The 144179-nt window shown below is 41.0% G+C and overlaps 4 protein-coding genes across 9 annotated transcripts in view; 3 read left to right on the top strand and 1 right to left on the bottom strand.

The window, feature by feature from the left end:
• The window catches only part of IRAG1 (inositol 1,4,5-triphosphate receptor associated 1), a 93822-nt gene extending 49403 nt beyond the window's left edge, over positions 1–44419 (top strand). Inside the window, exons 7-24 of one of the 4 annotated variants that reach the window (XM_044426135.1) lie at positions 1199–1296; positions 4142–4212; positions 6027–6200; positions 8122–8199; positions 10292–10341; positions 12426–13028; positions 17466–17544; positions 19246–19396; positions 20783–20813; positions 23528–23668; positions 24136–24267; positions 26279–26420; positions 26847–26893; positions 28728–28826; positions 29443–29507; positions 35908–36027; positions 42513–42641; positions 43973–44419. In XM_044426135.1, the coding sequence (XP_044282070.1) occupies positions 1199–1296; positions 4142–4212; positions 6027–6200; positions 8122–8199; positions 10292–10341; positions 12426–13028; positions 17466–17544; positions 19246–19396; positions 20783–20813; positions 23528–23668; positions 24136–24267; positions 26279–26420; positions 26847–26893; positions 28728–28826; positions 29443–29507; positions 35908–36027; positions 42513–42641; positions 43973–44222 (2460 nt within the window). In that variant the 3' untranslated portion in view covers positions 44223–44419. Of the gene's footprint in view, positions 1–1198; positions 1297–4141; positions 4213–6026; positions 6201–8121; positions 8200–10291; positions 10342–12425; positions 13029–17465; positions 17545–19245; positions 19397–20782; positions 20814–23527; positions 23669–24135; positions 24268–26278; positions 26421–26843; positions 26894–28727; positions 28827–29442; positions 29508–35907; positions 36028–42512; positions 42642–43972 lie in introns of all 4 variants that reach the window. The other 3 variants (XM_044426134.1, XM_044426137.1, XM_044426136.1) reach the window with 3 other exon arrangements.
• An 8902-nt stretch (positions 44420–53321) lies between these two features.
• On the top strand, positions 53322–78089 carry LYVE1 (lymphatic vessel endothelial hyaluronan receptor 1). The gene is made up of 6 exons (XM_044425984.1): positions 53322–53545; positions 59839–60007; positions 61804–61943; positions 65986–66255; positions 74179–74257; positions 76754–78089. The coding sequence occupies exons 1-6, from the start codon at positions 53461–53463 to the stop codon at positions 76935–76937; spliced, it is 927 nt and encodes a 308-aa protein (XP_044281919.1). The 5' UTR covers positions 53322–53460; the 3' UTR covers positions 76938–78089.
• A 5901-nt stretch (positions 78090–83990) lies between these two features.
• RNF141 (ring finger protein 141) lies at positions 83991–97398 on the top strand. The gene is made up of 6 exons (XM_044425548.1): positions 83991–84099; positions 86893–87094; positions 88036–88144; positions 88484–88665; positions 92209–92316; positions 94171–97398. The coding sequence occupies exons 2-6, from the start codon at positions 86904–86906 to the stop codon at positions 94319–94321; spliced, it is 741 nt and encodes a 246-aa protein (XP_044281483.1). The 5' UTR covers positions 83991–84099; positions 86893–86903; the 3' UTR covers positions 94322–97398.
• Positions 97399–99107: 1709 nt separating this feature from the next.
• On the bottom strand, positions 99108–141414 carry AMPD3 (adenosine monophosphate deaminase 3). Of its 3 annotated transcripts, none has more exons than XM_044425545.1 (15): positions 141220–141414; positions 135895–136120; positions 134092–134287; positions 133534–133699; positions 132571–132790; positions 131791–131920; positions 118378–118572; positions 117713–117844; positions 114804–114967; positions 110918–111044; positions 107152–107315; positions 104648–104768; positions 103337–103510; positions 102307–102417; positions 99108–101647 (listed from the first exon to the last, which is right to left on the bottom strand). In XM_044425545.1, the coding sequence occupies exons 2-15, from the start codon at positions 136113–136115 to the stop codon at positions 101471–101473; spliced, it is 2298 nt and encodes a 765-aa protein (XP_044281480.1). In that variant the 5' UTR covers positions 136116–136120; positions 141220–141414; the 3' UTR covers positions 99108–101470. The 3 variants fall into 3 exon arrangements, with proteins under 3 accessions (XP_044281480.1, XP_044281479.1, XP_044281481.1); XM_044425544.1 differs by lacking the exon at positions 141220–141414 and adding an exon at positions 140547–140851; XM_044425546.1 differs by lacking the exons at positions 110918–111044; positions 114804–114967; positions 141220–141414 and adding an exon at positions 140547–140852.
• Positions 141415–144179: the final 2765 nt, after the last annotated feature.

Genomic DNA, 144179 nt, shown 5'->3' with positions numbered 1-144179 from the left:
GAATTTCCATCCAGCAGGGTAATTGATTGGGAATTCTGGGTGTTGCAGCCCAAATATCTCTGGAAGGCACAAGGTTGGAAAAGGTTGTAGACTGAGCATTCAGTCTGCTTACAGTAGCAATAATGTAGTTCAGTCTGCTTACGGTAAAAATAATGTAGTTCTTGTGAGCTCTCTGTCCCCCACCCCAACCTCTGTCCTTTTCTCTTCCCAGAAGATTACAAAGGCTGATGTCTGTTTTATTGTTTCTTTTATTGTTTCAAACTGGTTTGCCAGTCCTGGCTTCCTGATAAAAAGAGGGTAAAGGTCTTTAATAAGAATCATCAGTTAAGTTAAAGAGCCTTTTAATTGTGGATTGAATTCTGCCTGTACTAGATGTTGATTCCAAACAGGATTCCTCTCTCTTCCCCACCAGAGTTAGCTCCACCCTTGGGGAGGTTCACACATGCTCCTGGGCCAAAATGCAGGAATGCCAAACATTTCTTAATTGATCAGCTCTCTTGGCCTGGTGATAGACAACTGGACTGCTCAGGTTACATTCCTCCTCCTCCTGATATCGCCCAACTCCATCCTATAGCATCTACCTGTGAATCAGAGGTGATCTGGTTCTCACTTAGCTTATCTCAAAACATACCGGCTGTAGCATGTCAGCTAAGCATTCTGACCCCCCACTCTTTTACCAGTTCAGATTCAGAGTCTGAGGGATCCTGCATTTTGGGGGAAGCAGCCCCAGTTCCTACAGGAGAGAGAAAAGCATGTCTGCATAAGTTGGTATTCTTGGTGCTGTGGGAGAGGTCTCTTTGACACTTATTGCCATTCATAAAAAGAATAAGGAATAGTTTTGTATTGCTTGAGATAAATGTATCTTTTCTACTGGATCTAATATTATTAGTAGCAATGCTATTATTCATTTCATTTGCCCAACATGGCACTAAGTTCTAATTGGTTTAAAATCAGATTTGAAGCATCTGAGTTCCTTATAAAATTGTACAAAAATGGTAAGATACCACATCCTGGATAAAGATACTTGCTGCAAGATGTTGGAATCCACAGTTTCAACTGTGCATTGCCTGAAAAGTAAGTAGGTCTAGGTACTTATTTGAAAATAAGGTGATAATCTATTTTTCACTGCAACTATGATTTGGTAAATTTTCACTTTCCACTAACCTTTTAAACTATATTTTTGTTGCAATCTATTCAGGAGTCCCCCACTGAAGCAGCAACATGTAATCTACCCACTATAGTTCTTCCAGAGTGTACAATTGCAGATACAGAAAGAGAGAAAAGTCTAGTTTTCAGGTAATGAATAAACATGTGTATCTTTATTCCTGCTGTGTCATCTGTGGTATATAGTGGTTTTTTAAAAATAGGTCCCACTGAGAGCTAGTGTGGTCTAGTGGTTAAGAACGTGGCTGTAGGACTCGGGCAATTGGGGTTCTAGTCCCCGCTCAGCCATGGAGCCAATTGAGTGACTTTGGGCCATTCACAGACTCTCAGCCCAACCTACCTCACAGGGTTGTTCCAGGATGAATGATGTAAGCTGCTTTGACTCCATTGTAAGGAAAAAGTAGGCTATAAATCTAATGAATTAATAAATGATACCAGAAGGCCCTTAAATTTAGGTGGAAGGCAGAATGAGATAAATACAAGCAAATGTGCTTGCATGTAGGGTTTATTTTAGCCGAGGATAAAGTTATGCTAAAAGCTGCACAAGTTAAGCATGTTCTTTGAACTGGACTTTGACAGAAGTCAAACCTGACTTTGACAGGTTTTTCAGGAGGTTTCCAGGCATAAGGGACAGAAAGGGAAGTGTGGCAGTGGCAAATTGTTGTTGTCTCCCAAGGGACGTATGTGGTGTAGATGGAAATGACTCCATATCTTTCCCCCGTGGGTAACAAATCAGTTGTGGGGGAAGGGTGTTACGGAGCAGACTAGCAAGGGGTCTGCTCCACATGGACACACACACTTGGCCTCTCCATTCCAGCTGGCAGCAATCCTGTGACTACTTTTCATTTAGGAAAATAGTGAGATTCCTTCACACAACTTCTATGCAATGTCTAATTTGGGACTAAAGATAGTAGAATTAGAGGAGTGAATGTCATAGAGTGGCGAATGTTGGAATATTAAAAGTTACAGTTTATGTTCTTTGTGTAAGCTCTAAAAATGTGGAATGGCTTATTAAACAATGTTTATTATATGCCGCTTTGACCTCCTGAGAAACATTGAATGAAAAGTTGCTGTAATGTTTTGATGGAATGTCTTTAATTTTATAGTATTCTACTTCTGTCCTCTAGAAAATTGTACTATAAAGGCTGATAACATATAGGCATTTATGCATACATCCATTTCTTTCTTTTTTGCAGTGAGACTTATATGCATGTAATCGAATGCAGAACTGTGCCCTGAATACTTGTAAATAGCAAAGCATTTTTTTCACAGCCAAAACATGCCAACATATATTAATAACATGAAGACATTTTGCAGGGATAGGTGCATGAAACTAAATAAATATACTGAGTTTTTAATAATTATGCAACTTAAAGCTCCTAGATTTAAAATAGGAATACATGGATTTTTTCAGGAATTTGCATAGAATACTATAATCGTTGATCAAGGGAAGTACACTATCATTTCAAACAAACTTTTTCAGTATCAGAACCAAAGGCATATCTGTCTTATCTGGCTAGTTGCCCACCTACTACTTCCCTGCTTGGCTGAATCTTTGCCCATCACATCTATTCCTCTCTCATACTCCTTTTCCAACAGTCTTATTGGTCATTTCCAACTGTACTGTTTTATGATTCTTGCCCCTTCCTTTTCATAGTCCCTCTTCCCCCCCCCCCCCCCATTTTTGCTGTGTGCTTTGGTCACCTTTGCTTTCTTACCTGGACAAAAACAGAAAATGGTACCAAATCACTACCACTAATGACAAACTTACTCAGTTTTTTTTTAACCACCCAAAATTGGTTTTTAATAATATTGGAAAAATTCAATGAACTTCTGATTTTAGGAAAACAGGCTAAGCTTTTTTGGGGTTCCCTGAGTGCCCAAAGAGTGTTCTGTGCAAGGACAATAACCATGTACATTTTAGATATTCAGAACATTTCCAGATTCAAAATATTAAGTACATGCTCAAATATGAAAGCAAAGGATTAGCGACTTTGAAAAGAAGTACACCTCAAGCACAATTTTCAGTGTGTTGAGGATCTTGCCACAGAGGGGATGATCTGGTAGCCCGCCAAGTTTTGCTAAGAAAGAGCACTTGAGCTCTGTTTTCACTTGAAAGCTTGCCTTTGATAGATATCAAAGTATACTTTTTGGCATACTCTCTGGGCTGATGCCTGTGATGACTTCCTGCTACAACCAGCAACTACTCTGATTTCCAGTCAGGAGCACCATGGGTTGTAGCATGATACGCCTGTGTAAGTTATTCTCAGAGTAGTTTTTTGTGATATGTGGACATTCCCACAGTCTCTGTCAGCCAGGAAGGGGAAATGAGCATAAAGAGAACCATGCTGAATCAGACAGAAGACACAGCTTATTGAACATTCTGTACACACAGTGGCAACTAGCTACCTATAAGAAACTCACAGGTAGAACAAGAGTACAAAAGCAGCCTCCCATTCACGGCCCACCAACTAGTTTACACAGGCATGCTGCTTCTGATACTGGAAATTTCACAGAATAGAGGTTATTCTTCTTGATTAAAATAGGGATTACTTTTTCTAACACAATTTATTCAACATAATTTATTCATGCAAGTATAGCTGAGCTAGATTTAATGAGAAGTGTGCATATTCAAGAGGTGAGGGTGCCGTCCATCATTTTTCATGTATCACTTGACTTTCTTCTACGTCAGTATGAATAGAGCCTTTTGTAGGCACATCTGAGCCTGCATAAATGTTTGGATCAGGGAAACAATGCAATTGTTTAATCAACCAGCAGAGAGTAATTTTGAAATCCACGTCTCTCTTGCTGTTTGGTTTTATGATTGCTATGTGCCCCAAGGGTATTTGCCTGTACTGGACAGACAGTATACAGACCCAATCAATAAATCTCTCTTACGTTAAGTTTGTTTTCATAACTGTATGTTAAAACATGCATTGCTTATTCCTCATTCTTTGATCTCTGTCCCACAACACAGACCGGCCAATCCTCATCTGAGGCATTCTGTCAGAAACAATAGAACATCAGGTAGCTCACTGACTTCTGTGGGTAAGAAACCAATTTCCTAAATGCTGTTTTTAACTTGTTTTTTTTTTAGAAGCATGTGTACAGATTGATTTTTGGGTTTAACGATGCATCAAATACTGCTTGATGAAAATGCATTGGTTTCTGTATGCCTGCCATGGAAAGATGTTAATGAGTGTACTGTTTCTCAAGTTTTTGCCCTATATTTACGATATTCAGAAAAAATGCCAAAGTGAGAACAAAGGAAATGTAAGATAATAAATCATTCCACTGTGTCCTTCAGTCTTTTGCATGACATCCTAGCGAGTACAGGATGCATGCTTTCCTGTAGTTTATCTATACCTGAGGAAGGTTTCAGGGGTTGTCAAGTTTAAGAGGCAAATCTGCACATGTCTTCCTTGTTTGCCAGATGTAGAATTCTAACTTAGCTGCAGCTCATCATATGTGCTACTGTAATAACTAGTTTAGCTCCTTAGGAAACAGGACACACAACATAAGGAAGCATACATACTGTAGGTACATCTATGGTTAATGCAAATATTGTAGGGTATACCTAGAGAGTACACTGCATTCCTTGAATTTTACAACCATTGCAACAATTCTTTTATTCATTCAGCTGTATCATAGGGGTCCATCACTTTAGCATGTAATCAGATAATAATGTTGCATATAAATAATTTAGATTATTTATATGAATTTGCACTGGGTTTAATATATTAAAGATTTATTTGACTATGTATATGTGATGCGGGTGAAAGAGGAGAGTGCAAAAGTTGGCTTGAAACTCAATATTAAGAAAACTAAGATCATGGCATCTGGTCCTCACTTCCAGGCAAATAGATAGGAAAGAAATGGAGGTAGTGACAGATTTTATTTTCCTGGGCTCCAAGATCACCGCAGATGGGGACTGCAGCCAAGAAATTAAAAGACGCTTGGTCCTTGGGAGGAAAGCTATGGCAAATCTAGACAGCATGCTAAAAAGCAGAGACATCACCCTGCCGACAAAAGTGTGTCGGCTATTGTTTTCCCAGTTGCAATGTATGGCTGTGCAAGCTGGACCATAAGGAAGGCTGAGTGCTGAAGAATTGAGGCCTTGGAATTGTGGTGCTGGAGGAGACTCCTGCAAGTCCCTTGGACCGCAAGGTGATCAAACCGGTCAGTCCTAGAGGAGATCAACCCTGACTGCTCTTTTAGAAGGCCAGATAGTGAAGATGAAACTCAAATATTTTGGCCACCTAATGAGAAGGAAGGACTCCCTGGAGAAGAGCCTAATGCTGGGAACAATAGATGGCAAAAGGAGAAGGGGACGGCAGAGGATGAGGTGGCTAGATGGAGTCACTGAAGCAGTTGGTGTGAGCTTGGGTGGACTCTGGGGGATGGTGGAGGACAGGAAGGCCTGGAGGAATGTTGTCTATGAGGTCATGATGGGTCAGGCACGACTTCGCAAATAACATAACATAATGTGATTCTATCCTATTTATGTATTATATTTTAATTGTATGATTTTATTTATGTTATCTTTTGGTAGTTTTATTTTAATGGCTGCCCAGAGATCATGCTACTAACAGGCAGCTTCCAAACAAATTTAATAAATAACATTTTTGGATGGTTTCCTGGCTTTGATGCAGTTCCTCCCTCATTTTAAAATGTCAAAATGCCTCTCCTAAAACTTAGTGGCATAAGAGCCTAGCATCATAGGCTGGTGCTTCTGTCCTTGCCCCTCCGCCTTTGACCCTACTCTTTCAAGAAATTGGCTGTCAGGCTGAAAGTTTCAACACCCCTGCTTTACATGCACGATAATGTTGTACAACTTGTAATTCTGATCCTTTGCTGTTTAGATAATGCAGGTCATGTAATTGACCTAGTAAATGACCAGCTGCCAGATGTTAAAATATCTGAAGAAGATAAAAAGAAAAATCTTGAGTTGTTAGAAGAAGCAAAGAGGGTGAGTGAGAGGTTTCTCACTCGTAGAGGAAGAAAATCAAGAAGCAGCCTCTCTGATTCTCCCACAGGTATGCATTTAAAATACTGTATTTTGAGACATGATGCAAATTGAACTCATTGTTAGCCATTAGACAGTGTACCAATCAAGTTAATGCAAGCGCCCTGTGGCACAAAGACCTGCATGCTGTGGCACAAAGCTGGAGCTATATCGTTAGTATATCCCTGGCAAGCTTCCCTCCAGCTCACATTCTTTCTTCAACCCGCCATGTTTTCCTTCATGTAATGACTCAGGACCCCTCCTCCCTATAGTCTTGTATTCAGGATTGCCAGGCGTTCTGACCCAAAAGTAACTTCTTTCCTTGCCAGTCATTCAACATGTGAAAACATTTTACAGTTTCACGAGGCAGACAGTGACTCCATTTTTATCGATAGGAGACTAAAGCCAAAATAGTGACCTCCGCAACACTGTTAAAGGAATAGGGGATTTGTGTTGGGTCTCTGAGATAATTTTGAATACTAGGTTGAATATCATTGCTGTACTGCAGAAGGAAATCCCCTATTCCCAAGGAGCCTTAGAAGTCATTCATCTTTTACACCCACTTTATATTATTCAGGCCTTACATATGTATATTTTATATACATTTTCTGGGCATAAAATAAAGACCCAGCTTGTATGGACCGAAAACTTTAAAATTCTCAATCATCCCAGCCAAGAAATTGTCATGGGCAGTATCTTACTAGCTAGGGAGGAGCAACAACTTCCTGCTTCCTCCAATTGATTATGTGTCTCCAGTGCTTGACCTGCTGGGCTTCCTACTCCTGTGACATACACCAGGAGTAGGCAACCTGGTGCCCTCTAGATGTTGATAGACTGCCCATGCTGGCTGGGAATGATGGGAATTGTAGGCCAAAATATTAGGATTGAGCCAGATGGTCTATCCCTGATCTACAGACTCCCTGGAACTGCATCATTTCAAAATACAGGTAAGAGGGATGGATGATAGAATGGCTTCCATGTTTAAACACAAACACACACACACACACACACACACACTCACACACACAAAAGCTAGTGTGGTGTAGAGTGAGAGTATTGGACTGAGGAAAGGGAGAGCCTCAGCTGTGTGGCTTTGGACCAGCTGTAATCTCTCAACCTAGCTTCCTGTTTTGTAGATAAATTGGAGGAGGAAGCTCTGTACACTATGTGATATCTCTGGAGAAGTACCACATTCATAAATAAACGCTTTTTTAAAATTGTCTGTGAAAAGCTAGAACAGCAGAGAGAAAAGCTGCTGCCTAATACTCTCCCTCATATACCAAGGAAAAGTACTTCTTTGTTTCATTATGAGGCTCGTCCACCTGCATTCAGACAGTGCTAGAAAGCTGTACCACGTACTTTTTCTGAATGCGCAAATAAGGCCAAGGTGAAGCTCTGCCCTAGGGTGGCCTTGATGCTCCCTTGTTTCCAGGAGTCCTGCTTGGCTTTTTAAAGCCACTTACGGCAGGCTCCTTAAAATGACCACAGTGTGCAAATTCTTGGAGCCCAGTGTTCTTTGTCCTGGGGTAGACTCAGAGTGGATCTCTGGGAAGTTGCCAAATGTATTTGGGGCTTTAATTGTGTGTGGGAAACCCATTCAGTGCCATAATATTGGGAACAGCTATGCCTAATGCACTGGTAGATATGACAGTATTAGAGCACTCTGCATCTGTCAGGATCTTCCTTTGCCATAGCTGAGCTTGACAGGCCCTGGTGTGCTCCCACTGAATTTTTGGGAAAGCTTTTTGTAGGCTGCCAGTCGTATTTCTTTCAGATATAAGGAAATGGTGGTAGTGACCTTTATGGTGAACCTGGCTCTTCCATTGCATTACCCTGAAATCCGACCATGTCACGCTGATATCTAATAGGCTTCATTTAATTCTTCTTGAAAACTCATCACTGGCTTGCAAGAACTAACTACTTGTTACTGTATTTAACTTAATTTGATGCAGCGCCATCACCGGTACTTAGTCCCAGTATTTCACCTGTGCCATCTCGGAATAACTCATTCACTCTTCCAAGCCCAACAGGTAAAATCTATGCTGCATGTTCCAATATGAACTTATATTTAGTTGAACATCTTTGGAAAGTCAATCAGTGTAAGGTCTGGTACATAATATTTTTTGCTGGAAGTGGAAATCTAGACATTTCTGTTGGACAAATACATAGGGAGGATGTGAAAATAAGAGTCCAGCATCCTGTTTCCCATAGTGACCAACCAGATGCCACCAGGAAACCAAAAACCAGGACCTGACTGAAGAGTCAACTTCACCCCTTTCTACTCTACCACTCGTATTCAGAGATATCTTGGTTCTGAACCTGGAAGTTGCATTGCTTGGAGTGGCTAAAAGTCACTTATAGGGCAATGTTCCATGAATGTGTCTGTTCTCTCCTCAAACTGTAATAGTGGTCAATGCCATATTTTCTGGTAATGAGTCCTACAAGTCTGTGGAAATTTTAACATTATTTACAAGTTCTTGTTCGTGAAGGATACTGCAACCCTTTATAAAGCAACCACTCATTATAATGAAACAAGAAGAAAACAGCAACATTTATTTATTTATTTATTTAAATTTATTTAAGGCCACCCATGAGCATCATGCTTGCTGGGTGGCCATTACAGTCATGTGGCAACTCTTACCACAATCCATTTAAATGTTCAGAGGCCACCTGAAGTAGTTTTTTCTTGTCCACATGAAGTAAACAGGGAGGAGGCCACATGGCCTTCCCTTAGAAGAGAGTTTCATTGCATCAGGGCAGAGACAGGACCTAATTTGCTCCTGGCAGAGGCCAATCCAGGTTCATCATCAGATGGAATCGAAAGCAAAGCCTCATCAGATCTCATGTGATGGAGAGGCTTGTAAGAAATTTACTGTGTGAACATGTCTTGGCTTTTTGGTGAAGATCAAGATGAGGTGTAGGCTGAGTTCTCATTTCAGAGCATCCCACTCTGGCAGCAAGTCACACCGTTTGGTTCTCATGTGAACACCCCTGTGTGTGCAACATGGCTTGCCCCTGGCAGCTCCCCTGTGGACAGCAGGTATCCGTCCAGAACATTGTCCTGTCTTGGCTCCTCAGTTCTGCACTCACAGAACTACATGCTTTTGCAGGTTCATAAGCACAGCTAAAATAATAGTTAAATAGTTAAAATCATAAAATTATTTCTTCCCAATGTGGGTGCAAATCTTTTTTTTTTTTTTTTTTAATGGCATAGATTGCCAAGCACTGATAGCCCCTTCAATGTGCCGTTTGGGCTGAAGGGACTGTCACTGACTGCAAATTAGAGGTTGCAAAAACTGGCTTTCAAGCCAAAGATCATGTTCTCTGGAAAAAATGAAAAAGGTGGGGAAAGGCTATGGTGAGCTAAAAGGGCTTGAGATCATAGTGAGGTACAGCCACCAAGTGCCAATTGCCAACAGTGCTGCTTGGGCACTTGCGAGTGGTTGGCACTGGCAGGGACCCAGGAATGCCTGACTAATATGGCAAGGAGTTTTGCTGCTTTTTCCAAGCAGTTCACAGTTCAGTTCTCATTATCCACAACAGGGTTCAGATGATACAACAAGCCATGGTGAGTAAAAAACAAGGGGGCGCATTGCCCAGAAACAAACCACCCTGTAGGAAACAGTTTGGATCTGCACCACTTGATATCCTTTTTATGTCTTGTCATGCAAGCCAGTTATACTGACTTGGCTCATAATCACAATAAGTCACCATAGGTTAAGTCACCTGCTGCAGTGCTCTGAGATGCACACCAGCCAACTTTTTCAATATGCAAGCCATGGCTGGGGGCACACCATGGCTTGTTGTGTTGTGCGACCTTGGGCATGGTATGTTGCTTGAGGGTTAAAGTAACAGACCCACCATAGCTATCATAATTAAAAGAGTGCTCTTGGAGACCTGCAGGTAAATAAACCCACAGTGACTTATCATGACATGTGACCTAGCCCAAATTGTGAAACAGTAGTTATTATAATAGAAATCCTATAAGACAGATATAGGTTGATCTTTTTCAGTTTCTTCTATCATATGTCTGTGGTAGTTATGGGACCACTCTATTTGGCTCTAACCATGATAAATTGAAGTTTGTGGCAGTGTTTATATCACCTTTTTTTCATATCTTAGGTTCTGATACATGTGGATCCAATGTTGTTGGTTCGGTATCTTCACTGCAAGTAAGGCTACCTTAATAGTTTTATGTTATTGAGCATCACATAAAATATGTCCGGGTTCAATGCACATTACCTTGGCAGAGGCCTTTAGTAGGCAACAACTGGCTTAACTGCTTTCATTCTCACTGACTGATTTGTGGAGATCCTGTTACCACCACTCCTGCAGCACTAAAATTGTCCTCACATCTGAGCGTTCCTCCAGTCTCACAGTCTACTTGGGGGAATAAAGTAGGGGAAGCCAAAGGGGATTCATGCAGCCACATTGCAGGACCACAGCCCTGGAACTCCTGAGCTCTAGCAGGAAACCCATGGAGGATGAGCAGTAGGAGCTCCTGTTGTGTGGTTCAGGCAGCTCCACTCATCAGCAGTCTGGCTGCCCTGTTTTGCACTAGCTGGCGTTTCTGAACCATGCTCAAAGACATCTGCACATATAATACATTACAATACTCTAAACAGGAGGCTAGCTTGTTGTGAGGGTTTCTTAGCACATGTAGGGTGGTGATTAGTATATTGATCTTATATTCTAATCACCACCAGCTAAACAAGGTGCTCTGAGCCATAGAGGTGCCTGTGTGTCTAGTTAAAATTACTGGGTTCAGACCACAATAAGCCACACTCAAGGGCTGATTATGGGATGAGTGTGGTTTGTAGTGGAACTTGTGGGTTATTATTGAAACTTGATTCATTATGCTATCTGAGCCCAGCTGTGCTAACAAGCTGCAGCTGATGAAACACAACCTACAAAGAGAATCCATGTCTTCTTGATATGAACTGTGGGGTTTTGCTGTGGTTGTTTATCTCAGCTGGTTTCAGACAACACAATAAGCCACGTTTCAGTAACAATCCATACTCAACTTTTGAGCAAAGGCTATTGTGTTGTCCAAGATGGATGCAAGAGCACTTTCAAGCTGTCCAATAGCATCTTTAGGCAGAGGGCAACCTCTCCAGAACACTACTCAGCTGGTCAGGTTTATTGGCCCTCATCCAATCTGTTACCATGACCAAGCATTGGTTCAGAACCTGTTAGTTCACCAATACTGGATGAAAAGGAGAAGTAAGGCTGGCTGCTATCTGCATGCAAGTGATGCCTTGGGCCACATCTGTCAATAACCTTTCCTAGCAGTTTCGTGTACATATTGAAAAGCCTAAGAAATAAAATATTGTCATATTGCTATGGGGCAGAGCATTAATTCCCCAGCCCCACCTTCTGGAATTGGCCATGCCAGTGGAAGTGAAGGAGGATACTATGTTCAATGGTATCAAAAGCTGCTGAGAGATTAAAGATAACCAACAAGCTCACATTCCATATTCCTTCCCTCAGCATAGGTCATCCCACAGTGTGGCCAAAGCAGCTTCTGTTCTGCAACCAGGCCTGAATCCAGTCTGAAATGGATCCAGAAAATCAGTTCCACCCAAAGGCACTGTTTTGCTTGATACAGAAATGCTTAGATTCTGGATACATGTCCAGAATCAAGGATCAGGATGAGTTCTTATTCAGGCTTCCCAGCAGGATCACTTCTTACCATAGACTCTAGAGAGCAATGTTGAGCAAAATGAACTGAAGCAATGAAGTCCTAAATATCCTTAAAACACTCGAAAATTTGTATGTGACCTGAAGCTTACATTACAGTTATGTGCACACTTACCAGAAAGTGATCCCCAGTGAACCATGAATTGCACTGTTAGACTTTTAAGAAAGCTCTGAGATCTACACTGCTGTTTTGATCAAATTAGGAGCTTCCCAGAATTCTACTAATGTAAAGATAAAAATATTGGAAGAATTATATCATGAATTTTCTGAGTAACAAGAGTTGTAACAAGATTTGTATGTGAAGCATCTGCAAATGTATCCACCTAGCATAACAGTGATCTCTTACACTGATTAAATGCTAAAGTGCTAATAGTTAGCACCACATTTTGCTTCCAGCTGCATCCTCTGAAGGCAGGAGCTGATTTGCTAGACTAAGAATTGCAGAAAAGGTTGCTTTTATCATTAATGCATTGCTGCTGATTTAAAAAAAAAAAACCTGAGCTTTGTAAGACATTATGCCATTTATGTAATCATATGAAGATTTATTTTGTTTCAGAACACCGCAAAAGGATTAACTGATCAAAAAGAGAATGAACAAGGAAACGCTACTCAGGGGGGATTGGGTCCTCACACAGCTGTTTCGGAAAATCCAAAGGAGAAGCTATCTGAACAAAAGGAGAATTGTGATCCACATGCACATATGGATCACCTAACCAGATCCTGCACTTCAGGTACCAGCTCTGGCAGAGTATCTCAAAATAGCAGCACAAACATCTGTGGAAAGGAACTTGGAAAACAGTTCCCTAAAAAAGCAAAAGAAAACGACTCTCCTTTCAAAGGCCACTTGCAAGGCCCAGGGATGGTTACTGCGGACCCAAAATTAAAGGGCTTGGCACCAATACTGCCACTTTCCAAAGTTTCACATAAAACAGAACTTAGTCCATCTGGTGCCTGTCCTCCTCTGCTACGAACTGTTTCGTGGGATCATGCAGAACCTTCTAATGCAGGAAAGGCACTTTTTAAACCACCACCTGAAGATGATCAACAGTTTGCCCTTGGTAATAAATCCAGCAGTGTATCAACTAAATCTTCGGCATTCAAAGACCTCCTGATACAGGTTCAACCAATCAGAATGCAAAAATTGACAAAGCTGAGAGAGGTGAGTTTCTGTAAATTAGCAGAAGGATGTTGCTTTAGACTTTTTTTTCCAGTAGTACAAAATATTTTATTTTATTGTGGAGTGGTAGGCTATCAGAATCAGTTGCAGAAAGTAACTATCTCTACTGTCCCCCCACTACCTTTTCTTTAGCCTTCCCCAGCCAGATATGGGTAGTTCCCATCATTCCCAGCTATGCTGGAACTTGTAGCCCAACATGTGGAAGGCACCAGATTATGGGAAATGGCTCTGGTCTCAGAGCCTTTGACCAACATGACTTTCTTCTCCTGAAACAAGTGAGCTAGACACAGGGCACCAAGGCTAGGCAAAGTTGGGCACTTATTGAGGGGTCCATTGCCAAGAGCCTCCTCTGCCACTGCTCTTCATATTTGCCGTGCTCTCACCCTGACCCAGACCACAGTGATGGGGAGGAGGAGCAGATGCCACTAGCTCTTGAGCAAGCATTTGGGTAGGGGTAGGAGCAAAAGCTGTTGGTGGCAATGGCTATGTGAATGTAGACTTACTGAGGAAAGGCACCAATTACAAAGGTCTTGTCCTAAAGCTTTCAGAATTGTGGAACTGGCACTGGCTAGGCAATCTCTTTATGGGTGGAAGGGTGAACTTGAATCTAAAGAATGCATTACACAGTTCTGGGGTCTTACTTCTTCCAGAAGTACCTTAGCATCCCTGTGTGAACTGATCTATAAGTAAACTGACATCGAGACTGATTGTTCTGGCTTTATCTACTGGGTAAAGAATACCCCTTCCCCATGTAGTAACTTTTTAATTTGTCAATCATTTATATAACTTAATCAGTTAATGTTAGAGCAATTAACTCATCAAACATATGCGGCTTTCCTGTCTTCCAGTAACAGTGGTTAGATTTTAGTTGCAGTTTGAGAAACAGAATGCTGCTGGGGCACTGTAGGTACACCTGTTGCTGGAGTACAGCTGCTATCACATCCTGGTCCTTCTTGCGGGCTTCCTTGTGGCATCCAGTTGACCACTGTTGGAACAGAGGGGCTTTTGGCCATATTCAGCAGTTTTCTTGCGTTCTTAATATTTCATTGGAAGGCTTTCCTCCTCAGTAGCATAAAACTAGACATTCTTAATGTGATGCTTTCTCAGAAAATAACTTATTGCAGTGAATATCTTTAAGTGGGTCACATCCCTCATTAAGCAAGTAGATGTCTTTTTACACAGCAGCGGTTTGCCTCTTCTTCCTCTCCCATGCCTCCCTGGATCTGCTCCAAATTGTCCCCCAGCCCTCTATAGCAGATCTGGGGTCATGTGGGAGCTGCAGGGAATTTGATCTGCCAGTGGTGTTCATTCAGTTGATGAAAGCTACCACTGGATGCAACTCAGTGTAAGGGAAACGTTGGTGGTTTCTCTCTTGTGTATTGTTAAGGTGAACATAAATACGGTCCAAAGGTATTTAATTCGCTAGATAATCTATTCAATATATAAACAGAAAAAGCCGATCAACCACCCTGTCATTTCTCAAAGTAATATTTAGGAATGAAATAGCTTTCTTTGGTCTCTTAGGAGATCCCTTAGCATCCAGAAAAACTTTTCCTTCCTGAGAATATATCAACAATCTTATCTTGAAACATTGCTTGATGTACTTCCTTTCCTTTTGTGCTCTTTTTTGCTGCTGTTAACACTTTTTCCCACACTGTGTTACATTACATTATATTACCTTACCAGCTGGTCGCTAAAGGACTGGTTCTGTGTAACACAAATGGCCTTAATGCCTAAATGCAGAGCAAAATTCAGGATGAATCCAATTCAAGAATGCTGAGGGCCATTTCTGTACCTGTGCTGCAGCAGCAAAGAAGCAATTATTTTCTTGTCCTTGGTACATTGACATCTCAATAATTATACAAATGCAATTGAAATGGAAATGGAAAAGAATAGTGAATTCTGTCCATCACAATAAAAAACTTTTTTTTCTATACCAGGGGTGGAGAACATCTGGCCCCTGAGCATAAATGATCTGCAGGTGCTCTCTATCCAAGCTGCCAGCTTCTTCCTAGGCCCTGCTAGTTTCTCAGCAAGGAAAGACAGATTATCTTTGAGACAGAGGCAATGGGAGTGCAGCCCAGTTGCTTCTCCTGGATCTCTCAGGAGCTTCTGATGCAGTTGACCACGGTATTCTGCTGGACTGGCGCTATGAAATGGGCACTGTTTTCTGGTGATTTGGCTCTTAGCTATTGGTTGGTTCCAGATAATAGGATGGGGAGGCCATGTCTCATCCTTGACTCCCTGCTAGTTGTACTGCTTGATTGTTATGGTTATCATTTTGCCTGCTATTATCTCCATTCCTTATCATTATGTTTTAATGGGATTTTAATATTAAGCAAGATTAATGTATCATGATTAATAAATAATAATTACCATGGATCAGCATTTATCAACAAGAGTATTTTCCCTGCTGGGGAGACAGAATGGGACCTTGGGTGGAAACTGCTGAGTTAGCTAGTCCTGCTAGTTTTTGGAGCTTTTCTTGCTGAGGAGGTATGGAGAGGCTTTCCTTGATTACTTCGAAGTAGATCTGCTACTCATGCTGACTTGTGTGGCTTCCACCGGCTATTCAAAAGTGTTGCTGAATAATTCAGGCCTGCTTGTGAGTAGACATGCAGAAATTTGATCTTCCAAGTAGGAGTAGGTAAAAATCACATTTTGGCCCAACCCACTCTAACTCCGCCTCCCATATACACACACACATTCAATGCAGCCTTCAAGACCTTTGTCAAATTGAAATTTGGCCCTTGGACTTCCTTATTTGTGTTCTAGATTCACTGAATTCTTCTTTTCTTACTGCTCCTGTATTTCTATTCTGTTAGTACAGTCATCCTGAACTTGTCCGCACCATATTTTAAGAACAATGCCATACTTTTTGGGGTGTACATTATATAGATCAGTTCACCTAAAGGTATGTACGTTTTCACACTCATATATACAATACATCTTCATTATACACAAGCAAAGCTTTCTCTTTTTATATAAAATTAACTGTTATAAATAGCTAAGGGTACATTCCTACTGCGATGTCTGTACTCTTCCAAACATGAAAGCTTACAATCCTCCTATGCAGAATCGGCAGAGCAGTGGCGGTGATCTTAGTGGAGTTGGAAGGGGCCAGAGAGCCACTGTATCCAACCTCCTGCTCAGTGCAGGGCACCAGGTTAAACCATCCCTTTCGGATGGCTGTCCAGTTGCATCTTCCACCCTGTGTATTTTAGATGACTAGAGGGGCAGAGAGTTTGCCTTTCTACTATTGCCTGTCTAGGTGGAGCATTCCAGATAGGGAGGAAAGAAAGCTACAGAGGCTTCAGGATCACTTATAGCCTGGCTGCCCCTCCCCACCACCCACTGGAATACCCCATCTTCTCTTTCTGCACAGTTATGTGCCCAGCCTGAGAGATCAGCTAGCATGGCTCTTTCTGTGCTGGGTGGGAAAGGGAAGGTTAGCATTAGAGCTCCTCCCTCAGGTTTTGGCATTCAACATATCCTGTGGCTCTTTATATGGTTGTCTAGGGGCCATAGAACTGCTCCCTAAAACAGTTTGTTTGAAAAACAGATATTTAGAAGTTGTTGTTATGAGGATAAAATGGAATGAATGACTATAACGACTACGTAAACTGTCTTGGGTTCCTTGGAAGAGGAAAAGAAGTGAGATATAAATGCAATACAATAATGTTTCTATTTGAGCAAAATCCAGTGGCATATTGAAACAATATGTCCACAATTCGCACAAGTATTGAAAACACCGGGATAGCCTTGGACAATCATACAGCTGCAATTTTTAGAACTTTTCATAGTGTGTACAAGTTATGAGTTCAACGGTTTTGTTCAACACGAATGTTTGAATTAAAAAGAAATCTTGCTTTTTAACAATAACTGAATTTCTGTTCCCTATGACCATATACAGTATTATATGTGGCTAAGGGTAGAATCCTGTGGCTTCCCAGCATTGTCTGGTGTCCACAGGATTCCTGGAGCCCCAGTGCTGATGTTCTGTGGCTTTGGAGCTGGAATGCTGAACACAGAGCTCCTGCTTTGTCCCCCTTGCACCCTAAGGAACATTTTATTCCATAGCGATGTGGTTGTAGGAAATCTGCTCTCCTGGCTCCTACTTTGAAGTAAATACCCTTTTCGTTTTTCCAGGCTTTAGTTGTTTTCACTGCAATTATTTTTACCCTGTTTCTTTGTTTTGTTTTGCTTATTTAGGTGGTCTTCCTTTTCTGTTTACTATTTTGTGAATCACACCAGTTACCAATTCTTTTAAAAATGCAGACACTATTTTATAGCAGATAATTTCTCACTAAATCCATTCCTCTTATTTATAATGCTGTGGTTGTATTACTTTACTCTGCTACTGACAGCTATTTCTTATTTAAAACTATTCTGCCATAATTCAGATTTTGTTCTCACCAGGAACACATATTGATGCGGAATCAACATTTAGTTGGACTTAAACTCCCAGACCTCAGTGAAGCTGCTGAACAGGAAAGAGGTGAAATAAAATTTCAACATATGGGAAACATATTCATGATTCGAAGGAGGGGGGCTTTGCATCCGTAGTCCCAGTCCTTTGCTAAGTCGAAGGCCTTTTGTGAGAAATTACGGGAAAGGACCACAAGAGGGAGGGTACTATTGCATCCAGATTGTACTTTTGGCTGCCTCATACATCGCTGATTGGCCACTGTGTGAACTGAATGCTGGGCTAGATGGACCCTTGGGCTGATCCCGCAGAGCTCTTTGCGTGGCCTTATGTTCAATTCATGTTAGAAACTGTGGGGGTAAGGGGATTTATTTAGCTTGCCTTTTACTGTCAACACACCTAACTGCACACTTTTAAATCAATATGTGAACTGTGACTGAGCTTTTCTTAAACAAAAAAAAGGTCACACACCTCTGAAATTTACAGTTGGTTTTCCAATCAAAAGGGCATATAAAACATGTCTGTTAAGGAAATCTGTGTACAAATATGCTTATGCTAGTAAAAATCATATTAAAATGCATTGTGTTTGGAAAAATTCTTGCATAAAGTATGTACAAAAATGCATGTATTAGGAGAAATGTACAAAAAACTCTATACAATACTTTGTACAAACTTTTTTTTTTAAAGGGGGAAATGTCAGATTTGAAATAACAAAATATAAGACTGGAAGAGTGAGTTGTGGAGAGCAACTGGATTGACAGAGCCATCCATTCCTGTATGCTCTCTTCCTGCCTGGGCTTGGCATAGAGGGGAGAAACTGGTGGCCCTCCAGTCATTGTTGACCACTTGCCATGCTGGCTTCAGCTAATGGGAATAGGATCAACATCTGGAAATTCATAGATTCTTTACTCAGTGTAGCAGGAAAATAGTACACTTTGTGATGACCATGCAAGTATGTGTAGGAAAAAATAATTTTGAATAATTAGACCAGCTATCAATAAAGATGATGTACTTGGATTTTAGCTGATTGGTAGCTTGATCATAAGACCGTATTATGCATAGGTAGATTCCATTGATTATGGTGGACTTTGCATGCAGGTATTTGGTCACTAAAAATGTCATTTGGTCTGTAGATTAGGATGTGGGGGAAGAAACTAAACTACATATAAGATACCAGGTGTTAGTACTGAGATGGGGAAGATGATTTCACTTATTTATTGGTACTGCCATAACTAACAAGGCAAGACTCACTGGAGAAGACAATCATGCTAGGGCAAGTAGAAGGTGGAAGAAGAAAGGAAGACCAAACAAGGGATGGATTGACTCCATAAAGGAAGTCATAGCCTTGAATTTAGAGGAGCTAAGCAGGGCTGTCATGGATAGGTCTTTCATTCATAGAGTTGCCATAAAGTTGAAGATGATGGCACACAGCAACATCAACAACCACCAATAAATGAATGCTGTGTGGCCATCACCTTGGATAGCTGAACTTTATCTTCAGTCAATAGTACCTGAACTGAACATCCAGATTATCTTGATTAACCAATCAAGATTAACTTGATCCTGAAGTTAATCAAGATTAACTTGATTCCTGAATAGGTTTCTTTGGGCAGAATATTGAACATATCTTGTCTCTACCTCTTCAGAACATTGAAACTATCAGAGTGTTCTGTTCTACAGTGTGATTTGTTTCCTTAGCTGCTGATGTCTCACTAGTGAAACAGAACTCTAGCAGTTTGAATAGCAAAACTTATAAAGTGAAATTTACCACAGGGTCTTCACCAATTCCTTTCTTACTGGAGGAAGAGGAAGAGGAGGAGGACAAGGTGGAGGAGGAGGCAGCAAAGACTAGACGTGATGTCATGCCCAACATTCCTGACACGCTCTTACGAAAGCTCCGAGTGCACACCTCTCTTCCAGGAAGGTAAACCCCTCTGTGGGTGCTGCTTGCATTGACAGCTGAACATGTCTTGTGAAACAGATAATACAGCTTTTTGCGACCAAAATGCAGCTGTATTAATCCAGTTTTTTGCAGCCAGGTATTATCTAAGTGTGTTTGCCTACAATTCCCATCGTCTTCTAGTAGCATATCTGGGAATGAGTGTAGTCCAGGAGATCTGGAGGGTACCACTTGGTTGTGGAGGGTGGATGTAGACATCCTTCTGTTTCCCTCTCCCTTCCTCCCATTGCACTTCTATTCACATGACAATGACAGATGAGAGACAATTTAGTGTATTAGTTAATGTTTAAAGCAATACTAAAGCTAAGTTCTAATCAGAATTTGGATAGTTTGAACCAAGGTTATTTAAGTCTACCTCTATTCTTTGGGCACAAACAAAATAATTATTTAAGCAGAAAATGCAGTCAGACACTTGAATCAAAACATAAATGACCTTACAACTTTACTGTATAATTAATGAGCCTCCCTGGCCAAATTAAGGAAATGGTATTTCCTGCTTGCTTTAGCATTATTTACTGTGCTGTTTGTAAGTGACAGTCCTGCATTACTGTATAGAAGGCTTGTCAGTTTCTCCAGAAATGTATTATTTTTCACACCAATTGAGAAAATGAAAGAACCTTCACTTCTATGGAGGACAGAGGTGAAAAATAAAATAGTATCATAAACATAATTGCACTGGTTCTTGAGAAGGTAGTAGTCTTGCATCGGGCAAGGAACAGACTGCATGCTCCCAGGCATGGTCTGAACAGACACAGCGTTTCTCATTATTTCAGAACCAATCCAGCGTGAGCAGGCTGCAGGGAGCTCAGCTCACCCATCTCAACTCTTCAGGGAAAGTAAAATTGTGGATCTCAACCCTTTGACTCTTTCTTATCTAGGAATCTTCCCTGATGATTACAAACACTGGTGGAAATAATAAACTCTGTAATTTACTAAAAATGTTGAAACTGCCAACTATAACCTGGTAGATATCCTAGATCTGTTCTGTTCAGGTTGATTCACTTTTGGCATGATTTATTACTTGGTGGTGTTTCTCACTTGCATTTGTTGTGGCTTATTTGTGGTACTTTGGTGCTCTGGTTATATGCTTCACTTGCTTTACCATTCTAAAATGTTCCTCTGGGCTCAGGAACAGGAAATGGTGGTATGGATTCCCCTGCTAAAAGCTGCTGAAATTTACAGTATCATGCAGCTTTAAAACTTGCTGGATTTGAATCATATATTTTACCATTCTCTCCTTGTACCACTTATAAATATAGCTGCAGGGGAAATGGACTAATCTTTTAGGTACGCTGAATAAACAACATTTTTGTGTCTCCAACATTTATAACTTTTTCTTTCTGTTTTCAGTTCTCCTCCACTTACTGAAAGAGAAGTCGAGGTAAGATGCTTTATAGCCTAAAATGGTTTAGGGATCTTGACTTTCAAATGTGTGCAACATAATGCTGACCAACTTTTTCTTGCTAAACGCCTTGTTCTCATGGTCTGCTGTACTTCATATTAAAAGATTCTGTGAAAATGTAACTGAAGTATCTTCTTTGACATCACTTATGAATAATAACATACAGAGTGCATTGAAACTCCAGAACAGCTGGAGAAAGAAACAGAAGAAAGCAGCTTGATCTGCAAAACTGATGTATTTTGGAGTAGCAGTCAGTTCAGTTCATCTCACTGGACCATCTTTTTTTAGCAAAAAAAAAAAAAGTCAAGAAGACTTGATAAACTCAAGACACGTATTACTTGGCTAAGAAAAGGTTAAAAGGCCTGGGAAGCATCCAGTGGAGCCACCACAGGCCTGCTTGTTCTGTTGCACCAGTGGGACCCACTGCCACTGCAATGGGGAGTGGGTGCTTCATAAAGGATCCTTGGGAACCAGTGGAAACATTCATGCCCAGATTGGGACAGGTCAGTGGAGAGCCCTTCGGTAATCTCAGCTAACCTGCTCCATTCTGGAAACTAGTCTTATGCTTGCTTTAAGAACAGCCAGCTCCCCCTTGTGCTAAAAGTGGGTCCTGCTGATGCCCAAGCAGCATTGGATTGACCACTTGTCGTAACCACTTAGCTACTTAAAACTTAGTTTAGGATTCGAATGGCAGCAGCTCTCATTCTGAAGTACCCACAGTGCTGAAATTAGTTCCTTTTTTAACAGAAGTGTATGATGATCTCATGAGTATACTTCCTGTCACCAAGAGACTGTCCCCTTTGAGGCAACGTGTTGTCGTGTGCAGTCCAAAGGGGTTTTTACACAGGCCCCTCAGGTTTGGCTTGCCATAGAAACCTCTCGAGGAAATGATCTCCTGTGACAGGGGTGTATGCCTTGGGTTGGCTCAATTTGGTGCTTAGGGGCTTGCAAATATTAGTTCCTTATCCAGTCTTGCTATTCACCTCAATGTTGAATAAGGAACTTGAAGCCAAGAACCAAAATTGGCTTCAAGCAATAACCTAGATACTGTTTTAACTAAAATGTTGACTGTACATAGTTTTCCTATCACAGCATTAGCATTTTCCTATGTATTTTATCTATATTTACAGTTCCAACCTTACTTTTTGGCTTATGCAGCATCAGCAGGCACTTTTCCTTTCAAAGGAATGTTCTTAAATGGCAAGGAGTTGTCTTCACTTCCTTTGCAGACAGATGATTTACGAAGTAATATGAACAATCCAGCCAGATTATGTGGGACCTTTCTGGTTTTTGATGAGGATTGTATGAGCCAACTTGTTTCCTTCAGGACATTCCTTTCAGTGATCCTGGGGTCTCTAGAAATAAGCCAACCAGTGCTATGGTATATATTTACAACAGAACTGACTTCAGCAAGAAGTGAAAGAGACTGGTATATTTGTTGAAGAATAAAGCTTGTTCTGGGATGTCTGATGCAAGATACTGGAAATGGGTACTTGTTTAAGTAAGATTTTCACTGACGTGAAATCTGAGTGTTTTATGGGAGATCTGCTTGGCAAGGACCACTGGGCCAAGTGGACTGGCTCTGGATCTGAAATAGGTTATTTTAAAATGCGTTAGAAGCACAGGAGAGAAAACTTCTGGATTGTAATTGTGGTGGAATGTAGATTTGTGCTCTGTATACATTGGTCCAGAAACCTCACCATGCTTACTTTGAAGAAAACCTGATCCTGATGCTTATTACCATAATTTATTTATTTATTTAAAACATTTCTATGCCGCCCACATCGCAACAAAGCCTCGGGGCGGCTCACAGCATATGATTTCCTTACAATGTGTAAGTGATTTCACTCTCAAAGGGGCCCAGAAAATAGCGTACAACAAAGCAATCAGCTGCTGTAAAAATAAGAAAAGTAAAGTAGTACTCAAAAAAGGTCAGCACTATACATAAAAGCAGCATTAACGACAGAGCCAGCAGCCTCCACCAAAGCAAACCAAAGAGGGGCACAGCTAAAATGTACCTGAAGGCTGCTTGAATAAACCAGGCTTCACTAGACTTTTGAAGTCAATAAGGAGGAGGCTAAAGGAGCCGCCCAGGGGAGAATATTGCACACCCAGGAAAGCCCTGTCCATATTCTGGCAGCAATGGGATTTGAAACATGGCCTCCTTGAGTGGCTGTGCAGGATCAACCATTGCAATCCAAGGATTAGAGCTGATTGCTGCTATGGACCATGTTACTATAGAAATGGATTCTGGATAAGAGACAAGTGGGACTTTCAGAAGTTGTAGTGTAGTAACCAAGGATAATGCAATAGTTAAAATAAAATTCTTCTCCTGGTGCCGTATTGTGATAGGTTCTCTGCTTAAACTGAAGAGCTCCATACATTATGTTGTGCATTTGGAAGTTGTAATGATCTGAAGCAAAAGACTGAGCTGGCAAACTAATACCAATACAGGCATTCATTTCATTTATTTATTCCAGTGGACTCCCTGTAGCATATGAAATAAGAGGGAAAGTCTGTTTATTCAGATCTAGTCTTTTAAGCTGGAGAACAGTTCTTTGAGGGAGATTTCGGATCTCACACTTATCTGAGTGGAAATCAGTCCTTTCTAGTGCACTCAGCATAATGCAAGAACCTTTTCCCCCCCTTGGGATCGAAGCATGATTGAATTAGTCTTTTTTCCCCCTCTGCAGAATGTATTTGTGCAACTTTCATTGGCTTTCAGAAATGATAGTTATACTTTAGAATCAAGAATTAACCAAGCTGAGCGGGAGAGAAATCTTTCTGAGGAGAACACAGAGAAGGAATTGGATAACTTTAAAGTGGCTATTACGGTAAGAAGACTTGGATGAACCTTCACATCCCTTTCTTGTAGAATACTGAATGTTTAACTGCACTCTTGGTTATCCTATACTCCGCAGAGAATATTTTCTTTTGTCACCCACAAATATTGCATGTGTACATCTTCTGTAAATCAAATGCAGGCCATGCTTTCAGGATGTGTGTGTTGCACAGCTGTTTCCTATTAGGAGGGGGAATACACACCTTCCTAGGTAGGTCAGGAGCAGGTGTAAAGTGAAACATGCCAGTCTTTATATTAGCAAAGCTTATACTTTCTGTGAAATTTCAAGCAATGTTTCCATTTTGAGTCCTGTTGGCTCCAAAGCATCTTTCCTGTTTTTTGCAAGATAGTATGTTTAAGTCATTAGAAGGGAAGCAGCCCTAAAACTGTGGAGCACAATGATGGCTTATGTCAGACCTTCTTCTTGATCTGATGTATTAGCATATGCTGTCCTTTCAGACTTCTGCTTCCTTATGGCATCATTCTGAACACAGAGACATGTACCAGAAGTTGTTAGAGGACATTGCGGTGCTTCATCGTTTGGCCTCTAGATTATCCAGTCGGGCTGAGATGGTTGGAGCTGTCCGCCAGGTAAGACTGTTTGAAGCAAATGTATTTTCTTTGATTGCTATACTTGATATTGTGAAATGTTTACAGTAACCCTTGATGACAATGCAGAGGAGACAGACATGGTTATAAAATAACCTCCAAACTCTGTTGCAGAAAGGGATTCCACACACATCCCTAGTATAGGGCTTAATAGGTCATAACCAGCACTTTGAATTCTGCCTGGAAACAGACAAGTAACTCATGAAACTGTTGTACCATGCCCCCTGCAACCAGCCCTGGTCAACAAACTGGTTGCAGCATCCCAGACAGCTGAAGTTTCTGAACAGTGTCTGAAGGCAACCCCACATAGAGCCTGTTACAGTAGTCCAAGCCAAATGTAACTAAGGCACGTGTGATCATGGCCAGATGAGATGCCTTTAGGAATGCATGCAGTGGGTGCAGTAGGCTTACCTGCGTGAATGCAGTCCTGCCCACTACCAAAGCCTGGGCATCCAGGTTCAAGGTCAAGCACTGAGCACATTCAAACTGTGAGCCTGACTCTTTAGGGGGAATGTAACTCCACCCAACACAAGTTGGGTCCCTAGTGCCTTTTCTGAACATAAGAATAGCTATGCCGGATCAGGCCAAAGGTCCATCTAGTCCAGCACTTTGTATACAGAGTGGCAAACCAGCTGCCCACAGGATCCCTCAAGCAGGGTGGGTGCAAGACCGCCTCCTGCCCAACTTCCTCAGCAACTGGTGTATGCAAACATGCCACTCGGGTAAAGGAGGAAGCACATGGCCAGCAAGTCTAGTAGCCACAGATAGTCACCTTCCTCACAATCTGACATTTGACTAGGTAAGACTGTCTCTGGCTTGTCTGGATTGAGCTTCAGTTTGTTTGCCCTCAACCAGTCCATTACCAACATCATACACTGATTTAGAACTTGAGCAGTTTCCTTGGATATGGATGGAAAGGAGAGAGTTTTGCAGATAGTGGCTGAAGAAAAGAGTAAATGCTATTTTGGGCTGCATTAATAGAAATATCACTTCCAAATCACATGAAGTACTAGCTCTCATCTGCTCAGTGCTGGTTAGGCCTCAATTGCATCCAGTTCTGGTCACCATGATTTAAGCAAGATGCAGACAAACTGGAAAGGGCTCAGAGAAGGACAACAAGGATGCCTGGAAGCAAAGCCCTATGAAGAGAGATGGAAAGAACTGGGCATGTCCACCCTCAAATAGAGAAGAGTGAGGGAAGATACAATAGCATTCAAGTACTTGAAAGGCTGTCACAGAGAGGAAGGCCAGGATCTCTTCTCAATCATATCCGAGTGTGGGACACAGAAGAATGGGCTTATGTTACAGGAAGGTAGATTCTGGTTGAACATCTGCAGAAAAACTTCCTTGTTTTGACTGTTAGAGCAGTATGACAATGGAACCAATTACCTAGGGAAGTTCTGGGCTGCATGTCTCTGAACCTCAACCCTATGGCATTACTGGAAGCTGCACTTACAGTTAAAAAAATTCCACAAGGATAAAATTCAGTACTGCTGCTCCTTTCCGGCTTCATCTATTTCAGGACCCACTGCTTGGACAACAGAAAGCAAGCAGTTCAAAAAGCAACCCAGAAAGCAGGTGGAGATGCTTGTTCTTGGACCATTACAGATCCACTGACCTTGTCTAGTTCTGGAAATGAGTGTTTCCATTTGTTTCAGGGGGTTTAAAAACTGCTAGCAATCTGCTGTGCTTGCTGTTGACCCTGCTGGCTGGTGCACAGGCCGGCTTGAACGCTGGCCAAGGCATCATCATTGCATCCATCACAGAATTTTGTGGATTGCCTTGTACTTGTAACCTCCCTCTGTCTTCCCACTGCTGCTTCTATCTTTTTTTCTCAGCACAGAAAAAACATTAAGAAGGAAAAAGACAGAAATTGATACATATGGTGTCTTGTGTTCGGGAACCTGTACAATTTCAGTCTGAATAGGTGCTCTGAGATGATGCTATTCCGTGTTGAACAAGTGCCTCTGTGTATTGCTGCCTTCCTTTGTAGGAGAAACGCATGTCGAAGGCCACTGAAGTAATGATGCAGTATGTGGAGAATTTGAAAAGGACATATGAAAAGGATCATGCTGAGCTCATGGAGTATAAGAAACTTGCCAATCAGAATTCTAGCAGAAGCTATGGCTCTCCTGGTAAAACAGTCTATCTTTCCAAGATTTTAAGCATGTCTATATCACTTCACATTTGTAATTGAGTACTCCCATTTCTACATAGATAGACATTCATTTTATTAAGGTACCCGATAAAGTAGAATTACTTACTGTAGTTGAACAAAGTGGTGTGTCTTAATTTAAATATTTTTGGGAAAACTGTGCACAATGGTCTCTTTAGGAGCAGGAATTAGAGAACATGATACAAGATAATACTGTACTGAAGTGAAATTGTTCCACAAGAACTTGTTGCATTAGTAGAGAACAGCTCCTGGCTTGCATAATATACCATGTTGCTGTATAAGTACATTTTTTCAGTATCAACTTCCCTAATATTTTAGTAGTGGTAATGTTTCTAACTCCAATTTTATTTTTTCTGTCTTTCTTAACCCCTCTTTGGTACAGAAGATGGTGTTCCACGTACATCTAGATCCATGTCTCTTTCTGTTGGAAAGGTATTCATACAACTTTTAATAAACTTTTAATAAGCTGTTTAATAAACACTATATGTCCATTTGTGACATATGTCAGGGGTCAGTTATCTATACCCTTGAACCCGATACTGCTGCCTTTCTCCAGATTTATTTATTTACTTAAATTTTTTGTATCCCGCCCTTTACAGTGTCTTAGGGCCACAATCCCCCATGCCATGAGAGTCTGGATGCCACTGAGGAAAGGGCCTTATGGGTAGTGGTGCCCAAGTTCTAGAAGGCCCTCCCCAGAGAAGGCCCTCCCTTAGATTCATTGTAACCTTTTCAGTGCCAGATGAAAACCTTTTAATTTTCCTAGACCATTTTTTCCTTAGTCCCCTTACAAGCTTTATATTTGCTTTTAGTTTGCCTTTTTTAGGTTCATTTTATATTTACTTTATGGTGGCCCTGAAGTATTTCTTACATCGTCCTTGTGTCGCATTTTTGCCGTTTTTCTTTGATTGTATGTTGGTTGTATTGATACTCTTTTAACTTTATTTCTTACCACTGTTGGATTGTATTTCGTATTTTATTGATTTACCTGTTTTATGAACCACCCAAAGAACTTGATTGATTGGGCAGTCTAGCAATATAAGAAATCACAGGAAATGACATGTGTGCACTGAGCGACATAAAAGCTTTTGTTGTTTAATTACAGTTTCTCTTTCTCATGTGCACATGTGTGTACACTCACATATGTGGGGTGGGGAGAGTATATATCCACCATACCTTCATTTGTCTTCCCATCGTAGTCTTTTTCACCACTTATATCCAGCTCTACTTTAACATGTCCACAGTTCTGTCACATCTCCTTTATCCCTTCTTTTCCCTTTATTCTCTTCTCTAACTTTTCCTAAAACCCATGTCTATGCCTTTCTTTTTGTTATTGAGCACTTTGATCCTCCTTTTACTCCAAAACAACATGCCCATTTTACCTTGACACAAACATTCAGATCTTAAATATTTTCCTCCAGATCTACCAAGTGTAGCATTCTGGAAGCCAGTTCTCATATCAAAGATGCCTTCATAGTAAACTACTTCTTTGGAAGTAAACAGTATGTGTAATATTTGAAGCAAAGTTGCTTTTGCTTCAAGATGAAAATGGACAGTTTAAGCACACTTCTTAAAAAGCATGTATGTTCTGCTTAAAAATTGTACTAAGGAGTTTAATTATGTCAGACTGCAGTCCTAAACACACTCACTAGGGAGTAAGTCCCACTGAACACAGATGGCCATGATTCTAAGGAAATATTCATAAGAGTGTGCTATGCATTGCATACAAATTTTGCTTCTGTATAATAATCAGATGCTGTCAGATTCCTATATATAACTGGTATACAACCTTTGTAATAAGAGAAGTGTGCAGTTACTTAAAGATTGTCTTAGAATTTCTTTGTTAATTATCTGTATAAGAATACTCCAACCATTCCAAAAGGAGTTTTTCTCCAACCATTCACATATGAAGCAGAAAAAACAAACTCAAACCTTCCACACTCCAAACATTTATGATAGGCTAAAAAACTGCTTTTTTCTTTTTGTAGATAATGTGGATTTAATTTTTCTGTTGTGCATTTGAAAGGCTGAAGAAAAAATGCTTTTGAGGGATTAATGATCAATAAGTTATTATAGGAAAATGTGTATTTTTTTTGCCAAGTTGCCAATGCATTAGGTGATTTTTAGAACTGAACTGTGAATAGAAGTCAGGTGGAAAAATTCTCACATCATTTTGTCCTTTATTCTCCCTGTTTTGCCATAATTTGTTGATTATACGTCATGTGTGGGTATCACTTGGTGTATTGAAGTGCATTTTTTATTATAGATGCCCAGGAGAAGAGTCAGTGTTGCTGTTGTTTCAAAATTTGAGCTCCCTGGCCAGTCACCTGGAACATCAGCCATGCCTTTGATGCCATCTTCCACAGTATGTTTTAAAATTTCTAAAATTCTACAGAAATAAATAATAAAATTACTTTGTACAGATGCGATTGACACATTTTATAAACCTAGGGTTGTTTAATTTGGTAGTTTTTGAGTAATGTGATTGAAACACAGTTATTAGATTTATATCAGAATCAAGCTATGGGCAGTATCCAACTGTGTAATTTTGCTAGAATTACATTGAACTAATGGAAAAGAGCTTCCAAACTACACATGAAAGGAGAACAGAACTAAAGTTGTCCAAGTGTAGTTGCACAGACAGCTTTGTAACCAGTTGCATATTATACTCACGCAACCAGTCATGAAAGTACTTGTGCAAGAGTAATGCACAACTGCCTGTTCAATGCTAACTCCATTGACACTGCTGGATACTGCCCTCTACACAGAAAGCAGTAAGGAACAACTTAAAGCAATAAAGAAAATATGTGAAAATGTTCCAAAAGATAGTCAACTTGCTGCCTATGCAAGATCAAATCCATTCTTCAGAAAGTGCCAAGTTTTGGCACTCTTAAGACATTTTTTTGATGTACGTATAGCTCCTCATAGAATTCAGTGTTTTCTGTTGATACTTGAATAAAATTTAGTATCTTTATTTGCAGCCGGAGTCATCAAATGGAAGAAGTCATGTGACATCAACCCCTGTCTTACCTGCGCTTATAGAGAAGTGAGTGCCCCAGTATTTGCTGTACTGCAAATTATATAGCAGATAATACCTACTGCCATAAAGAACACTTTTCCTAAAGGAAATTAATGCTATAATTAGTTTCATCTGTTAATGAAGGCACACAGTTCAAAGATTTTACCTGACAATAAAAAAGAGTCACTTCAAATAATACAGACCTTGCAGAGAAATAGAGTTGGGTGTCACCAGCATATCGGTGACATCTTGGTCTACATCTCCTGATGTCCATAACCACTTCAGAAAGACATTAAATAACATTGAGGACAAGATGGTGCCATGTGCTATCACACAGTTCAGCTGCTATCGGGCCCAGGTAGCTACCCGGTGCTGTTCTCCGGAATCGACTCTGCAAATATGAGACATTGTAGAATGGTGCCTCCAGAAGGCATACTATGGTCCATGGTATCAGTAGCTGTTGAGAGATCCAGAAGATAACATGATTGTACCTCTCTGTCTCTCTTGAAGAATGTCAAACACCAGGATGACTGGGGCCAATTCAGTCCCCTAGCAGGCTTGTCTCCAGACTAAAATGCATTCATATAGGCAGTTTCATTCCAGAGTGCCTTCAAGTGGGATGTCCCCACTCTCTCAAGCACCTGAGTGGCTAGGTGGGCAAAACTGGATCTTCCATGGTGTGTGTCAGGTCAGTTTCCTCATCCACAATCATATCATGGATGACAAGTTTTGTAACCAGCTAATCCAGCATTCACCAACACCGCAATCTGGCCAGAGGGTGCAGTCCCTAGTCCACCAGAAACCTGCAGGACAGAGGAGAGGATCAGAGAGTCAAGTGGCTTGTACCCAACTGGAACCTTGCCCACTCTGATGACATACTGTCTGTTATCCATGACAGCTGTTATGGGTACCTCTGTCTCCATATCAACCTCCTTCCCTCCCTGGCTTTTAGCACCTACTTTCCCAGTAAATCAACAAGAAAAGAAAGAAGGGAGGCATAAGAAGAAGGAAGCATAAGGGAAAACAAAACAGGGAAAATGTCAAGCCCATACAGTAATAATTCAGTGAACCAACAGATATAAACCGGGTAGCTAGGAGTACAATAGGAAAGGATGACAAATTAGGTGATGCATAAGATCAGCATGGGAAATGCCATCCCATTCCCAGTCAGATGGATGCCATAATCTGTGTGGGAATGACATACCAAAATCAGGGCCATAGGCTGTCTTTCTTACAGAGACCTACCTATTCTCAGCCACAACCACATGACTTCCCTGAGTTGCAGTCCCCTTTGGTGCTACCTTTTTGGAGTCAGCACTGCAGGCTAGTTCTTTATAAAGCAGGCTAGTTCTTTATAAGCCTCTTTGCAGAGCTGGCCCAATCAGAGGTGAAGCTCTAGTCTAGCCCAATCCTGGCACAACACAGTCCACAGGTGCAAACACTCAGCAGCAAGCTGCAAAGTCAAAACAATCAAACACAGCAAAACAACAGAACGAATGGAATGGAATGGGCAGGCACAGAGGTCCTTGCTGCTGGCAGGTGGCAGCAAATGAGACAGGTGAAGCAGAGTTGTGCCCGTTGATAGCATTTTACTTCAAGGGACTGCTTTCCTGTGGCGAGGCACCTTCATGTCTCATGAAGCAGATTAGATTATTTTTAGGATACACTTTGAAAGCAGACAGTATCCAACAAGCCAGAGGAAACAAATGTGGGTTCCAAACTATGCCTAGGAGGGGAATCTCATTACAGTTATATTTGTGCAAGCATGACTTCTTGAGCAAGTTCTTCACAACAGAGGGATCTGACAGAACTCTGCTAGTGCCATTTGAGGTTGCAGAATGATCCTGATGGATACTGCCCATCATGAAAACCTACAAAACAGGATTGGCTAGAAGACATAATAAGATTACAACCCCAAAAAAGGTAAATTGCTGATCATGAATGTTATAGCGCTGTCTCAAAGTCTCTCAAAGACTGCACTCAGCCCAGGATAATATGAATAATAAAATCATTGCATCTTCCTGAAGATTCTAGATGTTAAACATGAGAACAAGTAATGCAACCTTCATTTGGCTCACATTTTTCAAAAGATTGCTTCCTGTTAGGAAGACAGGATGTGTTTATGTTCTGGAATTTAATACGTGAATTCACCTCCTAGAAAATCTACAGTATTCTGGCAGCTTTTCTCCCAGGTCAGGTCACTCATCATCTTCAGGAAAGACAGTACATTAGTAGGAAATGTCTGCTGACGATTTGGAATTATGATGAGTGATTTGTTGGAAGGATAGTAGGTGATGCTTAGAGGACTGTGTTTATGTAGGATATCTAGCTTTTCTACAGCAGTGAGAAGTTTAGTGGATTTTTCCCTTCAGGATCAACTGGAGAGAGAATCACAGATTTCACACAGTATCTGGACAAAAAGCTCTTTTCCCGCATGTGCTGGCAGCCCAGCCACACTCAGAAAGAGCAAAGCTCAAGACAGACATGCAGGTCCTGGGCATCACCAGGATGCTCGTCTCCAGGCTGCCCGTTCACGGCCTCTGTCCCCAGCAAACAAGGCAGCTTAGGGGCAATTCCTTCTGCCCATGTTTTGATTCTGAGCAGGATTTATGCACATTTTCCAGCTGCTAAACCAAGCAGATTTGAACGTGACCCTCATACTAATGAAAGAGCCATAATGTTCATTTAAACTTCTCAAACAACTGAACTCTGCCCCAAAATAACTTGTGAAAAGTAAATAGTGCCCACTATTTACTACTAGTATTCGTGATAAATCTAAGAGTCTGAATGTCCAAAATGAGATGTACTTATTGAGATGGGAGCTCTTGAGAGCATGAAGATGACAGGTCCAAAACCAGGGAAGAGAAAGACTTGGTTTAAACAACTGGCTGCTTCATACTCTGTTATTTTTCTGGCTAGCTTCAATTATGTATGTTTCATCTTTTGGAACTCCAATTTTTATGATATATCTTGGAGTTATTTCTGTGTGCTAATCTAAAAATGCTGCAACTGAACTTTTAGAATCCAGTGGTTGTGGAGAAAATTAATGCAAATTAAATACCTGCTCAAAATTATTGGTCCATGCAGAATAAGGAAAAAGTAATTATATAATGAAAAAGAATAAAGAACTGTTTACTTATCTACAATTTAATCACTTACATTTCATAGAGGGAATCACTAGCTAGCAAAACTTTTGAGTGTAAATCCAAGAGTAGATATTAGGTAGGTTTAGTTAGGGGATGTAGTGATGTATTTGTCTGAATGTGGAAAATACAGAGGATTATACAGGTTTTTTCAGTTCGGTCTCAATGTCTGCTTGATCTTTCAATATCTTCCTGTGAAGAACCATGTGTATTAATTTCAGTGGCCTGGTCCAGCCAAGGTGCCTCATTTTAGATTTGAGGATACTTAGTAGAAATGAAACCACTGGTGTCAAAGCTGAGATTTAGTTCATTGAGTACATACAGGGATGAAGTATGGATGCAGATTATGAGTAAACAAACAAAAGGAAAGCTTGCACACACCCCTTTAGTCCCAGGACTTCCTTATGTGACAAATGGTGCACTAGTGACACAGACATCTTGCACAACAGTCCTCGTTCCATGCAGAAAGCCAAAGAACAGCACTCCTCGCCATGGAGTTTAAACTGTTGCTCCCTCCCCATGCTTCAGAGGCTGTCAGTATACACAAGTTGCCCTCTTCCTGGGAGGAAGGAAAGAAGGGAAGTGAAAGAAGGCCTCACTATCCCAATTAAAATTTCAGTGAAAGGAGTATAAAATCCTCATCACAAGCATGAGCTGAGGGATTCACAGCACCTGGTAGCCAGTGATCTCGTGCCTTCACTGTGCTCCCACATTTACAGTATCTCACAGCACTTACACTTAACACTTATCTGTGGCAACACTTCAGACCCGTGCTTAGGCAGAGGGCATTAAGTGAGCCTCTCAGCTCCTCATCGCAATGTCTTCCTGTTCCCAGTGCCCCGTGGTTTGGGGGTAGAGCACTTTCATTGCATGTAGAACCATGCTGAAATCCTGGTTCCTTTAGCTGCTTCTTGGTAAGAGTGTTACCCCTGCCTAAGAAACAGCAGGGCTGCTGGCAGTCAGAGGAAGTGGTGCTAAAATAGAATGACCCATCCTTTGACTTTGCATATGGCAGCTTCCTCTCTTCTGCAGCTGACCGCCATCTGAGAGGGGTAGTTTAACTTGGAGTCCTGCACTGAGCAAAGGCCTGATGGCCTTCTTGGCCTCTTCAACCTCTACTATTCTAGTGAGATAGGAATCACAGAATCATAAACATCTATGATTAAAAAGAATTATAATTACTGGACACTAGGAACATGATCTAGCCATGTGCATTTTAAGTTGGAGGGATTCAGATATGCTTAATACATTTTATTTACTGCCTTTTTGTCAAAATTCTGAAGGCACTTTACCATTTAAAATCATTGCAAGTAGATGTGATAACACAATAAAAAATGGGATGGGAAAGGAAGAGGAAAGTTCAATGCACCAATTACTTCATGAGGCTGAACAATGAAATTGTATTATGGGACAGCAGGAGGTGGTGGTGGGAAGGCAGAAGCCAAATAGCTGGTCCAACTGAACCTCGTGGTACTGAACATTCCCACAGAAGGACCAGCTACCGCTGACACAAATGTTTAGTCTGACTGAATTTCTGAGGCTTTGAGGTGGTGGAGGCCAAGACCCTTCCAAACATCTGTGGGTTCAGGAAATTTTCATTCTATGGGGTGGAAAGAATATATTTTTAGACAAGGCAATTGTGTGTTCTTCATTCCTTTGCTATTCTTTCTCAGTGCAAAGTGCAGAGGTACTGCTCAAAACTGTGCCACCAGGCATTTCAGACTCCAAGCCTCACATCTTGTGATTTGCAAGAGCATTTGAGGCTCTGTTTTTTAAATTATGCCACTAAATCATATTGCTAAGAAAGAAAGGGGGGGAAATTAAGACCACCATTCAGTCACCTTGTATAAAAATAGGTATGGCCACACCTGAAATTGTAATTTTCACAGGGGTTTGTATAAAGATTGAAGAAGTTCCCCCCACACAAAAACCTTTGCCACAGAGGATGTAAAGGTCCTGCAAAGGTGTGATGGGGATATTCACCCCAGCCCTAGATGAGATAAGAAATATGTGTTGGCATGTTTGTCTTTTTCTGAACTTTTTTTTAAAATAGTGGCAGGAGCTTCCAATTCGAGTTTAAACTGTGACACAGGGGGTTTCAAACTCTGGACCATTTCCCCACCGACATCTATTTGCCCTGGGAGGAAAGTGCCCCCCCCCTGCTAGAATTAGCTTGTGAAAGGAAGAGAATAGTCAGGCTCAACCATGCAGAGAAAGAGTAAAATTCTGCCTTCTCTCACAAGATGTAGTCCAGATCTGTATCAAGCCGTCCTGTCTTGACTTGACCTAATGCCTAGTGTGGCTTAAAAGCACCACAGTTTAACCTTCCCTCGTCCAAAGCCTCCTTCCTCAAGTTCTGCTTTTTGGTGGTCAGCCACAGTGCCTCTCCAGAGGCAGGGAATGCTCAAGGCCGCAGCAGCTGGAGTCAGGTAGGAATATCGGAATATCGCTGGTGGTCTGACAAACCATTCAGAAACAGTTGGAACACCAACCCAGAACAAAGAGGAGGGACTAGAGATAAGGCAGGGCTGGCTGTCACGGGCTGAGGGAGGAGCAGCATAGGGCAGTGTGCTGGTCAAAGCAATTGGGTCCCCAGTTTACTCACCAAGGAAAGGCTCTGGCTTGGTTAACAAGCTGAAAGGGAGCACAGGTATCAGTTCTCTCTCTGACTTGCTATGTTAGGCTTTATTCATTTAGTTATTACATTTCTTATGTATTAACTAAATGAATGTTAATGTATGTTAGCCCATAGGGCTGAGTGGTTTACAATTTAAAATAGATTTTTTTAAATTAAAAGAATAAAACATAATAAAAACCTATTACAATAATGGGTTTGGCAACAGCAATATAAAAATAACTCTAGCATGAAGGAGATCTTAATGACACATTTAAAACAGCTATCCATTAAAAGTATTTCTTGAATAAAAATGTCTTTGCCTGGCAATGAAAGGACAGCAGGGACAGTGCCAGGCACACTTTGCTGAGGAGTATGTTCCAAAAGCTAAAACAGCTTCACTAATTTGTAGGCATTGTTTGTAACAGCCTCATTTACACATTTTTACATAAAAAAAAGGCAACTGCTTGGAATTATGAATCAGTAAACTGTCTTCTGTGGGCGGTACAGCAGCCTCGATTCTGCGTGACTCCTTTTTTTGTAAGACTGGGAAATGTGGGCCTTCCAGTCAACCAACAATAAACATGCAACAAAAATAAATTCTTGCTCTTCTGTTACGTCGTCTAAAAATTATGTTTCTGTTATCTGTGTTTATTTTAAAATTTGTTAGTGGAAAATCAACTGGAGACCAGGAGTGTGACCCTCTTCCTTCAGTGCCCACACTGATTGGCTTGGAAGAAATCAGCCCAGAGACAAAAGCCAGAATAGAAGAGGAAGCTTATAACAAAGGGTGAGCACACAGATAATCTGAATTGCTGATAAGGAACTTTGTATGACAGGCACCTTCATTTAAACATCTAATGAAATTTTAGATGGGTGGTTCTTGCTTTTATTAATGTTATCAACTACTATGCACAACAACAGTTTGCAGAGATGTAGCCACTTCTTACTGTTCATTGCAGCAATGGCATTTCCAGAACAGAACACAGTCCGTTGCAGGTAACCCAGAGCTAAAAATCAAGCTTGAATTGGCCATTTATTTGAGTAGAAGTCAATCGCCAAAGTGCCTTTTTTTCCCCGAGTGTGCTTTAAGTCACTATGGGAACTCATCATCACCACTTACACATTGTTCCATGAATACAAGGAGGCAAATTAATTACAAGAGAATGAACAATTCTGAGAAGCAAAACATTTTGACTCTGTGTAATGCTTCAGGAGGTACTACAGTGAAATGGTGTTTAATCCTGCTGCTTTGTTATCAGTATATGTAGGCACAGCAGTCTTGTCTCTATTAAACAACAATGGCAACAAAAATATATAAAGTGTTCAGAACAATAGCCATCCTCAACTAAGACAAATGGCTGAAATAGAAGTGGCCAGGTTAGCACTTGGCATTTTTGGTCTGGTTCACTGGAAAGCTCCCAGGGAAGAGGTCCTTGTCTGAAAAGGGGACTTTTCAGAAAGCTCAAGCATTCAGAGAGGCTGCAAGGACAGAATGGGACAGAAACGGTAAAAGAACGCGTCCACTCACTACCACCCCTCTTGGAGGCTGTCCTTTTTTCTTCTTCTTTCCAGGCAAGCCAGGACAGTGGCTTTCTACCAAAGGGCTTTATTTTGTTAACTGTGGCCAATCAGACTGGCTTAAAAGTATAAATAAAGCATATTGAAGAAATCAGTGACAAAAGAAACCAGCATAGTTGGAATACTAGCCATTAAAGAAATGCACCGTGGTGGTAAGATGGTGGCTCCAAACTGAGTATGCCTCCTCTCTTCCAAACTCCTATTACGCCGTCCAGCTTTAACGTGGGTCCTCTTGTCTCAGAGCTATCACTTGGAGTGTGTGACATTTCTCGGTGGTCTGCCTCCTTTAACAGATGCCTGACCCTGGGATTAGTGATGCCTAATACACCCTCCTCCTTGTTAGCATGCTGTCTGAACTAGTGCCTGGCTTATCTCTGAGTCCACTGGCCTTGGCATCTCAGTTTCATCTGATTTAGAATCCGTTTCCACATCCTTTGAAGGCTCTTTTGCAGGAGTTGAGTCCTTATAACAGTAAAGTAAGCACACTTAGAAGTTTGTCCGAAATTCTCAAAATCCTCATGAAAGAGAATAAGCCTCAGCTTCTTTCACAGGAAAACAAAGAATTTGCAAAAGCTGGGGTTTAGGCATGGCAGTATTTGGTACAGTTGATCTCTAGTATCTGGCTTTTTATAGGTGTATGTTGTCCCCTCTGGAAGAGCAACGAATGTGATGTTCTTGGAGGTGCATGTTCCCAAATTATTCAGGTCCTTCCCTATATTTGGACATGGTTGTGTGTGGGTTCAGGCAACCTGCCTGTGCTCACTTGCCTTTTTATTTGACCATCCTCGGGATATATGGATGTACAACTGAGCCAATTTCCTACCTGATGGGCTTTTCTTGCTACTGTTCTTTATTTACCAAGGCCAGTCCAGTGATGGCTTCACAGACTGAAAGTCTGTCTTCCAATGGTGGACTAGAGAAGCAAATTTCAGGAATTTTCTTGTACTGTTAAGCTGCAGGGATGGGGGGCAGGGGTGAGATTCCTCTTGGTAAATTTTGGCTGGTATTCTGTTTATTTCAAAATGACATTATTAGACGAAGAGGAACTTCCGTAGGAAATGGGTACTGGGGCAAATAGACAAAAGGGTATACCAGGAGGAGGAGGCCCATTGCTGAAGGAGTCTTCGCAAGGCTAAGGCTGATTACGAGCTGAGACTTGCCAAGAATATCAAGAGCAGCAAAAGGCTTCTTTCAGTATGTAAATAGGAAGAGGAAGGGGAGACAAGTGGTGGGGCCACTAAATAAGGAGGAAGGAGATCCAGTGACTGATATGAGGGAACAGGCACAGGTGCTAAATGACTATTTTGCCTCTATGTTCTCCCCAAAGCAGGACGGGGGATATCTGCATAGGAGATTAGATGAGGCCGGGGACTTAGGGACACAGATTAGAGTCAGCCCCCTTGAAGTCGAGGGGCTCCTCAGGGCATTGGACATTACAAAGGCACCAGGCCCTGACAGGTTACACCCGAGAGTACTTAGAGAGTTGGCAGGGGTTCCCTCACGCCCGCTGGCCTCCATTTTTGAGGCCTCGTGGAGAATGGGTGAAGTTCCAGAGGACTGGAGGGTGGCATCAGTGGTCCCAATTTTCAAAAAGGGTAGTAGAAGGGACATGGGGAATTACAGACCTGTTAGCCTTACGTCTATTGTAGGAAAAACAATGGAAAGGCTCATAATAGAGAGAGATCTAGCGATGCTAGATAGGGAAGGGAGGCTGGCAGCCACACAGCTTCCACAAAAACAGGTCCTGCCAGACAAATCTTGTGGAATTCTATGACAAGGTTTTGAGATGGCTAGATGGAGGGGATGCAGTGGATGTGGTTTACCTGGATTTCAGCAAGGCCTTTGACAAAATGCCCCATGATATCCTGGTGGAGAAACTGAGGAGTTTTGGGATACACCAAAGCACTGTCCGGTGGATTAGGGCATGACTGACTGACCGAAAGCAGAGGGTAACCATTAGTGGGGAATCGTCAGGATCGCGGCCAGTAACAAGCAGGGTCCCCCAGGGCTCTGTCCTGGGGCCGATCCTGTTTAATCTTTTCATAGATGACATGGAAGAAGGGGTGAACAGTCTGCTGATCAAATTCACAGACAATACTAAAACTGGAGCAGTGGCCATAACTGAGGAGCAGGTACTCTGGATCCAAAAGGATCTGGACAGACTATGGAAGTGGGCAGGAGACAACAGGATGGCATTCAATGTGGATAAGTGCAAGGTCTTGCACTTGGGGCATAGGAATAGGTGTCATAAGTACAGGTTAGGTGACAAGTGGCTGGAGAGCAGCACTTGTGAAAGGGACCCTCAGGGTACTGGTTGACTGCAGGCTAAACATGAGTCAGCAGTGTGATGCGGTGGTCAAGAGGGCGAACGCCACCCTTGGTTGCATAGCCAGAAGTGTGGCTTCTAGATGAGAGAGGTATTACTACCACTCTGTATGACTCTGGTGCACCCACAACTGGAGTATTGTGCTCAGTTTTGGGCTCCTCATCACAGAAAGGATATAGCCAAGTTATATGTTGGCGGCGTACAGGTATGTGAGGGGATGTCACATGGAGATGGGCAGAGACCTGTTCTCTCCTGCAGAGGAAGACAGGCGCGCTCCAACGGAGCAAAGCTCAGGGAGCCAAGGTTCCATTTAGATGCCAGGAAGCACTTCCTGACTGTCAGGACCCCGAGGGTGTGGAACGGGCTTCCATGAGAGGTTGTTGAGGCCCCACTGGTGAGGGTGTTCAAAGATAGGCTGGACATGCACATGGTGGGCATGTCGTGAATGGAGCCAGCTGGAGCCGGGGGTCAGACTAGATGGCCCGGGAGGCCTCTTCTGACTTGCTCCGTTTCTATGTCACCATGCTCTCAGGTCAGATTTAGGTGGCATCATGTTCTGCTCATGCAAAGAGGACTCCACATGATCAAGGGACAATGCAGCCTTGCTGCTTTTCCTGCCCGAGATTGTGCAGCTTCTACCATGCCCCCAAAGTTTGTACATTAGGCATGAGTGGTAGCAGTGGGGATGCCTACCAGTGTAGGCTCTCCAGGCATAGGCCTCACATATTCTGGGACCCTCAGTGATTGCTTGCTTATGTAGGTAGAATTTTGTGAGCAGGGGAAGATTCAGTGGCCAGAGGAGTGGTGACCATGATTGGCATCAGTTCCTGTCCTTCCCACTGTTTAAATCTTTAAATGTTTATACAGGCTGGGCCTGCTGGTTGCTTTGGTACAGAAAGAGCAGAGCTCTGTTCTGCATTACTATGCTTCTACCCCAGTGTGTCAGGAACGGCACTAATGACATACTAGTTACCAAAAAAAAAAAAAAAAAAAAAGACAGGAAGGGTCAGAAGAAAGCTGTAGGTACTCTTTTGCCTCCACATTTTTCCCTCCCTGGTAATATTTCAAGTTCAAACCCCTGTGAAATCACAATCCCCATTTCAGAAGTGGGATAACCCTTCTCTTCTCACTAGCCAAGCTGATGATTTTGAGGTTTGCTCCAGTTCCACAAGGCTATGGTGAAGTCATAGTTGGAACACAGTGAATGGCTCTGGCCACCCCATCTCGCAATGGACAGTGTAGAACTAGGAAAAGGGCAGCCAAAACAAGAGTGGCCAAGAAGCACTTTTGCAGTTAGGAAAAGCTAGAAAACTGTTCTGAAGAAAAAGTCAAGGCTTGTTGTTTAGAAAATAATGTGTGGCATTTCTCCTTCTCTCTCAATAGTAACAGAATTTGGGATCACCCAGTGAAACTGATTGGTGAGAGATTCAGGACAGACAAAAGGGAGCACTTGTCTATATAATGCATAATTTGATGTGCAGAATTTGCTGCACAAGACACAGTAATTGCCAGATGACTCTCAGGGAGCATTCACATGTCACAGTACTTCTCTCTACAGATAAGCACTGCTGTGTCGGTCATCCTTATGAAAGGAATAGGAATGGTAATATTAGAAAACATTTGCTCCATGTTCTGACCCATTTTTTAAAGGGTAGTGAGTGGTGAAGCAGTGCTGGTTGTCCAAAGTGCCACTAGAGCATTGGTGGAGGGGCTGTCAGTGGCCATGACATGGGTGGGATCAAGAAGAATGATAGGTGTTTAGCTGATCCCAGCAACCAGTAATAAAATTGCTCTCCTGGTTTTGGATGAGATGCCAACCCATTTTGGATCAAACAATCCATGGGTTGTCAGGTGGCTTGTTACCCCCAAATAAACCCCCCTTTGAGAAGTGGCCACAGTGCACCATGTCATCATGACTAGTTAGCCATGATGGATTGTCACATCCTGCAAGCCAAGTGGCCTCTTTTTGAGCAGGGGGATAACATACTTCTAGCTAAACGCAGTAGCTATATTCATGCACATGGATAAACATGCGTAGACATAAAGTGAGGAGGAGTCATGCATGCAACCTCTGCATCTGTTGGGTCCACCTCTGACCTTTGCACATTCAGCAGAAAGACCTGAATGTGGGTTCTGAACATGCTGAGCTGAATCTGCTTGTAATCTCATTTGAAACCATTCTGCTAAATGCCCGACCTGTATTTCTTGGTAGAACTTGCATTTTTGTCCCCAAATCTTTTGTCTTCCCACTTTACGCCCATATGTGTGCATCTGAAGGTTCAAATAGGACTAGAGTGCACTTTTCATTTGGCCAAAGATTCTTTGTAGAGGCTGTGATAGCCCATGGTGTAAACAACCCTATAGACAGGATGCTGTGGACAAAGGCATGTGTGAAGCTCTACTTTGCATCTGGTACAGTTTCCTGGAGATGATGGGCTCTAAAACTGGCTTTTAACATTCATAAATCAATGTTTCTTTCATTGATTAATTCTCAAATAACTCATCATTGTAGTATATAAGTGACTCTATATAATGTATTGAAAGACTATTCTCAAGCAAATGCTTTTGTGCTTTATTGAATAGGCATTTCTAGAAACCATCTTTTAGAAATGTGAGTGAGGTCCAGATTTATATTGTTTCCCCAGTATCAGTTCATGTCAAATTAATGCAAGTACCGTAGCTGAGATTTTTGTGTTCATCATACAGACATTGCCTGAAAGACATGGGATACAGATGCCCAAATTCAGAATTTGAGAGAGATACCATATATTGTAAATTTTGAATATTTTTAACTGTATTTTTCCTGCATGAACTTTTGTTGTTGTTAGTCACAAAGTCGTGTCCGACCCATCGCGACCCCATGGACAACACTCCCCCAGGCCTTCCTGTCCTCCACCCTCCCCCAGAGTCCACCTAAGCTCACACCGACTGCTTCAGTGACTCCATCCAGCCACCTCATCCTCTGCCGTCTCCTTCTCCTTTTGCCCTCAATTGTTACCAGCATTAGGGTCATCCCCAGTGAGTCCTTCCTTCTCATTACATGGCCAAAGCATTTGAGTTTCATCTTCAGTACCTGGCCTTCTAAAGAGCAGTCAGGGTTGATCTCTTTAGGGCTACTCTGTGTAGATACTCTGTGAGACTTGAAAACTAACTCTTGATATATAATTAGCTTATTGGGTAGTTTTTGAATAAGATTTTAGTAATGGTGATACCACATTCTGATTTCTATGAACCAATTTAAAGCACAGTAGTAGGTTTAATGAGGCAATTGTACAACATTTACTTTTTTTAAAGTCACATAGCACAAACATTTTATTCTCTTTCTTTTTTTAAAAGAAGCATACAAATATGTGTTTTTTCAATTAAAGTTATCAAGAAGGCTTAAAGAAAACCAAGGAACATGAAGAGCTGAAAGATGCTGATGAAGAAAAAATGCATGAAAACCCCAATGAATTCATAGCAGGTGAAAATGATTATGAAATCAGCAAGCAACACAGGTACAAACATAGTTTCACTGAGAATGTCAGAGTGTATTCTCATATTTAATGAAATGTACATCATCTTATTATGGAATGTTCAGAGTCTGATTGAATAACATTCCAGTGTGAAAATAGAATTTCCTTTCCAGCAGCTCCCCCACTAGCAGCGCACAGACCGATCTTTTGGGAAGGAGTCCATTCTTCTGAGTTTTTAAAGATGTTTTCCTGGCTTGGCCTATATACTGCAGGAAGAATAACCTGCATAAGAATAATTTTGCAGGCAATGGAGGCAGGATATCACCAGTCTGGATTTAAATCATAAGGTGCTTAAAAGTACCCTAAAGATTTCTGGATGAGAGATGTAACCTTTTCAGAAGCATTGCTGATGTGGGAAAAACTCTTTAAGGGGTGAGGGTGAGACAGAGATTTTTGGGGAAAGTGGAAATGTGCAGCATACTGCATTAGCACTCTCTACAAATTTAAATTGCATTGTGTATAACTTGATTTGTTTATAAAATTGTAACATCTGGTCTGAAGGCAAAGCTATTGAGAGCTTATTTTACTAGGGAAAAATCACTTATTAAGAAGCCAAGTATATTAAAGAACCTTTAAAGAAGCCAAGTATATATTAAGGAACCTTTAAGCAGGCTTAATTATAATTATTTCTAAATAATGACAGGGTAATCACCCTCAGCCCCCTTGTAGCTGCCCAACCATCGTCTAAGTAAATTCAGGTGGAGCTGAAATTCATACTAGGAATAGTAGGCTGGCACACCATTTGTATAAAGCCTGTGGGTTGAAGCATGGGTTGCATGTAAAAAACACTATGTTATTTGGTTGCTTCTAATACTCATGATTAAATTTCTAGAACAGTGAACAGAAAACAACTTTGATTAATATACTGGGTTCTTAACAGGGCATGGGAAATTTCACTTCTAGCATTTCTTGGACTTTTGACTGCATGATCCCATGAGCTGTACTCTCAGTGACAAGTTCAGCCGAGCATACACTTGCTATGAATATTGCCTCTTTCTCCTGATACTGGATGTAGTACCTTTAATATAAATATGAATACTTGTTTCAAAAAGATATTTCTGTGTTATAAAAGCTCTAAAGTTTGGAAATGCAAAAGAACCCACATAGATGAGCAAGAATAATAAGCATCATCATGTTAGCGGGGAAGACCTATCTTTAATCCTGAGAGCTATGACCTAATAAGGATCACATACACACTGCTATCCTTTTGAGTCTTGCATGTTATTGCAGTTTTTCAAATCACAGAAGTATCTGACTTCAAATAGTTTCAATGAAATTTCCCAATTTTTACTTACTCCTCTTCCATTTTACAGCAAACTTGAGGTTGTTATCCATTACGTACAAATACTTTACCCCAAACTGCATAAACACTGGAACATACTCTGGATTGTGGCTGCCATTATCATCATTTTTGCTGCGGTGCTAGGAATTTCCAGTTTATATAATTACTTCTCCTCCTGTACTGAGTTACGAGATGGGCAACAAGTGAAAGCTACCTGTTCTGCTGTCCAGCAATATTCCTGGTGGAACTCGGGATTACAACACGATCAACACACGGAATAACAAAAGCATGAATGGGGAAAAAAGCCGCTTTGAATCAGAAGTGCACAAAGCAAAGCAGCTTCATCACTTCCATGGTGGTCAAATGTGATCAGTAACCCACCACTTAGTTTCTTTTGTGTCATCAGACTTGTGATTGCTGTGTGATTTTTAACTAGCCAGATACACCAGCCAATAAATGCTATTCTCTTTTATGCTAATCATTATTTAAATGATGTGCCTGAATATCAACACACCGACATAATAAATATAAAAGCTGCATTTGAGCACAAACTAGGGCATTGACTTCTGGAAGCTCTGAGGTGGAACACAGACTGTAGTGCTTCTGAAAAATGCCACCCACAGCTCTTCCTGCTACAGAAACGTCAGCGTTGATTCCTGCTATGAATTGCCATCAGGGGCTGTTCAATATCCTTTAAGCCTTTGAGTTATAATAGATGCATTTATATTTGATTTCATTATTGTAGGGAGTGAGCAAAAGGTAAAACTGAAAATACTAAAACACTAATATGTTTGTCTTTAGGCAGATTCCACACTTCCTAGAAGAGATGCTCTTTATGAATGGAAACATGAATACTTGCTACTCCAGCCACTTATACAAAATAATGTGAAGCACAGGCTGAAGATAACATTATTTCTGTTTGTTCATGCATAAGAATCATGCCACATACAGCCTCTATCTCTTGGGATGCTGTAAGCCTTGTGGAGATTGGCAGTCATGTGCAGCTCAGCCATGCGCATAAGGAGGTGTGTTTCCTTGTGTTGCATGTATCATCATTGATAGCAACAACTCACTTTCCATTCGACATCCCTGACGAACCCTAACCCTTTACACAAATTCATCTGACATTCATTTCTTTCTGCGAGCAATCGTGCTTCCTATATTGCGGTCAGAGGTAGTAAAGGAAACACTGTCTTTGTGGAACATTTCTGCACATTTGCACCCTAGACAATGCATCATCCATGGCAGAGTGATGACCCGAAAACAGAGGTGAAAGCATTGTGCTGACCAAGAGAATGAAGAGCTGATAAAATAGTCATAGCTTACCGTTACTTTAAACTCTTATACATTCTGTCTGACACACCCACACATTGTAGGACCCAGTTTTGCAGTGAATGTGAAGGAAGTCTTTTGTTGAGAAGCATAAAGAGTAAGGATTCAGTGGGAAAAATAGCACAGATTTCTGGTAAACTGATTTTCACTTTAATGAGCGTAAGGGAGCTCTAAGGGAGCCCTAGACAGCATCAGAGGGCCACAGGATATGAGAGTTCAGGTTCCCAGTTCCAGGTCAGAGGCAGCTCCCTAACCTTGGAGTTGCACACCCCATTCTGTCCCCTTGCAGCCAGAGCCATCCTGGCTGCTCCCCATGGTCAGGAAAGGAAGGGGGAGAGAAGGGTGCAAGGAGGTAAAGAGGCTGGGAAGGGCAGGATACAAACTATCCTGATGCCCCTCCTGCTTCCCTCCCAGCCCCTCTGAAATAGTCCAGCAAAGCAAGGAAAAAAGCCCATCTAGCAGAAAATAACCTCTGTTGTTCCTCCCGTTCTGCATGGATGACCATGACTTCTGGATTTGGGGGCTTACAGCCATTACCTTAAATCTCTCAGGAAACAGATCTGTAGCATGATTTCAATTTTAACTCAAGTAGCTGTTTGAATACAGCTCAGGTTTTGATCAACACTCCCAAGTTTTGCTCTGAGAGAGTTGCATCTTTACTGTTAAGCAGCTTGGAAAGCTAGAGATGATTTGGTGAGATACCTAATACTGATCCTAAACACAGCTTTGTGTATATTTTCACCATTTGGAGATGTCTCTAAAAGGCTCCAGAAGAGTAAAGTAGTGATTGAGCATGTTTAATAAGGCTAATGTGAATGTGTGACACTTGCTCTCAAACTGGAAGAAGGAAATTAAAGGGTTTGACAGATTTCAGCTGGCTTTTGAATTCAGTGACATGACTAATAAGAGATTTCACTCTGGTGAAATATTATGTTTCTTCAAATACTTCATGGAGGAATGATGACGTGCACCTACTGCTACATACCACTGGGAAATTTGTTGTTCTGATGTGCTGTCAAGTAATTTCTGACTTAAGGCAACTCTATGAATGAAAGACCTCCAAAATGTCCTATCTATGACAACCTTTCTCAGCTCTTCTAAAATCAGGGCTGTGGCTTCCTTTATGGAGCCAATTCATCTCTTGTTTGGTCTTCCTTAACTACTTCTCATTTCAACTTTCCCTAGCATGATCATCTCCAGGGAGTTTTGCCTTTTCATGATGAGTCAAAAGTATGACAGCCTCAGTTTTGTCATTTTTACCTTTAGGGAATGTTCTGGCTTGATTTGATCTAGGACCCACCTGTTTGTCTTTCTGTCAGTACAGGGTATTCACAAAGCTAGGAAATTAGGAGTTATCACAAAGCTAGGAATAAGGAAATTATCACTCAAAACCTCAAAGCAGAACGCTACATGCAACTGAGGGGAAAAAAAACCTCCTCCTAAACAGTGGAAAATAGTAAGTGATGTGATGTGATCAACAACCTTTACAAAATAAAGTACTTAAATTAATAGTTCCTGCGCAGCTGAGTTACTAGTGTACCCATAAATGACAGGTGTACATGTAACAATCTTGTTCCCATAACCATCATTGTGGAAGTGATCTGCAAAGTCTCTAGCCATTTCCTAGCTGGCCTTCAGACTAACATCAGCTCTGCATTCACCATGGCTTGCTGATGACCTTAGTTTTAAAATTAGCTTCTTCTGATTTCACTTCCTATTTATCAGCAACTCCTAGTTTGTTCCAGAGTAAGTATCAGTCAGGATTAAAGGAAAGGAAAGGAATTGTTACATATGCGATCCTAGCTCCTTAACCCTGGTTAAAGGTACGCAAGTGTCCAAACCAGGGCAACCGCTCTTCATGCATTTCCTGTCTTCTTCTCTTCTACTGATCTGAGTACAATTACTTAATATAAACAGATTTTCACACTTGAAGCTATTTATTTTCTGCAGAAAAGATTTACTGATTCATTAATTCTTGGGAAAATGGATTGATTTCAGTAGACTCTCATTAATAGGGTTCTGGGCAACCAAAATTAAAATGTTCCTCAGGGGTTATCAGTTCACCAGGGGCATTATCCAGTGCTGCCTGTCCACGAGGGGGTTCACCATTGCTTGCATCGCTAAGTCCTTTGTACAAGCAGCGCCCACCTCTTGCACAATGGAGATCTAGCACTTCCAGGGCCTTTCAGTGAACAGAAACACTCATTTCTGGAAGGAGACAGGTTGGTGGAGTTTCTTTACTTGAGCTCCACCAACCTACCCTGTTCCAGAAATAAGTAGTTCCAGTCCAGAATGCTCCTGCAAGTGCTAATTCTGCATTACCCAAGCAATGGACACTGCTTACACAATGAAATCAGTAGAGCTGGTCACCTGTGGGTGCTTGTCATTGCATACTGCCCAAGAATAAAATCAGTGACTATATTTTCTAAGACAAGGAAAACATTGTGCAACATGACCTGAAAATAGAGTTTATGCTCCTTCCAATTCTAGGACTCATATGGCTATGAAGAATATTGCCATTTTATGCCTTTCCTTCTGAAATAGGTTTCTGTTTGGGCGTTGTTTTTTGAAGTGCAATATTTATTTATTTGGCTTTACCAAGACATATTTGTTTCTTGTACACAGCACTGATGTCTTTTTGTAGGAGAAAAACTCAAGAGGCACTATCTTTTGTTTAAATTTTGTAAGACTTTGCACAGGTGTGCTAGTATTGTACTGTATAACATCACATACTTGAGATTTGGAAATAAAAGTATTGTTCCAGAGTCCCCTTTGTTGCTCATATGTGACTTATTTCATCTGTACATGAGCACATAATAGGAATTCCACCAGAGAATGCAATGGTATGCTGCAGACAACTGCAATTAACTATCTTGAACAAAATTAATTTCAAAGATTCATAGCTTCTTTTTCTGCCCTTGACTGTTTCATCCTAAACAGGGTTCCTGTTTGTACGAATCTTGCTTCAAAAAAGAAAAGGAAACACAAACATGATTATCAATACATTTTAAAGCTTCCATTCTGCATTCATTCATTCATTTAAAACATTTCTATGCCGCCCCATTCACCGAAGCCTCGGGGCGGCTCACAACATAAATTAAAATATAATACATTAAAAATATAAAACAAATTAACAATATAAAATCAGTCGCCCTGGCCAGATAAAATAAGCAAATAATATTAACAATTAAAATGACGTTTAAATAAAAAGGTCTTCGCCTGGCGCCGAAAAACAAATAACGACGGCGCCAGGCGGACATCTCTGGGGAGCGCATTCCATAGATTGGGCGCCACCACAGAGAAAGCCCTCCTCCGAGTACCTACCCTCCTAATTTCTTTCACAGAGGGTTCCCGGAGAAGGGCCTCTCCTGCAGATCTCAAGGGGCAGGCGGGCGTATATGGATGTAAGCGCTCCTTCAGGTAACCAGAACCCAAGCCGTTTAGGGCTTTATAGGTCATCACCAACACCTTGAATTGGGCCCGGACTTCAATGGGAAGCCAGTGAAGCTGACAGAGGACTGGAGTCATGTGAACATAACACCCAGTCCCCGTCAGCAGCCTGGCAGCTCTATTCTGAACCAATTGAAGTATCCGGACCGTCTTCAAGGGTAGCCCCCACATAGAGCGCGTTACAGAAGTCAAGGCAGGAAGTCACCAGCACGTGTGTCACTGTCGCCAGGCAGTCATACTCCAGGTAGGGGCGCAGCTGATGGATCAGCCGAAGCTGAAGGAAAGCGCTCCTCGCCACTGCTGTCACCTGAGCTTCCAATGAAAGCTCTGGGTCGAGGAGCACTCCCAGGCTGCGGACCTTGTCCCTAAGAGGGAGTGCAACCCCATTCAGGACTAAGTTCAATTCACCCTCTCCGAAGCCCGATCCGCCAACGAACAGGACCTCCGTCTTGTCTGGATTGAGCTTCAGTTTATTGGCCCTCATCCAGCCCATTACCTCGGCCAGGCACCGGTTCAGTACAGCCACTGCCTCACCTGGATTGGTGGAAAACGAGAGGTAGAGCTGGGTATCATCAGCGTACTGATGATTCCGCAGCCCACACCTCCTGATGACCTCTCCCAGCGGTTTCATGTAGATGTTAAACAGCAAAGGGGACAAAATGGACCCCTGCGGGTCCATTTAAGTGCAAGTTGTTGTTGTTAGTCGCAAAGTCGTGTCCGACCAATCGCGACCCCATAGACAACATTCCTCCAGGCCTTCCTGTCTTCCACCATCCCCTGGAATCCACTTAAGCTCACATCGACTTTGGCTGCAGAGCACATAGCCAATCTGATTTCTGTGTTGACCTCCTGGTGATGTCCATGTGTAGAGTCGTCTCTTGGGTTGTTGGAAAAGAGTGTTTGCTATGACCAGTGTATTCTCTTGACAAAATTCTACCAGCCTGTGCCCTGCTTCATTTTGTACTCCCAAGGCCAAACTTGCCTGTTATTTCGGTTATCTTTTGGCTTCCTACTTTAGCATTCCAATCCCCCATGATGATAAGGACATCATTTTTGGGTGTTAATTCTAGAAGGTGTTGTAGGCCTTCATAGAACTGGTCAACTTCAGCCTCTTCAGCACCAGTGGTTGGGGCATAGACTTGGACTACTGTGATGTTGAATGGTTTGCCTTGGATTTGAACTGAGATCATTCTGTCATTTAGGAGATTGTACCCCAGTACTGCTTTTCCTACTCTTTTATTGACTATGAAGGCTACTCCATTTCTCCTGAGGGATTCTTGCCTGCAGTAGTATACCTGATGGTCATCCGAATTAAATTCACCCATTCCTATCCATTTTAGTTCACTGATTCCTAAGATGTCGATCTTCAGTCTTGCCATCTTTTGCTTGCCTTGATTCATAGATCTTACAGTCCAGGTTCCTATGGAGTATAGATCTTTACAGCATTGGACTCTCCTTTCACCACCAGATACATCTGCAACTGAATGTCCTTTCGGTTTTGACCCAGTCACTTCACTCTTTCTGGCGCTACTAGTACTAGCCCTCTGCTCTTCCCCAGTAGCATATTGGACACCTCCCGACCTGAGGGGCTTATCTTCTGGCATCATTTTGCCTTTTGGTACTGTCCATGGGGTTTTCATGGCATGGATGCTGGAGTGGGTTGCCATTTCCTTCTCCAGTGGATCACGTTTTGTCAGAGCTCTCTGCTATGTCCTGTCCATCTTGGGTGGCCCTGCATGGCATGGCTCATAGCTACACAAGCCCCTTCGCCACGACAAGGCAGTGATCCATGAAGGGGTTAAGTGCAAGTAACTTTGTATAATTTCTAGACCTGTACTCATGTGCATCCACAAACACTTTTGCAGTACAGGGTTTGCATTTAAATAGACCAATGTGTTCGCTTTACAAGTAAAACTACCTATAAGTTGTATGTGTTTGCTTTGTTTCTCTGACCTTTAGTTTAGTTTAGTTTTTTTTTTTTTTTGGATTTTTATTTCCTTCACTATGCAGTCCTAGCCATTTGCAGATCATGTAAAGGATGTGGTGATGTGGGTCATGTAACACTTGGCTAAAGACTGTCATAGAGTTCTTCTGAAATCACTAGCATTGCCTTGCTCAGAATGGCTGTTGGGAGTACTGTGGGGTAGAAAATAGGTTGACTCCCTGTCTCACTTCACTACATCAATTTCTGTTGACCACCCTTACTTTTACCACAGATCCATGTAGCAAGACTATGACTGTTATTTCAATTATATTGGAACTAGGAAGATACATTTTCTGCACAGTGCACTGTTTTGCACATCACAAGAAGCCATGCTGAAAACAAGTTAATTGTTCTTTAAGCAATACTACTACCACCTGCTGCTATCACAAATCCTGCCCTCTCTCTACCATGATCACAAGCCATTTTGCATTCCCTGTGGGTATTTTTTGCTCTTTTCCCTTTTAGCAGAGATCACAAAAAGCTATCTCCCTTTTGACAACTAGTGACAGTTCCAAAGAATCTGGCTCATTGGAGGTACTAGTTTGCCACCTGTTTGAAAAAAAGTAAAATTGTATACCAAATGTCAAAAAGTGCACTTTCAAGAGAAACCAAAGCTGCAAACAGCTTTTCTATGCCTTCTTTACTTGCAAAGAGGGGGTGACCAGTCAGTCAAACCCTTCATGGAGAAATCCTTGAGGTTGTGCTGTGTTCTGTTATTAATGTTTTCTCTTTGATAGTTCTTTTCTTTTCCATCTTTTCCTAATATTGTAGGTGCTCAGGAAGGTAGAAAATGGCAAGCCACCTCTTTTACGCAAGCATATAGGTCAAAATATGCCTTTTAAATGGAGGCAGACCTTTGACAGCTAGGTAGCTGTCAAAAATGATAGTTTGTATAAAAAGGAGGCATCTCAAACCTTTTTGCCTCCCTGAGCACCTAGAAAAGGGTGAAAAGTGAGAAGACTCTCAGATGAGCAGGGCAGAGAAAAAAAAGCTTGATGATCTCACCATGAAGAAGCTGACTTACTGGCAACCCCCTTTGCATGAACTGAGATCACAGATTTGGTTTCTCTTGACAGCACACCTTTTGAAAGCTATCAAGATAAACTAAAAAATGAAGTTCTTTGTAGCCTCTCTGGGTCAAAGCTTCACTTAAACAATAAACACCTCTCGGTCATTGACCAGCGAGGGAGCCATTTCAGCTCTCTACCAAGTGTGCACTTGCACATGTCCAACAAAAAAAAAGGAAACAATTGCACACATTTGGGGTACAACCTTTATTAACAGGGTGATGAAGCAATGACAGCCCCTCCAATGTGACATTCAGGCACTTTAAAAAGACTGTCATTAGTTTCAATTTTTTTGATAATTTCTGGAAATTTTTCTAGGTAAAAGGAGCAACACACACCCACACACCCCTTTTGGCAAACACAAAAGGGCTTGTGATCACACTGGGGGACATGGAGTCAGTGCTGTTTGTCCCAAAGTGCCACTAGGGCACTTGTGAGGTAGCTGGCAGTGGCCCAGGCAAGCTTGCCAAGCATGTCAAGGCGGCTTTGCCACTCCTGCCAAGCAGCTCCCTACCTGCTTCCTAGTACCCTGGTGGGATCAGTCACCCATGTTCAAATAGCACAACAACCCATTGTGAGCACACCTCCTAAAACAAGTCAAGGGATTTCAGGGTAGCTTGCTGTCCTCAACAAGCCACCCAGTGGGAAATGGTGCAGGCTTGCATGACACAAAAACCAGCTATGGCTTGTCACATGTGATGGGTGTGCATGGATGGTTTGCATGTTGTGTGAACCAAGCCCATGGTGGGTTAACGTTGCTTCCAGACAACCCAGTATGAGAACCCATTGGGTGTTCCTGGGTTTGCTTTTTCTGCAGTGGGTTGTTTTGTTGTCTAAACTCAGATGATTGATCCCTCAGAAACTCACTTGGCAAGAGTGGCAAGACATCCCAAGGACAAGCAATCCCACTTGGAGGCAGCTGGCACTTACTTTCCCCATCTCTGCCACAATGCAAGGCCATTTTCAGCTCCCTGCCAATCTTCGGTTTTTTCATTTTAATGTAGCTTTCCAGAGAGCAGGACCCTGATCCTGATATGGGTTGCCATGAACTGCCCCTTCAAAGAGTCCTAGTGGCACCTGCAGGGGCTACATATGACTGCCCAGTAGTTTTATTTATATGTTGGTTTGTATACACAAATGTGTACCCCAACCTTATATTAAAAATATTCAAATCCTGTCTGCATAAAAGTGCTCATTTCCTTAAGGACGAGTGAATTTCAAGCCTCAGTTGCAAAAAAGTGCAGTGGGGTGTCCCCCATTCCTCCCTGGGTTTCTGTTGACAAGGCCTGTTGCTTTTAGTTAGCAGCTTAAAAAAAGGGAATGAATTATGAGCAAGTCACAACTGGCTAAACAGGAACTAAATCAGAACGAGCTTCCTAGTGGTACAGGGGAAATTTCCCTACTGTTGATAAGAATAAGAGTATAACACTGTGTTATCTCTCTTCCCCAGTTGTATGTTTTCTGAGTCAGTATGAGTTTGGATAGGTGTCATGTGTTTCCTGAGAGTGACCTTGGCCAATAGATGGCTTTTGCACTGAGCAACAACTTCATGCCTGTCTGTGAAATAAGCACTGGCCGTGCAGCAGCTGTCAAGGAAGGACCTTACTTGGAGCTCACAAGGTGCAGCCACGCATCACAGTGCATTATCAACACACTGGTGGGGTGAGACACAACATCTTATTGACAATGGCATCCCATTTTGGAGTTACCCTCCTTTTCTTCTCAGTCTGGATTGTGGGGTTCACAATACAGGACACTTTTGATTTGACAGGTATGTTGACATATGTTGCTTGTGCTATTTTTCCCAAGTGTTCTTCATCTAGTACTCATCTTTACTGGTGCTGCTTGCATTTTTAAAGAATTTTGCAATGTTGAAGACAAAATCATCAAAATAATAATAGTAGTAACAATAGATAATGGTCGATCAAATTTAGCTCCTTGGCAGGGTTAGACTCAACTCTACAACTTAACCTCTGACCCATGCCCAGAATACCCAAAGAAGAATTTACAGAGAGGGATACATTTTAGACTGTTGAAGGAAATTCAAGAAAAAATATTTTTTAATCTGTTGTAAACTGTCCTGAGAGTAATTGACTAAATAGGAATGGTATAAAATGCCTTAAAATCAATTAATCAATTTATGGTGCCTTCCAAGCCTAAATATATTATGTCATAAGAGTTCATGAATAAGAGTCCACTTCATCAGCTATGTGAGCAGGAATTCCAGCAGTCTCCAGCTGACAGAAGCCACAGCAAAATGCTGATGAATTATTCAGATTTGGAATTATGATGCTACGGGCAGCTCTTCTTTAAAATCAGATAGTGTTTTGCTTTCTTGTCGCATGTTTTCCATAGAAGAGACAAATGCACTTACATGTAAAATGATTAAAGCAAGAGATACAAAACCAGTTTTGTAAGGATGACTGTCCTGATGTTTTAGACACCGGTGCAATAAGTAAGCATCATTAGCATCATATATGAATATCTAGAATGGTTATGAGGTAGAGGTGCTAAACACGTTGATCCTTTTATGATGTCCAAAATGTGTTTCAAATCTTTGTTGCACGTGGTTGGTAATCCACATGTGAGGCAGGTCAAGAGTAGAAGTCTAATGTAACTTGATTGTGTGTTTCTGCTAGTTACTTTAAGAACATAAGAAAAGCCATGCTAGATCAGACCAAAGGTCCACATAGTCCAGCACTCCATACCACATGGTGGCAAATGAGATCCCCACAGGAATCCTCAAGCAGGATGGGTGCATCAGCAACTGGTGGATGCAGGCAGGCCATCTCTGGTAAAGAAGGAAGCACGCAGCCAGAAAGGCTAGTAGCCACTGACAGCCTCCTTTCCAATCTCTTTTTAAAGCCAGCCAGACTGGCAATATCACCACTTCCTGTGGTAGTGAATTCCACAGTTTAACTATACACTCTGTGAAGCAGTACCTCCTTTCATTTGTCCTCAGCTTATTAGATGTTAAGATAACTTGCCTGTTATTTCCCAGATTCCCCCAGATGCCTTTTTAAAAATTGGTTTTTACAGGCACGTTAAATGTGTGGGTAAAAAGGTCAGCAATCACATGCTTGAGTTCTCTAAGAACTTGCTGACTTCCTGACTTTCAGTTTCTGCATAAGGTTAAGAACTTCATCTTTTGTCACTACTTTCTGCCCTAATTCCTTGGACTCCCTTCCAGAATACATAAGCTCAGGGACAGGTATCGGCTCTTCTTCCTCTGCTGTGAAGACTGATAAAAAAAAATCATTCAGCTTCTCTACAATCTCCCTTGTACAAGCTTGTGGCCCCATCTGTTCTTTTCATTTGGCAAAACTTTTATTTTTTGAAGAAAGCTTTTTTCTCCCTAAGAGCTTCCCTGACTCTGTGCCTTAGCCATGCTGGTGATTTCATGGACTTTGTGCCACCTTTTCTCACTTGTGGTATGCATATTATCTGTTATAATGTGTTTGAGTAATCTCTAAGTGCTTTGAAGCAATTTAAATATCTTGATTCCCCTCTTCAGCTTCTTTACAAGTTCCAGCTTCATCAATGACTTTAAAATACTGATGGAGGGTCTGTCTGTCAAAGGCAATCAGTCATGATGGCCATATGGTATGTTCTTGGTCATACACTCTTGAATACCAACTTCTGGGAAGCAATAGCAGTATGGCTCTGCTTATTCATTTCCCAGAAGTATTTACTTGGTTCCTTTTTGAGGCAAGACATTAAACAAGATGGACCTTTGATCTGATCCTTAGAGCTTGTTCTTTTCTTATGCCCTCAGTGACAACAAAGCCCCCCTTCTGTATAACAAACAGTTCATTCTCCAAGAAAATTTGATATTCAAATAATCAGAAGCCAGTTCTGTAAGAGAACATTCCAGCCTCCTAAGACTTGAAGTATTACACCTTAAAGTAACAATACTTGAATGCAAATACTTTGAAAATATATCTTGCTAGCACACCACATGTAGCATTTCCAGCAATTATTGATACCATGAGGGAGTTGCTGATCCATGCATTTGAACATTGCAGGACTACACTACTCCTTGATTTGACTATTCAGTTTTTTCACTGTACTCGTGTATAAATTGTCTGCCTACAGAGCACAATACTTCAAGCATCTGTCGTTCTATGCCATGAAACTTTAAGCCACAATCAAAGTTTAGTCTCCTTTAAGGTGGTATTAGTTTCTGTGCTGAAATCAACCAACACAGCTACCCCTCTGGAGGTTTTTAAAATTCCACACTAGTGTTCTTAAGCTTGTTCGTTCCTTTTGTTCTACGAGAAGCTAAAAAAAGGTTATGGGTGGAATCTTCCTCATTTATCACCTCTTCCTATGAAGATCCAGTCAGAATTTTCCGACAGGAGAAGAAATTAATTGTGGGATGTGGTGATGGGGGAGACTGTTGGGTGTGTCTTAGCCTGACACTTAGTAGAAATGCTTTTCATTGGAACAAAATGAAAAGCAGTTGCCACTTGCTCTTCAAAGCCAGTGTTTCATACTTTAAAAAAATAGAAAAGGAACACAAGACATGTATGGATGCATTCTGGTAGGAATAAATATGTCGAATATCTATGATCTTTTCTACAGAGTTTCTGAACAGCAGAAGATGTCATTGGATAGCATTTGATGATATTATCAGGATGTACTTATTCAGGCAGTGGGCTTGGCTACTGTCCCTCAGGACTAGAAGTGGAAATGGGCGGGCATGACAGGCACAGCAAGGAAGGAAGAGGAAGTATCCCGTTTGAAAGGCCAGGAGGAAATGAAAGAACGGGAACACAGGCGTTAAAGCAATACTGGATTAGAAGAAAGCTAGCATGCCTAAAAAGCTGGAGTATGATCTATTCTAAAGCAATAGGGCTACTCAAATCCCAGCCGGGTTGCACATGTGATCTGTGGAGAGTGATGCATGACAAGCCCCCAGGAATGAGTTAAACGTTTACTGTGCGGCAGTTCTAACGACATAGGAGGCCGCTACTTTCGTGGCCTCTGAGCATGTGGTTCCCCTGCCATGATGAACTAGGGAAAAGGGTTATCCTGGGGGAATGAGTAGTTTAATGAGAGGATGTTTTACAGACAATAGTACACAGTATGCTTTAGTGACCACTCTGTGAATCCTAAGTAACCATTTCTGCCTGTCACAAAAATTGGGCCAAGCAGTTCAGCTTAAATTCTCTTCTGTAAAAGGGAAATAACATTGACTTATTTTACAAACTTGTTCTACTAAATAACAGAAAGCTCATAAAACACTCTATAATTTAAAGTGTTTTAAATGAACATATATGGAGCCCAATTCCCAACATTCTGTTCCACATCAAGTGCAGAAATACTGCAAATTCCATCCCTTGCCTTTGCAACAACAAAAAAAAGCTCTCCAGAAATCATATCACTACTTTCTCATGCGATGTCCGTGGCATGCTGATATTAATGTGACCCAGCAGAAGAGAGCCCTGGCTAGGGTTGGATCCCTGGAAGAGTGCCTGGTCAGTCAGGCACTAGAATAGTCTCTGGCAGAAAGACGAGGGTCATGTTCAGGCAAAAGAACACAGTAAAGCAGAGAAGGCCTAAGCGGACTGCTCAATGGGGGTCCCTCAGAAGCTCCATCTCCCACTGGGTTTCGGATGAACCGTACAGCTCATGCTCATTGCTCTAACCTTAAGCTTCTGAGAGGCTTTAGAAGAGCAATTCCAGGAGGCTGAGTTTGACAGAAGGGCCAAGTTGTTGGAATCTGAGGAAAGCCTTGGGGGTTCCTGAGGGTCCTCGCTACAGAGGTGTCTAGCATCCTGTTGGGCTCAGAATCCTTTTCGGGATGGCATCAAGCCTTCTGCCCTGGGACCATGACAAAGAGAACCCAACAGAAGTATATGTGAGGAATATCCTTTATAATCTACTTAGAGCTAATTCTCACTAAGTTCAGTGGGACTGACTGCAAGGAAAGTGTGAGTAACGTTACAGCCCTAAGAACAAACAGAATTGTATCTCATATATGAAAATGCCCTTAACGTGACTTAATATAAAGTTATAACAAAAATAAAAATAAACCATACAGGGCTCGCACTCAGCAACTGGCACCATTCAGTCAATTAAAGGTATAGAAATGGGCCCTTGGCCTCTTGTCTAAACACATGTAGCTGGCATTGATTTGTGTGCATTTTTGTTTTTAAAGAATTTTTTTTCCTTCTTGGTCCTCAAAGCAATTTGCAGTAAAATAAAGCAAATATCTTACCTCTAGGTAGTCTAGTCATCTGCTGGGTGAGCAGGAAGTTAAAGCCTCTTCCCAGCTCCTTGGTGTTCCTGTTGCTGCCACCACCATGAGTCTGGTGTGAATCCAGGACACGTACCCTTCCCTTTTCCTGGTAGTACCAAGGTGGTGAGGCCGCTCTTCCAGGAGAATATCAGACAGGGGCCTGTTGATATTAGTAGGAAACCGGACCACATGCATTCATACTGTGACCATGATGTTTCAAAGTGCAACAACCCAACTGAAAAAGATGTTTTATGAATGAGGGGGCTTGCAGCTCAGTGCCAGGGCACATGCTTTGCAAATAGGAAGTTCTATCTTTGCCATCTCTAGTAAAAAGAGCATGGTGATGAGCAATAAGGAAAGGCTTTGCTGGAGCCCCTCAACAGGCTCTTCCAACCCATACAGAACAGGAGCTCTCACAGCAGTGCTGGCTGGGACTTCCCACAGGGCTGTGAAGCTCTCCCTTCCTTGATGCTTTCATAAATGTATTTTTAACTTAAAAATAAACCTTGAAAAATAGGAGGGCACCAGGTTTTCCTTTTTGTCCTAGAAACTGCCACCGATCAGCTGTTGGGCAGAGAGAAAGAACAAGAAAGAAATACTTCCTGGCCCCACCCAATATTCTTCTGCCCAGACACCCTTTCCCCTATGGGCTCCTCCTGTCTCCCTCTCTTCCACTTACCTTGCTCTTTCACACCCCTCTACCCCTCTGCCTTGTCTGACCTCCTCCCTGCTACAGGCTACAGGCCTTCTATTTCTGCTTCCCTCCCCTCTGTACCTCACAGTTACTCCTCTACTAGCCTCACTCTGTCTTCACATACACCCCCTTCCTAGTCAGGGCCTCTGATGGTGGAAGAAGTCAGCAGGGTCAAGATAGGAGGAAAAAATCCAACATGATGTCATTTTGGATGCATTTTTCTTTCCTTTGCGGCTGAGGAAAAGTGTATGTTTAGGGCCATCAGAGTAATCCTCTGTAGGCCTGCTGAGAAATAACGAGTTCCCTTTAAGCATGCATAAGATTTCACCCGTCATTAAATGTGAGGTCAAATATGTGGATTGGCTTTGGCATTTAGAACCGACTTTTGCTCATACTCAGGCTCATGAGTGAAGGACATGAGTGAAGCCAGGAGCCCAGTCAGCCACTATGTAGCTACTCACATCCTCCGTAGGAGCCATTTTGCTGTGACACCTACAGCTCCTCCTCAAATCTCCAAACATGCTCATAGGTCTAGAAAGCATGGGGGCCCAATGCAGACAATTCCAGCCTACATGGAAAAAATGTCTGATGATGTAAGTTAGTTTCTTAAATCTCAAGGTCAGCTGCTGTACTGACCAAGAGTACCTCTATCTGGTCTGAATTAAGTTTCAATTTGTTAGCCCACTTCAGGTTAATTGCCAAGCACAGAACTTCCAATGGTCTCCCTAAATGGAGTGAAAAAGACAAATAAAGCATACTTATCTCTATATAGATGTGACAGCAAATTCCAACTGTCTTTTCTAATAGTTTCCTGTAGATAGGAAAGAGCAAGAAGAATAAGAATCATGGTTGCTTTGTTTCATATGTTTTGGCAATACCAGCTGGATGTTTCCTTTTGGGAGGGGATAATCATTCAGATAAATTTGTGATGGAAAGTTCCTTAATATTAATCACTATGCATGTTCTTTTTAACTATCTACCAGTTTCTTGGAAGTTAATGCTAGGCCAATGTAAATGGATTCTCCATGCCTTTTTGACAGCTCTTTCTACAATTTCTCCTCCACCCTGCAAATAGAACTGTGAATTAAATATGGCATAACTTGTTATATATCTACTCAATTTCCAGATATTGTCACTTCAAGCTGCAGGATTGGTGGCATAAGTCATGTTCAGGATAGGAAAAAACGTAATTTTGATTTCACGGAAGCAGAAGCAATTTGCAGGCAGCTGGGACTAAGAATAGCAACTAAACCTGAGATTGAACATGCTAGAAGTCATGGCTTTGAGACCTGCAGGTACCAAAAATCCTTCAACTTTGTATTTATTTTATGATAACTTGTACAGATCACCATTTTGTACATGTACTGATGATATTTTATAAAGATTATAAATGATAAATCAAGAATAAAAGCATACAATAATTAAATTCCTTCTCCTTATTTTTAATATCCTTATTATAGTTAACATAGGTAATTTATTCTGGAATTAAATACATTTATTCAGGGAATCATTTGAACAATGGGTTTCAAGTCCATAGTTTCTATTAATTTATAGACAGAGCTACGTTTGGTACCCTCAAGAAACTTGGGCATGCTTAGTGAAACGTGTGTAACTCTCCCTGTGAACACCATTTTAAAACAGGAGCCTGCTATACCATACCACAAACTCTTCCTGAAACTTCCCATGGTTTTCAAAAAAAGATGCTGCATCTTAGGTGGTCACTACATAATAGGTTTAACTTGCTACTTTACTGAAGCTCCTTCATGCAATTTCCTTGGAAGGAAAAATGCATCCTTTACACAAGTTTTCCCTTGCTATGATTTGGATTTTTCTTTATGTCCTATTAACCAACCCAAAGGTGACAATTGTGATATAGCTGCAATACAGCATAATCACAATTCTACATTAGGCTTTTGTTTCGATTTTAATGGCTGACTTTCCTTGCTCTTACTGAATGCCACAATACTAGCTTGAAAACATGGGAGAGGCCTCGGAGGATGAATGACATCACGAAAAAGCTCTGTAAACGTGCATGAGGGAATCACGTGCTCACATTAAATGCCTCATGTAGAGAAGCCCTTTCTGTAAAATCCAGAAAAGCCCAAACCCCCATGGGTCACAGAACTAGTTATGCACTTCTTTGGATCTCAGTTCACTATTAATCTTTGATTTTATTTCAGCATTTTTGTGCCCACTCTCCAGAAAAAGCAAGTGTTACAAACACCCAGTTAAACAAAATGGCTCCTGCCTGCAAGCGTACAGTCTAAAAGGGGGAAGACAATCTTGGTGCCAATATGTGAGCCCATGGACACCTTTTGTGGTGCCCACCAAGGTGCCCTCCCCCTCCTCCTTTAAGGGGGGAAAACCCCAACATTTCTTACTGGCAGTTGGGATTGCTTCAAAGAAAAACGAGACCGTCCAGCTATTGTCATCTTCCTTTCTCACAAATGCTTCCAGGCCACACATGGAGCTCAAAGACATTACTGGGAAATGATAAGTGGTTGCAGGCCAGTCCTGTCATCTGCACTACACCTGCTTTGCAGCATTGCCCAAAAAGTTTTGTAAGTGTGCCTGTGCGTCCCAAAAACAGATAAAGAAAAATTCTATATAGGTCTAAAAAGACATGACATACAAGGGAAAAGAAGAGGAAAAATGAATTTAGAATTTAATAGGATTGGTGGGAATGACATTGCCTCTCTGTGCATCTCCCTCTGTTACAGTTTAGAGGCTCCTCCTCATCTCTTTTAGACTGTATCCTAAACTAGATCATAGAGGTAATGATAAATTGAACTGCTAATTCCAAAAAGATACCAGTAGCAGACAATGTCCCTATCTTCCTTAAGAAGAAACAAGTTTCACTACTTAGTGAGTGTGCAGCTTCTCATTTCCTTTACTCTGCAGGAACTCCATGAGAGAGAATAGTTTGGATAAAATGACTTCTTAAAGTTGTCTGTTCAGTTTCAGGACTAAACAGAAATACAGCACTATCCATTGCCCCGCAGTAAACAAAGTATACATACCAGGGTTTATCTCATAATATAACTTGATATGGGCATATACCTCACAGAAAAAAATATGTTTTTCATTGTAGTTTTGGCTGGGTAGCAGAGCGATATACGGTCATTTCTCGCATTGTTCCAAATACAAAATGTGGTCAGAATAAAACTGGAGTGGCCACCTGGAGACAAGACGCAAAAAGGAAATTTGGTGTTTACTGTTTCAATTCTTCAGGTGAGTAAGATGAGGCATATTTTAATCAACCCTCTGCTTTAAATGGATGCAGTGACACTTGTGGAGATTGGCCAGCTATGGTGAGGTTGCAGTCAGCATGTGACAATCCAGTTTCCATTGTCTACCATCTTTCAGCTGACCCTAACTTTTGGGCAAGAGGAACTCCAAGAGGTGCAAGGAAATTTTCAGCCTAGGAGAGGGCAACTGCCACAGAATCATAGAATAGTAGAGCTGGAAGGGGCCAAGAAAGCCAGCGAGTCCAACACCCTGCTGTTGCAGGTCACCAATTTATACCATCCCACTCAGTCACCACTGAGCATATTTAGCTTGTTTTTGTTTTTCCTCTCTTTGGTCAAAGTGTTTAGTGTAGATAAGCTGTAAGGCACTTAAGGAAATAAATTGTTGGAATTGCCAAAGAATGTAGTCATCCAGTTTTCAAATTAGGGGCACAATCCCATGCATGTTCAGGCAGAGAAAAAATTTCTGTAGCTGGAAGCTGCATGACATTTTCTAAGTATGCACAGGATTGTGCCTTAAGAAAGTTTATTATGAAGAGGGATGGAAATACAAAGAATGAGAAAATCAAGAGAAAGACAGTGTAAAAAAAAGAAGAAAAGCCATTGTTCTCTCTAAGGTTGCAATACTATGGCCTCTAACAATGTCTAGGAGGCCATAGGATTCTTTGGAGTCCCAGCTCTAAGGTCCTGCCCCACTCCCCTTGCAGCCATTGTGGAAAGAACTGCGCTGCTGCCCTCCGCCGAGGTTGCAATTGGGCCTCAGAAAGAGAAAAAAGGGGCATGCCAGCCGCTTGGCAAGTGGAAGGAAGGAGTTGGGGCTACAGGCTTCTGCCACATCCAGCTGGCAAGCCAGCCTCCCCCCCCCCCCCCCCCAGCATTAAATCTGGACAGCTGAGAATGGCTGTTTAAAGAAAATCCCCAATTTAAGGTGCAGCGGTAGAGATTGCTGCTACCATGTCTTGTTTTGGGCCTAGGATGCACATTGAGTCTTCAAGCTTGAAGGCTTACATGCATCTGCTGCAGGGAAGATAGAACTGTACCCCGAATAATTGAAAGCTGAAAATCCAAAAGAGGAATCTAAAGCTTATTGTCAGAGAACAAGCTTCACCCTTGATATCCAGCATGTTATAAATGTTCATAGGAAATAGCTCCCATTCTAAACATAGTGGAATCAGGGAAGCAGATGGGTTAGGAAAGTTAGATCCTCTAGGCAAAGGTTTTGACATTTGAAATATAGCCTGTCCAACATGTACAGAGAGAGGGAGTACATGGGAATCTTTCCATAAGTACAAGCTGAAAAGATATTTCCAGGTTTTCCTGGTACACAGAACCCTGGGGTCTGTACATGGAGGATGCTTAAAAGGTAAGTTGCTATGTCAAAGGAAGCAGTAACCTAGATTCCCCATGAACTCATCATTGCACACAACACTTATAACAGGGAGCCCAGTAGAGCAAGAATTGCATGTATAAATGACAAATGAAGAAATTTTGGGGCTTGGGGGCAGGGGGTAATGCAGGATTCATGCAGTTCAAGCACCATCTTTGGAGAAAATGATCCTTTCTGCAGCAAAAAGGAGAAAGGTTGCCCATGGTTCAGAAAAGACACATCATAGTGACTACTTCATGAATATGCAAAATTTAATAGACTTTTCCAAAAAAAAAAAAAAAAAAAGCAAAACATAACACAATGTTCCAAATTAAATAGTTGTACTGCAATAAGGAGCTATAAGGACCATTTTAATAACTAGCATGTTTGTCACTAACAGCCCTGATTTTTTAAAAAAGTGAATTTGGTCTGATCTCAGTTGTTTTAACATTTTTGTTGAGGGTTACATTATCAGTTAAAACTCTGGTGAAGGAAGTAGTTTCACTTACTCAATAAAAATGAGTCTCACTGGGGAATAATTTTAAAGAACTGCTCTGAGGTAATTTCTCTCCATTATTTCAAAATAATCAGCTGACCCTTTGGTATTATATCTATTAAGCTGGTAAACCATATGAATATGTTCTTCAAAGTAAAAATCACATTGGCTGCCCAGTTCTTCATTATTTATTATAATATATTAAGTACACCTGTAGATACAGTTTTTTAAATGCTGGTCATCTTCTAAGAACACAGCAATACAACAAGTATTACATATTCAAATAGATATTATTCTTCCTGCATAATATCTAATTTTCTGAACCAATGTTTTGACTGGACTTATACTGTTACATAGAAACACCAAGTCAGAAGGGATCTCCTGGGCCATCTAGTCTGACCCCTGGCTCCAGCCAGCTCTACTCATGACATGCCTACCTTGTTACTTGTGTATAATCAATCCATTTGTTTTGTTTTAAATAAGGAGGAGGCCCTTTTTTCATCAGGATCACATATGTACTTCCCTAACTTTGTTCCCAGAGAAAAGCACTGCATACCAATTTTTCTGTTCTATTCCAACTAGTTGCTTTTTTTCCCATATCAGGAGAGAAAGTGCCAATACAAGCATGTTCCCCTACCACAAATACCACCCTAACTAAGGTTTAACATTGCATAAGTAATAAACATGCAAAGCATTCATTAAGCTACTATTTGAACAGTACTGTGAGAGATGCCCCTTTAAGATATTTTTCTAAAAATGGTTGCAGTTCTGCTGATACCCTTTCTTACCAGCCACATTCTGACTCCACCCTGTTGATACTTGTCACCTGAGTCTGCTATTAGAAGTGATGAAAGTGGTGGTGGTGACATGTGCTCTAAACAGCAATAACAGTGACAAACTGTAACACCTAGAAAAATGTTGACTGCAATTCAGTGACCAGGTGCAGAGGAAGTCCGGGTGGCTATATAGCCACTCTGGGCTTAAAATTGCCTGGTGGTCCTTGCTGTACCTGACCAGTGATCAGGCACATCCCTCCTTCAGTCTTCCTGCGGGTATCCCAGGAGACACTGAGGAGAGCAGGGATGACAGCTGCAGAAAATGCATAATAAGCACATTTGGCAGCTGTCAACCACTTTCTCATCTTGCACTCCTGCTGATACTGGGAGAGCAGGGCTGTTCATGAACAATCTCACTCTCCCTTCATAGGCAGGAGTGAGGGATGGAGAACCCAGATTGCCTTGCATTGGGCTTCCAAGCCCACCATGTGGTGGGCATCCTGCCACTTGGCCATTGCCCTGCGCAGCTGACGAGGACCATGGCTGAGCAGTAAAGAGGAAGGAACAGAAAGAAGAACTCTGTTGGATGAACAGGAGAGTGGGTGCCTCTCCATGTCATTGCTGTTTATGGTGGTGATGGGAAGGAACACGCCCTCCCCAGCTCTTCTGCCACCTTTGCTTGCTGCAGCACCTGTGGATGGAGGGCCAGTACAAGATGGCTTGTCCCTGCACTTCACCTAGTGGAGCCAGTGCTCAGCTGAGCTGTGGCTTTGCCAGGTGCCAAGGCGGAAGAAAACATCGCCTGCCAAATTCCCTGCTCTCCCTGCAAGGAGAAGTGAAATGGAAGGTGCCAGGCCCCTCTCCTTGCCTTTCTTTTGAGATCTTGCCTGCTGCCGCAATGGTGACAGCAGATAGGATCCAGACACTTGGCCTCGCTTCCCCCTGAGGAAATGACGTCAAGAATCCCCATCCCCTGCTGTGCACCAGCAGTCCAGACCCCAAATGCTGTTTGAGTGGGTGGCATGTGGCAGAACCTGGTAGGAACATGGTATCGGCAAGTTGGGGGCTGTGGAGACTGATGACCACTTGGTTGGCTCTTAACTATGAGACCCTTTTGACCAAAGCAGCCACTCTTTTATGCCTGTAGCCTTTTTTTCAACTTAGCCATGTCTTAACATGTCCAGGTTCAGACAACCAAAGCAAGCCACAGTGGATTTCTTAAAACCAACAAAAAACCATGACTTGGCGTGGTTTATAAGCTACCTTTGCCTTCAGGAAGCAGGGAAGGTTCAGATGAAACACTAATCTACTCCAAGTATGTGTTTTTAAAACAATATGCCAAACAGTGCCAGCATATTGCATTGCATGTTTCTCATGCTCTTTTCAGACATATGGAAAAATTCCTGTATACCAGAAGTAAGTACAGTTACAATATCAGAGAGTTCCACAGCGATGAATTCTACTCCAGCCATCACATCTCAAGACACTTCAGCAATAGTTCAAACATCAGAGGCACCACAAACCAAGCCACTACAGAAGTTATATCGTCTTATATGTGTAACAGAAATTTTAACACCAGGACCAACTACTATGGAGGAAATACTATTTGCCACTGACAAACACACTGCTTTTAAAAATGATGGTGTCCTGTTTGGAGGTAAGCCCATATTCTATTATTGTACAGTAATGAGTTTTGGAGGGATTGTGGGGATATTCTGTATATTCTGATCTTTTGCCACTGGCTTAGTATGTGGATGGAAGGGAGAGTAAATCTAAGGAATCATTTGAGGTATATGGGGCAAAAAGAAACCTAGAACTTTAATAATATTACAAAGACCCGAACCTCAGGTGAGTATTATGCCACATTTTGCAAAATACCATCAAGCAATGCCATTAAAAGAGATAATAAAAGAGTACAGCAAACATTGCCAATTTCTGGTATAAGCTAGAACAAAATTGTTGTACAGTTCAATTTCCAACTGGCATGGGTTTAGTAAAAGAAGTATTATAATTTTGAACTTCAAACCCCCTTTTATTCTGACTATGATAAAGGCATGGAATACAGGGAAAAAGTACTTCAGTCCAGTTGTATCCCTTTAATCATCTTTATTTAAAAAAAGTCTCTTGATGGCAAAAACCCTTTAAGGGTAAAATATGATACCATAATTGTTAGGAACATGATAAGAAAACAACGCATGAAGCAGAATGAATTAAGGAGAAGGCAGCATTATCAACCTCAATGATTTCAGATTAAAAACTACATATACAGTCAGTCAAAGGCAGGCATAAATTTGAAAAATTAATTGTGGAGACACAATGTTTTAGAACACAATCCTGTGGCTTCCTGTTACTATCAGGAGGTGGGAGATCTCTGAACAGGGATGCCAAAGGATAAGCCACTGCCTCCCCCCACCTTTGCAGCCAGAACAGAGAATCATGCCACTGCCTCCCTTGAGGTCAGAAATGCTTCTTGAAGGGAGAAAAAAGGACACACTAGGTGGTAGGTAAGGAAGACTGGGGCTAAGACACTTACTCCTATCAGTGTCCCAGCCTCCTTGCCCTTTCCTTCTCTGAGCTTTATCTAGACAGTTGAAAGCAATCTAGATAAAAATCAGGATGCACCTGATTTTGGGTAGAGAATGCACATAAAGCTCCAATCTTACCTGCATCAAAGGTGGAATCAATAGGATTGTGCAATTAAAGGTTTATTGACAAGAATATGTTATTTATCCTTACATCAAGACTTATAAAAGGAGATTAAAAAAAAAACTAATTGGGACATAGTGAAAGTATGGAATTACTGAAGAAGTATGGAAAGTAGTTTTATGAAAGGAATGACCAATTCATCAGTGCTAATTTAAAAGTGATTTTACACTGATTTACTAATAATATCTAACTTCTCATATATTTAATAAAACATATAGAAAGGATAAAGGTACAGGGAAATGTGGGACACAATAGTCCCAGGGCTTTTTTTGTCATAGAACGCACCAGAACGGTGTTCTGGCACCTTTTTTTGACGGATTTTTCCATGTGATTGTGAATCACCCTCTCAGGCGTAGCAGGTCGGCAGCAAAAAGCATTAAAATAGGGCCTGCAGGCTGCGTGTGTGTCCACGCTGCTTGTGAGGGCGCTGCTCGGCTTGGGACGCTGCTTGGCTTGGGATTGGTCGTGTGGTCGCGCGCTGAGTGCTTACTGCCGGCGGCGACCATTATGTTTATGTGTGCGTAGAGTGACTGGCTATGTGCAAAAGGTAAATAAGTTCTTTATTTCAAAAAAAGTTGGTGAATTGAAAATCTTTTTTAGTGTAAAAGTGTGACCCCAAGAGGTGAGTTCCGGCATCTTTTTTTTTTTTTTTTACAAAAAAAAAGCACTAAATAGGCCTTTTATATAAAGATTTGGTTGACAAGTCCAAAGGTTCAAGAATTTTAGAAACAAGAGAGATCTTGCCAAGATAACTGGATACAATATGTTACAAAATAACATCAGCATTCTTCCATTGCAAGATCCAAAAGAATGATTGACTGTATAGATCTATTTTGTTAACGGCAATAAAAAAGATTGCCAAAAACTGAAAAAATATAAAACAAACCACATATAAAGTATGAGGTATTAAAGTTTGGCAAAGTTAAAAATTATTGAAAATTAGTGAAGTAGTTACAGTGACGATGGTTTTATTTATTTATTAGATTTATATCCCAGCTTTTTTCTTACAAAGGATGCAAAGTGGTTTACATAGTCCTCCTCCTCCTGCTCTCCAATCCTCCCTGTGAGATGGGTTGGGCTGAGAGTCTGTGATTGGCCCAAAGTCTCCCAGTTGGCTTCATGGCTGAGTGAGAACTAGAACCTAGACTCCCTGAGCCGCAGTTCTGTGCTCTTAACCACCACACCACACTGGCTGTCACTGGTAGACAAAAGAACTCCAAATTTATTGAGGAGTGGAAACCTTTTATAAAGTATTGGAAAATATAAATGGATTGTAGAAATTAATATATGTTCTTGTTTTGTTACTATTTAATTTATTGCTGAGAAGATATGGAAAACTGGATGTTTTTCTATTTATCTATTTGATATTTAATTTAATGATAGATGTATATCTGTGGACAAAGTGAGAGCAATTTTTTAAAATTATTATTACTTACATTTCTATACCACCTATAGAAGAAATGTAAGTGATTAGACAGTTCACAACTGTCACAACTCTCTGGACAGTTCACAACAGAATATAAAAACAACAAAATGCAATATATAAAACAGCATTTAAAACATTTTAAAATACATTAAATACAATGAAAAAGACCCAGCCAAGAAGGAAGAAAAAAGACATAAATAAACCTATGTGGATCCTGGATGACCAGAGAGATCTTTAAAGGCCATAGCAGAGAGGCTGTTCCAAAGATGGCGGGGCCACCACAGAAAAGGCCTTCCCCCTAGTTGCCATCCTCCATGCTTGGTCTGCAGCCTGAAGCGCCCTTGGAAATCCTGCCTGAACAGGTTACATTTGAATTTGACATTTTAAGAAGGGATCATGAAAAAACATTTACCACATTTTTTGTCAGATGCTGTTTACCCAAGCAAGGAAGGGGTTTAAGAGCAAAGGTACAGGAAGTTCCTGGATGCTTTTAGGGAAATGGGAGGGTGAAAAAGTTTGGAGGATGGTTCGCATGGCTTGGAGATATAAGGATGCAGGTGTCTTCCCCACAAGGCTGCTGAACTTGTCCTCCCCTAGCAGGACTGCCCAGTGGTCTGGATGCTCCCACAGGACCTTCTGCATCTTGAACTGGGGGTTGGGCATGAACAGACAGAGGTGATCAAGGAAGAGATTTTGGATGCCACATTGACTTTGGAGTCCCACATCTGTTCCAGGATGAGATTATCATTAGGATGAGCTTTATATGGGGAGAGGCCCCATTCCCAAGGAAGATTATGACAGTCTCTGCCCTCCAGAACTTGCAGGCAAGATGCAGAGGGGTCTTGCCATCTTCCAGGTGAAAGCAGCCACTCCTATTGGTGTAGGAGTTCAGACTGGGCTGCTTGTGTGCAATACTGATGATCAGCCCCACGATTGGTGGTTACAGCCATAACTAAGTGAGGGGCAGAGGATGGGCAATAGCAGAAATGCTTCCCAGGGACTTTGAGAGCCCCCCCTGGAAAATTAAAGAGCAGGTACTTAGCAGAAGGCAGGTGATCGTGCACCACTGCATAGAGCAGGGATTCTGAGGGTGAATATGTCCTCTGGCTGTCATCTTCTTCCCAGTAAAATATTTTAATAAATCTAAAGGTTCATCTGCTGTATTAAATAAATTGATTTGGGAAATGAGGGAAAAGGATGCTTTTGAATTGGCAAGGTATATCAAACAGCTGCTATGAATGTAAGAAATAAATCAGGTCAGTAGCCAATAGGTCTGCTGTGTTCCTGCTTACCAGCAGGCACTACGATTCAAGGGGGAGCAAGCCGTTCTAAATCAGTTTCCATATCAGATCAGGTCAGCAGAGCTCCTTTCTGCAAGCTCCAGTGAATATTTCCATTCCAGACACAAGCATTTCTTCATTTTTACAATATTATTCTTATTATTTTCTTGACATAAATAGAATACAGAAAAAGAAAGGGGGTGTAATAAAGTAACTTTGCCAAGGGATTTTGAACAAATATAACCAATACATTCTAGCCCACAAATTTCAAAGAAATTTCTTTCATTCAGTACTCTATGGAAGTTCAGAAAAAAGGGAGTTATTCTGAATACTGACAAATTTTCCAATTGCTTTAAATCAATTATAAATCATCAACTACTTTTGAAAGAGCTTCCTTTTACATCCTGTTAATTGTACTGGGTATAATAGAATGTCCATTTGTCATTAAATTCTTCAATTGGTCTTCTGTTTACATAATTAGTTAATTATGCCATCAATGCATATTCTCCCAACTTAATTTTCCAATCTTCAATTGCTGAGGATTCTGGTGTTTTCCATTGAGAAGCAATTATAATTCTTGCTGCAATTGTCATACATGTAATAACTCTGACATATTCTTTCAAAAAGTCTCTGGCATTATATTCAAAAGCATATTCTTTGGACTCAGGAAACTCAGTTTTAAAGGTTTTTTGTATTTCCACATGTATCAATTTCCAAAATCTTTTAATAGTTTCACAGATCTACCACATATGATAGAAAGTCCTATCCACCCTGTTATATTTCCAACATTTTCCATTGTAGTACTTATCAATTTTTTCTATATCTTTTGGAGTAATTTATCACCGATAAAACATCTTATACCAATTTTCTCTTAGTGCCTGGCTAGCTGTGAATTTAAAGCTTCCCATTGACAAGATGATATTTCTTCTCCAAGATTTTGCTTCCAAATTGTCATACTTTTCATGTCTTGTTGGTTTTCAGTGCCATGCTGTAGTAACTGTTTGTAAAGTTCTCTTAACAGATAATTATTTCTTGTATAATCAACTTTTCAAAATCTATCATATCTCTTACAGTACCTTTCCCTGACTGTATTTCCCCTTTCAATCTTGAAACCAGTTGGTGATAAACAAACCATTACATATGATTTCCTTCCTCTTTTCGTTGTTGCCAAGATATGACTCAACCTTGTTGGTCAATCATATCCCCACAAATTATGAAATAATTATTTTTCCTTAAGTATTTTCTGTATGCTCCAACTGCAGGCATTGGAGAAGAGATTTTAGGACTATTTTTTTTCTCATGAAATACCAAATTTTTATTAGGTTGTCTCTTAATGCACGGTTATTATTTGATATCAAGGCCTTTTTAACTGACTCCTTGACCTGTGAGAGGTTGTGTATTCCATCTTCAAGATCTTCTATTTTTAACTTCACTAGTCTATCATTAGCATTTATAATCCAATCTGCAATCCTGACCAGGTCAGCTGCATACTAGTATAGATTTAAATTAGGTACTGCAAGGTCTCCTCTCTCCTTTTCATCCTGAAGGATTTTGGATCTGATCCTCAGCTTTTTGCCATTCCAAATACAGGTATTTAGTTGTCTGTCACTCTTGGAGAGTTTTCCTAGTAGAGCAATTGGTACCATCTGGAATAGAAAATTCAATTTAGGTAGCACATTCATTTTTATAATGGAAATTCTTCCTAACCATGATACTTTTAGTTTAGTCCATTTTTGTAGATCTTTTTGGATATTCATCCATGTTGTTTGTTAATTATCTTGAAATAGCATATTATTATGTACTGTTATATTTATCCCTAAATATTTAACTGGGTTTGAGGTTATTTTGCATCCTGAAATCTTTTTTATACTTTCCTCTTCCTGTTTGGTTGCAAATTTTTGTATAATATTTGTTTTTTTCTTATTGCTCTTATAGACTAAATATAGTCCAAATTTTTCAATTGGCTCTATGATATACTATATAGACCAGTCTTGGCATCCTTGGCATGTTCCCTTCTCTATTTGGAAAATGGCAGTTAATACGCCATTAATTAAAATCTTAGCATGTTGATTAGTATAAATTGCTTGAATCTAATTCATAAAGCTTGAGCCACAGACTAAGTATTGGAGAGTCTTCATTAAGAAGGGCCAAGACACATTATCAAAAGCTTTTTCCACATCTAAAAAGATAAATGCAGCTTTCTTATTCTTGACCAATTCAATTGCATCAATCAGAAAACGTATGTTTTCTTTTAAAAAGAAAAGAAAGAAAAGTCCCTAAATTGAGAAAACACATAAAAATGCTGCATGAAAAATCTGGAGTGGAAAGGGCAAACAGTCTGAGTAGACAGCAAATATTTTGCTCTAGCGCTCACTAGTAAGTGCACTAGATAATTTTTCTCACCTATTTTACCTATTTTAGTTGTGTTGACGAGAAAAAACAGAGCATGTATGCAGCAGGTGTACAATCAAAAGAACATTTACAGTTTATTTAGTTATACAGGAAAAAACATGCAACATGCAGGTAGCCCCTGTAGGAAGTACAGAGTATGTACAAGATGCTTTTATAACCAATCAGTTACATACAGTTTTGAGGGCTGGTGGGGCATCATGTACGCAGTATTCTAGAGGCAAGATAGGGTAAAATAATAGGGTTGGACACAATACAAAAAGATGGGACATGCCTATTAGCATTTCTAAGGCATACATAATGGGAAGCAAAACTTCTAATTTGGATTCCTGATCAGATCAGGAATCCCATCTTAAGTCTGGAGTAGTTCTTACAGTGTTAGGCTTTTAGCAGCCCTATCATGGCAATGCTTTTCCTGAATTTGTCCTGACAGTGTGAAGGGAACTCAGTATGCATTAGGATACTTTTAGTGCATTTTCACATGGAATAAAGACACTTGATGTTTTTAGTGGTTTTCCATTCTTTTTACTTGGGGGAGGCAGCTTAACCCCTACAGTTTTTAGATAAAAGAAGGTTGTTCCCATCCTCCTAAAAGGCAAGCGAAATGCTAATTCATTGTGAATGCTGATGACATGACAATGTAATTAAGGATTGAAGCAGAAGGAGAATTCCTAACTGTAAAAGCATCAGGGATTTTTTCAGCCTGGGCATACTGGGCTAGAAAAAGTGGGTTCAAAGCCTTTTAGTGAGAATTCCTGCTAACAAAGTTTGTCCACTTCTCTGCATACTCCTTTTAGATTCTAGGCACCAACCTTGTATTTTTTTGTTCATTCTCTAATCCTACTGTGGGAAAATAAACAAGAACAGAAATACAGATGTTAACAACTGGCTTAATTCAAACATGAGAAGAAGCCATGAATCCTAGCTTATGCAGTGATGAGCAGCATGTGTGGCCTATTCACTCTCACTTCATGCCTTCCTTTATACAGTGGTACCTTGGCTGATGAACTTAATCAGTTCCAGGACTCTGGCCATGACCAAAACTGGTCGTGACCCAGGTCAAATTTCCCCATAAGGTTCAATGTAAATAAGGTTAATCTGTTCTGTAACCATTTTTGAATCACAAAAATTTGAAACAAAGTAACAAAGAAAAAAAGTACAGTAGAGAACACTAACCTAGGTGGCGGGGGGGAGGTTATTGTTTGGAGGGAGATTCCAAACCACAATTGTGTGATAGTGATTGTGCTGGGGGAGGGGGGAGATGGTCGAGATTGTGCTGGGAGGGAGACAGGCACAATCGCGGGCACGCTCATGCAGGGATGACGGGTGTGATCATGGCGATCTCTCTGCCCAACGCCAAGCACGATTGTGCAGGAAAGACAGACGCGATCACAATCGTCACCCAATGCAGAGTTTGCAACCTGAGGCAAAATTTTGCCAAAATTTCTCTTCACAACCCAATTTGGTCATGAACTGTGGCGTCTGTGAGCCGAGGTTTCACTGTATAAGCAATAAACAAACCAAGAAGATGTGGTTGCTCATAGCTTTGCATTATATTCCAACTCAGAATTAGGTTAATTTCACCCAAGCATGCCAGGATTAGAAGCCAGTTTTAAACCAGTTTAAATTTTAACTTGATTGGGACTAATTAAACATAAATGGTGAACAGTAAGTGTTGTCCAGCCTTTGAGAATGACTGTGATGAATGACTGCTGAAGCTCTGTGATTCTAGAAGTTACCTGTTTTTGTTTCTTTGCAGCTGTTCCAACTGTTCTTCTTGTGCTTGCCCTCATTTTCTTTGCAGCCGCAGTTGTATTAGCCATCTGCTATATCAAAAAGTAAGGATGCTCATTACTTTTTTGTTTTAACCATGTTTGTGCTAATACAACAATAGTGTGTTAAAATACAATTTCATGATATGTTAATATGGTATACATCTCTTACACACTGCGCTTTAGAGCACAATCCTATGGCCTCCCGATATTGCCTGGGCAGGGGTAGGGGAAAACATGGGCTTGTTCTGAGTCCTGGCTCTGAGATCCTGCAATCTTAGAACTAGGCCTCTGAAGGCTGAGCCCCCAGCCCACCTCGTTTGTGGTCAGTGCAGAAATAATTCCTCCAGCTCCCTTCTCCAAGGTCACAAATGCACTTCAGAGGGAAGAATAAGGGCATGAAGAAGGGAAAGGAGGAGATGCTGAAGCCAAGTTTCTATCAGCATCCCAACCTCTTTCCTTCCTACTCCCTGGCACTTTATCTAGATGGCCAAAAAACAGCAGCATAAATAAAAATCCGGGTGCAATGCATGGCAGATCTTGTTGCCATGCTCCATTCAGGACATAGAATGCATATAAGCCTCCAAGTTCAGAGACTCGCATGCATTGAGGGCAGGAAAAACAAGTTTGCAACCTTAATGTGACTCTAGATATGTCTGGTATCAGAGTAAGTCCTTGCAAAAACATTTCCAAAACTACAAATCAAATCTGTTTAAAGTTAAACCTGCATTAGACTTGCAAGTTTGAGCTCATGCAATTTTTCCAAAGAAAAGGAACCATTTCTGAGAAGGCTATGCTAGTGCTTCTGCCTCTCATGCTTCAAGAGGCTGTTTTGGTTGTTGCAGCATAATATGTGTTGGCATTACAACATCAGGAGGTTTTTTAGGATGAGCTGCTGAAAAATATTTCTCAAGGAGTATTCCAAGATGTGTAGAAAAGCTTTGTAAGAGCTGCTACAAGACAGGAATTATGCACTCATAATTCCTTCCTTATAACTCCTTTATGGATTCTTTAAGAGATTATGCGATTGTCTAGTTTCACTTCTGTTTTCTAAAAGTAGTTTTTTGGGTTTTTTAAAGTGGGGGAAATGGGGGTATTATTTCTGAGAGTGAAAGAAAAGGTACTGTATATACCAGTGTATAAGGCAACCATTGAAACTGGAAATAGCAAGGCAAGAAGCAGGGGACCATCTTATCCGCCAGCTTAAAAAAAAGTCGTATTATATTCATCCTTTTAAAAAAAGATAGATTATAAAGACAATTGTATTCACAAGATTGTTTTTAGTAATAATCATTAAAAAAAACCTTCTTACCAGTACAGAAGGAGTTCATCCTGCATTATGTTTTGTTGCGAGCCTTGTGCATTGCTGCAGACCCAGTCCAGCCCAGTGCTCACCCCACCCTCACTGAGGTGGTGGTGGTGCACCACTTCAGGCCAGCAATGGCAGTAGTAGCTGGGAAGGGCAGCATTCCCTGCATGGCCATCTGTGCTACCTGTATGGGCCTCCTACCTCTAGATGCTTCCGGCTGACAAATGCTTTTCTATATGTCATGCCTGATGGCTCGACAGAGGCGTCTACTCGTGAGGAAGAGGCAGAAGCTAACAGTGAGAGTCAGGCATTGGAACAAGGGGACTTATACTTGGGGCCCAGTGCCCAGATGGCCCCTCTGCAGCCTGACTCTGAGACATCTGAGCAAGTAACCTCTCCACAGCCCGGCCCCTGAGCGAATAGCCTTCCCGCAGACTGATGGTGAGGCATCCAAAAGAGTAGTTTCCCCTCATCCTGGCTCTGAGGTGCTTGAACAAGTTGCCCCCCCTCCCGACTACTGACTCTGAGACTGCTGGACAGAGTTCAGGAGAAGAAGAAGACATAACAGTAAATCTGGCAAATGCCCAACTTAGGAGGAGTTTAAGGCATTTAGACCAATTGCGATGACAAGACAGAGGTCTGTCCCACACACGAACGGAAAGATGAGACAGGAAGATCTAATACCACATGGGCTTCTGAGGTAGCTCAGAAAGGAGGGGGCAACTGAACTATTAGGAGCTTGTTGCCAGAGCTTATCTGTTACACCGTAACTCTTGTAGTGAATAGCAATAAAAGTCTTTAGTTTTACTGCTGGCTGCTGTGTGAGTTAATTGGAGACGTGAGTTATGACCTCACAACAATATACCAGTGTATAAGAGCCCTTTGAAAATGAAAATAGCAAAGCAAAAACTGGGGATAATTTTATACTCCTGTCATATGACAATGCCAGAAAAACAGCCCAAAATATCTACCTCTCATATGCTAGTACATATGGTATTTCCATATTTGTATAATTGTGATATTGTGTTATAGCACAGTACGACTCAGACATTATATGAAAGAAAAGCAGGAAAGAAAACACTATTTCTATAGTGCTGAGATCTGAATTTAGGGACAAAACCAAAAAACGGAATCAGCAGTTATTATGTTCATGTGGAAAAGCTCATTAAAGGTCTTGTTTGTTTCCCAGAATATCAATATACTGAATATATGGCAATTCTTTTTAATGAATTTTGTTTCCAATTTGTTCAAAGATACAAGAAAACATTTCCATTTTCCAACAAGGAGGAGAAGAAAGAAGAAATTGAAACCAAGAATATCAAAGAAACAAAGACAAGCAGCAAAACACTAGAACAGGAATCAAAGAATGGGAAAAAGTCAGAAGAGCCTCAAGTCAAACATGAACCAACAGTAAAATGTTTGGAAGCAGAAGTTTAAGAAAGGTCATCCAAATGGACAGTTCTTAGATCAATAAATGGCAGGAATTAGCAAATACTTTATAAATGGATAACTGTAAATACTGCCAGTCAGTATAATATCTTTTTATGCAAACAGTTTGTATGTTATGCATATTAGATATACTTTATCATGCTATGATATGCTACTTTCTCAGGCAGAACTATTTTTAGTACAGTAACACCAGTACAGATTTTCAAGTGAGTTTAGTGTGGATAATAAATACCAGGTATTAGCCTCAAATTGGCCCCAGTTGTGTCAAGATACACTTTAAGCAAAAAACAAAAACAAAAAAACCCCTCTGGTTCAAATAACAGGTCATTTCCCCCCTCATAAAGAATTGCATAAGGAAACTTCTATAAGTGAACTAGGTGATACAGTGAAAGAATGCCCAAATATTTTATTGACTGTGGTAGGTGTGCACTCGCTTGCTCTTCTCCTCCTCCCCCTGCTATACAAACACATATGCTGCTCCAGTTGTAGAAAGGTGGTCTCCTTTTGCTGTCTGCTTCATCATAGAATTCCAAAACTGAAATTCTTATGAAGAGGATAGGGAAATACTTGATTTACACGGACGTATAATAATACCACAACTGCAAATGATTCTAGCCAAACTTCTTGGGAAAATAATCCTAAACAATCTTCTAAAGATCTTACTTTGGGGAAGTTTATAATTCCACTTCTCGAGATTTATTCAGAAATATTTTTTTAAAGCCCACAAATCACAGACCATCAACTGTAAATTAGAGGCAAAATATAAAAATCAGGATCATAAAATCTGTCCCTTATATTGTCATATTGTCAAACAGTCACTTTTATATCTACTAGGCAGACAACAAACAGTGCAGTGCTAAGTGTATTTACTCCGAATGATGTTTCATTGTATTTAATGGAGATTACTCTCTGGTGTGTGTAGGATTACAGCACAAGATCTCATTATCATAATCAGTGATTTTATTTATTAATATTGCATTGAAATAAAGTACAAGCTACATAGTTATTTCTATACTATTGCCAGGTAGTTATGCTTGGATGTAATATTTTTAAATAACAAATCAGATTACAATTGTTATGAAAGGTTTTCATACTGATTTTGCAATGATTAACTTAATAAAAATACCAGTAATATATTGATCATGTTGCTTGTAAAAAACCCAAAAGTGCATAAAATAAGGTTCTTATATCATTAGCCATAGCAAATCGCAATAATATATTCAGTAGTGGTATTCTGGGCAACCCATCCATGCTTACAACAACCTAATTATATTTACTCCAAAGTAAGACCTATGGACTTCACTGGGGCTCACTACAGATTTCAGCCATAGGGCTTCTCTGCATGAGGAATTTACCCTTAATCTTTACTGAGGCTTCTGCTTTCAGATTTTATGTGGGATTAAAACAAACTTCTTTACATGTATCTTTGCCTCCCCCCTTTTTTTCCTTTCCTTCTCTGCCTTTCTATATGTTCCAGTACACAAGGTGAAACTGTAGCAGAGTGGAATTGCAAAAATATATGAGCTTTTCATTCTGGTTCATTCCACCATTTGCAGAAAATAATACATTTTCCTCACACTAAAAAGGATGTAAAAATGCTTGGAAAGCAGGGGAGACACCCTGAAGCCTGATGGCATCGTGTAAAGCAACCACAAACCGCCATCATGGAACCATGAGTGCATAATTAATGCCTCATTAGAGAGAAGACCTTAAAAACTTCTCAATGAGTATAACATCTCAATATGGGCCATGCTAAACTGGATTTAGTTGTATGTGGAATATCGAGGTTGTATCTAATATTGGTTCCAGTTAGGGTAGATCCATTGCAATGAATGAGGTGTTAGACTTGGCTAGAACCCAATACTACAATCCTCTGAGTTTTAACCATGCTTAGCCAAAAAATTCACAGGAAAATATAGTGGGTGATAGCTCACCCCATTTCAAAAACCATTTCCAACATGGTTCTTTCTAGATATTTGGGATTTGAATTTAATAGGCCCTAGCCAGCATGGTCAATCGATACAAATGCAGGGAGCTTGAGTCCAAAACATTGGCAGAACACCAGGCTGTGGAAGGCTGCTTCTGAAGAACTCTGCTGTAGCCCCGTGTTTTAATAGTCCTTTTCCAACATCCCCGTAAAGCCTAAATCAATACGCTAATTTCAGTGAACAACACAGTTCTCTGCTGTAGCCTGCTTGCCCATCTAAAAGATAAATATATTACATGCTGGAAATAAATATAATTTAATTTACAACGTGGAAATAATTCCACATAGAGAATATAAGAACCAGCTAGATCAAGAATTACTGGTTCAATACCATTCAAGAGAAAATGACAATTGTTTGCATTCATCAGTATTCATGAGTCAGATCCAAGGATGTCCTTCTGTTTGTGCAAGGGACTGTTATATCCAGCAGAAGCTCCTCCTGGAAGAATAGAAGGATGCAATCTCTGCTGACTCCTCCTTTAGTCCCTAGTGACACCTCTTCCTATGCTTTTCTGGATGGTGTCCCAACACTTCAAAGCACCTTTTCAAAGGACACAGGAGACTGCATAGGGGAAGGAAGATTTGGTGAATAATCTCTCTCTACCTCCCTTTTCTGCAGTGGGAGCATCCTGTGAATAGAGTTCCATTCGTGGGAACTCTGGATCTAACCCAACAACTGTAGGATTCCCACACAGATGCTTGTTGACCTTCCTGGAAAGGGGGAGGCTCCATTACGTACTTTCTTCAGGAAACATGAAAGATTTCAGGATGCTAAGCCAATTTTTCCTGCAAACAGTTTTTGCATATAATTTTAGCAGACCATGTTGTACAGCCTTCTTACGATATTCAGTGGTTTTCAGTGTGTGTTGTCTGGGCTGCTTCAGAAACTTATCAGAGATTCTTCAGTTGTGGCTTGCTCATTAGCACTGATCCTCTTCTGCAAAGCGCAGCTGACGAAAGTGGTCAAGTTAGGCCACTGATGCTGCTTTTGGTCACTGAAAAGTAATTTTAACCTTAGTGTTCCAACCTGCTGCTATTCTTCTAGCTTCAAATCATATTGTAGTAAAGCATTAAATTAAGACAAAGCATAGTTAGCAAAATAGAATTCAAAATCTCCAATTTGTGTCTTTCTATTGTTAAGCAATAGTTAAAAAGCAAGGACAGCAAAACTCTGACCAGTCAAAATAGAAACCCTATGCAAGTTCTTACAAAGAAGGGAGAACTTAAATAGGATAGTGCCAAACAAAACAGTTTCCAAATTAAAAATTTAAATAAAATAATCTAAATGTAACATCCAATTTGAAGATGCAAATATGTTGCAATCAGTAGCTAAATTATGAGAACTCCCCTGCTTCCAGAATGAAGGCCCTTGCTCATTATATGCAACCTACTAGGGATCAGAAATGAAAATTTGCTTCAGATCAAAAGACCTGAAATCAAAAGGTGCAGGAAACAATACGAAAAACTGTGGCATGCTAATAAAAAATGCGCATGATATGCTCAATTCCACTAAGGTGGTTGGGGCTCTTTCAGTTTTGTTGCCTCTGCTTATTACTGCCACTTCGCAGAGTGTTGTTGTTGCATGCTGTCATCTTTCACTTATGGAGACCCTATGAATGAGTGACCTGCCCTTGACAGCTCTGCTCAGCTCTTATAAACACAAGGCATGGCTTCCTTTATGGACGTGAGCCATCTCATATTTGGTCTTCCTTTTCTTCTTCTTCCTTCAGATTTAGCAAGCAATGATTGCCTTCTGCAGCAAGTTTCACCTTCTGATGTGCTGAAAGTATGACAACCTTTATTTTGTCATTTTTGCTTCAAGGGAAAGTTCTGTTTGAGTTGATTCAGGACACACGTGTTTGCTTTCTGTCAGTCCAGGGTATTCAAAAAATGTCCTCCAGCACCATGTTTTGAACCCATCATTTATCTTCACACAGAGACGTAAGTATATTTCAATAACATGTACACATTATCTCACATACTTCTCAGGAATAATCATCTGAATAATATCAATTATACTTTTGAAATTGCCAGACTTGTCTAATATTGCAATTGGCATCTGTTTGTTACTAGTGAACTTATGAAATGGAAGAATAAAGAAATGAAAAATCTAAAAGCCCCGGTATTTGTAATATGGCTCTCAAATTCAAATAGAAAAAACAATGGGAGGTAACTATTTATGGCAATTTGGCTTATCAAAGCAAAGAATCCCTTAAAGCTGTTCCTGGTAAGGTTAGTATCTTGGCAAGTTTTGAAGCCTTGCAAATAAGTGATTTTTTCACCATCTAAGGAAAGATGAAGCCGTATTCATGTTAAAAATCTGTGGATGATGATTCCTGGATCAGACCTTTCTGCAATTTTGAAGAGTTCTTTAGAAATAGTACCATTGCAAAGCACTTCTACCTCACCCTGTTTTAGTTATAACTTTCTAACTTTCACAGTATGGTTTTAAAACAAAAGCAGAGAGCCTGGGAGTAAGAAGCTTACTGAAGTGATTTCATCTAATCAGTGAAAGCAGATGAGACTTGATAAAAGAAATAATGCAATTTAAAATTATCCACAGATGCATCAGGAACTTGCAAACATAAAACCAAATTACCCTTAAATGTGCTAGAAATGTTTTCTGTTCTGCAATCTTTTTGAGTATACTTTAGTATATTTTTATTCATTTAGTGAAAATGCCATGGAATATCTTAGTCTGATTTTTGATACAGTACTATTTCTTTTATTTAAACACCATGCAAATGTAAATTTGCTGCTACTGCAATAGCAAATATCAAATGTTATGGAAAAATTGAAACCATGGATAATTCAGGCATGGCTAATGCAGTTACTGGACCTGATAATGAGCAAAACATTGTTTGCTTGCTTGCTTGTTTCAGGGTACTGATGGTAACACACTCTAAACTCCGTGGTTTCATGGCAATGTTGAATAGCATGGAAGACAAAACAGACCCCTTAGGAACTCCATGCTGAATAATCCACAGGGCTGAACACTATTCCCCAAGTATCACATTCAGGAGATGGCCATCCAAGTTGGAGCAGAATTGTTGACCAAAAGGTCCATGTCCTGGTGTTTATGACTCAAAATCACACAACAGGGAAGTTTTTCTTTTTTAAAAGTTTTATTCTCAGGCATAACACGGCTGCCAATTAATCATGCCAGCATGGCACACCCAAGCAGTCCTTGATTTGCCATTTTATACATTGTTAAGTGAAGGGTTACACGTAACACAGTTAACACTTACTAATAGGTTACAGAGGTGTGCCCTTTTCCCCTGCTTATAAGTAGAAATAAGATGTTCTAAAGGTGAGAGGGAATGTCTCTCAGAGACAGAAAGAGGATGGGGTGTAATTTTGGAAAGAGGAATAATGTGTCAATTGTTCTTTTGTTCTAGCTGCGATTGGTCATGCTTCAACTGGTCTAATTTGAGATACAGCCTGAACAGTTCAGCTACAGTTCAGGGAAAAACATATGCTGCTCTCTAAAAGCAGAGCTTCCTCTAGCCAGCAATGTCTAGCTTTTGCTAATGATTGCATGATCTACCTACATAATTTTATAGGTACTGTTTTGCTCCTCAGAACCTCTGCAATGCATCCCCATTGCACCATGTCTACATTCAAGCACTTTGTCCACATCCTCAAGCTGTGCCAACTGAAAGTCCTTCAGTAAAATCAAAGCAGGCTGTACTCTGGATATCTCCACTGATTCAACTGCCATAACTCTGAAGTTCATGTCCTTTTATTTCATTGTTCTCAGTTTCAGGGCATACCATGGAGCTGTATAAACTCTACAACAAAGAGTACTTAGGAGTGATCATGTCAACCACCTGGATTATTTCTGCATTCCACAGCATGACCAGGGCTTTGATAGGAACGCCAGCCATGTTAGCCAGAAAATCCCTCAAAGCTGTCTGGGGGAAAACCCTCTGGATTCATCACATTCTAGGGACGGACCATCTTAATAGTTCCCCCACCCTTGAGGAGGGGAAAAGCTGTCCTCAGTCTAAATCTCAGGAGGTGGTGATCTGACCATGACAAAGGGGCTGCATGAAAGTCCCCTATGCTCAGAGCACCATCCTCATATCTGGCCAAGGACATCAAGTCTATAGTATGTCCTGCCACATGTACTGGGCCAATGACATGTTAGGACAGTCTCATGGTTGTCATGGTAGCCATGAATTCTCAAGCCTCAGGATGAGGGAACCAACAACCTGGGAGACTCCAATATCACACCAAGACTACCTCCATCTACTCAGGTAGGGAGACTGATGGATCAAAGGGTGGATGGTATACCTCTAGAATCCCTACTCTGCCTCACTGGCCCAACGAAAGGTGCAAACACTCCAGACTAGTCAAGGGACAGGCAGGGTGCCTGGAGAGAGCAACTGAACCCTTTTACACTATAGCAACCCATCTTCCCTGGCCTTCATGTCTACCCTGACGCTGAATCATGTACCTTGGTGGACACAACTTAGGAAAGACTAATTTTTCCGTTTACCCACCCAGGTTTTGGTTATATATGCCAAACTGGCTGCCTTGTCTACAATTACATCGTGGATGAGGGAGGTTTTCTGCACCAATCTGTCATTTAAAAGCAGCATCCTGACACCTGAGGGCAGGTTGACCTGGCAACCATCAAATCCAAACAGTTAGGTTCCTTTTTAAAAGTTGGAAGCATATTTGGGCATCTGAAGATTGGGGTGTTTCCACCCAAATCAAATAAGGGTGTAATCTTATGTGTGTTTAGACAGCAAACACAACAGCGACTTCCAGCCAACTCAACTGGGTTCGACACGGTGGGAGCTGCAGGCTTTTTTTCTTTCTAGGCATGTATAGAATTACGGTTTTTACGGTTCCTCCACTGCAACACAGAACACCGATAACGTACCTATAATGGCTTCACTGGGATTCAGAGCGGCCGCTGAATTGTTCTCCATCTTGCCTAACGCGCCGACGGATCCGCAGCAAAAGCCGCTTCCTTGGGTCTCCTAGCAACCAGGTGGGAGGAGGCGCGGAGACGTAAGCCAGGCGCGACGGGACCCGACCGGGATCATGTGTCATGACTTCGCGTCTCGGTCCTGGTTGTGAAGGCGGAGAAGAGGGCGGCTTCTGCGCCCGGAGGGAGGCGGAGGCCTGCAGCAGGATGCCGGAGTACTGGGGGTGAGGCTATTTGAGTTTCCTCCTGTTCTTGGCAGCGGCGTTTATGTGCCCCCGTCTGCTTGAAGTTGGGCTGCGTAAACGGGGAGGGGGGGAGGTGCGGCGGCGGCCGAGCCCTTCTCTCCCCGTCTGCGGCGCCTCAGCCCCCAAGCCCATTCTTCGGGCGCAGGGGCCCATCCCCATCCCCATCGCCGGTGGGACAGGGACGAAGCGGGAGCGCCTATGTTCGCTTATTCCGACGGCGAGCGAAGGGAGGAGCGGAGTCGGGGCGGGGGGGGGGGTCTCCGAGGGGTGTGGCACCGTCAGATCCGGCCGCGGAATGCTTTCCTTTGTATTTGTCGGTGGCATCTCCATATGGTTTGTAAGACGTAGCTTAATACCATAAAATGTTATAGCCTAGTAAAATATAACGTTTTTCTTAACGGGGGCCTTTGCCTTGACCAGAGTTAAGCCTCCTGAGCTGTCCAGCTGTCTCTGTCCGCCCGGTAGTTGGTCCCTTGGACTGGAGAAGCGGCTCTACGTGTTTGTTTGTATAGGGAGCGGGGGAGAGGGGAAAAGAAACGCACGCACTTTTACAGAGAATGTGTTAATGGAGCAGTCGCCCTGCTTCCCGCTTCCCCAACCTGGCGCTCTTCAGCTGTGCTGGACTATAACTCCCGGAATCCTGGCTAGAGGATGCTGAGAGTTGTAGCTCCGCACCTGTGAAGGGCGCCAGGTTGAAGAACGCTGCGCTACTTTCTGGTTTGTATATCCTCTTAACACTGAGATGTTGACCCTCTTTCATGTCAAGGACCATTTTGGAGAAGCCCTGAAGGGCAAAAATACCAGCGAATTTTAGCTAAAGCTCTTAAAGCCAGTAATGGAAACTTAGAAGAGACATTTCAGCCTAAATTTAGCGTGGCATGAAAAACTGCACAAAAGTGTGGAAGTCACCAAAGAATCAGTGAGGCCAAAGGAATGGGACATGGTAATGGAGTTTGGCTAGAAGAATAGGACGTGGTCATCTGAGGAACCATTGGGACCCCAGGAGGGCAAGGTTTGACCCTCGGGCCATATCTCTTAGGTTGAACATAATGCTTTTCCAGGTAATAGGAAACCACATGTGTTCCAGCCTTGAAATGGCTTCTTACCATTAGTTCTTTTTGAAGGAGGTGCATGCTTCTGTGCAGTTCTGTGTTCTTCTGACAAATGCTGGATTCTAAAAGTAATTTATTACCTGTCCAGAATGGGGTGACAGAAACCTTTATGCCTGAACTTGGAGGAGGATGGGCTAGAGATATAAGAATTGTAACTGCCTTGTGGTTTTACTTCAGAAATGGGTGTTTTCATGTTATTTTTTTCTTCTTGTGAGTATAAGATAAATTAACCAAGTTTAGCCTGATGAGATCTGAGCTAGCAGTGTCTGATCAATAAAGGGATGTTGGGGGGCAATGGTAGGCAGTCCAATGAAAATGTCAACCCAATATGCAGCTGCTGTAAGAAAGGCAAGCTCAATGTTAGACGTAATTAAGAAAGGAACTGAAAATTAATCTGTCAAAATTGTACTCCCCTGATACAAATCTCTGGAGTGGCTGCACTTAGAATATTGTGTCCAGTTCTGGTCTCTACAACTGAAAAAGGACATTATTGAGTTGCGAAAAGGACAACTAAAATGATCAAAGGGTTACCATATTCCAGTTAGAAAAAGGGTAAGGGAGACCTCTCTTTTCCATAATACAAGTTCCCGTAATCACCAATGAAGCTGACTGGTGACACATTCAGCACAGATAAAAAGAAGTACTTCTTCACACAGGTAATAGTTAAATTGTGGAATTCACTGCTACAGGAAGTAGTGATGGCTACTAATTTGGATTGCTTTAAAATGCTGTTCGACAAATTCATGGAAGGGAAGGCTGTCAAAGTCTATTAGCCTTGTTGGCTATGTGCTACCTCCATTATCACTGGCAGTGTGCCTGCATATGTTAGTTGCTGAGGAATTTGAGCAGGTGGAACTCTTGTTCCCATCCTGCTGAAGGGATCCTGTGGACAGCTGGTTTGCCACTGGGTGAATGGAGTGATGGACTGGATGGACTACTGGTCTGATCCAGCATGGCTGTTCTTATATTCTTAAGAGGTACTTTTGGTCTACAGTATTTTAAAATGGAGCCAGTGTGGCAAAGTGGTTAAGAGCATGGGACTGGGACTCAGACAATCTGGGTTCTAGTCCCCGCTCAGCCATGGAGCCAACTGGGTGACTTTGGGCCAGTCACAGACTCTCAGCCCAACCTACCTCACAGGGTTGTTGTTTTGGGGATAAGATGGAGAAGGAGAATGATGTAAGCTGCCTTGAGCCCTTTGTAGGAAAAAGGCAGGATATAAATCGAAAAATAAATAAATAAAATCTTGTGACCAACAGTCACTACATTTTGTATTTTACAATTTTCTTTCAATACATTTTTGTATTCATAGGATACTTAATTCACAGGCTCTCCTACACTAGAACCATTCAAAATGCAACTGGACACCCATCTGAGAGGGATGTTTCAACTCAGTGTCCTGCACTGAGCAGCGGGTGGACCTCAGAGCCTTCTGGCCCCTTCCAACTCTACTATTTATGATTCTGTAAATGACTTAGTCTATTTGTTAAAGTACTTCTTAAATTAGGTGCCAATAGAGTCTACTGAAATCTAAAGCTGTGTGTCCTAGTATCAGTATATAGATCTTTGTACAGAGTTATGCAGTAGTTTATAAGAAATGAATAATAATTGCAGTGGTGACTGTTTGTTCTAATAGAGCAATGTTAATTGTATTTATTAGGCATTCTCCAAATGAGAGAAGTTGCTTTCTTCTTGGATGTTGAGCTAAAGCAGTTTATCATGGGCCAACAGCTGTCAGGTCAGACGCACACTGTTATTAACAAGCTTCCAGAAAAAGTCATCAAACATGTAACTCTGGTTCGAGAAAGTGGCTTCTTGACATATGAGGAATTTTTGGGAAGAGTAGCTGAACTAAATGACATGTAAGACTTCTTTTGTTGTTCTTTTATACATCTTTGCAGAGTAAATGACCTGCAGCATCTGGAGATCTTTTGGGGGGGAGGTTTGTGCACCTCTTTATAAAAGATGAAGCACTTGCATATTCTACAAGTGTTGTAGAACTATGCTAGATAAGAAGTTCAATTGAAATAATAAATACTCCATACTTTTTTCATTTCACAGATGTAAGGGGGCTTTTTTAGCAATTAACATTCACCAAAGAAATGTGCATGTTTATAAAATTTAACAAGGTAGCCTTCTTAGTCTGCTAGTATCTCCTTAAAAGACCTTGCTGCCTGTTTGTGAGTGTGGCTTACCAGGAATGGGTAGTCACAATTGAATTATACCTTTAACAAATATGTTAAACACTTTGGATAGCTGTTGATATAAGCTGGGGTTGGCCGCTTTTATCAGATTTTTTTTTTTTTTTTGGCAACGTTTTTAAAACCAAACCTGCCATAAAAAGATATGATTTCCCTGTCAAAGGTATTTATTGGATATAGTTTGATAGTTCCATAATCCTCTAAGCAGCACCACTGGAGGTTCAACAAAATTAATATACCATATATTTGCTAAAACTTCAGAGAGTTGCAGTTAAACTAATAACTTTTCAGAGATTCCCCCATTCTACTTCAGTCTCTGGTGCAACAGTTCACATGTTTCAGCAAGGAGCTTTCTCAGGTGGGAAACCTTTCTCAGCCCCATTGCACACAATCGAACCTCATAAATTAAAGTACCATAATAATTGCTAATAAACTGTAGATAAAATAAAGCTGAGTATAGTATAAATTGAGTGTCTACACTTACTATGAACTGGATCCATAAAGGGCAGAAATTAGATTGGATATCTAATTTCTAATATGGACTGAATTATGTTTTAATACCTACTACATAATTGAACTGCATTAATATTAAATATTTTCAGCACTGCCAAGTTAGGTTCTGGCCAGGACAAGCATCTTTTGTTTGAAGTGCAGCCAGGTTCAGATGCTTCTGCTCTCTGGAAGATGGCTGTTCGTGTAGTATGTACTAAGGTAAGTTTATCAAAGTATTTAACTTTTTAATTCAATATCAAAATATAATCCAGAGACTATCATTGAACTTTGTGTCTAACTCCAGCTAGGAGAAAAGATAAGTTTTGTAATTGTTTTTAAAATGCCAGTACTTAACTTGCTGTGATTGTAATGCAACCTTTATACTGTAGTTTTAATGCAACTCAATATGAAGGGGGGAGACTAAATAGATAGTGGTTCTTCACCTTGGGAACTCATGGTCCATGTTTCAATTATGTACACATTTATAAACAAACAGTGTTGAGAACAAATAGTAAGGAGTTAACATTAAAATGCTGAGATTGCTTTCTGTATATTTAGATAAACAAGACAAGTGGCATTGTCGAAGCATCAAGAATCATGAACTTGTATCAGTTCATTCAACTTTATAAAGATGTCACAAGTCAGGCAGCAAGTGTTCTTGTGCAGAACACTGCATCAGAAGGAGCTGCAGAGGATCTGTCATCTGTTGCATCTTGTCAGGCCAGCATTTGGATGGGAAGGTATCTGAGCGTGCTAAGAGATTAATTAGTGTTTGAATGTATTTTTCTCAATTGTGCATGTATATTCAAAGAAATATATGTGTATAAAGGAGTATTTTGCACAGACCAAACCTGTAGTGCTAGATCTCTAAGTCTTGCAGCTCAGCTTGGAGAATATTAATAGTTACAACCTTTTCTGTCTCTGTGAGTATAAGGACTTTGTTTAAGTGAGGATTCTCTTGTCCTTCAAAGCATCTGCATCAAGTACCAAAGAAGTAAAGGTACCGGTTACAAATTAAATTTAACTTCCTTATAATGCTATGGTGCATAATACTGCTTGGGAAATACAGATCTTCTTGTGGAAAGACTTGTGTATTGAAGATGATCCACTTTACAACAGCAGTACATTATTTGTCATGTATATATATTTGCTTTCATTCTCAGGGCTTTGCCACCTTTCCTCTGAATATTATCTGTTTCCATCTTTCCATGTATAGTGATTCTTAAATGATACATGCACAAGCAGTTTAGTGGAGAGGTTGCATAATGTCCTTATATTTGCTTTTAAAGACTAAGGCAACTACAAATAGAGCTGAAGTTTAATGAACCCATTCTTATTATCCAGACACTTCTTTCCTGGCTTCCATAAGATCTACTTGCTTCTTTTGGAGCTTTCATTATATCATTGTAAGTCTTGTTGTAAGTTTGATTATTGGTACTATTGTCCCAGTTTTGAGTTGGCTTGGAGTGAGGCATGATAACAGTGGAGATTGCAGCCACTGCACCTTGCTGCAGCCATTAGGTGGAGCCAAGCCTCTGAATTCAGGGGCATTTAGAGTGGGTGTGGTAGGAACGGGCCCTTACAGTGTATTCTCTCTGCAACGATTCAGATTTACATCTTTTAGATGGGGGATGAAGAGCTGGGGGTTCTGACTTGGTCTAGGACCAGCCAGCCCCCACGTAAGTAATGGTTTGAACTCAAATCCTGTTTAGTCATCCATTTCTAAACCATATTTTTCAGCAGTTATTTGTGCCTTCTTCCTATGCTTTGATACTTAATGTGTCCTTGGTTCTTTTGCTCATGCTAAACTATTCTAAAAGGAACAAAGAATTAGAGATTGTCATTGTCTTTGAATGCCATATTCCTAGCTTTTTCAGTGGTGGCCCCCAGTTGTACAATGTGTTCCCCAGAGAGGCTTGCCTGGTACATACATTATGATCTTTTTGGCACTAAGTGAAGACTACTTTATTTTCCTGGGCTTTTTAGTCATTCAAATTTTAAACATGTTATCTGTGTCAGTGGTATAAGCAGACTAGCAGTCTTGGGTACTGTTAATAGTGTTTTAGTATGCTCTTGTGTATTACCTTTTTATTTTATGAACTGTCCAGAGAGCTTTTGTTACTGAATAATAGATATCAGTGGTCTGGCCATCTAGAAGATCAAGGAAGTAATCTTTGAACATTGTGGATTTGCAGGACTGTATTGCCTTGTGTTGGTGTAAAGCAGATCATAATAGTTGTAGCATATTTACCTATGATGCAGCTGTAACATTAGAACTGTTCTGCCGTGCTACAGATCCTGATCCAAAGCATGAAGAAAGTGAGGAAAGCTGTATAAACATAACCTAGGCCAAATGCTGTTGGGGGAGGTGCAGAACAGTTTTGTACAGCTTGAGACATACCTGTAGTATGATTCAACCGTTAACACCCTGTGAAATAGACAAAAAATCTAAACACATTACTAATCAGGGTGATAGATTCTTGCTGTGTTTGTATTACATTGTTAATCTGAACTAAGAAAGCTAATTAAATGAGTCAGAACAAAAGTCAGAGCTGTCTATTTTGCCTTGTTCCACTTACGTTCTTTGCTGTTTATATTTTGGCATATGAAACTTCCCACTTAGGAAGGTCATCAGCTGTCACCTGGAAGACTTGCAAAAACCATGAACTAGCTCATAGATGATATCCTGTTTTGCTAGCGGCTAACATCAGCATCTGTTTTATTATAGGTACACATACTGATGCATGTTTGCTAGCAGTTAACTTAGAGCAAATGTAAGCAAGGCATCATTTAAAAGCCAAGGAATATGGAGAGGGAGAGGCTTTGAGAAGAAAATAGGTACACAGTTACAATTCTTGAGATAACATAATACATACAAAAGATGCTGTCTTAATTCCAACCTTGTTCATACATTTTTTCCAACTGTGATTTTAATGACTTAATGAAATTGCATGCAGAATTACCAGTGAGAGCTCAAAAACACTTCAGACATAGAGCAACTACACTAGGGGAAAATGGCAGTTGACAATGTAGCCATAAAAAGTGCTTAGCCTTTTTAGAATGCAGAGAAAACAGCAGTAATGTAAAATGTGTTTTTTGTTCTCCTGCACAAAAATGAGGCACCCAAGAAATTATTGTATGCAATTATTTTCATTTGGGCATTGGAATATCACAGCATAGTTCACTCAAGTATACACTGTAAAAATTCTATTTGTACCCTAGTTTCACATGCAGATTAGTTTTGTTGTTTAGTTTTTTTTTAGCTCTGAACATAAGTAGCAAAGCAAACCCTGTATGAAAATAATTTTGTAGTCTTTTTCAAGAAAAAAGAAATCTAATGACATTTCTCTGTTATTTAGGAGATACATATTACTTTGATACAGTTTAATATGAGTGACTTAGTAAATGTGTGGCTTGCAAACAGCTTATGCTGTCCAGAAATATTCACAGGCCCAACTGTGCTCTGCATCAGTGCCATGCCAGAAAGCTGTTGAAAGAAGGTACACAGATCACAGTGAAATAGCCATTTGTTCGGAAGTAGAATGAATCATCATGTGCGTGACACACACATTATTATATTGTATTTATATCTTGTCTTTCTTCCTCTTGCACAGACCTCATGGCAGCCTAATATATTCAGAAATTAATGTCGATACATAGAGATCAGAGGTAGATAGCCCACATGGAATGTGTACCAGTGTACTAAACACCCCCTTCTTGATTTGTGCACCATACACCAACTGTGTACATTCACCATATCCTGACTGATACATGCAGAGCAGCTGCTTTGCATCAGACTGGTCTCAAAGCATGCAGTAGGAAATTGCTGGATTAGAGCAATTGTGCTCCCTTTGCTTAGGAGAAGACAAAAATGGCTTCTACAAGTTGTACATAGTTCAGCTCAGAGATTGATATAATCCCATCTTCTTTTTTTGTCTTTCAAGAAAGTCAACGAGGCTTGCAAAATTCTCTTTCTCCTCTCAATCTTATCCTCACAACATCAACAACCCTGTGAGGTAGTTTAAGCTGAGAGTCTGTGACTGGTCTAATCACCCAGTTAGTGCCATGAATGACTCAGGACCAGAACTCCTATCTCCGGAGTCCCCATCTCACACTACAGCGCATTGGGTGCCACATGATTGGGTGGCAATTGTGAAGTATACACATTCACAATAAAAATCCTATGTTTTAACAAAAGAGACATTCCAAGACATGTTGAAATGTAAATTTTCCCAGTTCTCATTTTCTGTGACTGTGAATCCATAGTGCTCTTTGGTTTATAGGGTGAAACAGCTGACTGATGAGGAAGAATGTTGCATCTGCATGGATGGACGTGCGGATCTCATCTTGCCATGTGCCCACAGCTTTTGTCAGAAATGCATTGACAAATGGTGAGTTGTCTGACGCAGGCCCTGGCAGCTGCTGCATTGCCTTGAAATGCATTTCATCAGTTTCCTTAGACTATTCCTTTAATAGGACAGCTGAAACAATCTCTCCTCTTGTCAAAGGAAACATTGATCTTGGTAGGTACCATGGACTACAGGATGTATTTTGCAGGGTAATAGGTGAACTAGATTTGAACACGGGTATTGACTCTTTTTCGTGAGCATTTCCCTATTCTCTTAATTGGTAAACATTATCATGATAACATGCCTGACCTGTTGCTGACAAGTGGAGGGCATAACCTAATGGAAAGAAATATAATAAAAGGTCAATTGTAATTTTGTTATATCAATAATGTATTGATATTTATCAATAATAATAATTACATAATTATACTTAAATACAGTATATATACTGTATATATATTTAAATTAAATTGTAATTTAATACTATCACAAGTCAAAGCTTCAGTCATGTTTCTTGCCAGCAACAGTCTGCATGTATAGCTAAATAAAATTAAAATAGATGTGTTTAGTCAAAAGAAAATAGTTCCATCTTGAAGCTTTTGATCTGCTTTTAAGTACAGAAATACTTAATCTTAACCCAGGGAAAACAAACATTTATGAAAGCAGACGCAAAACAGATGCTCATTCAGGCATGGCTAGGCAATTCATGGGCTAAAAATTACACACAAGCCAGGTTTGGAATGTTTTCTGGCTTGTTTATGAAAGGTGATTCAAAGCAGAAATGGTGAGCAGGAGACAGCTCACCCACTCACTGCCACATGGTCCAGACTAACTATAGTTAGTAATACATGAGCCGGGCCATTCACTAATGATGCTTTGTGTTTCTAAATACCCTCCCTCCAGTTGTGTATATTGGCTTGTGTTCCATAGTAAAAACTGCAGCAGGGAAGATAACTTCTATAATTGTGGATAAGAACCATCTGCAGTGCAAAGCAAATTCAACTGGACCCTATTCCAAGCTAGGCTTTAGCAAATAGTCAACTAGACAAATAATCAGGCTTTCACAAATTAAAGCCTAGAATTTCGTGCCTGTTTTGTTTTGTTTTTTAAGAACAATAATCATTCCTCTATTCTGTCTTGATTACAAAGATAAATAGTATGGCCAATTCCACTTGAAAGCAGAATGGAATCCAAGGAATCTCTGACCTTGTTGGAACAAAACATTCATGCAAGTGCTCATGGAACTCCGTTGTTAATACTGCTTTCATTATTGGGCAACTTCTGGTCCTAAGAATGTATCCTTTAGGGATTTAAGCATTCCTAATTATCTTAAAAAGGTACTATTAGGGCCAGGCTAGACAAGATGTAAATCCCTGTAAAATATTTGGTCATGTTGCACGGTAGGGGCCATCAGAGCTGAAGAGGGGGGGTTAATTGTTCCTCCCTACCCAAGTAATAGCTTTCCTCCCATAGCAAATAACAGGTTGGTGGTGGGGGGGTCATAAGGATTAAAGAGGTATGGGGCCACAAGAAAGTGAGGCGGGTTCATTCTCTTTTCCTGCAAAACCAATATCAGTTACATAAAATTCACTCACACATCTCCCATACTGGGCTGACATCACTATTCTGGGTCATTCTTCTACATTAAGGCATTGAACTGGGCTACTGAAGTAATGTAGGTGCATGTTTTTTTCAGTGGATGCTGGTCACTCATGTTATATAAAAGTTTGAGCTTCTGATTCCTTATTCCCCACATGACAACAAAAACATATCAAACCAAAGTGCAATTATTAGAAATGATATCCTATCCAGTGAATACAGATAGTCATGGTTATTATCAACGTAACATTTTGAAAGGAAGAATGTCTTCTGCTTTGTTTTGCCTTCCCCACACAGGAGCGGTCGTCACAGGAGTTGCCCTATATGCCGTCTGCAGGTGACTGCAGCAAATGATTCTTGGGTGGTCTCTGATGCACCTACAGAAGAAGATATCGCAACCTACATACTCAACATGGTGGATGAGGCCGGCCAGCCTCACAGGCCCTGATGGTGATGGTAGCAATGATTCTGTGATTCCTAGACTTGAAACCTCTTAACACTTCATTTTCTTTGTTCCCTTTGCTTTGTTTACTCATTGTGTCAGTCACTGTAAGCTAAATCAGTAGTCTTTTAAAAAGTGTGTGAAACACAGTCTGCATTTATTTTTTTTTAATTTTCCTTTAAGTGGTGACATTTTATCAACTGGTGATGCTAAGCATTTTCTTACACTTTATGAAACACTGGAACAGCAAATATTTTAGTTTCAATATAGTTCTTTTGTGATGGTTCGTTCAAATTGCACTTGGAGAAATGGGGAAAAAACGTGGGTGGTTACAGAGGGCCTATTCAGTACTGCACTGAGAAGCAGTCCTTCATCAGGTGGGTGCAGGCCTGCCTCTGTGAATAGGAATCACTACAGTCGCTTTGTAAAATTCGGTAATTTGTGTTGCCCCCTTGTGGTAAATCATTGCCACTTTTAGTATTACATGTATTTGCTTCAGTAACTACTTGCTGTTGCAAGTTTTGTGATAGCAGTTATTTTGATAAATAACTGGATATTGAACTTCTGTTGAGAAAGAATAAATTCTCCAGGCAGCTTAAATTTAAGGCTTCCTCATCCATGATTGTCATAAGGTTGGATTCAGTAAAAGTTTCTGGGGATTGAAGGGCTTTTTCTGCCAGTGAAAGTCTTTTGATCCAGCAGAGCTTTTTGGTGGCTGTATAGGGTGGGAGGCCATTTTCACCAATTCTGTTCTCCGCCTGTGGTCTTGTCCTACCCACCAAAATGTGCCACAGATAGTTGAGGGACCTTCCAGAACAGGCAGGGTCATAGGGATAGGGGCTGCAACGGGAGGCAAGACTTGCCTCCTCCACTCCTTCCACTAGCAGAAGAGTACTTTGCAGAAAAGGAATTGAGGTTAGTTCCACTAGTGGATTAACACCATTGAATAAATGTGTGGTTATGTTCTTTACTGATGTGTCCAGAACTTACTGATCAGACCACCAAAGAGTTCTGGTTTCTGAGTATATATCATACAACTAGCTTTACCAGTTATGTTAGTTTGGCATACTTTGATTTCTTAGTTCTTATAAACCAGGCCTCTGTTTAAAAAGAAGTAGCTGTAAGTTGGTGACAACAAATAGTGCTTGACTCCCTTCTACAAGTGCTGTTTTAGTGCAGTGTGAGGAATTTACATCAGTTTCTCATCATTCTTGACCATTGATCATGTGGCTAATGTTGATGAGAACTGGGAGGCCAACATCTAGATAGTTACAAAGTTCTGATTCTTGCTTTACTGTCACATGACCTGTTGCATTTGTTCTTAATCTCTAATCTTATAATGCTTTTCAAAGACATTGATGTAAGGATGCATATAGCAGCCTGGCAGTGGGTTATTGGTGGCAATGGTAGGCATCTTTCAGGTCACTAATTTACACTGCTCATAATGTCCAGAGCAATATTGCAGGGGTATTGTGGGAAACTTGAGAGAGTAGCTTACAGACCCAGTCATCTGGTGTAAGGAGCAGGGCAAGTGGCCTGGCCAGAAGTGGTAGGTGTGGATGTTAGGCTTGATTGATGTAACACAGTCTTTTCTACATCCATTTGTATTTTTAAAGTGTTACAATTTTTGCCTTTATTTTGGGAGAGTTAATAACTTAAATTTTCATGAAGTGGCAGTATCATATTTGAGGTTGCCAGGTATTTGAGCATTATAAAATTGTTTTTTGTCATTCTCAGTGAACTTTTAAATATATATGAAGGTTAACACAAATCTTTTCAGATTTACAATGTTAGATAAAGCCGTTTTAAATTATGCCCAAGGTCCTAGGATTATGCACTTCAAAAATGACAAACATTTGTGGCTTATTAGAGGTTATCAGATGCAGTCCACACAGTTAAAGTATAGCAGAGGTTGTTTCTTTCTTTCCCTTCTAATGTGACATGCCCAAGGGCAGATTTGACAGCAATTCTTATTACTGCATCCAGGGAGAGCTTTGACTTACTGAATGCCAGTAATGGGTTGCAGTCCTGAAATGATTTACTTGGGAACATTTTTTCATTACACATTGATTATAAATAGGCATTGAAGTGCACAGTGAATATGAAGAGTATGGTTTGGTATTTCTCTGGCTATAAAAATAAAACCAACAATGAGTTCGAGTCATTCCCTACTTTCCAAAGTATTTGGAGCTGGTTGTGCTGCAGTAGATGTGCCTAATGCTTAACATCAGTGATTTAAAGAAACAGTGAACCATTCTTCCCTGATGAAGAGTTACCTTCATTTGACTTCACATTTTCTTACTGCAGCATAAACACTGAAGTATTAAATCAACCAGCTCTTTTTTCATGACAAACTAAAATCCTGCATTTGTGTCTGGAAAGTCTGATATGCCAGATTTTGAAGAGCTGAAAATTCCAAAACAATGGGTATTAAACCTATCACTTAGAAATACATGTGCACATGAAAGTGTCACATCAATGCTTGTAAATAGGTGTATAATTTATATACTTTCTAGTGTGTATAGCATTTTAAATAAATGTACACATTGGTGTATGTACTGTAATGTGTACCTTGTATATGTATGGAGGGCAGCCATGTGGACTTGGCCACTCTGGGTTTACTCTTCTGTGTCACTGTTGCTTTTCCTCCCTCCCTCTGTTACACTGTAGAGCTTTGCTTCCCACTAGCAGCAAAGGACTGCCAGTCCTCTGAAGCTGCATATGGAAGGGGAAATTTCCGGAGTATGTGGGGCAAAATCCAAGTTACCATGCTTGCTCAAGCCTTCTCACTATAAAGCAGGCAAGCACATAGCAAAATCACAAACGTGTAGATTAAAAATAGTATGTGCATTACTTCTGAAAAAACAATGAAACACTATAAAACTGTAGCTTAATTGCACATTGGAGATGAGATGATTTTGGTTTGGAAAAGTTGAATTGCTGCTTTTAGAACAAAAAATTGCATTCCCTTTTTTAGCATGAATGTGAATATTTCTTAAGAATTTGATAAAGACTGTTAATAGCTCTAAGCCTTCCATTGTATTATTATGAATTTTGTGCAATAAACACTTCAATTTCCTTCATCTTTGCCAGTGTTTTTTCTATTGGAAATCCAGATCTCAGCACAAGTGCGCGCGCGTGCGTGTGTGTGTGTTTTTAGAGAGAGAGAGGCCATACTGTTCATTTTATCTGTTTCCATATTCTCAGGTCCATGAGCGCATGGTTATGAAGCACCCTACTGATGCTCGGGCAAAGAAGAATGCATCTAAAGGAGTCATAAATCTGTTTATATGCCTCTGAATACTAGTTAGAGAGGAAGACAAGTGGGAGGCTAGAGCTCCCATCCTAACTTACTTGGGCAGCAGACCATTTACTATGTGCCTCGTTACTGCCTTTCCCCCCCAAGTGTTAAGTGTGTCTGAGTTACAGGAGTGTGACAGAAAAGGAGACCTATTTCTGAGCACACTTTGAAAATACCATTTGTTATTACTTTAAAAAATTATGCTTCATGTAACATACCTCTAAATATTTTAGTGAGCAAAATTCATAGATACTCAATTCAAACCATTTTGCTTGTTGAAACAGCAAATCTTTATATTTCCTCTTAGAATTAATGCAATGAAAGGATTCTGCAGTGTCAGTTTTTATCTTAGCATTCTAGCACACAAAGGCACAAAGTAGAAATACATTAAAACATAAGGAATAAAAAAATTGATGAGATTTCAACAGTTAACCTTCTAGCTTTGAATAGCCCAGCTACCAAATGCTAGCTACAATAAAAGGGGTTTTCTCTTCAAGAAGCACCTGTGGTTCAGTTCAAGGGAAAGATATTCTAATCTATTATTAAAGAACATGAATTCTCCAGAAAGTTCTCATAGCACAATCCTAAAGCAAGTTTTTACAGAACCTCTATGTTCAGTGGAACTTAATTTCTGTAAGAGGGCAATCCTATGCATGTATATATAGGAAAAAGTCCTACAACTCTCATACTGGCTGAGAAATGCTTAGAGTTGTACTTCGGTCTAAACATGCATAGGATTGCGGTTATAGTATGACCATGAATAAATCTAAAATGGAATAGAGCAGGAAAAAGAAAACAGATTGTTTAAAAACCAGGGTGTCTCTGTGCCTAATATACTCCACTGAGTAAAGACAAAAGAAAGACACACTAAAGGCATTAAGCATTTTAATTACTACTTACAAAAAACCAACCTAACACTAACCAATATTCTATAACAACCTTGAGGTGATTGTTGCCTTAATTCAAGTGAAAACTCAATGGGGTTTACTTCCCAGAAGACATGGACAGAACTGCATGGTTAAGTCTCAGGGTTCACAAAAAGACTAAAGTACAGTATGTGGTAAATATGTCCCATTAACTTTCTAGAGCAGTAAAATTTCAGTTAATATGAAATGATAAGGAGACGTAGCAGAATATGTAATGCAGTTATTTGCTATCCTGGAAGTGCTGGGATATTTTTGTATATCTAACAAACTTTGCAAAACAAAACTTGGAATCCAACTTTTCTGGGGGTGGGGGGAGCCTTGTTCAACCTTGGCCCATTCAGTTTCAAGAAAATTAGAATGTAACCAACCTTACATCCTGCAGTCATTACAGTGCAAGATAAATCTAAATGATCTCTGTTTGATGACAATAAATGTGAAGCATGCTTTCTGGTTAATGAAGCCAGGTAATGACTATATACAAATATAATCCAATAAACAATCTCAAATGTCAAACTAATATTGAACTGTGAGATGAACTTTCTGACTTTAAATTTCATAATGCAGATTTTCCAGTTGTGTACAATTTAATTTATTTCAAATGAGTCAAGAGAAATCATACTAAGCATATTTAAGGCTTAAGACAAGACAAAAGATGCAGGCTTGGAACTGAGAATGTACCTTATCATAACTGTTTGATACAAATTAACAGCAACAGAAACAGATGAAATCCTGTTTGACATCAGACCTTCAAGATATAAAAATATAAAGACTTGAGGAAAAATGTAACTCAAAAATCATCACTTTCAAAACAATACTTTGCTTCCAGATGCAACCAGTAGCCACTTCCCAGTCTTGATTTAAAAACTTTGTGCTGATGCACACACCTGAAAGGCACAATCGGCTTTGACAATGCTGATCCTCTTGAGCAGGTGGAAGTTAACTGATCTCCACAATCCCTAGGGGGTGACTCACTGATTGCCAAAGCTGTCACTGTCCAAGCTGATAATTCTCTGTAAATATTAATTGCTCAGGCAATCCTTGGTACAGCATGCAGGGATCCAGCACTGCAAACTGTCTTTGCAAAAGTGTTTTGTAGGCAAGGCTCCTGATTCTGCAAAGGTACCATACACAGAAGCCTGCTTCCATGCATGGACCACTGACACTGTTTTGGGATGACTGTATTTGGAAACAAGTAGACATGCTTCAAAATAAGTACCTTGCATTGAAATCAACATTTTGAAAACGAAGGTTTCCCTTCCAAAAAAAATAAAAATAAATCAGCATTTCCACATTGACTGTTAACAGTTTCAAGTGCAAAAATTATTTTGTCTTCCAGAGCATAGCTACACAACTATCTTAACAGTTAAATAGGAGGAGGAGAAGCACAGCTGCTGGGAACTCTATGATTTCCTTACCACTGCCACTCAGCTGCTTATAAAGGGCTACAAGGCTAATTTTACTTCTAATCCATTATTTTATTATTTATTTATTGCCCCAACCAACAGCAGAACTATATAATGCAACTGCCAGTTTATCCCAGGACAAATGGCAAAGTGATTGAAAGTAAGACACTTGTCAAGGGAAGAGAACTTGTTTCATACAAACAAGCTAATATGCCAGCATGAGGTTAGATTAAAAAGTTCCTTGCAAGTACAAGGGCTTTTAAGGAATGTGAATTCAGAGCACCAAACTAAATTCTCCACTAGGCTTAATGTGGCATCAAATGTAATAAAGTTCAGTGGAGGAAATATAATTACAGCACAGTTGATTTTTAATGAACAGTGCTGTACAGTTCTGGGTGTTTTTGTTTTTTGGCCATAAAGAAATGACATATATCGTCTGACCTTAGATCTCAAGGATACTCTTATCACTGTGTAGAATTCACATCAGGCAAACAACATCCATTTCCATTTTTCATACAAAACTATTCATAGTATTGTTGTGGGCTATGAAGTCACATGATCTAAGTCATCCTTCATCCCTGTATGGCTTATCTGTCGTGTTAATTAATGGATGGGCAGACAAGCACAACTAGAAATATTGCAGTTACCTGCCTGGGTAGAACAAGAAAGACAGTTTTGAATTTGTGCGAAGGGGATTCCCTGGAACTTAGGAGCACACAAAAGTATAGAAAGAGTGTTTCATTCTTCTGAGTTGCACATTCAAAATGAAATGAACATAGATACAGATCTTAAGACTTGCTACAGCAGTAACTAAGTGATTAAGTCCCAGTACACATGCCTGCATATCATTGCAAACCACCATGGTGAATCACCATAAATGCTTAGGATTAATATGCTACTCATCATAGGACCATTTGGAAAGTGATCATAAAATTATTAAGTTAGGTGCAGATGGGGAAGACAGAAAGTAATCAAGGCATGATGTTACATACAATGTGCAACCAGGATCCATATGCAGCTCTTTGGTCATATTTTTACTTCCCTAAAATAGCTGCAGTCTTCCTTAAATAACTTCCAAAAGGAAAGGGGCTACAGTACTGCTTCAGTCACCCATCTGGAGGCAAGCCAGCAATTAAAATGTTAAAGTGCCATAGATCTTTGCCTGCCACTAAGCACAGCAGGAGAGATGTGCTTGTGCTATCAGAAACTGCTGTCCCCATATTACTTGTTTTAAAGCAGGATGCCATCTACCCCAGATGAAAATGTTTAAATATTATGACTAGATTTAGAGTGCATTTAAGTGCATATGCAGCATAACTAATAAAGTTTGAACTTGCATCTGAATATGTACAGCAGTTCCACCTATGCCAAGTGCTTGTAAAAAGTGGTTTTGCTATAAGCCTGATGCAATGAAACAGTTCTAATCAGCAGACAACTTTCTGTCCTTCAAAAGCTCAAGTTTTCTCTCATGTCCATATACTTCTCTCCTGGCGATTGTGCAATACAGACTTGATTTTGGATCTGATTATTTTGTCAGTGCTGTGATCTCGTCCGTCTTCATCACATCAGACAGGAAACTCAGCTCATTGCATAAGTTCTCGTATCTGTAAGCCATCCGAATCTGTGCAACATTTGTCTTTCGAATTTCATTTCCTTCAGGCCCCTCATGGCAATAATTCACCCCTACACATTTCTGTTTTTCCTAAGGACAAAAATGACATTTAAAGAATAGGTCAGTTCTGAGGTGCTTTACATTTTAAAGTCAAGTCAACTCTATTAACAGCTGAGTTAGGAAAGAGTCATCTCCCCCATTCCACAAGCTGAATCTTACTGCAGTGCAACAGATGAGAGAACATCTTCCTCGGTATCCAAGGGTAGCAGAGCAGCTTAGGGGACACAGAACAAGCTGTGTGGTGCAAGTGCTGCCTTCGACAATAGTACAAATGCCTAAATACCCAAGACACCCTGCCAATTGCTTCCCCTTCAGCCTTCAGAGCACCCAGGCAAACCTAGATGGTTATGCTAAATGTGCAAGCACATATAACAAATCCATGATTCCTTTTCTGGAAGAAATGACCACAGCAGGGGCTCATCTGTATCAGGACTGCAGCACCTGAGGAGAGACATGTAGCCATTTCCCCTCACCCTGATGAAAAGAGGCTGCCACTTGCTCCGAGAGGGAAGCTGCCACTGCTTAACAACAATCCCATCCCAATCCCTGTGGCTCCTCTGATAGCTCTTCTTTTTAAAGAGAAAACAGGCACATCTAAATGCATTAAATATAATGCAATGTAACGTGCCCCTTGCGCACAAAAAGAACTCATATGCAGCGCAGCATTTTCTTTATCAAATAAAATTTACCTTGTGTGACAAACCGCTCTGTAGTACACTATTCCTCGCTATTTCACACAGGTCACAAGTGCTAAGTTTCCACACTTGAGCTGCAATGGCATATTCCTCCATCAGTGCTTCCTTCAAATATGTATAAGATACAAATTACTAGACATATACATATGCATTTATGATTTACTAAAGACACTTATTAAAAGTAAATAAAATCAGTCAAGACAACTATCCAGTACTTAGTGAGCAAGTCAAAGGTGAGTCATGGACATCCTTGTACATAGTCAAACATCTCAAGATCTATAAATTTTATTTATTGAAAAACGTAGCTGAGATTCTCTAAAAAGACTGGCAGAGAACGCACAAAATACTTTGTGATCCCTCACAGTCCTGGACTGCTAATTCTCACCACACTGTGTTTGATATTTGTTTTTTAGGCATTTATATGTTGCCTGTAACCAAGTTCTCAGGTCGCTTACATGAATAAAGCTATCTGAATAAATTCAAAGGAAAGATATGTACATGAAAAGATGTCATCATTAAAAGATCAAAAGGAACAAAAACAAGTGGGAAAGAGATTAGATCTTGTGGGGCAGACTGAAACGGCGTGAGAAAATCAAGAGGGCATTGCTTGGTGCTGAAAGGACATTAGCGTCCAAGTATTAGGAGAGCCTCTTTGGAGAAAGGATTCCACCGCCAAGATGCACAAGCGGGACGACCCCCACTCAGTCGCTACCTGGCACATTTCACATTGCAGGGGCAGCTGAAGAAACACTCCAGAAGCACATCTTGTGCTCAGCAGAGAACATGCAATCCGTATTATCAAGTATTCAGTGCTTATGATTTAAACACAAAATAACTGATTATTAGACTGGGACTGTAATTCCATCCACACAAGCCAACAGAAACCTCACTGAACACGGCAGAATTTACTTCCAAGGAAACCTACTTGTAATAGGGCTGTTTATTTTGCATTAGCTGGAAACATAGTTAAATTAAGTCAATGTAACATGAAATGAATTTCCAAAGTTACTTTTGTACAAATTACCTTTGTATAGTGGAATTGCATAGGGTCATCTGTAGAAAGGGAAACATGGAGTCCCTTGTGTAGAAATTCTCGAAGAGGGTTTTTGGAATACTCCAGGAACAGACTGTTGTTGCTAAGGGGGGACATGGCAATGGGGATTTGTGCAAGATAGTACAGATACTGGAGGACTGGACTCTGTACAAAAACAACAGAAAGAGCCATTATTCATTGGTACAGAGATAACAGGAAGGGAGATAGTCAGAGGAAATGGAAAGCATTCAACTTCAATCATTATGGGAACATTTTAACCCTCCCCTTACTCACAGAAATTGCGTAAGTTGCCTTTGTGCTGTTATTTTGGACATTTTACAAGGATATATTGTAAATAGATTTTTATTATGAAAAAAGAATTGAGTCTTGAAATATTGAAAAATGGTTTAGTTGAGAAATATAAAAAGGGTTCTGTCATATGTGACAATGTAGCACCATCCAACCCCTCAAAATCCAACAGGCAGTGAACAAGGAAAATCTTTGACAATTATTATTTCTTGTTTGTTTAATTTCTACACCACACAAGAGCTGTAGCTCTCTGGGTGGTAAAAATCAACAAAGCAATGGTTTCACATTTTGTGACCACAGCATGGATTAGTATATATAATTGAAATCACATTTTCCTTGTAGACTGTGCATTTTTAGATATAACCTAGGAAGAAGATAGGAAACAGTGCATGAATAAATTAATACAGAAGGTCAGCAGATGGCTGAGTACTGAGAAAGAGAAAATTGTCTGAATGACTGAACTCAAAGTCTATTCTTGTGGGAAAAGGTGGCCAGACAGATCTTATTAGCGGAACAACAAGCCCAAGTTTATTCCCCTAAGGGGCACACAGTTAAGCTCTTTCAGTATCTAAAATCCCTAAATCAGAAGTCTTACGAGCAGAATTATATCGACCCAGGTCTGCCACCCAGAGGACAATGTTGGACAAACCAAAAGCATGATTCAGCTAAAATGAAACTCTAAAATCAAACACTGGTTGCCATCACAGAAAATTAAGCATGTACTCAAGCTCACCAAAAGCAACGAGATATGCACCTCAACCCAAATTTGAGGTAAGTCAGACAGAGCTTAGTCAGAATTGTTCCTATGAAATGCATGTAGGACAGTTACCCTATACTGCAATCCTTTGCATGTTTAGACAGAAGAAACTCCTTCAATTCCCCATGTGCTTCAAACAGCTATACTGGCTGAATATGCTGGAAGTTGTAGGGCTTTTTCTCTGTCCAAGCATGTGCATCAGGGATGCTTAATTCAGGCTGTCTCTAGTGCTGTACCTTCTTCAGGAGTAATCCATGGGAAATGTTGTCTGCTGTTAGAAAGGCTGATACCAGGTGTGTGATCGATCCAGCTTCTCCACAATGTGGCCGAAACAGGAAGGTGCTCATACATCGTTCTCTACAGCAATTTAAAATAAATCTAATTGAAATATCTGCCCATTATGCATCTTGATTTCTCAATAATTAGGGTAATATTTATTATATTAACTCATAACTCCAACCTGACAGGCATGCAGTTTGTATCTAAGAGAGCAAATGAGTTGAGACACAGATGTGAGGCCCAGTCCTATTGATTCCCACACTACAATGCTGGTCCACCCAATAGGCACAATGAGACAAGCTGGCTTGGATGTCATAAAAAGTTAGCAAATTGTTAGTTACTTAATTTATTTTCACTGGATCTTTACCACCAGGGAGGCAGGGCTGTGGGACTTCTGGAACTGTCTAGCTCAGGCGAATGACTTGTTTGGCCTTGGAGACTAACAACATGATGGGGAAAGCAGCAGCAGTCACTGCTTTGCCTCAGTCAGCAAGATGTCTTGGGCCAGGCCAGGACACTGGATTTACTCCATAGGAAGTGTATAACTGCAGCCCAGCCATGTGACATAGCTCAGGTCATGTGATGACTCAGTCAGAGGACCAGATATCATTTCTATGGGACAACAGAGGGAACTTTTTTTAGCATCTATTGCAGCCGCCACCGCCGCCCTGGCCCAGCAGTGGTACCTTTAGAGCAAACGCAACACAGCAGAGGGATTTGTCTGCTTCATTTTCCTGTTTCATACTTCTTAACTGAGGCAGTTTCATTCACATACAAAGCAACGGGGTTGTGTATTCACTAGGTATTGAACTGTAATTTTATTCTTAAGGAGAACACTAAAAAAAAGTGTTGAGTACACGACGTTCAACAAAACCTTGATTTTAAAATGCTATTAAAAACAGTACGACATTTTCTGAGAGCACCCAGGGTGCTTTGTACTAGTTGTTTAAAGCCATACAAAAGCCTATGTAGGAAAATGGACATGCAACCTATCTTTCACTACATATTGAAGCTTTCAAAACTGTTCCAGGCAAGATAGAGAAGAATATGATGTCACAAGCACAATTCTATATGTGTCACAGTCTATATGTGTGACAACAGGTGCACATCTGCTGCAAAAATATTAGCTAACACTGATGAAAGCCAGTTGGGACTTCTCCAGATACTACTTGAAATGCTAAATCTTGCAAAGGCTATTGCAGGTTTTCAAAAAGCGTGTTAATATTCAAAGTAATGATTGGGCTACATATGTCCAGAAAGTTATTTTCTTCCCAGCCAGCAAAAGGAACTGCATGCATGAAAATATGCTAAATGCTGGTTTCTCCAAAGTCTGTTCTAAGAGCCAGAGCTGTGCATGCATTTATTTCATTTCTATGTCACCCCATAACCTGAAGGTACTCTGGGCAGCTTACGAAGACTAAACAGCAAAACATAGATAAAATGTAGTAAAACAAGTGATAATCTGATAAAATAGATAAAACAATAAAATAACAAATAACATCACATAATAAAATGTACGTGGACACACCAATAAGCACAGCCAATTAAGTTAACCAAAATTAAATTAAATTAAACAATCCATAACAAAATATAAAGTATTAAAGTAAATTAAATTAAATTAACCAATAACTCGTTTAAATAAAAACGTTTTCACCTGGTGCCTAGAAGAAAGAAGAGTTGGCACCAGCCGTATATCCCTGGGAAGTGAATTCCAGAGTCTAGGTGCTACAGCTGAGAACGCCTTCCTCCTGGCCCTTTCGCCTTTGATCTCAATAGGAGAGGGCATTTGGAGGAGGACTTCTGAAGAGGATCTAAGTGGGTGGGTCAGAATATATGGAGAAAGGCACTCCTTGTGGTACCCTGGTCCCAAGCTGTTTAGGGCTTTATCTGCCAAAGACAACACTTTGAAGTGTGCCCAGACTGGAACAGGGAGCCAATGAAGCTGATGAAGGACCAGTGTAGTATGTTCGCACCAGCCAGTCAGCTCGAACAGTATTCTCTACACTGAAGCTCCCAATTTCCATCATCCCCTGCTGGCATGGCCAATGACCAAGGATCCATTATATACCCACAACAGCAAAGACCCCCAAAGCTGGGAAGGGCTGATTTAAAGGTACGGAGGCAGGATGGGGTGGAGTGGATTTAGGCTTTCTTCTTTTTGCCCTACTCCCAAGGGAGAGGAGTTCTGTACAGAAGCTGAGTCAAGGACCGGACGTGCACCATCATAGCTCCTGGAACAGGCTTTTCAGTCCGGGGAAATGTGTCCACTTTTTTGCACACATATTTCCTCCATTTCCACAGCCTTAGGAGCAGAATCAAGAATAGAATGGAAAGAACAGCTCCAAAAAGATCGTAAATACTCTCCTAATTAAATGGATACAGTTTAATCTAAGCCCAACTTCAAAGTCTAGCCTGTATCTTTCTTAAATAGAGACATGAACTTGTAAACATGACTACTTACTTTCGAAGATTGTTGAGAAGCATGATGTTTGCATACATGTAATACAAATAATAACTATATGGAGGATTTTTTTCACTAGTCCAGGCATCAGGATTTGGGCTCTTCTCTGAGAACATGTGGTCACTATGCTTGGATTCATCATCCACACTATCAAATCCTGTCACCTAGGAATCCAACATAAACAGAGTTGGGTGTGAATGAATGTCAACCTGAGTAACAAAATATTAAAAGTCCCCAATAGTGAAAAGGTACACTGATTCCTACACAGCTGAAATTCCACCTACCAGGTTTCTTTTTAATTCAACTCCTTTCCTGTAAAGTTTTTTTTAAAGGATTGAATAATCCTGGTAACAGTTCCAGAATATCTACATCATTCATAGAAATTTAAGATATATTCAGAAGACAGACCATGAGACAGATACAGGCTTATGTGCGCGGCAACTCAGGAGTGGGGAGGTTAATTTTGTTTTTCCTTTTTTTGGCTGGGGGATGGGGGGGGCTCTTTTCCAGTCTCATATTTGTTTTTCCTGTTTGCAGAGACCACCTGAACTGCACAGTCCCTGCTCTCATGCTGCTACCCAGGAGGGCAGGGGGTCCAGAGGAGATGAATATGGCCCAAAAATATCCCACATTTGGTTGGAATCTAGGAACCCTGCTGAGCTGATTGCTGTCCCGGCACTTCTATTTCCCACACCATGCAGATGTTGTCAGAGGTCCCCAGTGAGGCAACACAGGAGAAGCCCATGCAATGGCTCCTTCCAATGCCAGTCCCATCCCTCCTGACAAGTGGGACAACAGTGGAATAGGGGGAGCAAGTTCCTACCAGCATATGATGCCATCCGTGCAGAATGGATGTAAGAAAATCTCCCCTGGATCAGAACGACGGTCCATTTAATCCAGCCTTCTGTTAAGCAGTGGCCAACCAGCTGCCTAAGGGAAGTCCCAATGTAGCACTGGCACCAATGTTCCCAGCAACTGGCATGTATCTAGAGGATACTGCTTCTGACACTGGAGGGATCATATAGCCGTAAGGAGTAGTACTCTCCATTAATTCGTCTAAGCTCTTTCAACACCATCCAAATCAGAGGCCATCACTGCAGTGGCGGAGCAATCAAGTTGGACTCAACTTTGTGTGAAGAATTGCCTCTTTTTATCTGTCTGGAATCTCCCACCATTCCTTTCACGGGATTACCACAGGTTCTAGTATTATGGTCGAAGAAGCCCCACCCCACCCCACCCACTGTCCATTTTCTCCCCTCTGTGTGTCAGTTTGCACACCTCCATCCTATCTCCCTTTTCTCAGCCAAGCAATCCCAGACATCGGAATCTTCTCTTGCTAGAGAGCTGTTCCAGCCCCTTGATCATTTTGCTTTGCTTTTCTGAACCTTTTCCAGCACTACAGCATGAGTAAGAGTTGCTCTGCAGCTGCTCCTACATCACATCAGAGGAGAACCCAGCAAGAGCGAAGAGCAGCCAGCCAAGGCAGAGACACCAGTAAGAGGGCCCCATGGAAAGGCACAGCAGCCCCTCTTTCATACACACAGGGCCTACAATGGACACAGCGTGGTAATGTGCCAAACCACCCAGCATGCCTACCAGAGCTGGTAGAATCAGGAACCTTTAAGCATTTAACCTTTTCATCAGCAGAGGGAGTTATTTCCTTCTGCTAGAGGAAATTAACATTATTCTATAAAACACACACACACACACACACACACACACACACACACACACACACAGTAGTTATGTAAGAATTGACCACACGTTGCAGGTCCTAAGAAATAAAAACCAAATGCCACACACAGGATGTGCTGGATATTACGTTGCCTTTAGAGACAGAAGTAAAATACCGCAGCACTGATTATGGCTATTATTTCATACTTCATGAACTTTTAACATTCTGGCGCTCTATCTGCTCATTCCTTCCACTTTTACATGGTTATGCATTTTTACTTGTGTTCCCGTTGTTAGTTACTTTGAGTGCCATGTGTAAAAAAAGCGGGGGATAAATTGAAATAATCTAAAAAGAGAAGAATTGTGGATGATCAAGGACAATGTTGGGAAGTACTTTGTACATTAAAAGTTTTTCTTGGAAAGGATCTATTTGAGGCCCTGTGCTCATTTGGAAGCTGTGCATCAAAAGTCAAGTTTTGGTGGGTCCACCGGTATCCCACTGACTGACAGCAATTCAGCTTCATATATTGCATGTACTGCAAATACAAAAATTGTAGCATTTTACTAGGAAGCTATTCTGCCATACAGAATGCCACAGAACAGGGCTTAGGAACCAGCAGCACCATTCTGCCAGCTGGTGGATACCACAGCAGATTTGGAGGGCTCAGCGGGGACTGCTGGGGCAAGGAGAGGAGGTGGAGGTCCCATTCCATTAGTGGCATCCTTCCAGTGGCAAAACTTGCATGCTAGATTCAAGCCCAGGTCTCCAATAAAAGCCCTTCTATTTCTTCACTTTGTCATCCAACAATGCTTTTAAAATGACTCTGCAGTTCTTCATTTAAAATACTGCAATTCAAATTTAAATTGATAATACTCAAATAGTACTACCCCTCTTATTGACAAGTGAATGTAAACATTGCTTTTGACAGACAGGGAATTTTTATAATTATGTTTTGAGCAAAAACACTTTCAGTACAAGTATAGTTTTAGTTCACCACAGTATAATTGGTGACTCATAGACGATAGCTACATTCTCTTACCTACAACATGTTGCAGATCGTTAAGAAAGACCAAAGGTAAGAGTAATATAGAAACACCTTTTAACCTACTCCAGATGCGGAAGGCTTAATCCCAGTCCTTCTACTGTGCACTTGAAAGCTCTTTTTGTTATATTAACCACAGAAGGTGGTTTCACTATACTGTAAATTATCTAAAAAGCTAAAGCTACCTTAAGTTGTGGTGGAAGCCTTGAGGCTGCTTCAGAAATTAGCTGAACCACTGATGACTATTCCCTGTGCAAAATGTTCATGCATATTCACCCAGCACCCTGAGATCCAGGCTTACATACACGCTCACACCTGGATCAGGAATCACATGAGCAAAAAGGTACAGTAGCTCCTTCGTTCCTGTGCACACACAGAACACAGCACTCTGTAACAGGCACGGATGTTACTGAGCTGCAAATTGTGTATGTGGCCAAGCAGCCCCAATCACCTACCTATTTGGGGGATGCAATATCTTCGGCGAATGGGGCGGCATAAAAATGTTTTCATAAAATAAATAAATAAATAAAAATATTGCCCATTTGATGGGCACATAAGTCTGGAAAGATAGCTGGACACAGTAATGCTCTTCAAATCTACTGCTGTACACCTGCATTTCTCTAAGGACCTATGCATTTAATTAGGAGGGCTGATTCTGGAGCAAGGTAGAAAAGAAGCAGGGTTCTAATCTATACAAAAAAATAAAAGCTCCATGCTGAGATAGCTAAAATTCTGCACAAAGGAAAAAGCTACCTGTATAAACAATGCCGTTTGCACAGATTGTTTATTTTGCAGAATTTATTCTGGTTTTGCTATCTCAGTGGCGGGCCATGGACTGATACCTTGTGCACAGGAAATATTGCTCAGACCACTCCCTCCAGTTTAGAAGAATTCATTTGACCTGGTGTTGCCCAAACATTTTCATTTTACAGGTGAGCAGCAGAATCACGTGGATAGGAAAAAACACAAAAAGAGTTACAATGTCCAGATGATGACAACGGAATCCCTGAATTCATGCACCCATGGAAATGGACTGTTCATATACTCACATATTTAAGGAAGAGGTGCAGCTCTTTATGGTCTAAGGGGTTGATGGTTGCCTCAAACAGGGGTAAGAAGATGTTTCGCAGCATTGTCCCAAAATTAGGCAGAATATTTTTTGACCTAAATATATCACTAAAAGAAAGAAACATCTTAAGGATAACTTTATTCAGCTTTCTTGGGATATGATCTATCCTATTCTGCTCAGCTATTTGTCGCACTCCCAGGCAAGCCTTCTCCTCCACCTTCTCACCTCCTCCTGCCAAACCCCTGAAGCAACTATGTGCTCCCACGGTCTGAGTGTGCCACAATGTGCCCAGAACATGCATGTGGGTATCCAGCAACCTGTTCTTCTCCAGGCCTCTGTCATGCAGCACAGCACCAGTATTTGGGGGGAGTAATAGTGTAACTGGGACTTCCCAGGCAAAGGAGGCCTTTCTGGAGACCTTTATAGCTAAGTGGAAATTTGAATGTGTTTCCTTCTTCCAGACACCCTACATATTCTAGTTGTGCCACAGTGACTACTTTATTTCATCAAACCAAATGTGTTTTGTCTTACTGTAGCAGGTAAAAGAGGGGTGCAAGCTGAAGCAATGCCTTATATATCGTGCACCTGCCTTGGGAAGCCAAGATGCTCTAGGAATTACCTGCAGGCTTTGGTCCCATCTGCCTTAACCTAACTCAGCAGACATAATTTCAGACAGCTCAAGAAATGTTATTTGGACAGAAATGTTAGCTTATAAGAGTTGACTGAATGCTGATAATATACACTTTTGATTGCACTGTATAATTATTTTGGGTTGATGTCCTTCTGCTGCTGTTTTGTTCTTTATTATATAAAGGACAACACTTTTAAATTCAATCAGTAAAAACAAATAAAAGAGGCTGGATGAGAGTTATTTTGCTTCTCATAGTCTAAATGCACAGGAATTTGTTTTCTAGAAATAGGCAGCATTCATACATAGTGGTAAACATAATGCAGGGTTATGCATACGAACAAACCTGCATGTAGTGCCAGGCTCACAAATTCTGCATCTCCCACAGAACTGGGAGGAGGATTTTGGGGTTGCTTTAGTAAACACTGGGTTTGTAGCTCAGTACAGGAACATGCTAAGCAAAGTACAACAACAGCCCACTGTATTAAGTTTTCTTAGATTGGCTAAGAAAATTGGCTAGATTTGATTTTAAATCACAAATCCAGGTTTGCACATAATAGCAAGTGGAGAATCTGCTAGAATGAAACAAAATCCTATTTTATTTCCCTCCCCAGCTTTGCAGAAAAAAGAGGGGATCAGGCAGTGATCTGGCCAGGGTGGCTTACTGCCATAGATATCAAACCACCCAGATCTCATGGGCACTTGGAGGGTTCTCAGTAGCTTGTAAACCACAGTAACAGGCCACTCTGTCTGTGTTTGCATGACATGACAAGGCATGCTGCCCAGGGGCAATTACTCAAATCCACGCAGCCTGCAACTGGCCCATGCGTGCGAGCATGGAAGGAGAGATAGAAAAAGCCACCATAGCTTGTTTCCTTTCTGAGATTCTGTGAACTGAGCCAGTGGCCTTGTCTGCAATTCAGCCCTGAGATCTCTCTTTTGCCAGTTTTAACCTGAGTGACCAATACGACACTCATGCCTGTTTGCGTTATGCTGAATAGGACAATTAAGGATAGTAACTTGCTTTCCCAGAAAGTAGTAATGTGACACACAGAGACATGCAGTACTTTGTAAACCAATCTGTCAGCTCCACAAGGACAAAGAATGCTGGTCATGCAGTAGACTTTCTAGTAAATAAACCAAAGCTGTCCTATGTACAAATGCAAACATTTATAGTTAAGTTTACTGCATGCCTCTAATGCCATAATCTTGTGTATACCCATTCAGATCTAAATCTCATCACGTTTAATGAGATCTACTCCCAGGTAAGTGCATATAGGGCTGAAGCCTAGAAAACATGAATGGAAATTTGTTTTTTCAGTCTGTGGTCATATATTTCTTATATTAAGCCCAGTGTAAACTGATTCCACTGCTAGTCTGGAGCTAGACTTTAATCCAGCTATTGCAAACCATGAATACAATAATTCACAATCTGCATTTTATAAATAGCATCATGTCAAGTATGCTTTGTTTGAGTTTAGCCTTAAAAGGATGCTTAGCTCCAGGGCGGAGGCTTGGGGTGGCCTTGGCAAGTTGCCCAGATGCCTCACCTCCCCGGCTGGTGAGGCTGGCCTGAAACGCCACACAAAGCTCAGCACTGACACCAGCCCCAACATGCCAGTGACTGGACTGGAGTGATTCACTGGGTGGCGCCAGACATGGCACGCATGCTGAGCTGGGTCTGAAACACAGCTTAGTGCACCTACCATCCAGCTGAGTCACACAAGCTGCCCTTCCAGCATTTACCCCGTCGTGCTGGGTGCTGGCATTGGGGCCGCTTAGAAGAAAATGCGGAAGGTTACTGAGAATTGAATCCTATGCATTCATCGGTCTATCACTTTAAAAGAATCCAGCATTTGAGCTCAGACGCTGGAAGCTGACCCCATGTCAGCACTGATACACTAGCTGCTCTCATTGCTGCTTTGGGGTGACGGGAAAGGCACTTACGCACTGAGGGATTTTTTACACCAGGTGATGAGACAGCTGTTGGTCACTTGTGTTCCTCTCTATCTCAAGGCTGAACTTCCAATGACAGTGCTTTTTAGTTTCACTTTACTTCTATGTATTCAAAACATGCTGGTCATTCCCAGGACCAAATGTGCCTTTTAAAACTTGTATCTAAGTTTAAAGAGGTCCCAAGGAACTAGCACTCATTAAAAACCAACAACGAAGCATAGATGGACTGCCAGCTGATTGTTAATGGGGCACACAGATTTTCCTGCATCAATTCTGGTGATAGAAGAAAGTTCAAGGCCCAAAGTTCCACACTGAAAGCATTTAAAATATTGATTATTAGCCATTAAAGAGATATGTATCGTTCACATGTGATGCCAATGCACAGTAATTCAGTCACAGGAAACTAAAGCACTTTTTCTATACAAGTTTGCAAGTGTGAAACCCCCCTTAGGACAGTTTCATGAAAGTGCTCACCAAGGATGTAGACGGGGAATAGGAATATGCTCAACTTGGTTCAAATGTGGTAGTTTCCACATATTGCGTATGAGGTGGTAGGCCACATGGGGCTCATGGGCTCCAAAGCACCCTGGGCACCTTTTTTGTTGCCTGCCAAAGTGTGTTACATCTTCCACTTTTAAAACTTATTAGATTAGCCCATTTTTCCATGAGCAGCTGGGACTGTTGTGAAGCAGGCTTCCATTGGTGATGGAAACTGTCTGTTCCAGTGAATAATGTACTACAGCTCAGACCATCCTAGCAGGTTTCTTGTTCTTTGCCATGCCTCTCATGGCAGCCCTTTAGCGATGCTGTCCTGAACAGTTTCCCAAGTTGCCAAGGGCACCCACAGACCCCAAACGGGTGCCTATCCTGATAGAGGATGTGATCCCAGCACTTCCCCATGCCTAACCCCCCTTCATTAGCCACTGCAGGGAAATCCAGAGGCTGATGGCATCACCTCGGGAGTCAGCTTCAGCTAAGCATTCCCAGGAAATGCAGAGAGAAGACATGGGGCAGCAGCAGCCCGCAACATCACCTTTAGCCTGTCAACACGAAGCTGTTCAGTATGGTCCTGTTTGCATCACTGTCAGGATATGGTGTAGCTGCCATAATGCAAGACTACTTCACAATGGCCACAGGACAGAAGGAATCACTTGCTCATTGCTTTTGGCTTGAGGCAGTCTGGTCCCACTTTCAATACTTAAACATAACCAGCCAAATAGAAAAATAGAGAATGGGAAAGAGAAGCTGCAAGTTATATGTGTGTGTGTGTGTGTTTACTTACTAGATTCTAGGAACCTGAATTATCCAGCGCATATGAGGTGAATAAACTCTGTGTCTAATGAACCATTTGGCCAAATTCTCCCATTCATCAGGGGAACGTCCATAAATAGACAGTCGAGGTTCTGTGTACTGGTATTTACTTTCTTCTAGTTCACGAGCAACTTCCTATTCAAAACAAATCATTATTACTTTTCTGCTAAGAAGAACTTCTCTTATAACAAAGCTTACACACAGATCTTAATCTGGAAAAATGCCCATTGAGATCAGTAGTTTACAGCATTGGCAATACTTTTATATATTGTATTTCCCCCAGAAACTTTACCTCAGAATAAGAGAACCTTGAGGTGTACTTATAGATTTAACCATGTCCAGAAAAACATTTTTCTGACTTGTCCAAACACATAAGTCACTCACTATTAAAAGGGGCTCAGCAAACTCCATAAACAGAAACATTCTTTTTGTGATGCAATACAGGAAGGTTTGGGAAAGTGGACCATGTGGGAAAGCCCTGAAATCAGTCCACCGTTGCACTGCAACATATCTTGCTTGCAGAATACTTCCCCCACCACTGTTCCTCATGAAACAATCCTTTTTTTCTAGCCAAGGTTCAAACTAGATGTGTGGGCAGTAGTCTAAATAAAATTGTCTCCATCCAATTATCACTCCAAGTTTGGTCTTCTTAATTTGAAATTAAACTTGTTTAAATTTAACCCTTTTGTCTAAATTGCACCTGCAAATTGATATTGCATCCAGTCATTTTCAGCATGAGGCATTTCAGACAACTGTACTTCACAAAGATGCAATGCATCTATTTCCCATTCTCAGTGGAACCTTCTATTGTGGTTAAGAGTTCTAAATGGCATCTAAATGGGCTTAATTTCCAAGTTAAAGATTAACAATCTCCCATTACATTTCTAAGCAAGAGAAATAAATGTATTAGGAATTATTAATAGCACTCTTCCATTGTATCTTACATCACTATTTGTAAAATACTCTGCAAAATATTATAGTGTGTTTTTATGCTCCTTTTCCCAGTTTAATCATAACCAGTGACACAGGGTAAGCAGCATTACATCCAGATTTTTTCCATTCAACATTCTAAACAAGATACAGGTTTTAGACAAATATTTATATAATTCAAGGATAGCCAAGCATTCTGATCCCAGCATCTGTATTTGTAACCCTAACTTTGCAATACTGAAATGTTTAGATGCAAAATTTTACTTTTTATAGTAGTTCTTACATAGTGATGGTTTTGATTACTTCCCTCCATACTTGGCACATTTAGAGTTCATGAGAAAGTATTAATCTGCAATCTACATAAAGGTAGGGCTAGAAATGCCATTTCCCCAAAGAAATTTCATGATGACTATGATTTAAAGAGAGTCACTGATGACAACAGGGTGGGAAAATATGTCTGCCTGAGACCTATGAGAGATGCTGCAAAGTAGCCAGGAAGGCGCTACACAGAACTATGGTCTGTGCACAGAAGTTCTTCCTATGCAATTCTTGTGATGCTGTTGAATAAAAAAAGATATCGTCTAGCAAAGAAAGTATAACCATACCACACCTATAAATTGTAGCCAAGGGAGTAGACAAAAGCTCCAGGAGAAAAGGCCAGCAAAAAATAGTTGATGAAATTCCCAGGTGAAAGACGAGACAAGCCCTCAAAAGGAAGAGTAGCGCCTGTCTTGATGTAGCAGTTCCTTCCTGTAAGTAATCCAAAGTGACCAAAGAACAGAAGCTGAGCTGGACAGGTGAGACCAAAGGGCCATCTAACCCAGTATGTTGTTTGCACAGGGTCCAACTGGATGCCTATAAAAACTGCATCCTCCCGCTTGCATTCTCCAGCAACTGAGGCACATGGGCTTGCTGCTTCTTGTACCTGAGGCGGCATATGGACATCAGGACCAGCAGCCATTGTGGCCCTTTCGTCCAGGAATTTGTCTAATCGCCTCTTGAAGCCATCTTAGTTGGTGGCCCTCCCTAAATCTTGCGGTAGTGAATTCTATGGTTTAGCTCTATTGTGTAAAGAAGAAGTTCCACTTATCCATCCTCAACATTTGCTGGGTTTCTTCATCAATTCTCCACAAACATGAGGAAGACAGAATGAAGAATAATCCAGCAACAAAAGAGTTTCAATGCTGGAAGAAAATCTGCAATGTAATGCTTTGTGGCAGTGAAGACACTGGTATGGTTCATTGAAAGGTGTGATGGCATGAAATGTTTCAAGTGCTCAGTGAATGAAGCAGTTAAGATGCTGGCAGTACATCTTTCCTGCTCCAAAACCTCTAGGTGGTGCTGTGCTGGAATCCCACAGAGCAGTAGGACAATATCTCTTCTTTCGCTTTAAGCAATACCACCCCATTTTCCTACACTCTAAAATAAACCTGAGAAAGTGTTCTTAAAAGTGGGGAGTGGCCAAGAGGATCACAACATTGTTCAAAGAATCCATACTCAGTGGTGAGAAAGGAATCATTAAGTATACAATAAATGCCTCCTATAGAAAGGTCCATAACACAGAAGCAAAAAAGTGCAATCCTTTTAGTTTGTCACAAGGACAATTTGCAGCCTGTATGGATCCAATTCTTGGTTAGTTGCATTTTTCCCTCTGGCTGAGAATGATTTATACATATATCTGGAATGAAAACCTGAGCGCTGACATGCAATCACCTGATGCTTTCTATCCATTCACAATAGCAGAGCCTGGTGTTTCAATCAGTAACCGTGAAAGAACAGATCTGGCTTATACTGATGCAGACAGCACACAAAATCTCCAAACTGGGATGCTTGGAGGGTTCGGCTTTTCCTAGGTTCTGTGATACATACTGCAAGTAATAGATTTCATGCTGCTTCATTTCTTTCAGATGACTCTAAGACCTGTTTCTGTGTGATACAAACGCTGCTTACCTTCACCATGCGGGCAAAGTATTCGCCACCAAGATAGTTTTCTGTTTTCAAATACAAGTCCCTCAGTTCACTTGCACCAACTGGATTATATTTGGAGTTAAATTTATCAAACCGGTGAAATGTCTGGCGATCCTGAGAAAGGGGAAAAAAACACTTATCCAATAACAGAAAGTGAATTACCAGTTTTTAAGCAGCCACATATTAATAAGTGATAAGGACAGATCCATCAAAAGCCTCCCACTGATAGAGGGGCTCCTTCTGTTAGCCTGAGGCTTTGCTCCTTCTCAGCATTTCCACTGGCTAAACAGGGATACGTGGGCAGATAACTTTCACAAATTCCTCCATCCCCATGCAGTTCCCTGAAAATCTGAGCTGAAGGGTCAGGGACACTGCATAACAGTGAGGGAGGTGACACTGGGGCTGCAGAGGGAAGAACAGTGGGCCAAAATTGCCCTGCTATTCTGGATCCAATCCATTGTATTGCAATACAGGTTTGCTTTATCTCCTTGTAAAACATGCTAAGTCAAGTTTTTATTCAGAATTATCAGCTAATAAAGATATTTCATGAAATACACAGAGAAAAATACCCCCCTTCCAATACTTGGCCTATTTACAAAATTCTGATCTTCATTTCCTATTCCATTCATTGGTTAAAATGTACTTACTGCGTGGACATCTAATGAATCTACGGTGAGATAATAGGGATCCATATGAAGACTTTCAAACAGCTGCTTCAAAGTTATCTTCTTGCCCTTCCTCTCCCCCACGATCCTGTTTGGCTCCGTTTGGTACGTGTGCTTAATGAACCTCAGCAAGTGTTTCTGATTCATGCAGGCAGCAGCATGGATATGAGTATCAACCTGAAATCACAAACAAAATTATGCTTGCTCAGCTAACATCAAGTATCATTCACTCTCCATGCCAGAATACAGTTTGAAGACATGAAGTATGTGTGTATCAATCTGCTACAAAGCACTTCAGGAACCACAAAAGTGTTCAACTGGCAGCTTTGGTAGTGGGAGTGGCAGATCAATTTTACATGGCTGAACGCCCACTTCCTCAGTGCTGCAATTCCAACTGGATTCCCCCATCCATCCCTGCTATTTATTTTTATAAGAGGGAAAGTGAGCCGTAATACACATTCCCTTTCTCTTCACTGGGGACCACCATCATTTGGATCCTAATTCCACACTGTGAACAGAGCAGACAAAATGGGACCTCTCCATCCTCCTCTCTGTGGTTCACTGTGTCCTGACAAAATCTGCTTGTGCCGATTTGGAAAATAATTCTGGAGCAGCATGGCACAGCACAGGAGGCTGCATCAAGAGTGAAAACACCCTATCCCTGGGAAGTGCCTTTGGAGCCAGTCATCACACATGCTTTCTGTAGGGACCCTTCTGGCACAGCTATGTGGTAACACATTTGCACTCCTGTCACTTGCCCCTTGGATTGCGGCATTGTTTCCTCTCCTTTCCCCAGTCATAATTTCTTCTAGCCAACTTCTACTTCCTGTGATCAGGATATCCCAGCCTCCAGTGAAATAGTTTGTGTCTGTAACATCCTTTTGAGGCTTTGCCAACAGATAGTGGCAGCATTACCCATTAGTGTGATAACCCCAGCAACTGCCTCATTCCATCGCAACAAAGCTCATGATAGGCAACTTTAATTTCTACTCTGATTTTGAAACCGTAATTTGCATTATTCCCTTAGGAACTGGTGGGACTTGTTTTATTCCCATTAGAAAAGAGCTGATTGCCCAAACGAATGCACATGGTGGTCATAGGAAGATAAATAGTGGAAGCTATATATGTAACATGTGCTTAAGCTTTGAGAATTGTGTGTAAAAAGGCAAAGATGGGGAGGGGAAGCTAACAAGACTTCGTATATTGCCAGCATTCAATTTGTTGTCATCTCCACAAAGGGCTTTCCCAGGTTATCTGCAGCAGGCAAAAGTTTTCTTAGCTGAGTTCCAGCTTTTTGCAGTGTTAGTGGGTGAATTTAAGCATACAGCTGAATTTTGCCACAAAGGCAGAATTCAACCTAGTACAAATGAGACCTTACTAGCAGAAACCAGGTTTTGAACTATCTACAAAGGATCGAGCTGAAGTTACATTTGATCAACCACTTCCTCCATGAAAAGATTCAAGCAAGATTCACTTTGTTTGTTGAACAATGACACTGTCAGGGACTGCCGAAATGACTGCAAAGCACGTGTGTGAAACTGACAAGAGCTTCCCCTCACTGAAGAAGCTGAGCATGAAAAACCTCCTTCACTAGAGAAATGAACTTGAAAGAGCCTGCATTATTTTTATCTCTCTGGTGAAATGGTTTCAGACCCACTGCAATGACAGGCAAGTCATCATTTCCCCTTTATCTTCTGTCCTCTTTGTGCAGTTATTGTGCTCCGTTCTTAGAATATAATGAGGTATGCTTCCTTTTTCATTCACAATGAGACACAACAATGGGCAAACCAGGAACAGCAAAAGTCGTCTGTGAGACACTCTATCCCAACACTGTTTTAGCATGAAGAACTATAACCACACAAGGTCAAGGATACCACAGTAGAGCAAAACAATTGAAAATGAACAAATATGGATCAGTACTAATAGCCTCTAAATGGCAAGTTCTGTTATCTTAAAGTAGAGCAAAGATCTGTGGATAACTGAACCATGATGAACAAATACCAAACACAGGGAATCATTTGGAAAGACAAAATTGTCACATTAATATAAACAGATCCATGTGATACACATCACAACATGTAAAGTGACTCTGTGTATGAAGTCATTAAGGCTGACAAGCTTCTATTTGTAACTTGCTATTTTAGTTCTCTCTGGAAGTTCCAGCCAAGTGATTCCATAAATGATATTAATATTATACTGGGCACGAGGGTTTGTTTTTTAGGAGACACTGAGCACCCAATGCAGGTAGATCTTTCAAAACTAAGCAGTCTAAACATCAAGCCTTATAGTTTGATGAGTATCATAAGCAACCCTATAGATAGAAAGACAGGGGATAAAAACAGGACTAGAATAGTCTGAGCAGGTGAATTAGAAAGAAGATTCTATCTTTCAAGGACTGAGCAAATGACACATGCTTTAAAAAATATATCAACCAGACTATGCAAAAAATTGTTCATGTGTGCAAAAAAGAATTCCATGTTTGGATCACCGACATCACCCTGCAAAATGTTGCTCTGGAAGGAGAGGGATCCTCCACAGGTCACATCCAACAGTATAAGTGGTACTTAAAATACAACAAAAAGACAATATAAAGTAGAAAGCAATAAACTTATAAAAATGCAATATAAGATTCAAAATACAATTTTTAAAAGCTGCAATACCTTATATACATTAAATCACAAGGCCTGCTAATGCACCAACATAATATAAAACTAATCCAATGCCCTATCATGGAGAGCAGTCTTTACCCGGCACCAAAATTTGATGTGAGCTGGCACCAGGCTGGTCTCAGCATGAGTCTTGTTCCTTAATCGGAACAGGCTCCACAATTAGGGCTAATTTCCATGTGGATGGTAATTGCTTTATCACACTATATGGGAATGAGCTATCCTTGACCATCACCTCCGAGACACAGATCTTCTGTGCAAGCAGGATACTATGAGATCAATACAAGAGGTAGACAACAGATGATGCCCCTGGCTGCCAAAAGGTAAGCAATTTTTTAAAATGGCATTTGGAGTGGCCATTTTTTCAATCTTTTTAAAGCTCCATGGAGCACCAAAAAGGCTGACATTAACTTTAAAACAAGTGGTTTGACCATTTTGGTGCTCTACATGTATCTCTAAAAAACTGTTCTGCGGCTGAGGAAGAGAGTTGTTAAGTGAAACATGTACCCTGCACTTCCCAGAGTTTCCCAAGTCCTGATTTACACAATCAGCTATCAACCAACTCATACTGAGAAATCCTGATGTGCATGTGTCAACCAGCCCGTAATTTCAGCAGAATCTATTTTTTACCATTATTAATTATTTAGTCCAGCAATGGCACACCAGACATTAAGACTTCCAGAAACACTGCTGTTCTTTTTTAGAGAGGGCTGTTGGAGCCAACAAGCTTCCCTGAATAAAAAGAAAATTATCTTTGTAAATTTCCTCATACTGTGTGCCCCTTTCCTCCTTTGTTCTGGAGACTCCCCAAAGGGGTCACAACAGATACTAGGGAAACTGAAGTCCATTGTTACTACTACTACATTACTACTGTTTGAAATATTGGCAAATTGCTTTTCAGTATTTTCAGTCTCATCATCTTGACTGGGTGGTCAATAGTAGACCCCAACCACAAGATCATTTTATTCTTTGTTCCATTTAATTTAATCCAGTATCTCGATGAAGTTACTAAATTCATCCTCCTTTATGTGCAGAGATGCATATCTTTAATACATGACTCTGTCTCCTTCTGGTCCCTCTTTTCTTCCTGAACAAGCTATATCGTTCAATTGCTGAATTCCAATCATAGGAGTCATCCCAAACAGGTTTCAGTTACACTATCAAGTCATAATTTCCTTCCTGGAGTAAGAGTTCAAGTTCATGCTGTTTGTTTCCCACACTGAGCATTAGTATATTGACACTGAAGAGTCATATGTTTTATCATCTAGTTGTCTTCCTACATTTTGGAAGACTATCATAATAGCTGTCATGTTATTAAAATAACCTTCTTTGCAAAGGACACCCAGCAGGTCTGCTACAGCTTATATAGAGTTAGAGTTGGAAAAGTTTTCTGTTTCAGAGGCCAGCAGATGACCATCATTTCCTTGATGAAATGCTTATAGGAAGCCCAGTAGATTCAGAAGCATACATGGAAGGCTATGGATGCAACTATTATACCAACTGATTGCTAGCACTGCCAAAAAAGCAGATTAAAGCTAGAAAATGCAAGTGGATTCTGTCTGAATCTTAGAGAAACACAGAACTAAAATTCAACAACTTTCAGCATACTATAACCTGTTGCAAGTCATACCTCTGACAATTTATTCTTTTCTTTTTTGTCAAAATAAACCAAATTGGGCATACCTTAATTAGAAAAAAATAATGCTGGCCTGACCGCATTCAAATGAACAAATTGTAGCAAGTGAACACATCTTCCAAGTTTCACTAACCCTTAAACATGCTAAAGCTGCAACCCCATACTCACTCAACTTAGAGTTAAGTCACAAGAACTTTATGGGACTTAGAAGTAAGTACACACTTCAGGGATGAATGCATATTTCCAAAAGGATAAGTCTCAATGAACACAGCGGGCTTTTTTTCTAAGTAAACATGCACAGGACTGCACTGTGAAAACAGACACGAAGGATGTTCACAAATACTATGAACTATGTCTTTTATTCTGCCAAAATGCTGTGCTATAGCTGTTCTATAACTTCCAGCATTAAAGATTATTCTCAGGCAAGTTTATTTCTAAATGCCCAACAGGATAGTCATTTTTGGGGGAACAGTTCATCATTATGTTTATACTGAATACTCAGAACCTACCTGACTATACCAAATAAAGTGTGAATCCAGACAGAGAAATAAATTAATCAAAAGGTCATAATGAATTCAAAAGGTTATAATGAATTCTTGATCCTAAAACCACTTGCTGAAATGCCTGGTGTTTTCAGGAGGCAGTAAATGTCATTAAGCTAATTAGTGTTCCATAGCAGAACATGTATTAGCATACACTTATTATGCACTATTAAAACTAGAAGGTAGGAAACCAACTTTGTAAATCAGGGTTTTTTTTTCCAGAAAGTCAAATCAGAATATATACCGTTAACCTTTTGGTTCCTATGGTTATGGTGAATTATGGTACATAATTCATATTTAGCTTTATTTGTTCTTTCCCTTTCTATTAAATGTGCTTTGTAACAACTAGTGCATAAAATATCTGCACTAAAATCAAACTCAAACAATTTCTGCCATGAATATAAGGATATTTCATCACAAAATCAATCTTCATTTGAAATTGAATAGCCATTAAATGTATAAAACAGTATTAGTGAAGGAGCAAGAACATACTTTTTAAGTAGTAAGCATCTAAGTATCTTTACAAATCTAAAGTAAGGCTAGAGGGGATGTGTGGCAGGGACAAATTACACTTTGTGTAATGCCTTTCATGCTAATTTTAAGTAGGTCCAATATAGTTATCTAAACTCTTCCACAGAAACAGCAGGTAGAGCAACTAGAGAGGTGAAGGTTTGGGGGAAAACTGGAAACAAGCCAGAAAAATTGAGAAAATACTTGTCCACATTTTCCAAAAACCACTGCAGAAAAGGCTCTCTCCACGTTTTTCCTGTTTCTTTCCCAGAACTTTTCTTTCCCATCTGTAAGTGTAACCAGTCTTATTCACCTCATACATATGTAGACATGTTGGAGGAAGTGTTATTTATTAAAATTAACCCTGTCTTTCACTTTCTTTCAGAATGAAAGGAGCTCTCCAATTATTCTTATTGTATTGCATTTATATCCCACTTTTTTCCTCTTGTGAGTTTACCAAGGTGGCTTGCACTGCTCCAATTTCTTTTCACAACAGCAATGGTGTGAGGTGAGTTGGCTGAGAGGGAGTGACTGGCCCATGGCTCCCCAGAGAGCTTCATGGCCAAGTGGGGATGAGAATCCGGATCTCAGAATACCCCAGTTTGGTACTCTAACCACCACATTGGCTGCAAGTGACATAATTTCAATGCAAAATTACATGCTATAACAAATAACAGCTAGAGAAAGACAACTACAAATAAAACAGTGGAAGCCCCAGCAATGAATCGGTAGCAACAGGATAAAGGGAACACAATCAGCCACTGATTGACTGAACAATGGTGTCTTGACCAGGACTAAGAACAGAGAAAGATGGAGCCAAGCTCTTGAGTCAACTGAATTAATATGTGACTAGATCAAGAGCAATTTGCTACTAGACTACTATCGGCATAGACCATCAATCTGCACACTGCTTGTAACAATTTGCACTGAGCATCCGCTTGATAAAAGCTGCATTTTTAAAACTGCCCTGTTAGTTCATGCCAACATCCATTGACGTCATCCTTACCGTATCCCAAACAGCACTTCATACCTCAATACGTGCTCTTGAAAAATTAGCACCTCACTTAACTAACTTTATCACAATGTTCATGATGTTTCTTATTATATAAGCCATTATAATGCCCTTCATCTTAGCCATTACACCACACCCTAAATTAGAGTTTTCCACCACTGAAAAATTTAAAATGCATATTCAGGGTATTCCACTAAGACACACCTGTTTTCCTTTTTTCTGTTTCTGACCTTGAACAACCATGACTGTGGTGATATGCCAGAAACCTATTGCACAGTTTTTACGAGTTTCCCTTTCTGCATAAATGTTTATGAGTCAGATCCAGCCAGCGCACAAATTTTCACACATACAAGTTTTCACCCACCCACCCTGAAACCTTATGCAGAAACAAGCTGGACTACTTGGAACAGTGAACAAATTGACATTGGGAAATGGAAGTGAAAATCTTAAGAAAATCAATGCTCTCTCACTTTCTACCAACACTAGAATTTTATGCAGAACTCTGCCCTGGGTTGCTATCACCTAACAGCAACACTGGATCCAGCTAGATATATAGTCCTATTTGCTTGATGTGTGAGAGTTTGAAGTGTGTTTACTGGGATCAGGTATGCTGGTCCCATTCTTTACATCTCCAGGCATGCTAGGCCCACCCTATCCAGTTGAAAGCTTATTATGTTGGACTGGTAAGAGCTAAACAGAAGCTCTGCTTGCCATTGCTTGAATGTCAGGAAATTCTCTGTACACTGAGAACCCTGATAAGAAAGCATCTGTCCTTACAGAGAGACTTTTGCTTTAAATGAACACGAGCAGAGCTACTTTTCAGACCTTGCTGGTTCAACACAGCAAGGTCTGATCTGAAGGGGGCAGGTCTGGAGTGCTCTGTTCCACCCCGTACAGATATTAAGGTCTAACATCAAAGCAGACCTATTTTAAGTCCACAATCCCAGGAACAGGAAATGAATAATGAAAGGAGGCACTAAGAAAAACACATACCTCTGTGAAGATCTGTAACAGAGGGGCACACTGACTCGATATATTATTATTTTTTCTTTTCCTCATAATCCCCCCCACCATTTCCTACAAGAATCCTTGCCCTCTCTTTGGCCACCTTTGACCAGCTTGGCCATCAGACAGAATGCCACTTTATATCTTCCATTCCAAGCCAAGCTTTCCAACATTTTTTTAATGTTGGCACGTTCCAATTTATCAGTGACATAGGTGGCATCTGATAGTTCTATGTACACAGATATTTTAAATGTGTCAACAAGTTAAATATTCTGCATTTAGAACAGGTAGTGCTCCTTGTGTAACTATAATTGTCTCAAGCAGCCTACTCAGAATTATGATATATGTTTCTCTGGCACTTCAGCAAAGGGTATCCTTCACTCACAACTTTTCAAGTACATAACATCTCTTGTAAACAGTACTACCTCTATAAGCCACCAGACAGAAGGTCATTAGTAAGACAGTATGAACCGCTAACAAGATGTGGGATCCCAAAATTTTTAACAGACCTCAATTCCCATAGGTTTAAAAGGGGGCAATAGATTAGCTTATACAGTTTTAACTAAACAAGAAATTTAGCATTAACATCCTATTGCATGGAAACAAGGTCAGTGTGCTGATTGAAAATGTCCAAGAATGGATCAGCAGCATAAACATTATACTATGTTGAACAGGTATATTCACATGTCTGTGGAAAGTAAATAAATCCTAACACACTTTTAAATTAAAAAATACAGATCTCTGATAACACTAGAAGATAAATTATAACTTTTAGTACCATTTAATGAGATTCACATTACTTTGCAGTATATAATCAGCACTGCACTTATTCACTTAACAGCATCTGTGGCTGAGAACTGTAAAATCTTTATATGAAAAGAATAGTCTGCTCCTTACTTAGAACGGTGCAGTTATTTGTAAATGTCTTTACAGTAAATTGGCAATTAAGAATACAGAAGATCTGTATCAGGCAAGATCAAAGGTCCATCTAGTCTGGCATTCTAGTTACAGTTGCCAAACAGGTGTTTACAGAAAACCCACAGGTAGGACTGGACTGCAAGAGCTGTACTCCCCAGTAACTGGTATGCACAGGCTTGTTCAGACTCTGATATTGGCAGCAGCATACAGCCATCATGACCAGCAGCCACTGGTAGCCGTATCCTCTTAATTTGCCCAATTCCTTTCCAAGCCATCCAGGCTGGTCTCTGTTCTTTCAAGTCCATGAGTACATCCACCAAATATAAGAAAATAATACCAAGGGGCCAACTTGCGCTTAGACTCCCTTCTACCGATTCTGCATCGTACCTTAACCACACTTTCCAGGAATGACTTCTCTTTTCCACATGCAAGTTTGTCAACAAGAAAAAAAGCTATATGATTATGATATGATACTGTATTTTATGCTGCTATGTTTGCATAAGTTTAAACTGTTTTAAGAGCATCATGTTAATCAAGCAGTAGATACATTCTGTATCATCTTTCACTACTGCCACACCAGGCAAGTATTATTTTAAGTATGCCATGAGGAAATGAACAACTCTGTGGGTGTGGAAGTTAGGCTTTGTTTTACTTCCCTGTGTTCCTTTCTTGGCTATTTTTTTTTCTTCTAATCAACCTTATCAGCTACACACAGCAGTGCTGCAGATGGATAACATGCAAATTAGTCTGAGACATCCAAATGAGGGGGTTGTATTAGGGATCTGTGTCAACAAGATAGCAGGAAATACTGTTTTCTTAGGCAAAGTAAAATTGGTTAATATTTTGAATAGTATTAAAACCTTATTTATATTATACTACAGTTTAAACCTACATTTACAATGTAAATTCACAGGCTCAAGTAGTGTATCAAAGCTTCCATTAATAAGCAACTCTATATGCTGGTAAAAAAATTACAGGGAAGAATCCTAAGGGTTACTTCTGTCCCCTGCCAATTTCCACCTGCCAGCAGCACCCACCAGTTACAGAACAGAGATTTAGCACCCCCAGCAACAACCAGATAAAAGTGAAGATGGTCATTTCTGGAACAGGGCAATTAGGCGGGGCTTGCTTAACGAAACACTTCTTTTAATTTCAGGGTTGCCTCTGTGATGTGTTAAATCTCTGTTGTGATAGCAATGGGCCAAACTTAAGCAACCGTATCTGCAGAACCCACCGCTTGCACAACAAAATCTACAGGGCACAAGAGGATGAGCGGGGAGAAATAAGCATCCTGTTAGATACTGTCCATATGATCAATTATGTTAAAATAACATTATCCTGTAATCTGGCAGGAAGTGCAGCTGTCAGTTCAAACACGCAATCTAAAATACTGTCAAATGAAATATAATTTAATTCATGCTTTGTGTGACAACCAGGGCTTCTGCTACTAAGCAAAGTCAGTGTCTGCATATACAAAGAAAACTACTATTTCCTTTCCCAGGTATGTTTCACTGGCTGAACAGAGGTAATCACAAATTTGGCTTTAGACCAACATGGACCAGGATACCGTTAAAGCACCAACCATCAAAACTCCATGCTTACAGGACCATAGTTGTATAGATAAAGAAAATTAACAATAAAAGCACAGAACCTCACAATTAATTGATTGGCTGTCTTATTTCACTCAGTTTCAACCAAGATGATATTCTATACATAAAAGAACTCAGATCATTTCATTTCATTTCTATAACTAGCCTGTGAGGTTACGACAGGAATAACCAAGCAAGCGGGAAGGATACTGGCATGAAAGACTTAAAATGCATCCACCCAGCCAAATTGCCACTTTCCTATGGTATGGAAAATACTTCCTTTGCTAGCAAATATGGGAATTGTCTCTTCAGTAACACAGCCACTATAAAGGCTAGTGATTTTATAGAGGAGTGAGGAGTTGTGCAAAATGCAACATCGCGGTTTTTTCCACATTGCTTCTTCATACCTACTGATTCTAGAGAAGCAATGCAGTATTTCCTGATTTGACTGCTGGGGTGGTGGAGGAAATACTCAGCCACACCTGAGCATTTAGGATAGCATACAATGTTGACCAAACGCTGGTTTTAATCTCTGGTTGTTTTATGGATTGTTTTGATATTTAATGTTCTGTCCTTAATTTCTTAAGCTGTAAAGTAGTTTTTAAAGGTTTGGTCCTAAAAGAAGGATAAAAAATAATTTAAAAAACACTTTGAATATCACTGTTTGCCATGAAGCATGAACAGGGTGTTACATTTCGCAGTTGAGTACTATACAGAAGGTGTGGAAATGTGCCTGAATCAAGTCCCTTAATTTCCTCGTAGTTCCTGGTCCTAGTTACTTCAGGGATATACTTCCTTTCTTACCTCATATCACTACATTACACTGCTATATTTGCAAAAAATCAAAATATTCAAATAATTGAATAACGCCTAATTTATGCTACAGGATTATTTTAAAATAATGATAATAAATTATTTGCCTACTTTATAGCTTACTTATGGCTGAGCACAGATTTTCTTTTAAATTCACATTATGCACAGCCCCACTGTACGAGGGTTCTTCAAAAAGTTTCCAGTTTTTAAAACTCTATTAAGAATTTCAAAAACAAATTACATCACTTTTCTACATAATCTCCTTCCTTTGCAATGCATTTTTCCCAGCATCTTACCAACTTTTTAATGGCATTGGCAAAAAAATAAATAAAAGTGCAGAAACTTTTTGAAGATACCTCATATAAAGGTAGTACAAAGAAATCTGCTGTTAAAACTAGCCATAGTAACTTTGGAAATATTAACTCTTTGCCTTCATACTCAAAAAGAAACTCTATAAAAGTTATTTGAACAAAGATGCGACACTTTATAGTATAGTACATATTAAGCATATGCTCATAAAATTATTAATCATAATAATGAGCATATCAACTGTATGCTCATTGATCATATGAGATATAGCTTAATCATATCCTCTATTATGCATCTTCCAACAGTATGAAAAATTTTCTTTGCACCCAATCAAAACATGTTCTATGACTACTAATGAGAAGGTAGCACTATTATTAGTGCTTCATGTATAGCTTATTTGAGCTTGTGCTATGTCCTGAGTGTTGAAAGCTTTAAGTGCACGGCAAGCATTTAACAAGACTGCAGAATCCAGAGTAATTCTGTGAAGGTGACATTTCTACCATTCCTGCCTAAGCAAGGTCACCGTGCCCCTCACTGAACATGGGCGGTCTTTGTGCTAGGCAGTGGCAGTCTTTGGATAATCAATATCCATAGAACGGCATAGTAGGGCATCTGACTCTGAAGGAGCTTTAGCAAGTATAAATTTGAGGAGAGACTAAAAACCCAGCAAGCATACAACCCTCGTGGAATAGCAATAGAATTCTAAGCTGCTACTTCTTTCCATTTTTATTTATTTATATTTATGCCCTGCCTTTTTTCTTTTCAAGGGACTCAGGGCAGCTTACATAATTCTCCTTCTCCTCACCTGATCCTCACAACAGCAATCCTGTGAGGTAGGTTAGACTAAGAGTCTCTCACTGGCCCAAAGTCACTCAGTGAGCTTCAGGACTGAATGGGGACTAGAATCCAGATCTCTGAGCCTCAGTTCAGCACTCTTAACCTGTATGCAACACTGGCTCTCCTCTCCCTCCCTCCCTCTCTCTCTCTCTCTCTCAATTTATATATACTTTTTTCACCCATTTCAGCCATTCCATTTTGTTCTTTGCCATCTTTGTACCCATCATGGAGATCAGCTCTCTCTCCATGCTATATAGCAGGGCAGGCAACTTCTGGAGCTCTGGGGGGCATTTTTCCCCCTGGACCTTTATCATAGGGCTGCAGGTTGTGGGGTGCCTGGAAGAAAAACCCAAATTACTCATATACTACTGAAATTCAGCAGCATTACAGAATGCTACATTATTAAATTTTGCTTATTTTCAAACAAAATTTAATTCTTTTGGCACTCTCGAGTCACTAAGGATCATTTTTCCAGATTTTTTTACATGGAGAGGCAATGTGGGGGGGGAACACAGAGGCAGAGCAATTACTTCACCTGGGCTTGTTTTGCTTAGAAAAAAGTCTAGTAAAGGCAGGCATGGTAGAGCTACTTAAAGGTATACATGGTACAGCAAAATCAGAAAGTGAGATATTTCTCTCCTTCTCCTATAATACTGCCCTGGAAGCTGATCAGTGGGAGATCAGGAGAGAGAAAAGGAAGGACTTCTTTCATACAGTACACGAAACATGGAATTCACTGTCACGGGAAGTAGTGATGAACCATCGTTTGGGTGGCTTCGAAAGGGGAATGGCAAATTCATGGAGGAAAAAGTTGGTTGCATGCTACCTCCTTCACCAAAGGGGGCATGCCACCGTACACCAGCTGCTGAGCAGCTTGGGCAGGTAGAAACCTTGCACCCATTCTGCTTGAGGGATCCCATGGGCAGCTGGTTTGCCACTATGTGAACGGAGTGCTGGACCATTAATCTGATCCAGCATGGTCTTTCTTAAGTTCTTAAATTATGGGCTACATGTGTGCCCTATTCCTGGTATAGAGGAAGGTTTCAGAAGAGCAGGAAGCGGTTTGAATAACCTCTTCATGAATTCCAGAACACACTCAAACCCTCTCCCTCTCTAAAAACACTCATGTTGACTGCTAGCATCTCCCTTCCCAAACCAGACTCCTTTGCTGCTACATAGCACAGCAGAGGAACAATCAAAAAAAGTGAGAAATTTTCATTTCTTCCCTTCTGAAACCCTTCCCATCTCCCACGGGGAACAACCACAGGGTTACAGCTACAGATAGGGTGGAACTCAGAACATTTCTGAGCATTTCTGGAACTCAGGAGCATTTCTACTAGCAACGGGACAGACATTGCAACACACTGCTCTAAATCCCAATTTGTGTCCTTCTTTTGTGAATCGCATAACCAAACTATACAGTGAGTCTGCACCTGGACCTTGCAAGAGTAACTTGCTGCTCTCCTGACGTAACATTCTGCACAATATCACATTTGAATTGTTTCATACAGGCGATAGTTTCGATAAGTGACATTGACTAGAATTAAAAAGGAATTACCTTTCTCACATTGTAAAAATCCCGATGAGGGTTACTTTTTAGTTCTTTAAGCTCAGACATCTCATTTAACATCTCATGTAAACCAAACTTAGACCCTAGAAAGTTCAGCCGCTTGTGGCAATATGTTTTCCTGCAAAAAGAGAAATATTACTACATATGGTCCAGCAGCTCAAGAGAGATGAAAATTATTTAAATGAAATACTTAGATTATCTACTAAGAATCAGAAATATAACTAATAAATCTTCATTCTGATTAATGCTACACAAACCATCAGAGGTATAATTCAAGCACTGCCATTACCCAGGTTCTCTACATACGCCCCTCATCTCTGCCTCACATTTTGAGGTTTCAAGTTATTAAGCCTTGAAGGCTTCAGTCCTAGCCACGCATCTACAGGACGCAGTGGCTCTCACTTCTAAGTGATCTTGTTTAGGACTGGCGTGAATACTGGCAATGCTGCAACTACTAAAATATACAATAGTCTAGAATTATTTATTTTATTTATTTATTAAAACATTTTTATGCCGCCCCATTCGCCGAAGCCTCGGGGCGGCTTACAACACTAGATAAAACAATAAGTTAAAATATCCATATAAAATGATCATAATTTAAAACACACATTATAAAATAAGCCGCCCTGGCCAGATAAAATTCAGTTGTATTAGCATTTAAAATGTTGCTTAAATAAAAAGGTCTTTGCCTGGCGCCGAAAAGCAAATAACGACGGCGCCAGGCGGACCTCTCTGGGGAGCGCATATTATAGTGAAAGAAAGCCATACGTAGGACCATCTGCAATGAGGGCCAGCACATGACTGAGGTCAAGAGTGTATGTCTGTAAATCAGGATAAGGCAAACTCCGTGGCTTGTTAAGTTCCATCATTTCTTTATTCTCAAAAATTACAGCAATGCCTTCCTTCATCTTTACAACGTAATCCAAATTCCCTGGAGAATCATCAAGGTTGTAAGGATCCTGCAGTTCTTTAAGGGGTGGATGGAAATCTGTAAAATATAAATCAGAGATTTCTGGTATATTTCAAAATACAGCATTATTCCTAGTGACAACATCCCAAAACAAACAAACAAACAAAATGAATCAGTTTCAAAGGAGTAATTTAATGTCTGATTAAAATCATAAAGGGTTTTTACAGAACCCTGGGGCCACACTTACTTATTCAATGGCATTTCCTTATCCGCTAATCCCCTGTAGCCCCTCTTACAAGCTTCCCTTCTGCTGATGGAATGACACCATTAGATCCAAGCCATTGTATTATTATCATTATCATTATCATTATCATTTGGAACACTTCAACTCTGTTTAACTTCTGCATTCAGCCCAGTATGGTGGTATCTATCTGGCTCAAAGCACAGGTGCACCCAAAACGTAAACTTAGGTTGCAATCATTTCAGCTGTGTCCTCGATGCTTGTAAGCACCGAACTCTGAGACTGACAAGCATTTGATACAGAGCAGGAAAAGACGCAGAGGCCTTCTGCTTTGCAATTCTGCTAGAGTACTATTTTCAGCTATCTAGCTAAGGCACTTCAGAGTAGAAAAGAGGTGGCTGACAGGTGGGACACTGACACTCTTCAACAGCAGCTCCCAGACAGTGTCAGCAGCACTGGACAAGATGGGCCAATGCCCTGACCCAGAGGACTAGCAGCATAACATTAGCCACACAAGTAAAAAAACCATCCCTATGTTTTATTAAGCCAAACTGAATTTTTAAAAAATCAGTTAGCTCACCCGGAACCACTTCATCCTCAATCTTCCATTTTTCATTCCGCATGCTGCATAAATACTGTGCTGTTGTCCTAGGAAATCGATGGTAGGCAAGCCGGCAATACTTCTCTCGAATAAGCAGAGCTTTTGCCAAACTCTTGGCAGCCTGTTCGTAATCATCAACACTCACCTGAAGTCAGAAATTATTATTAAAACATGGATTTTTTATTTTAAGAACACCATTGTTGCAGATCATGAGGAAAGCCCCCATGGATGCAGGAGGCTCTCCTCTGCACAAAGCTGCTGTCCAGATGTACAGGGCAACAAAAGTGATGCTGGAAGGGCAGGGCTAGTGCAGTCCCTCTCCTTCCATGTTTACTGCTGCTGTTCTTGGAATGCCCGGAGATGGATTATAATGTGTCCTTATTAACCAACGAAAGATCACCAAGGAAAAAACCCCTTATATATCCAATTCTACTGCATGGAGTCTAAACTATACACATATGTGCAACACATATATTTGTATGCCACACACACTTTTTTAAAGACAATGAGCTAAGAAAAAACAGACTGATTCCTTACCCCAGCACAGTAATCCCCACTAATTGCGACTCTTTGAAATTCTGGTACATCGTACAGCCCAGGGGCAGCCTGAAAAGCACCTGGAAGAACTGGAGTTGGAGGAGTCGCAGACAGAGTGGCTGGTGGAGGCTTCCATTCCTGCAATGGACTTTGCAATGACAAGGACTGGGATCGAATCATCTTGAAACTTTTCTTCCTAGGTATCCATAGCATACAACATTTAAGTGAATAGGACATTTACAACTAGGGCAACAAAAGAGTCTGTTCTTTTTGCAGAACAACACACACTTTCCATATTTGAATTATCAGTTCATCATTCCACTAAAATTACTTATAGCACTTAGAAATTCCAGACACAAGTATTTATGTCACAGCTGGCAATTGTTCAGGATAACATTCACTGGATGCTGCACAAGTACAATGCCATGAAGCATGACAATATACTGAGGACACGTTAGGCAGCACATCAGCAGAAACATTAAATGTAATTTTCATCTATCAAAGAAAAAGTTTTTACTGAAGGAGTATCCCAGTTAAATCTGACAGCATTCAAACACTGAAGTCCTCTTCTGATTAAACTTTGAACATGTATTTTGAAGACAGTTTCCCACACAAAAGAAAAATATTTATGTTATTTAGTTCAACTGTTTGTGTAAGAAAGCATCTGCTAGATGTTAGAGCAGCCTTCTCCAACCTTGTGCCTTCCAGACACATTTGGACTGCAACACCCAGAACTCCCAGTCAATGGCCCTGCCGGATGGGAACTCTGGGAGCTGCGGTCCAAATGTCACTGAAGGCCATCAGGTTGGGGAAGGCTGTGTTAGAGGAAGCCAATGCATGTGTTTCATGTGTACATCCCAGCTGCACAGGGCTGCATGCATAATTAATTGTAGTCTGAAGAGCAGCAGCCTGCACACTTGGCCCTGGTGAGGAACAGGATGGCAAGGTTGGCATACGGAAGCTGCAGATGGGCCCTCTTATGCCACATGCTCTCACCAGGTGAGAGGGAAATGGAAGAAAAGCCAAAAAGATGCAGCTGCATCCTGCATGCAGCAGTGTGTGAAGAAGGCTGAATGAGACTCGTGATTTCCTTACTTTTAGTCTCTATTTTTAATACATTTTTATAGGACTATACACGTTACTGTAACCCAAGACAATGTTCTTTAACAAATCGAACTAGAGGCTGGACACAATGCAAGGAAGAGGTAGTGGGAGAAAACCCAGGTTTTACGAAAGGCAAATCCATAAGTTCCTGCTTCTAACAATAGTTAAGAAGCAAAATTTCTGAAGTATGCATAACCTGCATGTCTGAAAGGCCTGATTCTTCTGGGCATCAAAATCAGTTCTATGTAAATGCACATGCTAGCTAGAATTTGTAGAATGAAAGAAAGGTGGCAAAGTTACACTGGTTGCTACAGAATAGCACAATTGTGTTGTGCAAGCGGTGGTACAGATTGCCCAAAGAAAAATGCTCTCATTGTTATTCATTCCAAGCATAGTTTTGTAGTGAAATTTTACTTTGTCTACATTCAAGTCTCAAGGATACCATACCACATATGATGTGTTTCAATATATACTGAAAAAACTTACTTTAAGGGCACAATCCAGTTCATTTTTAAGCTGAACATTACAGAACATGTTATGTTCTGTTCATTTTTAAGCTGAACATTACAGAACATTACTGGAACATTCCCAGTTCTGTAACTCCTACTATACTGGGAATGCTGGAAATTGCAGGATGTTTTCTGCCTAACATGCATAGGATTGCACCATGAGTTAGAGCTGCATGATCATCAGACAAACCTTTTAGCTGTTTCCAAAGATTGCTGTTCGGCCAACTCCTTCTGCAGTTCTCTTTCTTTTGCCTCTTTTTGCCCAATGGGGCAATCCTCAGGCACGGTGAATAGCGATAAGGCATCTTTGCTGTCTTCTTCTCTAAGAACTTTGGCATAAACTTTTTCAGCTAGAAGCCGCACTGACTCATCAACCTCAGAAATGCTAAGTTTTGGAAAAAGTCTGGGCATCTCAGCTATTAAAAAAAAGCACAAGATTGAAACTAAATGTTAGACAGTAATCACAATTGTGTTAATGTTAATCTCAGAAAATTTAAAGGTAGACAACTGCTATCATTGTAATTATTGATGGTAGACAATAGGCTCATTGTAAACTACCACAGATCTGCTATATTTCAGCCCTTCATCATAGTAAGCTTCCCTACCATGGGAATAACTACATTGAAGCTTAGAACTTCAGGAATGTTTGAAGTTCTGTGTCCTTCTGTGTGATGCATTTGGATTTTTCTAGACTAACATTTTGCTATATAACCCAGTCCTGAATATACCAGGTGCAATCCACAAAGGCTTCATAGTTGTGTGGTGAGGCAAATGTGTACTCTGGGAACACCCCAATTTCTCCTAAGAGGATGGTTAGCTGGTATGCTAAAGCAAAGGACAACCTTCTTGGCTGAAGTGGTCTGATGAAACTGAGAACATGCATTGAGCTCTTCCATACAGAGTTCACGAGGTGATGGAAGTGGCTGAACAACTGCTTCACCAGGCACCCTTGTCACAATTAGACCTACATTTACCACAGCACCACTTTATTTGACTCTGTCAGGGCACTGCGAATGTGAGCTGAGGGATGACCACTTTAACCCATGCTGTTCCAAGCTACAGTCTCTAATAGACACTTTGAGAATGCAAATTGAAGTCCAGTCAAAAGCAGGGGAATACCAGTTGCAGGAAAAGGTAAGTGGGGGGCACTAGTTAGCTTGCGTCCTGCTCATGGGCCTTCCCAGAGGTATCCGAAGTGTTTCACAGGTTTATTCTATATCATACTGTTTTGGCTACTTTTAATTGTTTTTATATTGGAAATCTTGTGTTTGGTTGTATTTTCTGTTTCGTGAACTGGTGTAAACCACCAAGCAAGATTCAGGTAGTATAGAATGAAATAACCATCTCCAGGCGGCTGTAAGAATGGCATGCTGGATGGACAGGCCGGATTTGATCCTGCACAGCTCTTCTCCTCTTTGCAGGAGCACCAGAGAACTGAGAGAGGCAATTCAATCTTTCGGGGTGCACTGTCCCTAAAAGAGGACTTGCAGATTGGGGTGCGGGGGGCAGGACCACCTACTCCCTCATAAACCTGCCTGGGCCTTGAGATCAGCCCTGGAAGTCTTACCCTCAGGACTGCCACAAAACTTCTCTAGCACCACTGTAGCTCTGGACCCTCCTTCCAAATGGAGCCCCCCTCTAAGTTCTACCTGACAAAAGTTCAAAACGTAGCTTTCTCAAGTTTCTAATGTTTGATTGTTTAATTTTGCTCTTACCTCAATTTTAGACTTAATTATACCTTGGGTTTAAATTGCTGCCCTTGATTTATACAACTGTTTTAATTATATTTTTAAGATTGCATGTTGTATATCTGCATCCTGTTACATATGTTGAGAGCCAGTGTGGTGTACTGGTTAAGAGTGTGGGACTGAGATTTGGGAGATTTGGGTTCTAGTCCTGCTTGGCAATGGAGCCAACTGAGTGAATTTGGACCAGTCACAGACTCTTAGCCCAACCTACCTCACAGGGTCGTTGTTATGAGAAGACTGGGAGGAGAATTATGCAAGCTCCCCTGAGTTCTTTTAAAGGAAAAAATGCTGGCTATAAATATAATAAATAAATAAATATGTTGTTAGCCACCTTTATTACACTTATGACAGAGTAGGCTATAAAATATTAACTAAAATATATGATTCAAATATCATAGCAAGAAAAACTGGAGTTTTCAAATGAAGGCAAATATTCACCATTATTTATGCCTTTTTAATGTCAAGCAGTTTTATAGTAGCAGTTGTAATTATATGCTTATGTGAAAAGGAGAGCTGTTTAAATTAGGCCACTGTCTAAAGTCATATCCCTTCATTCATCTATATATGGGGGAAAAAGAAGATGAAGATCAGAATTCCTAGCCATTCTGAAAGCATACTTGTCATAAGGTGATTCTGCGAACCATCCAGAGAACTTTTAAGGTGATGTGTGGTGTAAAAATATAATAAATAATGTCTTACATATATCAAAATGTTTTTTTCAGTCATAAAGAGCTTCATTTTTTTAAAATCATGTATATCTTAGAGTCAGTGCAGCGTAGGGCCACAAGATTGGTGGCCAGTTTGCAGGGGATGGGGTATGAGGCGAGACTGAGGGAATTGGGTCTCTTCAGCCTGGAGGAGACTCAGAGGGGATCTGTTGACAACATACAGATATGCGAGGGAATATCACACGGAGGAGGGTAGAGACCTGTTCTCCCCTGCAGGGGAAGGCAGGACTCGCTCCAACGGAGCAAAGCTCAGGGAGCCAAGGTTCCATTAAGATGCCAGGAAGCACTTCCTGACTGTCAGGACCCCGAGGGTGTGGAATGGGCTTCCACGAGAGGTCATTGAGGCCCCATCGGTGAGTGTGTTCAAACATAGCTGGACATACACATGGTGGGCAGAGCCGGCTGGAGTCGGGAGTCAGACTAGATGGCCCGGGAGGCCCCTTCTGACTCGCTCTGTTTCTATCTTTACATTTCAGTTTTATGAATCAACCTACCTTCATGAGCTCTATAGCAGTAACTCTGGAATAAAGTTACTCTGCAATGTAACCTTGCGGCACTCAGTTACAGTTCTGTCATGCAGTCTAGATTCCTTGTGCATATGAAATAATGTATGAAACCTAATTGATCTGTTAACATCTGATCAAAATTAATATGAATCTATAAGGTATTTTTTAAACCCCAGTCTATGTGGCAGCTTGAATCTGGGCAGTGAATGTTAAATTCCTAGGTCTAAACCAGTGATGTGAAAATTTTGGCTTTACTGTTTACTAAATACTAGTAAAATATTTACTGTGCTCGTATTTACTAAACTAGATCTCTAGGGCATGGCTGAGCTGTATCTAGGCTTGACACCCTCCTAACTGTTGATACAGGAGCTTGCTGCTTTACAGGAAACAATCCTCTATTAATATTTACTTGCTCTGAAATCTGTCTGGAAACTGACTGTGGCTTTCACATTATAAATGATACCTAACATTAAGGATGTGGGTCTTACTCAAGAGTAAGCTTCACTGAGCTCAATAGCTCAATACTTCTGCATAAGCAAACATACAATCACATTTTAAGTGTTGATATATCCAGGCGACTGCTGATATATCCAGGCCTTTTCAGCAATCCTACTTCATTACATAAAGTATATAACCTTGCATCCTTCCTTGTCGGTGTTGGCATCCAGGAAACTGGGAACTGAAATTGTTGCTCAATTTCAAACCTCCCTTTTGTTTTATAATGGCTTCTCCTAAATTGTAAAACTCCTCTTCCTGTTTCTTTATTCTAGACCTTACAAGGTTTTGCAACAAGGCTTTGAAATGTTCCAAGAGCATTTCTGCTAAGCAGCAATATCCTGCTGTAACCAAACTACTGCACAAGTTCTAAGTCCAGCTCTGTGTTCTGTCTGTTGGGTTTAAGGGAGATTGGTAACAGAGCTATACCACTATTGCTTTTTATTGCTCAGACAAAACAGCTCACGTTTTGCTCTGGCACAGGATTGATAAACTAAAAAAGTAAATGCCCAACACTGCTCACTGCACCCATAAGGGAATTTCCAGCATCTACCTACAGGCCCTACCCAACACTCCCAACTCAAGGAAATAAATAGGAAGCAGTTCATGTTAACAGACCACACTTCATTCAGAACATCTCTTCACAATGCTAAATTAAATCCAGTAAACACTAAAAAACAGGCTACACCAGCCTGCCCCCAACTTGGTGTGCTCCAGATGCACTGGACTACAACTCCCATCATCCCAAGTCAGTATGTTCCTTGGGAAAGCTACTATGTGCAGTACCCAAGAACCACCGAGGGCTGGTGATGTCATTGCATTCTGGTGCTTGTGCCCTTGCGAAACCAGTAACATGGACAGTCCCTATTCAACAGTGAATGAGCTGTTTGGCAAGGACAGGAGGAACACTGGGGCAAGAACAAGGCATAAGATTTAAAAAAAAAAAACCTGTTGCATTTTGTTTCTAAGTAATGTGGCAGCGTATAGTTTGAGGATCCTTTAAATTTTAGCCATGTTGTGGTGTCCCCGATTAACCTCTTCGGGAACTGTTCTCCCCCTTTCGTTTTGTTGATTCCCCAAGCCAAGTATAGATCCAGAGAAGACTTAGAGCCGTCTTGAATATTGCATGAGGATACGCCGTAAAAACGGGTCTTCTGCTATGGCGAAGAGAGCAGAGACGGCGTGGAGCGGAGCCAGAGGCAGCGAGCGGCGGGAGCCGAGGGTAAGCACAACTCGAGGCTGCGGCTCTGCAGGTGCCAAAGAAGCCGCGCGCTTCGCTGGGTTAGCAGCGGCAGTCCGCGCTCATCCTCCAAGGGCAGCTCAGCGCCCCCTTCCACTTCCCGCCTGGGAGCAGGGGAGACTTACCTAGCGCCCCCGAAGAAGTCATGGCGAAGCTCGCTGAACGAGCCGGGCTGATTTCCTGCCTTCAGGCGAGCCAGTCGGTCAGCCAGCCGGGGAAGGAAAGCGGAGGAGGAGCGGCGGTGCCCAGCAGCTGCCGCATTCATCCCCCGTGCGCTCTGCAGCTCCCGCGGTGAGCATCGCCACTTAGTCAAGCCGGCGGCGCTCCCCTCCCACTGGCAGGCATGCAGGCAATCCCCACCCCCGGGCTCGGATGCCTCCCTTCCTGCTTTCAGGGGTAGTGTGGCGCGGAGGGCGGAGTTGAGACGACCGAAGGCTTTAATCTCCCAGAGACAAAACGTTTTGCTTCCCGGCTGTGGAGAGGTGACCCCGCATCCTTTGTAGTCTCAGGCACTGCAGCGCGGCCGAAGAGGCCACCTGCTTCCCCTGGGCAAGCCCAACCCCGAGAAGGTGTACCAGCGAGGATTAAATGAGCTATTTTTTTCTCCCCTCACTCCTCCGGTTCCCTCTGGCCACAACTGCGAGCAAATGCATCCTTGTAAGCTTCCTGCCTGCATAAAGCCGGAGAGGTCGGAAGCGCGGGATTAAAACGCCAAGCCAGGCCACGCTCCTTCCAATTTTATGGTGCGTAGCACTGGTGAGCACAAAGCATTAAGCCCTTCTTCTGCGCCGAATTTACCTAGGTCACGTCCCACTGGCGGGTCTCTTTCCCGAGGAAACCTTGTCCGAAAGGGGTCGCCTTTCCCGGGAACCGCAGTCGTTCGAACAACTCGTTATGGAGGCGACGACCCCTCCTGAAGTCCTAAACGTGCCCGGGAAACTTCTCTACCAAGGAAGGAGGAGGCTCTCAGGTTACGGCTCTGTCCCTCTGGTGGAAAGGAAGGGATAACGCCAGGCCGCTCTGGCAAGGAAAGCAGGAAATCTCCGTTTCCCCGCGTTTGGCAAAGGCTGCCCGGGTGCGCCGCGCCCTTGCGAGAACAACATATAGCGTGTTCCCGGGGGAGGTTATCTCGGATTAAAAGACTATCTACAAATCTGTGCCAGACTTCTGCGTGCTTCAGAGCACATTTCCTTGTGTCCCAGTGGCGGGGAGCGGGGGAGCCAACGTGCCCTCACTGTTTATGAGTAGATAACCAACCCTGAGCATAAGCCAGAGATAGGAGTTCTTTGTCCGTTGCCTTCAATGGGACAAGGACGTGCATCATTTGTCTTAAATTAAAGCTCTAGATATCGCTACATTTACAGGTATACTGCATTTATATTCCACTTACATAGTCATCCTCCACTGATTGTACCCTCATAACAACAACCCTGCAAGGTAAGCTAGGCTGAGTGTCTGTGACTGGTCCAGTGTCACCCAGTGAACTTCATGGCTTGAGTGGGCCCTAGAAGCTCCCAGGTCTCAGGCCAGCACACCACAACTGACTGCGAGAGGCATATTTAAGAAGAGCAAACAGTGGGTGTATCCAATCAGAAGTAAGGCCCATCGCATTTGGTGGAACTTATTCTCAGGAGAGTGTGTTTAGGATTAGGGGAAAGCACATGTCACAGAAGTGTGTGTGTGTGTGTGTGTGGAGAGACATCCCAAAAATGCCTAAAAAAATCTTTTACCTCTTGTGTTTCTGAAAAGGATGGCTGTCACCTACATCCCATTGCAAGCAGTGGGACTTCTGCATAAAGAGGCACAGAATGAGACTGTGCACTTTGGACATGGTCCAAAGCATGCTGTAGACAGAAAACCTATTGCTGGGCAGCGACTGTGATTTTGGTCCATATCCAGAGAAGGGCTGCTGTCTCCAACAGAAAGAAGGAAAGTGGTTTGAGCACACCTGAGTAGAGATGAGTAGTGCTGCAATAAAAGCATAATGCCTACCTCAAGCCAATCCAGAAATATGCTTAAGGGAATTAGGCTAACTTACAGCCAGGATCCATAGAGTGGAACACTCCTCAGTCTCATTGATTTTGTTCAGCTGGAGAGATTTTAGCATGCTGTGCACCTTCCACTGAAATGAATGAAACATGTCCTTCACTTTGGGTGGGGTGTGGTAGTTGAAGCTGGTTATTATGAGATAAGGTGGTCAATGCAGGGAGGGAAAGCTCCTACTCATCTCCCAGCATTTTCCTTCATTGGAGCAGGGGCTGCCCCCTTAGTAGTCATGGAGCCCGAGCTGGGCAGGATTGACCTATTGCCACTCCAGATGCCTCATCTCTGCTGAGTTGCTGGCCACCCCAGACATGGCAGGGAAAGCTACACTTTATGTGGGGGAGAGCATGTTCTTCAGTGAAGTATCCCATGTGTGGGAAATCTCTTAACTTCAGCAACAACCAATTTTGGGGCTCAACAGAGCTGGAGAGAGAAGGTTATTTTGTCCTTTTCTTCTTCCCACAGGTCTAATACTTTCTATGGGGGACAACCCTCCTTTCTCCACCAGTGGTTCATTGTTGGGATATGACCAGTGCCCTCCCTTCCAAACCGTTCCAAAAGATTCTTCTGCATATTCATACCTGGAAGATAATCTTCTACCCACCTGGGAGTGGGTAGAGAGATCAGGCATGTGGTCTAACTACAAGGATCTCTGTCCTTTCCGACAGGGTAGGGTAGAGTAGCTTTGAGACCTGACCAGGGGCAGATACCGAAGGTAAATTCCACATTTTGAAGCAGTCATGGCATTACCTTGTTCAACTCATTGATTTCATTTTTCAAGCTTGACAATACTGATGCACACCCAGAGAATTCCCCTCTCTAGAGGTTTATGTATTTATAAAGAATAATATGTGGGCAACCTAAATTCATGCAGAGTATTTGGTTGCTCTGGCATTATGGGGATGAACACAGTGATAAATTAGATTGCAAGAATACTTTCAGTAAAGTTTCTTACCTCAGCAAGAAACTTGAAAAACCACATTAATCTTAGTAAAGCAATGCATGCCTTAAGATTTAATTACCAGTCCAGATACAGGCTGACATCCATTACTTACTTAAGCTCCATAGGCATCCTTTACACAAGGTGTTTAGTCAGCATCTCTCACATATTTTCAGGTTCCCTACTCTCACTGGAGTGCAGTCCATTTAGCAATAAAGTGAATGCCCCCATTGCCTGCATGACCATCATGCCGAACTGAAGCCACTCTCTTCAGTAGTGGTACTTGATTCTTATGAATCAGATGCTAGGGCTGGGTTGAGTAACCCTTGGGTTTTCATTGTGTGAACTGTGGGTTGTTCGTGGGCAGTTGCGCCAGGCTACAGAGGCAGCAGTCAAGAGTGACATGGCAGTACTACGGGGAGATAATAGGCAAAAGAAGGGATCAACTCGGACTGCACATGGGCTATAAATTTTGGATTATTATCACTGCAGCACATTTATACTTTGCCTTTCTTTTTCTTGCAAGGATCCCAAGACAACTTCCAAAGTTCTATCCCTCTCTACTTTATCCTCATAACAACAACCTTGTGAGGTAGGCTAGGCTGAACGTATGTGACTGATCCAGTGAAATTCATTGCTGAGTGGGGACTAGAACTCAGATCTCCTGAGCCCCAGTCCAAGAGTCCACCTATTATACCTGCTGCCTGATGTAAAGCAAGCGTAAGTTGTTTGTCTGGGATAATATGTTAGAAAATAAAACTGGAAACATACTCTA

This window comes from Varanus komodoensis, unplaced genomic scaffold (genome assembly GCF_004798865.1).
Source record: "Varanus komodoensis strain SLA01 unplaced genomic scaffold, ASM479886v1 scaffold16, whole genome shotgun sequence".
NCBI lineage: Eukaryota > Metazoa > Chordata > Lepidosauria > Squamata > Varanidae > Varanus > Varanus komodoensis.
The sequence above is the reverse complement of the archived record's forward strand: the minus strand, read 5'-3'. Positions and strand labels throughout refer to the sequence as shown.

Excerpts from the sequence above, each read along its gene's own strand:
- LYVE1 (XM_044425984.1), top strand. The coding sequence starts at position 53,461 with ATGGCATCCCATTTTGGAGTTACCCTCCTTTTCTTCTCAGTCTGGATT. Across the intron at positions 60,008-61,803 it reads CATGGCTTTGAGACCTGCAG|TTTTGGCTGGGTAGCAGAGC; the intron begins GTACCAAAAATC and ends TTTTCATTGTAG. Across the intron at positions 74,258-76,753 it reads GCCATCTGCTATATCAAAAA|ATACAAGAAAACATTTCCAT; the intron begins GTAAGGATGCTC and ends ATTTGTTCAAAG.
- RNF141 (XM_044425548.1), top strand. The coding sequence starts at position 86,904 with ATGAGAGAAGTTGCTTTCTTCTTGGATGTTGAGCTAAAGCAGTTTATC. Across the intron at positions 87,095-88,035 it reads GTAGCTGAACTAAATGACAT|CACTGCCAAGTTAGGTTCTG; the intron begins GTAAGACTTCTT and ends AAATATTTTCAG. Across the intron at positions 88,145-88,483 it reads TTCGTGTAGTATGTACTAAG|ATAAACAAGACAAGTGGCAT; the intron begins GTAAGTTTATCA and ends CTGTATATTTAG.
- AMPD3 (XM_044425544.1), bottom strand. The coding sequence starts at position 140,568 with ATGACTTCTTCGGGGGCGCTAG. Across the intron at positions 136,121-140,546 it reads GACTTCTTCGGGGGCGCTAG|CTGAGATGCCCAGACTTTTT; the intron begins GTAAGTCTCCCC and ends TTTTTTTAATAG. Across the intron at positions 131,921-132,570 it reads CTCATTGCAGATGGTCCTAC|GAAAACATATTGCCACAAGC; the intron begins GTATGGCTTTCT and ends CTCTTTTTGCAG.